At 39.8% G+C, this 138,949-nt stretch overlaps 4 protein-coding genes across 7 annotated transcripts; 2 read left to right on the forward strand and 2 right to left on the reverse strand.

Annotated features, from left to right (window-relative positions):
- Window positions 1-6,096: 6,096 nt before the first annotated feature.
- cep120 (centrosomal protein 120) lies at window positions 6,097-41,041 on the reverse strand. 3 transcript variants are annotated; one of them, XM_026186080.2, is made up of 21 exons: window positions 40,782-41,041; window positions 39,716-39,872; window positions 38,494-38,608; window positions 38,251-38,395; window positions 35,333-35,481; window positions 32,793-32,990; window positions 32,490-32,714; window positions 31,976-32,195; window positions 31,704-31,893; window positions 29,359-29,508; window positions 26,998-27,180; window positions 26,822-26,918; window positions 26,019-26,195; window positions 25,793-25,882; window positions 25,595-25,687; window positions 24,453-24,614; window positions 24,240-24,362; window positions 23,585-23,683; window positions 8,859-9,004; window positions 8,042-8,308; window positions 6,097-6,903 (listed from the first exon to the last, which is right to left on the reverse strand). In XM_026186080.2, the coding sequence occupies exons 1-20, from the start codon at window positions 40,828-40,830 to the stop codon at window positions 8,092-8,094; spliced, it is 2,985 nt and encodes a 994-aa protein (XP_026041865.1). In that variant the 5' UTR covers window positions 40,831-41,041; the 3' UTR covers window positions 6,097-6,903; window positions 8,042-8,091. The 3 variants fall into 3 exon arrangements, with proteins under 3 accessions (XP_026041865.1, XP_026041867.1, XP_026041864.1); XM_026186082.2 differs by having other exon boundaries at window positions 31,704-31,887; window positions 31,976-32,198; XM_026186079.2 differs by having other exon boundaries at window positions 31,976-32,198.
- A 1,276-nt stretch (window positions 41,042-42,317) lies between these two features.
- Window positions 42,318-108,842, reverse strand: znf608 (zinc finger protein 608). Of its 2 annotated transcripts, none has more exons than XM_026186078.2 (9): window positions 107,928-108,842; window positions 79,237-79,507; window positions 64,096-64,183; window positions 55,049-56,747; window positions 52,888-53,365; window positions 51,408-51,577; window positions 49,938-50,085; window positions 48,475-48,531; window positions 42,318-46,185 (listed from the first exon to the last, which is right to left on the reverse strand). In XM_026186078.2, the coding sequence occupies exons 1-9, from the start codon at window positions 108,840-108,842 to the stop codon at window positions 46,166-46,168; spliced, it is 3,846 nt and encodes a 1,281-aa protein (XP_026041863.2). In that variant the 3' UTR covers window positions 42,318-46,165. The 2 variants fall into 2 exon arrangements, with proteins under 2 accessions (XP_026041863.2, XP_026041862.2); XM_026186077.2 differs by having other exon boundaries at window positions 54,308-56,747.
- Window positions 108,843-117,413: 8,571 nt separating this feature from the next.
- gramd2b (GRAM domain containing 2B) lies at window positions 117,414-130,050 on the forward strand. Its single transcript, XM_026187237.2, has 14 exons — window positions 117,414-117,611; window positions 118,345-118,467; window positions 120,070-120,157; window positions 121,729-121,798; window positions 122,072-122,175; window positions 123,179-123,274; window positions 123,392-123,463; window positions 123,717-123,806; window positions 125,246-125,348; window positions 125,857-125,994; window positions 127,437-127,512; window positions 127,729-127,833; window positions 128,222-128,306; window positions 129,596-130,050. The coding sequence occupies exons 1-14, from the start codon at window positions 117,520-117,522 to the stop codon at window positions 129,635-129,637; spliced, it is 1,284 nt and encodes a 427-aa protein (XP_026043022.1). The 5' UTR covers window positions 117,414-117,519; the 3' UTR covers window positions 129,638-130,050.
- A 4,460-nt stretch (window positions 130,051-134,510) lies between these two features.
- On the forward strand, window positions 134,511-136,934 carry LOC113033446 (sperm-associated microtubule inner protein 10). Its single transcript, XM_026187238.2, has 4 exons — window positions 134,511-134,675; window positions 135,369-135,477; window positions 136,549-136,721; window positions 136,837-136,934. The coding sequence occupies exons 1-4, from the start codon at window positions 134,644-134,646 to the stop codon at window positions 136,880-136,882; spliced, it is 360 nt and encodes a 119-aa protein (XP_026043023.2). The 5' UTR covers window positions 134,511-134,643; the 3' UTR covers window positions 136,883-136,934.
- Window positions 136,935-138,949: the final 2,015 nt, after the last annotated feature.

The following is a 138,949-nucleotide window of genomic DNA, read 5'->3' on the forward strand; positions in this document are numbered from 1 at the left end:
AGTGAGTCTCTCCAAATGTCCTGTTATAGAGCAGAAATAACTGGTCTGGTACAAAAATGATTTTAGCCTCTTGTAACATCATCGTTATAGAATTTCTTTGTTGTCTTTTTTATAACTCATCCATCTGGATTTATTGCTGCTACATTATATTTACAGATGATATGATTTACTTGTGAAGGAGTCCAAAAAGTTTGTCCTTGATGGGGAAAATTCTCTTTTCCATTAATTAAATTTAAATTATGTTTATGAAAGTAGCTTTAGCAATGTAAAAAAAATGACTGAAGATGTTATTAGCTTGCTATCATTAGCTGAAAAGTTTTTTACTGTATCTAACAAATATGATCACGTATGGCTCCCAAAAACGGCATGATCAGTGGTCATGATGGTAACATTGAACCTTCAAAATGTATCTAGAAAGAAAATGGTTACATCACGAAGACCCCAGCCATCTTTTATATACAGTCTTTGGTGTTTACCCTTCATGTATTGGTGCTGTCAGTTGTTACTGTCAAACCTTTAAGTGGTCACAGAGGTGCTGATCAGACGAGAATCGGATATTAATCAGATTAAAATGATCCCTGTTCCCAAATTCCATTTTTAAATAATTTCTGAAGTTTTTCACCTTCACACGGCTTAAATATTTTATCTTCTTGTCACACAGGATGGTCCATCCCTCAATCACCAGCTGCCTCTACTTACTGCTAATAATGTGTGACACACACAGCCCTGCCTTGACCTCCTCTCTGTCAGTCTGCAAGCTGCATTTTCAAACTTTCCAGTCTGATTTCTGAAATTATTCCTGTGAGGATTCAACAAAATTTTACCAAAACAAACACAAGGCGAGCCTTCAGACATCACTCACAGGGATTTTTTTTTTCACCGTGGGAAACTGATCCAAACTCTGAAGCCAAACAAATGATCCCACAACGAGAAGTTTGAGGAGTTTTTTTCCCCCCACTTTCTAAATGTCTGACAGACACATGAGTGAGTCAAGATTAGATTACACGTAATGAGATTATGGCAGCGATAGTTTTAATTAGAAGCAGTTAGTGTGAAGGAAGAAAAACAAACGTATAGAAACTGCTGACTGAGAGACGAGAGAGAGAAGGAAAACTGTTCAGTTTCATTTGTTTGAACAAGTGAAAAATGAACAAAGACATTAAATTCCCAGGAAGAGGAAAAAAAGAGAAGAATGCCTGATTTATGACCTCAGCCTAAATAATTTAAAACATCCCCAGCTGAAAGAGAATCCAGATTATGCAATGAGGAAAATCAGAAAAAAGGAAAATTGCACACTAATTATAGCAATCGCTCATTTGGAAATGAGTTGAAATGAAGGGAAAAAAGTTGTTAATGTACAACAGGATGTAAATTAGACCATAAACAGAGTACTTGTAATAGAAATCAGGTTACTGTGACCCAAGAACAACTTAACCCTTGAGCAATAATGAAACTTTACTATTACAAGCTTTGCTTAACATCAAAGGAGGTAATAATATTAAACTTTTTTTTATTATAAAATGATAATAAACAAAACATGTAACAAACAGAGAGAAAACTACCAAAAAAACAACACTGAAGAAAATAAAAACACTAAACCACAAAACGGGATCGAAGCATTGCAGGTTTAGGCATCACAGCCTTCAGGGCTGGAAAACCAAAGGTGCTCTAACGGGGGCTTAGACTCCCAAAGTGAGTCCATCTCCACAGACTCCTGTCATAAATGTCCAGTTTTAAGTTTAGGGTCGTGTCCTCTTTGACAGGCAGGTGGATGCTGAGACATGTAGCTGCAGCTGCTAGCGCTTCGTGTTTGCTAAGTGAGTGACTGAATCAGACTTTTAAACCAGGTTTGTGCTGTTGATTCATTTTGGAGTATTTTTAATGCAATCAAATGACAATCTGGTTTGCTTTGTGACTCATTTTACTACTAACCCATTCTCTTGAGGTCCCATCACAGCATTTTGATCGGGTCTGGCCCACTGAACAACTTGATTCTTTTTATTTTCAGTCATTTTGTAGATTTCTGTGCTTAACTGTAACGGGTAATGTCCTGTTGCTTGACCCATTGTCAGCCTAGCTTCATTTGTTAGAAATGGCATTCTCTAAAACAGCGGTCCCCAACCCCTTGGTACCGGGCCGCGAGAGTTGAGGCTCAGGTGTGAAATGTATGGTTTTCAGGGTTTTTATCGGTTTTCAGCGTTATTTTGTTATCGTTTTTATCGTTAACTCGGTTTTCCTGGGTCTTTTCACGTGTGTTATGAATAAATGTTCTTTTTTTCGGTACCGGTACTAGTTTTATTTTGTTGTATTTATCCGTGACGCCTTAAAGGCCGGTCCGTGAAAATATTGTCGGGCATAAACCGGTCCGTGGCGCAAAAAAGGTTGGGGACCGCTGCTCTAAAACACTTACAGAGAAGTTCATGGTCAACTCAATGGCTGCAAGGTGCACAGGTCATGTGGCTGCAGAACAAGCCCTCATCATCACCCGTCCCCCACAGTGATTCAGAGATGATGATGATGGTTTGTGCTGATATGCTGTGTTTTATTTTTTCCAAATGCGGCGCTGGGCATTATAGCCAAAGATCTCCACTTTGGTCTCATCAGTCCAAAGGATTGTTGCAGCCGTTTGGTGGTTTCCGCAGATGAGACTTTGCAAACCGAAGCTATACTGCCGTGTTCTTTATAAAGGAAAGCAGCTTCTTACTGGCAACCTCTCCAGACAAACTGTACTTGTTCAGCATTTTAAGATTTTTTTTTAATTTAAAATTAAAAATTACATTCACTGAACTAAATGTCCAAATTTGAGCTGACACCCTGAAGTCAAACATTAATCAATCATCAATCAGGTCAAACACTAAAAGTAACTGTTCATTCATGAATAAGTAAAGTTGCAAATTCAGTTTCAGAGCTTGCACATACTGGTGGATTAACAGAAACATGATAATAACGACAGTATGGTTAATGGGAACTAAAACACACACTTTAGAACAAACACTGTGGGTCAGCTCGGTTGTACTCTACAGTGGCAGATACAAGAGAAGAAGACTCAGAGAATGGGGTTTCCCCCACCATGTGTGTGTGTAATGGGTGTAATGGTTATAATGCTTTGCTTTGAGTGGAATTTCCTGTTCGGAAGACTGGGAGCATATTAAGCAGAGTAGAGGTTGCACTTTCAAAACCAATTAGACATCAAGCTTTGGAGGTTTTTTTTCTCAAGTTTTAATTGGAAACATGTTGGAGGAGAAAGTTTCACTGTGAGAAAATCTGTCTGCTGGTAACCCGACCACAGCTTCAGATATATCACATGAAAGAGTCCGTTTGTGCACGGCAGCCACAACATTAAACCCACTGTCAGGTGAAGCTGATGAGATTTATCTCAGCACAGAGCAATGTTCTGCTCAAAAGACGATCAGCAACCTTCAAGGCTGGAAGTGTCCCCCAAACTGCAGTCCCTCTAATGGCCACGAGAGGCTGACTGCAAAAGTGAGACGATCCCCATTGACTCTAATGTTAAAATGTTAAAATGCACAGCATGAATAAACTTGTGTGCAAGACAGATTTGACTCTTGCTGAAGAAATTTGAGATGTTGACAGGTAACCAGCAAGAATCAAGGCTCTACTCTGGGCCTCCTCCTGATGGGACATGTCCCGAACACCTCATCCAGGAGGTCAGGTGACCAAAGCATCTCGACTAGCTCCTTTCAGTGCGGTGGAGAGGTGGTTATATGCCTCCTGAATGATCCTTCTCCATCTGACAGGATGGAGGAGGATCCTGACAGGAGGATCTTTGGATGAAGATCATTTCCCCTACTGGTCGTTTGTATCTACAATCTCCATCATTCTTTTGGTCACTACCCAGAGCGCACGATGATAAGTGAGGGTAGGGACATATATTGACTATTGACTTTTCCCAGAACAAAATAAATTTGAATCGTCTGTACGAAAGAAATAAGAGTAAATTACTGTTACTAATTATTACATATTAAATGTTATTTGATAGAGACAATGCAATGCAGTGCAATAAAAGTGGTATGTTGCACAGATTGTATAGCTATTCGTAATTTCCAACCCTTGTGACTAGTTGGGCTTTTATATCCACAATATACAAAGATAAGAAATTACAATAAATATATGTTTACTTGGAAAGAAAATATACACGATAACAGAAAATATATAAAAGAAGATACAATAATTAAAACCATTCCTAAGAATATTAAATGATAAAATTATAGTATCATTACTTTAAATGGCCTTTGACTATTAACTATTGACTGTATCATTAATTCTCTGGTGTCTGTTCCATGTTGCTTTTCATCCACATGCGAGCTATAGCTCCAATCCTGTTCTTCACACGTTTCTTGAATACTCTAAAATCTGTTGTATCAAAGACTTTCTGTAAGTCACTACAAAGTAGCAGCAGAACATTTTAAAAATGACCCGCTGACATCAGTGAATGGCTTTCGAGACTTTCCAATATCCAACATCTGGCAAAAATGGAATCACAATATTTGAAGGTTGACCATTCAACTAGCAGCAGCTATAACACAGTCCTACTTTTCTTATACCCCTAACCCTATATTTTGAAGGAAGACTAAATGGACTTTTAGGAGCAAAAGTGTAAGGTGCATTTGTTGTGCTGCATTTCCACTGACACTTTTCTTTGCTGGCTGTTTGCAAAGGCAGGACAATTTAGTAAAACCAAAAATGACAGGTTCTGATTGCCTAGATTTTAGAGTTCAGGTTATTGATTGGATTCAGGTTGTCACTGATGACGACTTCAGAGGGTTAATAAGTGAACATTCTGGCTTAAAAAAGGGAAGAAAATAATTAAAGGCTGCATGTGAATCTCATTTCATCTGTCCCACTCTTGCAAACACTGACTGCTTTTCATTTATTTTGTTGCATTTTCTGTTTTCAAAAGCATTTTTCTTTGAGTCTTCTGTCCGTATGTTTTGATTTTAAAACCCATTTTTTTGTTTCCATTTTGGTTGTACTTGCTCCAAAATTTTAGACACAAAAAGACAACTGGAAACAACTGCCATCCTTTGAAAGAGACTTGAAGGAGTTGGATCATCCTTTCCATTGTTTCAGTTCAAAGTCCTCTTGTTTCAATTGTCTCATTGGGTGTAAATATGACATTATGATGTCTGATATGAAAAAAATCAAAAAGAGGAGAGATACAACTAGAGGTGCCAACTCAGTTTGTAAATAACATCACTTTTGCATCACAGCTGCTCCTGGCTTTCTTTGGAAACTTATCAAGTAAAAACATTTTTCAGAATAAAAACAGTGAGAGGGTCACTAACATCTGAGCATCATTTTACATCCTTGTTATGCAGCAAATTGAACTGAAGTTTTAAAAGCTGGAGGTAAAAACGCAGAAAGCCGACAAGACTTGAAAGGATTTCGCTTTAAACATCAACATTTTTTCACTTGACTTTTTCTTCACGTCTTCCTCTCGTCCTCGTCTGCACGGATGAGCTGGAACATCTGCTCACCGTGAGCACACACTAATGCATCTGCGTGTGTGAGAGAACATGTTCTACATGTTATAACACATGTCGTCTGTCTGCTCAGCGCAGTCCATCTTCAGCTCTGTTTCATTTCACTTTGGACCTAAAAGTGTTTTGCATTTTTAGGATTTACTCTTTTATATTTACTGCTTTAAAAAAAAAAATTCTAACAGCTGTAATTAACAGAAACTTTGCAGAACTTACAGTTTAATAATCAATTGGATGGATTGTAGGGAATATTTTGAGAATTTAAAATATCCCGATGGCACATGGAAGTGTGCATCATAAATGACCTCACTCAGTTACTTGCGTCCTGTATTACTCGAGTACTAAAGCTCCAGTCCAATGAGCAACAGCAGTTATAGATTCATTTTTACATCATCTGTAATTCTTCCTCCTCATTTGGTTTAGAATAAAATCACAATCAGGACTCCAATGAAATATTCTCATATTTACATTTACTGGCGAACAGAGAAATGAATTTATTTAAAAGAAACGGTTTCAGGAGAATTTAAAATTTTTAATGATGAGTAAATATACTGATCTGCTCTCTAAAAAACACTAATGAAAGACACACAGCAGCTTTTCTCTCAAAATAATTTATTCCACACGTGCACACAGATCAGTCATCTCTGATCATTAAAAAATAAATTAGATCTCAGTGTTTGCAGGAGAGTTTCTGAGGCTACAGCGCCACCTGCTGTCAGACAGAAAAACTCCTCAACACTGCACACAGGCTCGTCAGAGTCTCTAATAATTTAAAAAGAACATTTACTCAGTAATGCTTCAGGCTCTCAAGGATCACTCTGCTGGTTTCCTGTTTTTAGTAAAGAAACATCCGATCTTGTTGATTTTAACAAGATCCAAAAATCAAAAGTTCGTTTTTATTATATTATAATTTATTCTCTGCTTCCTAAGCAGCCATTATGTAAAAATGAGCATAATAACGTCAACAAAATAAATTTATCTGCATGGAGTGAAAAAAAAGGAAGTTTTCCTGATCCTCTGTTAAACTAAACCGAATATCTTTTTCAGATATTCACAAAACATGAAATAAAGGAAGAAATCGAACAATTAACTAATCATCGTTTGAGTCTGTGGTGCGTTCACTGACACAACAAATGAAGGACGAGTCTATTTACACAGTTAATACACTAACAGACACTCAGTGAATGTTGCAGTGTCCTTGAACGTTATGCATTTGTCTTTTTAAAGGTAAAACACTGAAAATTAGCAGGATGATGCTTTAAAAGCAAAACTCTGAGTTTTTATACAACACTCACTCGTTCACAGATAAACACAGATTTTAAATAGAGGTTGATTTATGTAACAGACGCTGTCGAAGCTTCAGGACTCCGGGAGAGTTCATCCACCATCATGCGCTTGAGTTCTGTTTGGAGACAGATTTTGGCGCACATGAGAAAAAGATCTCATTCAGGTTCTAAGTTGCTATATTTTCTATCATATCTATTCTATTGGTGCATGTTCATAATGAGGTTGGTAAAATTTTTAAATAACGAGGTCAGTGCATGTACAAGTACTCTCTGTGGGCTGAAACCTCTGACTTCAGACTGCTCTGAATACTTAATATCACAGGTTTTTTTTTTACTGCTTGCTCTGTATGATGTCACAGAGAGGGGGTATCCCTAATACAGTTATCTCAGACACAGAATCCATAGAGGCTACATGCTGTTCATCTTTGCGTTAAAGTGAAAGCCAATCGTAGGAAAGCTGCCTTTTTCCATATAGACGCTGCTGATATCGAACTTTACACACTGCACTACATTAAACTCCATGATTAAGGTACATGTGACATATCACTGCCAGCACAGGAGGCTCAAGGCCTTGTTTAAAAAATAAAAATACTTACAGAGAGCGCAATAATTCAATAATATGCTGCATTTACTTTAAAAATGTCCCCGCTGCTCGGTAATTGTCTTAAAAGGAACATTGTGCACGTCTCATTGCTTTATGTGATAAATACAGAGGGAAACTGTTTTACATTTAATCAAAATGTAACACAGCACAGATCTGCACGAATGCACAAAGGTCTAGGTTAACATTAATTATTTATATGTTATACACAAATACCATAATAATGAAAAATTTAATGCCTGATTGTGCAGCACAGAGGAAAGATGTTTATTCAGCAGTCGGGATCTGCTGAATAAACATCTTTCAGACTGATGTGGTCTGTGGTCGGTTGGAGCCCTCAGGCTCTGCTTCGCCCGTGTGTGTCTGAAAGTGAGGGTGGTCCTGAAAGGGGAGGAGCTAAAACAGCGCGTTTCAGATGAGCCAGGGGGGGATGCAGGTTACAGGGATTACTTTGAACTGTAAATCATGAAAAGCTGTTGTAGTATTTTCCAAAAAATAAAAATATAAGCTGGATATTAGCAGAAAGGGTCCATTTAAATTTTACCCAATTACAACAAACGTGTCGCCTGTTTGTTTTCTTTCTGAAGAATTACAAAGATGTGATCAAATCGGACTCAGGTTTCGAACTGAATTCAAACAGGTAGCCGATTTACCTGCAGCCTCAGGTGTGACTCAGACTCTGATTGGACGGCTGCAGCAGCGGTCAGAGCTTCCCTCTGTCCGTCATGGCTTCCTGTATCTGCCTGTTGAGCTCGGCGATGATTCGGTCTTCGTGGGTATAAACTCCGGTCCTTAGCAACGCGTCTCTCTCTTCCAACAGGCGGCTCAGGTGCTCCTCGGCGCTCTCGCTCAGAGCCAGACCGGGGGCGGGGTCAAGCACAGAGGGGGTGGGGCCTAATCTGTCATCTTGCTGTTTTAACCTGTTGAAGAAAACAAAATGCCTTACAGGAGTCTGTACTGTGAAGCAGGGTTTGGGGCAATATACTTTCAGGTTCAACGCTCAGATTTTATTATTACAAATGAGGCGTGTTGCCATGGTAACTTATGCTGCAGATTTGCTGAACTTTTATGCTCAAGATGAGAAAAAGCTACTGCCAAAGGATGCATCAGTCCTCTGGAAAGTAGCGTAAATAAGAAACTGAATTTTATTCATTCATGTTTTAGGTGCAACTTTATTTTTTTTCCTGTTGGTTGTAATTAAAAAAACAAATTGCTCACAGCTGTTTGCTGGCTTATAGTGAATTCTGTCTACAGAGGCATTTCCAGTCTTAAGCGTGCAGACAGCTTTACTCCTGCCATTCTCTATGATGTTTCAACTGTTTCGTGTGAGCGTGCTCACAGCTAAATTTGGAAACTCTGGGTTGGTCGAGCTGATTTTTGCGACCACTTTGCGGTTGCTGATGTTGGGATAAGTGCAGCCACGTAACAGAAAGACACCCCGAGTCTGTTGAACTTGATCATCACCATCACCTGTTGAGCTCGTTCCTGATGCTGTCCAGCTCCTGTCGGTCCTGTCGGACTGCCTCCTTCTCCTCCGTTGCTAGGTAACGCAGCCTCATGGCTTCGAGCTCAGCCTGTTGTTTCTTCAGACGCGTCATGGCGTTTTCCTGCTCCCGCTGCAAAAAACAAAACAAGAGAAACTATGAAGCTGTGAATGTTCGTTAAATGTGAGCAGAATCAGGTTCTCTTTCACCTCACGTAACCTCAAGATCTTCACTGTGACTTCCAACACGTTTGACTTGAACCTTGGCATTCAAGCACCGGTCAACTGATCAGATCTGAACTGAGAATATTTGAAAATAAACCTCTGACCCGTGCGCTGAAATGTGTGAGTTCAGATGCCAAGAAAGTGTTTTTCCAAATTGCACACAGAGCACTGTGGTGATAAATTTGTCTGGTTTCACATTTTCATAAAGCTGGCCTGAGAAAAATGCCGCAGGGCTTCGAGAGAATTCACACGGAGACCAACAGCAACGCGGTGAGAACTCAAAGGAAACTTAATAAAAAATGTCCAAAAGCCGTATTTCTCTCAGCTGCTCAGGCCTCCAGCTCAGAGTTCCCAAAACCGTCCCGAACAGCAATCTGAGCCGAGTCAGCTGGACGCTCATAAATCAACAAAACCGTCTGAAGAGAGAAAACAAATGTGGCGTTCCTTCAGACCTTTAATTATAAATGTAAAGAGTTATCATTTAAAGGCTGCAGGTTATATATCCAACAACCTGCAGAAAAAAAAAAATGATATAAGAACATAAAAGATTGAAGGTGATGACATAACTCCAACATATGAACCTACTGTCTACGAGAAGGGATAAAAAGAGCATGTGCTGTGAAAACCTCGCGCTTTCGAACCGTATTTAAGACATAATTAAATGTAAACAAATGATCAAATAATCTAGATTAAAAAAGTACAAAGTCTTTTTTGGTCAATAAAATAATAAAATGGGAGAAAAATAATGTGAAATCTCAACATACAAAAGCATAAAGTGATGTTACCAAATATCTTTTTACTTTTAAATTAGAAAAATATTACATATTCAACACGAGACCAAGAGAAGCAGAAAAGCGCACTGGGAGAATTTTCTACTTTCAGTTTATTAAAAATGACCGAAAACGTTGAATAAATATGAAAACAGCTGCAGATGAATCATCTATTGGCTAATCATTGCAGCTCACGTTTTATGTAGTGATTGGAGAAAACAGTTACTGGGGTATTTCTTATTATTCTGACTGTCACCGTTAAAAGTGACAAATATCTGGCTACACGTGAACCCTGGAAGGATGTGTGAATGTTTCCAGCACTAGCAGAGGGTCAGCAAGTCATCAAAATTACTCATAACCCCAGTCGAGGGCTGCCGCTAACACTTATTTTTGTTATTAAGCACATTTGAGAACGAATTACGTGGTTAGAAATGATGATCCAGAAAAGTGGTTAAAGTAAATTCTCATGTTTGGTAATTAGTTACCGCTGAAGGTTTAAAGTTATAGTTAATTAATCAGTTAAACCACTTCTTAAATGTATTAATTAATCTGATGACTAATTTCATGATCATGTGATTGTTGTTTGGTCTGTAAAACATCCAGCAGTGAAGTCTGATCTGTGTAACAGTCCACAAACAAATTTAAATATTTAAATTAAACTGAATGAGTCATTTAGAAACATCTAATATTTGCCCTTTTCCTTTGAAAACAGGGGGGTGGTTAGCAGCTACTCAGCTGTGACATTCTTCTCATGTCTAATGTTTTGCTTGCAAAGTTGCATTTGCAAAATCTAAACAAATAATTTATTTCATTATAAAAGACAGAAAAAGCTGAATATTTGGCACATTGTTTTTTAATATTATTTAAAGAATTGAAATATTGAAGGGATTGCATAAAACACAGAGGCAAGCTGACCAGCAGCTTCATTAACATTTAACTGAATGTGAGACCAAAAAATGCAGGAATTTCTTAAAGTAGAAACATTTTGTCTGAAAAACAGTCCAAAATATTTAATCTGTCATATGTCAGGATCAAGATTGGCAGCACTTAATATCAAACTATTACATGTTTTACTAACAGGTAAACAATTAATCAAATCAACCAATTGGGTTTTAGGTTTTTAGGGTTACTTGCAGGATGAAGTTTGTCTGGGCTTTAGCACAAAGGTTTTAAGTCACTTGGCCACTGGTTTTGGTTTATGGCAGCTTTATGCGGTAACCTGTTTCTTATCTTCATGCTGTGCTGAAGATCTGGAGGTTATCCACTGTTCTGACAAACAGACTAAAATATTTAATATCTGATGGCTGAACAGCAAACAAACAGTAGGAAGTTATGACAATCAACACTTTGGTTTTGTTTTTGTTTTTGTCTTTTTGGGGGGTGGGGGGGGGGGGGCTTCTTATTTCTTATCATGAAAAAACTTAGATGCTCTCTTTAACAGCTTAAACTAAAAATTATGTTGATTTATTAGGTAACTGATTTTTTAAAATATTTTTAAATAAATGATTTTCACAGGGGAGCTTAATGTTCTTGCTGCACCTCCCTGTTGTCTCTGGGTATGACAGCTGCCTTCCACTATCCACAGATCGGCACATTTGAGTAATCGCTGATTCAAAATTGACTGTAGGCATGAATGTGAACCAGAATGTTTCTCTGTGTTCGGCCTACGAAGGGCCGGCAATCTGTCCAGAGTTTACCCTGCATCTCTGACCAAGCTTGCCAAAATGAGCTGGGACAGGCTCCAGCTCACTGCAGCCCTGAATCAGATCAGCTGTTCAGACAACAGATGGATCAAAGGTCTATGAAAACAGTGAAAGCTGTTTTGTCTAACTTCCAAAATATTAAATTTATCATAATTGAAAGGCAAATAAAAGCAGCAAATGTTGACAATTAAGTTAATTCTCCCTAAAGCGAATGGCAGTGTGTGGTTACGTGATGGTTAAGCACTTTGTTTTTGATGCACTCAAACGATGAACTCTTTTGTTTTTCCCCAGCAGAAAGAGTTTCACTGGAGTCTGTTTTGATTTTTCCGTTTTGAAATCGGACGACAGTTTACATTTTTAGAGAACAAAATCCAAAAGTCTTTAAATTTACAGAAATGAGGCCCCAAAAGCGGAAAGTTCAGAGGAATTGTAAAATGGGAACAAAAGCTTGACGGTTAATATGTAATCATGTATCAAAATAATGGACAATAACTTTCCATTGATGAGCTAATGGATTTACTGACTAACTGCAGCTTTATTTTCTTAGTATCCATTAGTTACAGTGCAGATTGACCATGATCTCATGGAGAAGGCGCACCAAAGGTCGAAGGCGATCCTCTAAATTTAACCACTAAAAGCAGTTGTTAAAATATCTTTAATAGGCTGAGCAACATTACCATCCCATACTCAGCTGACGGCGCAATAATGAGGAAGAGTGCGAGCAGCAGAGCGCAGGCAGTGGGGAGGTGATCGGAGAGGCTGGAATCTGTCTGTGCGCTCGGCTGATAGAGAGCAGATCGAGCAGCCGGCTCATTCTGGATGGGAAAACCAACATTTTCACATTACACACACACACAGAAAGCTTCCACTTTCACACGGCTGATCGCCTCCTCACAGAAAAAACACACCATCTCTCACTCACTCACTCACACACACACACACACACACACACACACACACACACACACACACACACACACACACACACACACACACACACACACACACACACACACACACACACACACACGTGTGTTGACACAGGCTCAGCTCTCTGTGGACCATTAACAGTCTGTATTACAGGCCGTTTTAGGGCTAATTACTAGAAAAACAAACAGGCTAAACATTTTCTCTAGTGCCCGCTGCCAAGGACAACCTGAGGCTGAGTCCTGAAACAATCAGAGGACGAGGTGATACCGAGGCCTCAACAGGGGGGTAGGAGGAACGGGAGGCACAGAGAAAAGTAGCTAAAAGTCAGGACTCTGAAGCAGATATTACAAAGTTGGGCTCTGAATCACAGCTGACAGCATCAAAATAACCACATGGACAGTTCTAACAAAATGTGGTCACCTACCCGAGAAGTGTATTTGACAGGACAGACATAGTTCTGGATGAAGGGGGACCAGTGGCCACGGATTGTAAACTAAATATAAGGCAACACAATTAATCTGATTTTGGCTTCCACCAATTATGAAAACAAAATCTGTATAAAATTATTCCGTTGGTTCCTCTTTCTGTTCAGCTCCCTTTAGAGGTTGCCACAGCAGATCATCTCCCTTCATCTCGCCCTACCCTTAGCACCCAACCCTATCACAACAACTATCATGTCCTCCTTCACGACATCCATGAACTTCTCTGTGGTCTTCCTTTTTTCCTCCAACCTGTCAGAGCCATCTTCAACACTCTTTCCCCAATATATCCACCATCCCTCCTCTGCACATGTCCAAACCATCTCAAACATGCCCCTCAAACCTCAACCTGAGCTGTCCCTCTGATATTCTAATCTTGTCCCTTCGGGTCACTCCCAGTGAAAAGCATCTTCAACTTCTCCCACCTCCAGCTCGACTTCCTGTCATTCATGCATCATAGCAGGTCTCGCTACCATCTTGTAAACCTTCCCGTTCACTCTGCTGTCCTGATGTCTTGTTGATTTGATCCGTCCATCTATCTTTCTGTTATACTCATTTCTAACCCTGTTCATCCTGCTCACTCCGAATGAAAATCTTAGCATCAGCTGAGGTAACCAAAGGAGAAACTTCACTTAACAAAACCCATGTAGAAGAAAGCTCAAGGTATGCTTTGACTCTAGGGGCAAATGCCAATTTTTGGAAGTTTTTGGTATTGTTCATTAAATTAAAAAAAGAAATAAAAAAGCTTTGGTCACCAAAAGCGATTAAATTAACGAAATTAATCTCAGCCTCTACTCAGAAGTGTCATCTCTTTGCAGATAAGATAAAATCCACAATCATGCAGCGATAATATTTATATTTCTCCATGAATATGCAAGCGTCCAAGTGGACTTCAACCTGCTCTTCAAGTTTTTTTTGTGACTGGTCATTTATCTATGATCCATCAACTACGACCTTCAGGTGCATTTAATAAAATATAATAGGCACAACTGCTTGTCCGTGGTGTATAAACACGACCTTACTGCTCAAGCACAGACCTCCCTCTCCCCGGCCACCTCCTGCAGCTTGTCCGGGGGAACACCAAGGCGTTCCCAGGCCAGCCGAGAGTTGTAATCTCTGCAGCGTGTCCCGAGTCTGCCCTCAGGCCTCCTCCTGGGGCCTTTTTACATCCTTTGATGTAATCGAGAGACTACGAGCATCTTGTGTAGAGCATCTAGCATGTGAAGCCCACTGGTGTGGTTCAAATCACAAAAAGTCAAACAATCAAAAATCACGACAGAAAGAAAGTTGGACTTGGAATTTCCAGTTTTATAGACGTTGAATTGGCGTATTTTTCATTTTTCAACATTAGTGGTACCGCTGTATCGAAATCTCTGAATATATAGCTGTGTCTATTATATCAGACTGTTTGAATAAAAGAGCATCCATCTTAAGTTCCTGATTCTTGAAACACATTCAAATGAAATGTTTAAACAGACCGAAAATATAAACTGAGATAAAATGATATCCATGACCACTGTGAACCACAACACAACATCCAGCCTTCACTGCTCCTTTATCAACGGCTAAAAAAACTGCTGTGAGCCTGAAGATGAAGACCAGGCTGGATGCTGGTTTCTGGGATGGATGCTCCGAGAATGACTTCTCCTCCCCCGCTGTCTGACCCTCCATTACTCGCCTGTACTGTCAGAAGTCTTGAGCAGCTGGGTGGGGGATGCCTCGTACAAACACTTTCATCCCATCGCTTACATGTGGACACACTTTTCTATAATCACATGAAGTTTTCTGAGCAGCTCGCCACCTGTGGGAGTTCAGGGGGAGTTTTTCACCAGCGCTCTGTGAGCTTGTTTAGAGACATGACGGATAAAACACGAAGGAAATGAGGATGATTAGAGATAAACGAGGGTTCCTAGCTTCATATACAGAATCTCTGGTTTCCATAAGAAGCTGGGTGAGCTTCACACACAAGAGCAGTTTTGTAAATCACTTAACCCACATTTTGGCCGTCTGGAGAAAAACAAAGTGGAGTTTAAGTAATAAGGACTCACAGATGTTTTTAGAAAATGTGCAACTTACATTGTTTGAGTAAAGCACTATACAAATACAGGCCATTTACCATTTCCTCAGATGAAAAAAAAAATATCAGCAAGTTTTATTTATTCAAGAAGTAGACTGATGAGAAATTTGCCAATTTTAGGAAATAAAACTGGAATAAAATGTTTTTGAATATAGAGACGGATCAACAAGTTTTCAGAATTGAAGTCATCAATTTCATCTTGAGAACTCTTACCATCATACTGATATAATTATTAAGTCAATATCACAACCAGCAGCCTAAATAGTGTAATGTTTGCAGGCTTTTCAACCTCACTAATTAAATGTAGCACTGAGCAGATGAGATCTTTGCAACAGAGGGTTAAACATGCCTGCAGCTCTGTTATATCTGCTGTGTTTGAAGGGTTAAGGTCCATATGTTCAGGCTGCAGGGACATGCAGAGTGGAGGTTTAAATGGTAAATGGTAAATGGCCTGTATTTATATAGCGCTTTACTAGTCCCTAAGGACCCCAAAGCGCTTTACATATCCAGTCATCCACCCATTCACGCACACATTCACACACTGGTGATGGCAAGCTACATTGTAGCCACAGCCACCCTGGGGCGCACTGACAGAGGCGAGGCTGCCGGACACTGGCGCCACCGGGCCCTCTGACCACCACCAGTAGGCAACGGGTGAAGTGTCTTGCCCAAGGACACAATGACCGAGACTGTCCAAGCCGGGGCTCGAACCGGCAACCTTCCGATTACAAGGCGAACTCCCAACTCTTGAGCCACGATCGCCCTCGTTTAAGACCAATAAGCAGGAGATAAAAGCTGCAGGAGCAGAGTTGAAGAATGCCGTCCGTCTATAATGGAGACCGAAACATTTAACATTAAGCACTGGGTTTGTATTCACTCTTTGAAGTGAAGTTTCAATGTATTAGTAGCACTGAAATATCGGAGTTGCGATACCTAGTTAAAGCTGAAGTTCTTATTTGTTCAATCTTTAAAACAAGCAGCGACACACAAAATAAACGATTTAAAAATAAATTATGGGACCAAAAGCTCAATAATCTGACCAAAATCAGCTTTCAAATTTACAATGTTTCACGTTGGTTGTTTGCATATTATAACTTCAGTCACCACAGTGAGCTGTAGAAAGAACGGCACAAACAGTGACAACATGCAGACGAGTGTGTAAAGCTGTGATCGAGCTTTTTGTAAGACCAACTCTGAACCATGTCAATCACTAAAAACTGCAATTCTGCCCGACATATTAGTCGTTCACCTAAACTGTGATGTCAACACAGGCCTAAGCTTAAAACTCACTGCAGTAAAGACCAGAAATAAAAATCAAGCCCATCAGTGTTGTTGTAGAGCAAGAAGTCAAAGCGGCAAACAAAGTGATCATGAAGGGTTTTCAAATGATCTGAGAAAGTCATCTTTTCCAACTGTCACAAAATCTTCCTCTGTCATCTGGGAATCTCTGTGTTACTGCATGGAAATAAAAGTGAAAAGCAGTTAGAGACTAAACTGCTTGTGCACCCATGTCTTCTCAACCCTGCCTCAAGCATGCCTGGTGCCAGAAGGCAAATACAGAGCGCTAGTCTATTCCTGGGGCAAAACCAGGCTCACTTAACTTTAAACAGCAATGTTTTCCTGGACTTAACCAAACTAAACCTATCTGAGTGGAAATGCAAGAAAACGACAAGAGAAAAAACAAAAATGATCAAAATCAGCCTCAGCTTTATAATAACCATCCAGAAAATGCTCTACAAACCAATTTTCACTGTTAATATCAACCAGCTTCCTAACAGCTTACTCCATTGCAGAGTTGTGGTGGGGGGGCTGGACCGAAGCCTAGCTCAGCTGTCGCAGGGCGAGAGGCAACTGAAGTTTAATTAACGGTCAATTTACCATTTATTAACAATGGTTATAGTAGAGTGTTTCCCATTTTTCATTGTTCGACACATTCTTTTGGCTCCATTTGAGGTTTCTGTTCCTGAGAAATAACTGATGTTCATTACCAGCTCTCTGACCGACAAGTGGTCAAAAACGTCATTTCTATTCCAACTGTTTGCAATTTGTGTTAAATTCACGTTCCCAGTGGAGCTGCTTGGCTCTTTATATTAAACTTCTATGAACTACCACTGTTTGCCTTTCCTGCTTTGCTTATGTGTTTTCAGCCGCGTGCTTACTTCCAGATGGACTGAAAACCATCCAGCAAAGCAACTGTGTGGAAAAAATTTGAAAATTCATCATGTGTAGAGTATTATTCCTTAAAATCTCTCAGTACCGATCAAACCCTTTGACCCTCGCTGTCTGGGACAGCACCCCTCACCCTGGGACTCCATAATATTTCAGGAATGACCAGTGGGAACCATCAGAGTGTCCACTGAGACCAGTAACACTGAAATACCCTCAGACAACATGTTACATCTGCTGTTTGACAGACAGTTTTATACAAACACACTCACGGCGTCATGAGAGAGGACACTTTTAGTCTGGATAGCCCCGAGGGGAGCTGAACTCAGCAGCAAGATCACATGACCAATGAAACCAAGACATGATGGAGGTTAACTGGTCCAAGCAGAGAATGGACCTTCAACAACCTGTTATAAAACTTTAACCCCCGGCAGACTCTTTCCCATGGAAAAGGATTGCATTTTTCTACGTGGTAAGATAAAAAGCATTTGCAGGTATGTGGGCACATGGAAGATGCTGCACTTAAAATCAATAAAATAACAAATACTCTGTGGCAATCAGTGGAGTATTGAACTCCTAATCGTGATGACCAACTCCAACTCTACTGCTACATCTTCAAAAGGTCCAGAAGAGTGAAGAATGTTATCTTGTGTGACAGAAGTTTGTGCATCGCCAAATTGTAATCTAAGTAATTCTACCCTGTATATGTACAGTGGGGCAAAAAAGTATTTAGTCAGCCACCGATTGTGCAAGTTCCCCCACTTAAAATGATGACAGAGGTCAGTAATTTGCACCAGAGGTACACTTCAACTGTGAGAGACAGAATGTGAAAAAAAAATCCATGAATCCACATGGTAGGATTTGTAAAGAATTTATTCGTAAATCAGGGTGGAAAATAAGTATTTGGTCAATAACAAAAATACAACTCAATACTTTGTAACATAACCTTTGTTGGCAATAACAGAGGTCAAACGTTTACTATAGGTCTTTACCAGGTTTGCACACACAGTAGCTGGTATTTTGGCCCATTCCTCCATGCAGATCTTCTCGAGAGCAGTGATGTTTTGGGGCTGTCGCCGAGCAACACGGACTTTCAACTCCCGCCACAGATTTTCTATGGGGTTGAGGTCTGGAGACTGGCTAGGCCACTCCAGGACTTTCAAATGCTTCTTACGGAGCCACTCCTTTGTTGCCCGGGCGGTGTGTTTTGGATCATTGTCATGTTGGAAGACCCAGCCTCGTTTCATCTTCAAAGTTCTCACTGATGGAAGGAGGTTTTGGCTCAAAATCTCACGATACATGGCCCCATTCATTCTGTCCTTAACACGGATCAGTCGTCCTGTCCCCTTGGCAGAAAAACAGCCCCATAGCATGATGTTTCCACCCCCATGCTTCACAGTAGGTATGGTGTTCTTGGGATGCAACTCAGTATTCTTCTTCCTCCAAACACGACGAGTTGAGTTTATACCAAAAAGTTCTACTTTGGTTTCATATGACCACATGACATTCTCCCAATCCTCTGCTGTATCATCCATGTGCTCTCTGGCAAACTTCAGACGGGCCTGGACATGCACTGGCTTCAGCAGCGGAACACGTCTGGCACTGCGGGATGTGATTCCCTGCCGTTGTAGTGTGTTACTGATGGTGACCTTTGTTACTTTGGTCCCAGCTCTCTGCAGGTCATTCACCAGGTCCCCGCGTGTGGTTCTGGGATCTTTGCTCACCGTTCTCATGATCATTTTGACCCCACGGGATGAGATCTTGCGTGGAGCCCCAGATTGAGGGAGATTATCAGTGGTCTTGTATGTCTTCCATTTTCTGATGATTGCTCCCACAGTTGATTTTTTCACACCAAGCTGCTTGCCTATTGTAGATTCACTCTTCCCAGTCTGGTGCAGGTCTACAATACTTTTCCTGGTGTCCTTCGAAAGCTCTTTTGTCTTGGCCATGGCGGAGTTTGGAGTCTGACTGTTTGAGGCTGTGGACAGGTGTCTTTTATACAGATGATGAGTTCAAACAGGTGCCATTCATACAGGTAACGAGTGGGGGACAGAAAAGCTTCTTACAGAAGACGTTACAGGTCTGTGAGAGCCAGAGATTTTCCTTGTTTGAGGTGACCAAATACTTATTTTCCACCCTAATTTACGAATAAATTCTTTACAAATCCTACCATGTGAATTCATGGATTTTTTTTTCACATTCTGTCTCTCACAGTTGAAGTGTACCTCTGGTGCAAATTACTGACCTCTGTCATCATTTTAAGTGGGGGAACTTGTACAATTGGTGGCTGACTAAATACTTTTTTGCCCCACTGTATACCCTATAATGCTACCCTGTGTTCTTCTTGTGGTCCACAATATTTTGAATGAAACACTAATCCATCAAGTTTTTTTTCCACTTATCTAACGCAGGGTGGTTGGGGGTCAGAACGTGTCTCTGGTATCATAGGGCGAAGGGTTGAGTACAACCTGTAAAGGTCCCCAGGCTAACACAGAGAGACAGACAACCATTCACGCTTACAGCCAATTTAGAATCACCTAGCACACATCTTTTTGGATTGTAGGAGTATCTGGAGAGAACGCGCAATCTCCACATGTAATGTACTAAAAACTGCACTACTGAGTACATTATGTGCACTTTTATATAAGTAGATTTACATTACTGCAAAACTGATACACAGATTGTATGATTATAGATAAAACTGCTGAAATATTTCAGAACGTATGCTTCCGTTTAACCTTTAATTTTTCTTTTTACCTGGATCTTTCTCAACTTCAATTGATGTCTCTTCATCACAATACACTGATGTTTTGACAAAAAGTCATAGTGGGCATTTCTTTATATTCTGTTTATAGTTTCAATTAATTTTCCAAGGTTTTACATCATTTTAAGCTCACAAAAGAACAAAAAGTACCTTATTATTATTATTATTATTATTATTATTATTATTATTATTATTATTATTATTATTGTTAATAAATAATTGTATATATTCAATTATTTACTTGAATTCTAAAAATATAAGATTCATGGTTTTTAAAATGGCCATCTGCAAATTCCAGCAACGGCCTCAGTAGTAGTTCAAATGTGAGCGGTACCCAAAGCTAGAAACAATAGATTCTTCGGGGGGAAAAAACCTGCTAAAACGTGAAGCAAAATGTACTTGAGTGGCCTAGAAATGCTGAAAAAAAAAAAAAAGGCATTAAAAATAACCCACTTTTGCATAATTTGCCCATCAGATGCAGGCAGGTGGTTTTAATGTTGTGGCTTATGATTATATTTGACTTCTATGGTGGACTTCAGTTCACATCAGAACAGCAACAGCCCCTTTTCTTTCCTCCATAAACTTGGATTTTGTATCAAAGCCTTTGTTACTGCTGGATCTGCAGAAATAAACTGGCCAAGAAGTCTTTGCTTCTTTCTTTTCAAGAAAATGACCAAGTGTAATTCTCTGTCCCACAACACCTAGCTTCTAAAAATACCACATTTACGCTTCTCGTCCCAAAACTTTAATCTCTTTGTGCCCTAGTATTTTTTCTTTGAAAAGACCAACTTAAGCTCCTTGTCCCAATATTTTGAATTCAAAAAGGCAGGGGCCGACCCTCTGATCTAAAACCACAGTCCTGTGTGGGTATTAATTCTCCAGCCGCTTGCACCTCCTGGGTAGAAAAGCACATTATTCCTTGGACAAGAATTTTTATGATCTGACTTGAGCTAAACAGCACGCCATGCGAGGCGCTGAGAGGAGAGAATAAATAGGCGAGTAGAGGCCGAGAAAAACCAAACAAGCGGCGGCTTTAAAAACCGCGGCGCACCAAGACGGATGGTCGTGTAAACACAGGCCTGATATTTTATAAAAAGCGAGAGTGTGACATCTGAATAGTTAGCGCCTGACTAGCTTATTGCTCAACGCAAACCCAGGGAATGATTAATAGGTGGGGGGTGACACTCAGAGCTGAACCCCCTTAGAGGTGCATAAATCACTCTGTGTTTTCTTTACAATGATGTGGCACTTAAGAGAGGGGAGGAAGGAGGGATGGGGAGGAAAAACCAAAAGAAAAAAAAGTGAGAACAAAGATGGGAAACGAAAAGGAAGGCGAACCAAAAGGAGGCAGACAGGAGGTACAAGGAAGGATACGTGAGGCAGACGAAGAAAATTAAGAAAAGAAAGGAGAACTAAAATGAGGAAGAAGTTTGAACGTGATAAATAGTGAAGACACAAGAGAAGGAGAAACTGTCAAACAAGAAGAAAAAAGGAGACAGGAGGAAACAAAAGAGGCGAGGCTGCTGTAAAAAGGAAAAATGAAAGAGAGACGGAGAGCGAGGGGGAGGAAAAATGTCCGTCCAGTTTTCCAGCTGGTTAATGTCGGTAACAGTTATTAGTTTGTCAGATAAGGTCTGTGCGTCTGCGTGTGTTTACATTAGGCTTAGTCTGACTAAAGCCCCACTTAGTGCTGTGTGTGTGCACATAAACGTCTACCCTTGTGAGGACAAGTTTCAGTTGTAGGCCTGTGGAGTGATGACGTGCTCACTCACTTTGTGACAGACCTTCAAAGGGTTTGGTTTCAGGGTTTGGGTTGGTATTAGGTTTAGGCATTTAGTAGTTGTATGTGAATCAGTCCTCACAAAGATAGGTGGATGAGTGTGTATGGGCTGTTAAGAACTGATGGCTGTCTACTTCAACTCTGCTAAATATTTGACTCCAATGTAAAAACACACTTCGTTCTCCTCCCGTTTTCTTTCTCCTTCAGACATACAAACACACACGTGTGTCTTTCCAAACTTGTGAGGACACAAAACCAATACAAATCCACTCTTAATCCTCAAACAGCATAGATATATACACTTTGATGCTTTTTGGGCCTCTGACCACAGAGTGTATACTGTAAAAGATGCATGTAGCAACGTGAAAGTGCCTTAAATCTTTTTAATGACCAGCAGAGAGCAACTCCTCTGTTTTCAAAAAGACTGCTTTCATGCCTTACAACGTCATGGTCATGTTTTAAGTGATGGTCCCTATTAGAGTAGAGTAGAGCAGCAGCAGACGTCACTAACCAAAAGCTGAATTCCGGTTTTCTATTTCCATCTTTTGCAGTTGATGCTTTCACGTAACTTCCCATGATGCACCAAACATTACTTCTCCACTCTTTGCACACCTTCAGCTTTTATCCAGTTTCTCTTGTAGTTTAAGTTCTGGCCTTTTTGTTTGTCATCTCTCTACGCTCCTTTATCCTCTCTTTTTACCCCCTAGCTGGTCATCGATGGTCACTCCCGCTCAATGAGACTGTTTTTAATGGAAATTTCTTCCTGGGGTTCTCCGTCTAATATCTGGGGCTTTATTTAGGGTCCTAATGTTACAATATAAAGTGCTTTGAGATTATGTTTAAGCTATGAACTTTAAACTAAAGTGAATTACTCAACTTGGCGACTAACTGCAGGGTGATGAAATCTGTCGCAGCATTTGGACCAAGACACTGAATGGCAACTAAACATTCCCTCTCACATTCACACCTACAGCTAATTTAGAATCACCAGTTAGTCTAAAAAGAACATGTTTAGATTGAGGAAATAAAAAGACAACACCAAAAAAGGTGACAGCAATATAAAGTCTACAGTAAGTTTTAAATTGCCTTAAAACTCAATCACACATCTACATGCTGCTGCATCCTCAGTATGATGTGACGTGTGTGGAGCTATGGTTGGTTTCCTCTGCTCACTCTATGTCTTTAAACAGAGCACTTACATGTCCTAACACTGTCAGCTCATCTCTAGCAGCAGATTTAAAAACCTGCAGCATCCCCTCACTGAAAAACTACAATTATCTGCTGTGAAATATGACCGCTGTCAAGACGGTCCGAGGTCAGCTCCTCTCACTCGCTTTGTTTTAATGGTAAAGTTTGGGTTTTGTTTTTGTCAGTTTCAGGTACTGCTGTCATCATTCTGTCCTGTTCTGTTGAGATTCTGGACTACTAGTCTTGTTTTCATCCATCTGGTTACTGATGTCATTACATACTGGAATACTCTATGAATATCAACTTGGAATGTAATTAACATTTAGCTTCAGATGTTATTGCCCTTTTCTAAAAACAAAAATAAGTAACTGTAATTTGCTGAAAAATCCTTTTTATGTTTGGTTTGTTATGAGTTTTTAAACACATTTACATACTTAACAGGGATAACCACTGGCCCATATTTTTATACTTAGACAACTAGCATGAACATACCTTTACAGCCCATACTAACATGCAAACATGCATTGTTAAGACTACCCATCCTTTAAATCTGTAACCCCGGTATAAAAGTTTAGCACTCTACAGTAAACAGCTCCTATAAGAATCACATCCTTCTCTGGGTGAACCATACCTGTTTGAATCGAGCAAGCTCCTTTAAGGCACGCCCCCACTGCTGCTTGTAGTGTAGCTTGGATTTAGTGGCGGACTCCAGCTTCCTCTCCAGCTCCACCTGACAACGAAAAACACCTTTTGTGCTTTTTTCAATAGCATATTTATTGTGTTGCATTTTTTTTGTTTTCATTTTTAGTTTATTTCTTTCAGTATTGCTTTATTTTTACTTATTTTAGAGTTATTATTGCAAAAATGTATTAATGTTATTTAACCCTTTTAGCTTAAAAAGGTTATAGAGCACTGTTTTATGTAATATTGTAGTATTACATGTTGTATAATAATTTTTATTATTTTAGACTTTTAGCAGCTTTTTTTAGCATTTTCTCTAATATTGCTTTATTTCACTAACTAACCTGTGGAGTGCAAATTGTGTCATTTTCTTTGAGTTTCATTAAATTTCATCTTGTAATATTTTTATATATTACATCTGCTCTGTCCCATCAGCTTATCGTATATCTGTGAAGAAAACCTGGAAACCTGCACAGAAAGGTGATGTACAAATAAGGTCTGTCAGTTTTTTATTTCTTTACTCTTTTGCTGTAACTTTGACTTTAATTTCATTATAATGAGTACCGTCTTTCCAGGTAGTACTATTCCTAAAGCAGCTGCTTTACCTTCTCTAGGGTGAGCAGGTTGATCTCTGACTGCAGTCTGAACTCGGGTCTGATGTTCTGTTGTTCTCTGAACAGCTGGAACTCTTTCTCCAGCTGTTTGTACCGAGACTCACCATCTGCAATCTGCACAACAGGAGCACAAAGAAAAGAATAGAAGAAGTCACTTGACTTTACAATCAGAATCAGTCAAACAGATTAATCCTCAATCTCTACCTGCTGCAGTAACCGTGCTCGTTCCTCCTCCATCAGTCGGACTTTTTCTCTCTCTAGCGCCACCCGGTGGTCGCACTCCTGTCGCAGTCGCCTGCTGCTCTCTTGCAGTTCCCTCTGGGTCAGCTCATGCTCGGCCCGCAGCTCCCTCTGCAGCCTCTGAGTCTGAAAACAGAGATGCACTCACTTTACTGTAGAGAAACGGTTTGGTCAGTTATAATCTTGACTAGAGTGAATGTCACTGCCTGGTCACTTCCTTCTACCTTTGTATGTGTGAAATATACGTAGACTGCATGCATTTCACATTCTCAATAATCAATACATTTTTAGATATTACATTTTGCAGAGAGCTAAAATCTACAATCTACCAGTGAACACTTTGACTGCAAGAGTAAAATGGTCTGCTTAAATGGGGTCTTTAAGAGATCTCAGAAAAAAATTATTATTATGATAATAATACTAAAAATGTTAAGAAAAAGGCTTTTACATACATTCTATGGTCAAAATAGCCCTGGAGAAGCTTTAATGAAGACTTCTGTGTAGCATTTCACCTTTAATCTACATTTTAAACATCAGCACAGCCGATGTTCTGACTAAAAGTGTTTTAAAAGAGCCAAAAATCTAAAACATACACTTGTATCTTTAGATTTATTGAAGTGTCTTTGTTATGCTTACATTTTCTATAATAACAAAACCTGCTATAAAGGGTTTGGTCAGTTATAATCTTGAGTTTGGAAATGGCCACATAATTTCTAGTCTATGTTAAACAAGAACTACAAAAAGTACAGTTTTACTGATAGCTGCTTTTGAAGTGTGAGCTATTAGCATTTGGAATGAATGAAGAATTGGTTTTATATATAACGTTGTACACAAGATGGTGCTACAATGTGTGGCATAAAAGTCATAAAGCGGTTGAGGTGATGGATGATGACAGATGCTGATAAATTACTGAATAATGCAATGATCCAAACACTTCATGTGATGTCTGATGATCAATTTTCTGTCTACAGTCCTCCTTCTGTCAAGCAATTCTTAAGTGTTGACAACACACTAAAACACACATTTACAGAATTACAATTACAATAATTTGTATGAATATTATGAGCCTTTGATACTGTATGTTGTGTCATCAGCTAGCATCAGACCTCCAGCTCAGCCTCAGCCAACTGTTTCTCTCTCTTCTCCAGATCAGACAAAGTCTTCTGAAGCTGCTCCTCCAGCAGGTTATACTCCACCTCCTGCAAACACACACAGATGTGTAGAAGTGAGCAGGAGGGACCTTTCAGTAAAACTTAAGCATATATTGATATGTGAATTTGTGTAGGCGGGTGTAGACTCTCCACCTTCTTCTTGACCAGAGCTTCTCTCTCTCGGTCTCTCCTCCTCCACTCTTCTGCTAACGCCTGCATGTGGCTCAGCTCCTTCTTCCTCAGCTAAAACAAGCATATTTTATAAACGTTATATAATAGTCGACTCCTACAGGAAAAAAAATTGTTCAATTTTTGGCAAAAGTAAGAAAATATATGAGCGCTGTAAGAATCCAATAAACTCCATGGAGCTAGTGGTTACCTGATCATCAAACAGATCCTCCTGCTCCTCCTTCCACATCTCCAGCTCCAGGGCTGTGCGGTACTCCAGAGTCTCTCTGGGGACTGTAAGACCCAGTGGCGCTGTGTGGAGGCTGGAAGCTGCAGGTCTGGGCACTGCAGGGTGGAAGGATGGCTGCGAGCGAGGTGCAACTTCATTCTGTAGATATGTAGGAAAATAAACATGTCAAAAGTGATCTAGTTGAGCTAGAAACAAACAACAACATTTTACTCCAAGTAATCTGTGGTGATAGAAGACTAGAAAGACTTTTTTTTTTTTTTTTTTATCTCTAAAAGAAAACTAGCATGGACAGAAAAAGGTTGTTTTTAGAGCAGAACACATTCCCAGCTCTACAGTGTTTATATAGTTTTATTTTTGGAACATGACTCAGTTAAAAACACATTTTTCAAACCCTGGCACTCAGTTTATCCTTTGAAACAAAGGTTTACATCCTGTTTCTTTAAAAGGCACTTATTGTAGATGACGTGCTTAAAAATCCTTTAAACCTTATAAAATCAACTAAAGCTGTGACTCCACATCCAATACTTTGTGTATCATGTTGGAGAGTTATGAACTGAAAGCAGCTTTTATAGAATAGCACTCTGTACCACAGATGGTGCAGCAAGTAAAAGAAGTCAGTTTTCAGTCTGACTGATGGTGAAAAATGTTGCACGGAGGGATCGACTAAAACACACCTAGGTCATCTAAATCCAGAATATTTTTGTTCTTTATCTTGTTGAAAGGAAGATGCACCATACTGGCTGTTATTTGCGCTGCTCTCTCACCTGTGATGAGTCAGACACTATGACCTCTGTGGCTTTAACCAATCCCAGGTCCTCTAGCGTTGCCATGTAGCCCAACTCTGCCACCTTCTCACTAGGCCTGAGAGACAGATAGAAATGCAGCTGTTAAACAGAGGTTAATCATCATTACGTGATCCATCAGTCAGTCTGGTTTCTACCGGTGTTTTTGGACCACAGGGATCCTGTCCAGGTGAGTCTGTCTCCAGCACTGCTCTCCAGTTGATCCCAGGAATCTGCTCTTCTCAGTGCTCAACAGCTGAGAGAGTTGGATGGAGGCTCGTCCAATCAGCTGGTCACGGCTGGTTGTATCTCTATGCCAAACCTCCACCACCAGAGGAACTCTACAACACACAGTTAAAACACATGAAATCCCCCCGCTGCTTTTTTAACACTTCTCCTGAACTAACACCAAACTAATGAACATTCCTGCATTTTTTCTTTCTTAATTTCTGCTGTGAGATTTTAGAACATTTGTTACCAACCGGTTCACTTTAAAAAGTGGAGCTCATCTCATCAAGCATAGCTGGCATTCATGTACAAAGCTGCAGGAGTATGAGCTGTAGCAGGAGAGCTCGTGCTGCTACACTGAGATCAATGAGGCGTCATAAGAGAACAAGGACAACTATCGCAGGCTGCAATTCAAAACTGTGGAGCTGAAGTCTGTTCACAACATTATTTATGAATCCAGTTTAAGTACGAGTGAGCCATCTTTCTCACAAAAACACATCCGTATACATGTTCCCCAGCCTCACTACTGCACAAATACAATCTGATTCTATGGAAACACTGTATCAGGATAACAATGTTTCCTCAAAGAATAAGAAAGAAAGAAAAACCAGGTGACTACCAGGGGACTGCATAGTGTTTCTGTTTGCTGCTGGTGCGGGGCGATGTCATCGGTGACATCTCGAAGGTGGGACGTCAACGTGTGTGCATGTGACAGTGAGTGAGTGGTCTATGAGTGTGTGTGTGCATGGCTGAGCCCCGGACCCTGTGGGACATGGTCACCGCTCCCTGCTGGACGCTTATGCCTCTCCCTGGGATGTGGGTGCTTGTTGGTTCCGGGTTGCGTGACTGGATGCTCTGGTGTGGCCGTTGGCCCGCTCCCTTTGTGAGTCAGGGTAGCTTGATCGATCTCGTTGGTGGGGTGGGGGGGGATTGCTGCGTGCTGGGTGACTGTGTTCTCAACTTGTAACAGGGTGGCCGGCCTCTAGCAGGTCCACTGCCTATTGCCTCTGGGAGTCTCACCCTTTGGCCATGGGCACCCCATCTGGGGCCTCCATCCTTCTCCTCCTTGGATGGATGCGCGGATGTCGCAGTGATGTGTGGCCTTGGGTCCTCAGTACTCTTCAGGGTCTTGGATGGGAGAGTTGCCCTGGTTCCATCTCCATCTGTCTGTTGCTCTTGTGGGGTTGTTACTGCAGCTTCCCACCCTCATTATCAAGTCAATTCATGACAAATACACATAAACATCTCTCAGGTGATTAGTATATTTTCTCATTTTTGTGTTCCAGGTGCTGTATGTTTGTTTTTCTTACAGGTGCAGCAGGTGTCGATACATTGTTCATTTCTATTTGTGCTCCATCCTATTATTATACCCCCCACACACACTTTTTCCCCTGCCTGTCCTACCTTACACATTGTCATACTTTATCACATATAATGTAATAACTGAAATAACACAAAAGGAAATGAATAAATAATCAGATAAAAGATTCACATGAACACAAGGAGGCTATAAAGATTTTATATAGCTGTTTTTGGAAAAGCAAAATGTGTTTGGCACCACAGTGCACTCAGATCACAACTCTGATTGCAAAAGCTGCCAGACAGGACAGGATTTAAAAATAAAAAAAGGGCATCATGTTCATTTGCAGTGACCATTCCCTCAAAGGTGTCACAAAACATAACAGCAAAATGTTCTCTACAGCAGAACTAAGAAAAAGGAAATCACTGAAGGGTTCAATGGTTCAGGTTTTTCCTTTAATTTTTCACCCATTTATGTCATTTATACTGTCATGAAAAACAAACTTTGAAGTAAAAGGAAAAAATAATTATAGATGATAACTTAAAAGGAAACACTATTCGAGCTGTCATTATAATAGGTCTGGAGTTATTTTTCCATCAGAAGAGTTTTGTGCCTGTTGGCTGACACAGAGTCAGAGAGCTGATCCCTCAAGCAGGAGGACAAAGAGCAAACCAACGATAAACCCGACAGCTCAGCTTTGTTTAAATAATGTATGAAGGTGAGATGGTTTCTTTGCACTTATTTATGTTTTACTGTGTTATCATTAAAAATATCACCACTGGACCTTTATAACTATACAAGGTAAGTTACACTGAATATTTTTTCCTGATAATATTTACTGATACTGAATGAAAGTGAATTATTTAACTGCGATCAACATTTGATCTCCTTCCATATGTTTAAAGCATGATATTAAAAACAGGGTCCATCAGTTGCAATAATAGCTGCACTTCTTTAAATTTTGATGGAAGAATGAAGTTTTTTTCCCTACCTGCTGAAGGTTTCCTGTAGCTGCTGTGGCAGGGCAGCAAAGTCGAAGGCGCAGTAGGACTGAGGCAGAGACACCTCCGTGTTCCTCTGCAGCTCCACAGGAGGGTTAGTCATGATCGGAGCAGCACTGCCAAAGAACTGGTAGGAGTACCTGAAGTGTGACAAATATACAACCATCAATGAACAGATAAAATTAAAACCACTGCACTAAATATTTGGATGGATTCCTAAATAGAAAATTATCTCAATCAAACACCAGACAGAAGTCCATGAAATCTTACGATAATAATTTTTTTAAAGGCATGTTTGTTATAACCGATTTTTTAAAATAAAATGTTAGAAGTGATGATTGTGAGTAAAATACAGGAAAACTACTTCCTCTATGTTGAACAGTTGATAAATTAACCATCCACACTTATACAGACCTTTAAATCACTAAAGGTAAAATCAGTACATTTATTTGTACATGTTAACAATTAAAAATCGTTACTGGCCCCATTAACCCAGTTTTCAAGATACTTAGCAGGTAGTTTACATCTTATGGTTTTTGAGAACATATAAACAGGTTTAATGGCACTGATAGCATTGCATGATTGCAAGTCGCAACTGGGCTTGTTTTTTATATGGGAACGAAATCATGGCAGACAGGATTTGTATGTTCTTAATGCAAATAATTTGTGTATTTCATTAATAACAACTTTAGGCCCAGAAATTTTAGTTATGCAGCCAGACCCTGAACCTCAACAGCTAACAAATAGATGACCACTCAGGCTACAGCCTCAGTTTCTACCTGTTAATGTTTCTAAAGTAGAATCACTGTGGCGATCGCTTTGTGCTGGTTTTCATGTTTGTTTTGTGTTGCCGGTGTTGTGCTTACATACTAAGAGAAAGATCACGTGTGTGCTCATTAGGATAGTGCATTAGGTGCCGGTATGTTGGGGTGTGGCCTATTGCCTTATATTGTAAAATGTAACTATGAGAAAATGCATTTCAGGTGACTTTACGGAGAAACAAGAAACTAATGCATCACATTGTGTAATTAATTAATTTCTCCAGTAAATACTTAAGTAACGCACTGCATTATTTGTAAAACCAGTAATGACTCAGAAAAAAGAGGAAAAATACCTCCAACAAACCTTCGACCCACAGCATGCAATTAATTTGCAAGAATCGAATGTCTTCGATATCTTGCTTAGTGATGGTGATGACTCTCAAGGCGGAGTCAATGAGAACCCCGTGAGAATCGATAAGGATATGAATTAAAAAGTAATATCAATAATGGCATCAGAATCGCTAAATTCTTATCAATTCAATTGACATAATATTTTTTTAATTGTTAGATTAGATTAGATTAGATTAGATAGAACTTTATTAATCCCTCGGGTGGGTTCCTCTGGGAAATTCGATTTCCAAAAAAGCACAGCACCGACAGAAGTTACAGAATATTATATTATAATATATGTATATATATATATATATATATATATATATATATATATATATATATATATATATATATATATATATATATATATATATATATATATATATATATATATATATATATATATATATATATATATATATATATATATATATATATATAATACACACACACACACACATATATATATATATATATAAATACAGAGACAATATAAATAAAATATACGAAGGGGATAAATAGAATAAATAGGAATAAAAATAAAAATACAAGTGAATTGCACATTTCAAGTATTGAGTCTATTGCACCGTTGACTATTTACAAAAGTATTGCACAAAAGGTATTGCACAGTGAGGTGAAGAGGCACTACAGCTTAGTTGTTCCCCCCTCCTTTGTCCTCCTGTTTCCCCTCCCTCTCCCCTCCAGGGAGGAGTTAAACAGTCTGATGGCGTGTGGGACAAAGGAGTTTTTAAGTCTGTTAGTTCTTGTCTTTGGGAGAAGCAACCTGTCACTGAACAGACTCTTCTGGTTGTTAATGGCCGTGTGCAGAGGATGTCTGGCATTGTCCATAATGTCCATCAGTTTCTTTAATGTCCTTTTCTCTGCCACTGTCACCAGAGTGTCCAGCTTCATGCCGACCACAGAGCTAGCCCTCCTGATCAGTTTCTCCAGCCTGGATGAGTCCTTCTTTGCTTTGTTGTAAACAAGCTGCAATTTCTAATGCTTGGCACCATGTAAATAAAACTGAATGGAAATTAAAATGCTTCCTCCTGACTCAGGCTCAATGCTGCTGAGTGTTTGACAGATATTAATGTGAACATCTAAAGTTCCCTAAAATCTCTGCACAGCACCGTATGTGGAAAAACTCATTCTGACAGCTGAAAGCAGATAAAGTGTTTCACCTGAGCGTAGCAGCAATGGGGTGGGGTAAGCTGAGGTTTCCCAGGCTGCGAAGGTCCAGAGAGAAGCAGTAGTGATGAGCAGAGGGGGGGATGGAGACTTTGGGAGCAGAAACACTGACGGATGACATTCCACCATCCGCTGCAGCCTCAGGCTGTCTGGGCAGCGATGCTGGAGCCTCCAAATCTGTAGCTGGACACCAGTGAACAAACTTCAGCTCTAAACCTTTCAAACTTCTCGTGTGAAAATGACAGCTGCTTATTTTAAGTCCTACCTGCCAATCCTGTCGGCTCTCTGCCGTGCCGGAGCTCATCCAGCAGACTCTCTGCTTCGCTCTCTGTATGAGATGAAGGAGGAGGGAGAGGAGGACCCCGAGGACCAGGATGTGGAGGAGACCCTGCAGGCTTATGGACTGGAGAAGAGCTTCGAGGTCTCTGTTCAGCAGGAGGAACAGCAGGAGACAGCGCTCCACTAGCCTCTTTATTCCCCACAGACTGCTGAAAAGACACAAGACCATGCATCATGACATGTAGTGTGATAATCGGACAACAACTCAGGTCCATCATAAAGCATAACAAAAACAACCAATGCATCAGGAAGTTATAAAATCACAGTGGTAAAGAAACACATGAAATCTAGTCTGAGGCTCTATGCAGAGTTCTGCTCTCCCTCCAAATTGCTGGGAGTGCAAAGATTCATCCTTCATTCATCTCATGTAATTTAGAGCTGACAACATCCCAATCATAAATGTTTTAGAAATTAAACTCTGAGTACTTGTTTTCATTTACCTGCAGTGTGACCTCCTCCCTCCTCAGGGTTACAGCCACTCCCAGAGTCGGCTGCAGGTCGGTGGGCAGAGCAGGCAGCGTCTGCTTGACTCGCTTCGGAGGCTGCAGGAGAAAGGCTCCCTCTAGTGTCGCTGCTTTGTTATCCAGATCCGTGGAAATACCAGCCAGAGCTGAGAGAGAAATGTCAGTGCTGCCCAAAGAGTGATTCCCACAGCACAGGTGGATCTGAGGAAGAGAAAGGACTAAGACATACAGGTACACAGCAGGTAACTGGGAGGCAGGAGCTCCCAGTCAGGCACTCACCTGTAAACTGGGCTGCTGAGACAGGAAGGCTTTGAGGATCTGTTTGCTACTGCGGATGCGCACAGACGCGCGCTCTGGCTCAAAGTCAGGACTCAGGAGGTTGTGGAAAGGCTCGCTGGTTATGTCGTTCCCCAGTAAAGAATAGTAGAAGAAGAACTCTGAGCCCTCCGCTGACAGTTTCATGGTGCTGGGGACCAACTACAGCGAAACAAAAACATTTCTGGTTTTAAAGGATTCTCTTTTAAAGTCTACATGTACATGTGAAGATAATTTTTCAGTTTCAGTCAGCATGCTGGTAAAATACGAGTGTGTGCATGTGTGTGATAATGTTATAGAGTTATATATATTTTACTATTTTATTGAAGAACTGTTTTATAACAATTTTAACTCCCACAGAAGCTGCAGATTTTCATAAACCGGGGCGATCGTGGCTCAAGAGTTAGGAGTTCGCCTTGTAATCGGAAGGTTGCCGGTTCGAGCCCCCGGCTCGGACAGTCTCGGTCGTTGTGTCCTTGGGCAAGACACTTCACCCGTTGCCTACTGGTGGTGGTCAGAGGGCCCGGTGGCGCCAGTGTCCGGCAGCCTCGCCTCTGTCAGTGCACCCCAGGGTGGCTGTGGCTACAATGTAGCTGCCATTACCAGTGTGTGAATGGGTGGATGACTGGATATGTAAAGCGCTTTGGGGTCCTTAGGGACTAGTAAAGCGCTATATAAATACAGGCCATTTACCATTTACCATAAAAAACATTCATTTAAAGTTAAATATGAATAAATACTTGAAGTTCACTTTTAATTAATCGATAGTTAACTCAAACATACAGTTTTTAAGAAAATGTTAGCAAAAGTCAAACGACTTTACTCGGTTGCGTGACCCTGAAGTACACCGACAGAGAAAACGGGCAGCTGCAAGTGTTAATGGTCCTTCCACATGTTCCTCTACAGAACATTTCTCAAGATTTACTTCTCTAGATATATTTCAATAGCCAGAGGCTTTCTTTCACTCATGGTAGTTCTTGCTGAACAAGTCAAGGTTGCGGAGGGCTGAAGCCTAAATTAGCTGTCATCCAGCAAGAGGCAGAATTCACCCTGGACAGTTTCAGGCTCAAAGACACACCTATGACCAATTTGGGATCACATCATGTGTTTTGACTGTGGGGGAGGAAGCCTGAGAAGCCAGAGAGGTACAAAGAGAACATGCAAACTGTACACAGAAAGACAGCTGCTGTGATGTAGCAGTGCAAACCACTGCAACACAGTCGTCAATTCAAATTAAAAATCTGATTACATTTAGGCTATTCAACAGTGAGTTATTGTCAATATGACATTCATTTATTTGTTTATAGAGAACCCCTGCTAGTACTTCTTGAATTCTGTTTTTTTATTATTTTATCTGTTTCACTGAAGAGCACATCAGCCATCAGAGCCATGCAGCGCTTCCCTTCTTCTTTGCAGGGCTGGTCGACTAATTGGATTTCCATTTAATTACATTTTTGGCTTCTGGGGATAAAACGATTACTTTTCTGCCTTTATTTTTGCTATAAAAACGAGAGCTTTTGGTCAAAAAATCTACAGCGCATGAAATAATTGAAAATGGCTCCCATTGGTGAACCAGTAGAAGGACAATTAATGGGTGCCTGCAGGTTCCTTTGTTTTCTCTCACCCGCTCTGCTTTCGGGTTTCTGGGACGTCATTTGGTTATCAGCTTCAGCTCTCCCTCGTTTCTTTGCAGGGCTCTTATTGCCACCTGCAGACATCTTGTGGGAGAGGCTGTAGGCCAGCAGGGATTGGCTTTACATTTAAAAGCAACTGCTAATCTGGGCCCCTGACACCATAGCCATGTTTTTTCAATTCATTTATTAGTTTTAGTATGTTTAATATATGCATGACATTAATTAATAGTTATACTAAACATTCAAGATTAGAATTACTGCCACATTAAGCTATAAAATAAAAACACCCCAACTACACATTAATTAAGATTTATAACTAATGCTGCGCAGCGTGTAATGTGAAAACAATTCTAATTGTAATGGTTGGAGAAGAGATTGGTTTAATTTGGCAGTGAGATACTCAGTGTCTTTGCTCTCTTATTATGACACTCCAAAGGAGGCAGTCCCTGTAGGAGCAGTTAAGAGATGAAGCAATAATCTTTCAACAACAATAACCACCTGTGATATTCTTCATCCATATTTTAGAAGTCATTCTGAGAAAACTGCTGTGCTTTTATTTCTTTAATACTTTTCTCAGCTTCTCCCAGAGTGCCTTTAGATGACCCCAAATAGCAGGCCTGGGGATGCTGTCAGCTGGGTTTATCATCATTATCTGACACGTGGAAACAGAAACAACCCATGCAGCAGTGACAACATACGAGCGAGCCAAGAAAAAGAGTGTTTCTCCATTTTCTGTTATCAAACTTTAGTCCAGATACTGGAAATTTGTGGGTGTGACATCACTTTGGCTACATTATCTTAAGCAATAACAATTCAACATTTAGGTCTGACGTGATCAGACAGGCATCAGGGTCAGAGTTCGGTCTTTACCTGCTCTAGTTTGGTTGCGAAGGCCACGGTGACAGAAAGGACAAACATGTCGGTGCAAAGATCTGCCGGCCCTACTTGATGGTATCCCTGGTCTGGGATCAGTATGGCCTCCAGCCTCTCTGGGAGTAGATCGGTCACCGAGGAGGAACCTACACCAGCATAACAAGGAGATCAAAACAAGCAGTAAATAAAAGAGCAAAAACAAAAATCTTACAGGTTGCAGATGTGAAGAAACCACAAGTTTTATTTTTATTCACTGAAACCACCAATTATTCCTCTCTGATGTTTGCTGGTAGCAGAGCAACGCTTACACAAGAACCGGAGCTGAGCCTGAAGTGAGACTGTACAAAACCACAAGCAAGACATCATGGCTGCAAACCAGGAACTGTGTGAACAGAAGTTTAACTCTAAATAGAGCAATGTTCACCTCAGACACATTTTCAGATCTGAAGTGTACAAAGTGAGATGTCAGAACAGGTTGTTACAGTAACTTGGCAGCAAAAAGGACTCAGAGTTAGGGCTGCAACAATAAACTAAATGCTTAGGTAAAAGCACGGCTCTTTAGCACGCCCTTGTGTTAAACGATGAGCAGGCGAGTGTTTCATTCACATTTGTTACTAAAAACAGACCTGCAACTGAACCTTATTTAGGAGCAATGGATGAATAAAACGTAAGACCATGTAGCCCCCAGTTTTTCACAACAAAAACACTGATAAGACAACAACAGCAGTGATGATGACACTGTCACATACACACACACCACCGTGACTGAGAAGGTGAGCTCAGATTGAGTGAAAGAAAACGTGTTTCTAGCATCCAAAATATCCTGGAATTACCATTAAAACCTTCCCTGGGAAAAAGCTAACGTCCTTCTTCAAACCACCTGGTCAGCAAACTCTGACATGAGGAACTTTGTAGCTGCTCCATCCACTGCCGTTTGGTTTACACAGCAAATAAATCTGCAGTAAGTCTCCAGAAGTTGTATTAAAATATGCAGATGAATGTTAACTTGGTCTGAAAGGATGTTTAAATTACACAGCTTCCTGAAGACTGACGACAGACGTCTTATTTTACGTGGCGCGATGCCTGCAGCACACAGGGTGAGTCTACAGGGGGGCATTTTCAATTCCTCAGATTAATAATGAAATAATACAAAATACTGTGTTAATTAAATTGCATTCATATTTTTAAAAACTGAATTAAAAATATTCATAAAAATAAAAGCTTTTTTTCCCAGCAAGCCAATAAAAATGTACATGGACCAATAAACTCTGAACCACTGACCTGAGGGTTGTTAGGTAGAACGCTGAATTATTATTACGTCTACATCATTAACTTGTTGTCAAAAGCACACAAACACTTGCCTCGTATTAATGTCAGAAAACCTTCCAAGAAGCAAGAGTACAAATTGCTTACATATCTTATTTTATTTAGCTTTGACTGCACTTGAGAGTATTTATTTATTCAAAATATCTAATATTTATATATATATATATTTTTTTTTTAATTACGTTTTAATATGGCACATAAATACAATCAAAGGATTTATTTTTTCTGACAGACGTTATATGCAGTTAAACTTTAAAGCATTACAATTTCTAAAATAGAAAACAATGAAAAGTTCATTCTGAAAGACGTGCTTTTTGTCTTTTGAATGTTTATTATTTCTTATTAATAAAACAAAAGCATTTCTTATCTGACTTCTCGATTAATCGACGGAATAATCAGTTGATTACTCGATTAGTAAAATAATCAATAGCTGCAACCATTCTCAGTAAAAATATATTTATTCACTTTCTGAATTACCTACTTGTGTATGCAATCTTGTGAAAAAGCGGCACATAGCATTTAGACTAAGTATAAACTGTGATAATCTCAATGAAAATATTATATTTGTTTTAAATGTAATGAGTAATAGAATAGTAGTTCTTCACCCTCATAAGTAAATCGTAAACAGAAACATAGACTGAGTGCTCCCTTATGATTTTTTCCCCCTGCAGTAACAGCCGAAACACAAAGCCCTTGCAGTCAGTGCACTTTAACAGGCAAATATGAACTAAGTGAACTTCAGCTCAAGGCTCAACTGTATAGACTGGGAATATTTTCCCAGAGAAATGATGAGATTCAATTTTCTGAATGTGCGACTTTATGATCTTACAAGTGCTCACTTCACAGAACGGAAATCCCACAATCTGAGCTCCTTCTGCAGCTATGACCCTGTAATGACTAACATAACACATGACTAATGCTATATTATGTTATGAAAGAGACAGACCATCAGACCACTGTTCTTTACAATGTCAGTAAAAGTTACACCAGATCCTCCATCAGTGCACTAATCTGTCAAAATGATGGATAAGCTCTGGAGTTGTCTGTCATTGTCAGAAAAAAAGACAAGAATTTCTAAAAGTAATTTTTTTTTCACATCTAGAACCCTGGAGGAGGTTAAAAGTATGCCCGGTTTAAATAGAGACGGATTTTACACATTAAAAACTCTGGATTTAGGCTCCATGTATGCTGCCAACCCACTATTCTCCCTTCTTAGATTTCAAACATGAGTCAGTGTTTTCTCTACAACTGAGCCAAGATCTGGACCTTTTTCTTCTTACTCACACTTTATATTTGAGGGTGACCAAAACCTAAACAGTAAGCAGTAACTTTATAGAAGGATGTTAAAGGAAAATAAAATCCCAAGCTTTGTCTTTTGCCCTGATTCTTTTAAGTTTCTTTAAGGCAGGAATATGGCACAGCAGTGACGACTCAGCACAGAGTCCGACTGGACTTCAGAAAGAAAAATAGTTTATTAAAATGTAGACTGTTCCAGCTCATCACCATCAAACACAAGTAATACAGTTAAATAGAGAAAAGATAAAACCAAGGAAGGTGAAAACAAAAGAAAGAGAGCTGGGAGAGCTCACCTTGTCGGGGCGGGGCCTTCTTGGCTTTGAACCTATCAGGTGAAGGTTCAGAGGGCTTGTTGTCATTCTCCAACACCATGCTGAGCAGGAGGGAAGGTTTCTGTTTGGTGTACTTACTGCTGAGCAGTGGATACCAGCGTGACTCCTGATACACACAACAGATTTATCAGAACATCAGCCCTGCATAATAAATCTTCTACCAGCGCACCTCTGAACAGACAGACAGACAGAGAAGACGTTCACCTGTTTGACCTCCTGAACTGATCGAAGGTCAAGGACAATGTAGCCGACGCTTTCTTTTTTCTTGCTGACAGGGTCAACAGCAAAACACTGAAGCTTGATGGGAGTTCGCTGCAGTCTGAAGAGACAAGGCCATCAAGAGGCATTAGTGTGACTCGGCTAACATTTTCACAACCCTACTTTAGAAAGGTTTTTTTGTGGTTTGAGATAAAATTTGTTTTCTGTAATACTTCAAAGGGTAGCTGCCTAACAAATCAAAAGTATTAGAAAGAACATCCAAACAGTCAGACAAACTGCTGTGATCGAACACCTGGGGACACAGGGAAGGAAGAACTTCCTTTCAACAGGAAAAGACCTCCACCAGGGCCAGGCTCAGAGAGGAGTAGCTATCTATTGTAACAATTTGGGAGGTGAGGCGAAAAAAGAAAAAAGAAACATTGGCTAATTATGTTTTGTTCTCGTTGCTCAAACAATTAAATGAGAAAATAACCAGGGAATCATGAACTAGCCAAATAAACATTTGTTACAGCTCAACAGAAACCTCTTTGACTTAAGTCTTAAGAAAGTCCAAACATGTGAATTATGGAAAATTAATAACAATAATCAGCCTCTGTACAGTTGTGAAGAGGCAGAGCATTAGGTACAGACATCAAAAACCTTTTTTGGTCCCTGGTTGGTGTTATTTTTCTTCCAAGGTTGCAGTTCCAAGTAACTCTACATGTACTTGGCTATGTCCATCTTTTACATACAGTCTATGGAGGCATGTGGTTGCAGCTCTACAGTCAATCTTTTCAACCTACTGTAATTTAATGGAAATTGTTCTAATATTAGTATTTTGTGGTTCTTAATTAAATAATTAGATAATAATAATTAGATTTTTACAATATTACCACAACTTTAACCTCAACAACATAATTAAAAAAAAAAAAACAGTCGCGTCATCACATAGTAAATCCAGTAGAATGTGCTATGCTTCCACTGTTTACAAGCATGTAGCAAAGAAGCATCGCAGCTAAACACAGTGGGTGGAGTCAAGTTGTGTATTGACAGAACAGACAATATAAAAGATAGACATGGACAGGGCTGGAAAAATGTATCCAACGACAAAGACCTTTTGTATAAATCTATGATGAAAATAACAGCTGTATCATGAGATCAAAAATATTAAATTACTCATAGAGCCCAGGATGTGATTAAAAAGTTTCAAAAACACATGATATCTAACCTGTGCTGGTGCAGCGTCCTGCGGTCAAGCTCCCAGGCCAGCTCGGTGCTGAACTGCGGTTGCTCTCGGTGCTCTACAGGATCCGTGGCCAGCTGCTCCCCGTCAAAGCTCGCCTGAACCACCAGACTGAGCCGAGGACTCTTGGGGAAGTGACGACCTAGGGATTGACACAAAGTGTTTCCGACACACTGGTTACACAGATGCTGATCAATTCTCTACTTTGTCCCACTTTCTATTATGTACATCAAAAAGGTTTTGATGTACACAGCAGAGAAGCACTATATAAGAATCAGTCCATTTACTTTTTACCATCTAAGTAGCTGTATTAAATGATCATGACGTCAGTATAAATCAATATGTGACTATGACTTTTTCGTTAATTGAGCTGGCCATTAATGTCATGGTAAATTTGGCCTTTTAATTCGAAATAATTTAAAACTCTTGCATTCAATTCTTGTTTGTGAATGTCACTAAAGATGTATGCTGTATAACTACTCCACCTTATAAAAAGAACAGTTTAAAGAAATAATATAAAGGCCAACAAAGGCCAAACAGGTGAACAAGAGACAGAAAGCAGTGAAATCCCACATGGGGTGTTGCACCTGGCCACCCTATCTGCTGTGTGCTGAGCCACAAATCAGAATACTGATGCATTATCTCTGAAAGCCTGAATTCATCAAAACACCAACACAATGTGATGACTTGCAAATTCAACGATGACATAGAAAGTCATAGGTGTAAGAAGCTTTCTCAGCATAAATGACATTAACGTGGCTTCTATACTGTCCCCAGTGACAGGAATAGCTGCTTCACCAGCTTAGGGCGTGTCATTCGAACAGCAAACACTTAATGCCTCCTCAGCCTGGATTTAATTCACCGACCTGAGATCACCACCAACACTTGCAGCAGCAACAGGTTCGGCTTTTCCCCATGGGACTAACAACACCCGTTAAACGGCTGCAGTTGTGGTACCAACGAGTCAAACACGTCACGTATAAGCAAACATGGCTGGTAGCTCCAATGTAGGAGGGTTATCGGAGGATATCCAGCTCTTTAAATCGCTCACCTTCCAGAATGGACAGAACGATGAGAAGTTGGTCAGTCTTCGCAGCCATGTTGACATTTGTACAGCAGGGAAGTGAAAAAAAAGTTTTATTCAAAATGGGAAAACTCTCCTTCCCGCCGCTGCTCAGCTGAGTTTTGACGAAGATGTCAAGGTAAAGAAACGTAGTTTACATAAAGAATAACTGTACGACCGTTACAGGCAGCAAACAGCCGCTTTGTTGTCAAGCTTTGGCGCCACCCATTTTGTTTTCAAAGAGGAAGTGATGATAAAGGCGCCCGAGTTCTTAGCACCTCATGCTGGTTGGAGGTGGAACTGCAGTAAAAGTTAACCACTACTACTATTACTACTACTACCACTAGTACTGCTACGTCTGCTATTACTACCAGAGTTATTATAGTTTTGTGTTTTCTGAGTATTTTGTAATTTAGTTTAGATTTTTTTTTTATTCTAATATAACTGATTTTCATTTAGTTTCCAGCGTGGGTTTACTTATTTAAATTTACTTCCTATAGTTTGAAAATGTTAATTTTGAAAGCATTATGTTAGCACATGGAGGGAATGTGCTGAACGTGATGTTTTGGACAGTCCTTGTTAACCACAGCCATGAATATGGTGGCCCTGAGAGGCCAAACGGACTGCAACTTAAGAAAACACCAGCAATAAAAAGAAAACGCTGCAAAAGCGACAAGGGAAATAGGAAAAGCGAAAACAGAAAACAGACTTCCAAAAGCACAAGGGAAGTGTTTCTGGGGAGACAATAACCCGACGCACCAGTTGCAGGAATTTATTATTACTGCTTTCAGTTTTCCTATTTCTGTTGTCGTTTTTCCTTTTTCTGTTTTGTTTTTTCCTATTTCCATTGTTGTTTTCCCTATTTCCGTTGTGTTCTGTGTGCTTTTGCAACCTTTTTTCTTATTGCTGGTGTTTTTTTTTAAGTTGCAGTCCGCTTGGCCTCTCAGGGCCACCGTACATGAAGGCCTCAGGTAGGTTATGATAACAAATTTTTTTAACCAAATTAACATTAATGCTGAATTTAAACAAAGTTACTTTTGCAAGTTCACAAAATCGTTTCACTTATTTTTTTTAATCTTTTTTTATTATTTTTTTCAAGTCTAGTTTTCATTTTAGTTTAATTTTAGTTAGTATTAATTACCTTGATTACTACTATCAAGTAAGCAAAGAGCAACACACTTAAACCGAACTTCTAAATTCAACCATGTCAAATAATCATGTATTATTTTGAATGACTGACAGATTGTTCATTAATATGAATTAACTGAAATATTTTTGTCTTGTATTATTACTATTAGTATCATCTTCTAACCGTTTTCCAACAGGACCCTATAAATCACTTGTACCTTGCAGAGGACAGATGTTTGCCTGTCATATGCAAGGTGTTACACTTCATCACATAAAACTGTTTTTCACACAGTTATTTTTCAAACATTTAAAAAGCCAATGGTCAACATGCTGTTGAAACACAAATATCCTGAAGAAAGAAAGAAAGAAACAAAAAAAACCTTCACTGACCAAAAATGTATATAAACATCCTTTAATCATGATTGCCAAACATATGAATTAAGGCATATACAGTATAAAAAAGCAACAGCAGGTTTCATGTTTTTGTACGTTTTCAGTGTGTGAATAACTGGATATACCAGGTGGATGAATTGAACATACCAAGCAGCCTTTTAAAGACAACACTGTGTCTCCCAAAAGTTGACAGCATCTTGTAAACAGAGTTCATAGCATTATATTCAAGTAATAGAATGATCACTGATACTATGCAGGTAAGGTGTTGTGAGTGAGGCAGAGCTACTCATAGACAAGGTAGACCACTGGGATGATGTCGTCAGTCAAGGGGCCACAAGAGGTTATTTATAATAAAAACAATTATACAAAAAGGAAGCCCCCTACTGTTCAGTAGGGCTATAACCCCAGTGCACACTTTCCTGGCGAGGTTATAGTCACAATCGTTTGTTGAGTGCTCATTTGTTAAAACATGATTATTCTGTTAATTATATAGGGGGGCCATTTAATCTAATGGCTGTCTCTACTTTGTGATCTCCAATTTTCTGTGATATTTGATCTATTTGATTCACCTTTCATATAAAGGCTATTGTCTAATTAATACACACAAATACACATACTGCAGCACTGTGATATTGAGCTACTCATGTCTTTAGCCTAAACCAATAGTCATTAGTCAGTGCTTCCAAATTTTTGGAGATCATACTGGTCATACTTGGAACTGTTCTGAGTCTGTAGCTGATATCGAAACCATTAACTGGCCCTCACTCTCAGCCATAATCCTCTTGACATGGTGGCTATTGATAATAGCTGACCATCCAGAGGCTTTTGGATCAGAGGGCTGGTGAAATAAGCCTTGGATTATTTGCTTGACTGACAACCTGAAACTATATTTGCGGAAACAGCCTATTAGAGGTCTACTGTTGGTCTTTTTAAGCACATATGCCAGATATAAACATTATCACTCTGACAGTAGTTCTCCAGTGAGTTTTGAACAAATTTTGGATCATCTGTAAACATACATGCATCTACTGAACCTTATTTAAGCTGGCAGTGGTACAACACCAATGGTAAAGTCAGACCTTTGTGTCTATCAGGGACTCTGCTGTGAGCTAGTTAACTTGTAGAAAGCATGGGAGCAAGAGCACGAGCAGGGCGAAGGATTGTGGCACTCCACATATACAGTATGTCCCCACAGTCATCACTGACAATACAAATGTGGGCATTTCAACAAAAGGATGGCCAGTGTGCATCCACTTTTCATTATTTGAGTGCAGATTTGATCTCATTAGATATTTCTGGCAACTTTTCTATCACTGTAAGTGTCATTGAAAATAAATATTGTAATCAAACCAACTATTTTTTTCCTAGAGCCCAAGAATCTTAAAATATTCTGTTGTATGCATCTAAAAACTGTTTAGATGGCAAAATGTTGTAATCGAAACTGAGCAGAATCTCATGCAAGTCAATGATTTAATGCACAATGTGAAAAAACAAAAGAATAACAAGAAAACAGAAGTCAACCCCAAGTTCACAGTCTGCATCTAGTCGTTCCATTTGATAAACAAATCGGTGCCAGTTATTGTTTTTGGTTTTTTGCCATCAACTCACTATTTTACCTGAGTGAAAATACCATGTTTCAGACAGCCTCGAGGTTATTGTAAATAATTTCCATTAGAAAGGAAAACGTTCACTGGACTTATCCTTCACAGAGAGGTATTTTAACAACAGAATTTATAAGCCCCAGTCTGTACATCTGACTTCAAAATCACTTTGACATTAAGCCTTGACGTTTGCTCTTTCCAAGCTGTTTAACTTGAGCTCATCAGATTAGACGTATCATGTCACATATCACATGATCTTTCACAGTAGATCAAACTATAACTGTTCTAATTTGCATTTTTTAGTCTATTTATAGACTTTTAGAGTAATCTGTATTTGACATGACTGCGAGCTCCAGAACTTCAGTTAGATGGACCCTGAGCATGCCTCAAAAAACAATTCAGCTTTTGAAAACACGATCCCTATATTACTCATAGCCGCTGCTAAACACTGTTGTTTTCGCTGGTTTTATCAGTCTGGCTTGCTAGTGCATGCAAAAACATGCATGCGATGCTGCTGTTGAATTGCAGTCTTTCTAATAGCTGCTGGAGGCTAGCTCCAAAATGAATCAATGCTCCTGCAAAAAATGTAGCTATAAAATTAGTTAATTCTGCTCTTTCATAAGAACTCTATAAGGGATGTATCAATTTTTCTGCTCAGCTTTGGATTTTGTTAAGGCTGGCAGGTGTGCCAACCCAGGTAGCTGTACCTGATCACTGTCTGCTAGCCTGCACCTCTTCTCCTAATCGGAGTCTCTAAACTGGATCTCTCAACTGTGTTTGTGCCGTTGGTGCCATTTGAAACATTTTTAACAAAACTCTATATACATTCTACATTGTATGACCTGCTGCGCAGGACATGCTCGTGCAAATAAAATTTAATTGTGCTTAAGTTATAGTTAGTAATTAGTGCTATGTAAATTTTTCTTATATAGCGCTAATTAGCAGATATCTGTGACTGTGCATTGCACTGTTAGAGTCTATGGATGTAACTAGCTAGCTGATAACTTAGCACCCCACTCCCGAGGCCAAATATGAACTCCAAACAGACTAACATGGTGGGGACCAAAATGGTAAAGGTGAGGCTTCAAAAGTAAAGGAAGTCACAGTGGCCATGTCCTTCTCTGATGTACAAAGCTCAGATGCATGTGATGTAGATTTGCAATGCGTTCAAAAGAAATCATCTGTTACTTATACTTCACTCAACAGTGGCCTAAATATAGCACACCTGAAAAACTATCTGTACGCAAATAATGAAAGTGCATCCAGTAGGTGTGAAGATATTTCACAGACACTAACATCCCTCAGGCACACTGCCACTCATAAGAAGCACAAACTGGGGCGAACTGATTGTATTCATCACGTATGCAGTCTAACCAATGACATCACCACATGTGCTGCAGATAAACTGAAGTCAGCGAGATAAACAGTGGCTCTGTTCCTGCCGGTCGTCCCCGCTCTGCCCTCTGCTCCCATACACGGCCGATGGAGATCAACATAGTGTACGATAAAGCATGTTAGTGCTCTGCCATGAATCTGTACAGAATATATACACCACTGGGTTCCTACATGGCACTGGGCAGGTCAATGTGAAGGTTTACTCTCACATAAAGACAATACAATCAACATGGTTACGCTCAAGTTACAGGTTAGTAATACAAATGTAGCGTCAGCACTATGGAGGGAGGAGGACTTCCACTTCAATAATCATAATGAGAATAATAAGGATAATAATAGACTTTTTAGCTTCCTAATGCTGTTTTTGTCCCATTTAAAAAAAAAAACAGATCCACACTAATGTGGTAAAGTGTAAGTCATCATCAATACATTCAGTCATATCATCATCATAATACACGACAATAACTGTGCATTTCTAAAGTTAAGTACCACAGCCCTGGTTGGGCTGAGTGCACGGCGCTCTGGGATGTTTTGTTTCATACATGCCACCTGCTTCTGTCAAAACTCTGTAAAACCAAAAGCTCTAAAAGTCAGTGATTCTGGATTTATACAGGTAGTTCGTCCTCAAACAGGTCCTGGTCCTGCTTCCCGTCCTGCTGTCAGCTCATCAGTTCCTCTGTGATGAGTTATAAAAGTGGTTCTTCTTTTATTAGTAAGAAATGAAAGAAGTTTTTTTTTCTTGATTTTTTTTTCTTTTTTGTTCTCTGCCTCTCAGCGAGGCGAAGCTTATTCAACACCATGGAATTGATGTCTGATAAATCTGCCATTCCTCATGTGAGACGTGGTCACATGGTCCTACTTCTTCCCTTCGCTGTCTGTGGAGACAGGAAAAAAAAAAAAGGTAAACTTTACTACACTTAGGATTTATGCTGAACAGAAGTAGAGATGCATCTGTGCTGGGTGAAAACAGTCAGGCCTCCTGTTTAGATTTGACAACACAATTTCAATTACAAACACTGTTTATTAACTGCTATGATTGAAATTAATGCAGCATTGTTGTGCTTTCTGTCATGTTTTTCAAGAACCAGGGTGGACAACCTGCTTCTTAATGTGTAAACATACCATAAAACTGGCTACATCTACTTGTTGTTATCTCATGTTAATGATATCCCTAACATTGCATGAATAGTTGTTATAGTCCATGAAAATTCTTCCTCCTCTCAGAGGACACTGAATCGTGTAAACTATAAATAGGACAGATTATGATTGTTTCACTTTGTATTTTTATTCTTTAAAGCTAATAGAGTCACTTTACATGATTAATCAAATGTAAATTATACCGGGCGTTGGTGCAGCCTCCTCAGTTCATCCTCTGTGTGACATTAAGATGTTTTCACTCCTGTTCATTGACGGTGACTCTCCCGTTAAAGGTACTTATTGTAAATTCTTGTGCTTAACACCAACTTCAAACTTTTCAGAATTAACTAAAGCTTTGAAAAGAACATTAAGATTCAACTGCTACATCTTTATGACCCGCACACATATATGCTGAAGAGATATCAACTGAAGCTGAACTGGGGCTGTGCTCTACTTTCGTGTAGTACCAATTTGTACCACAAGATGGCACAGTGAGTCAGTGTAACCTTGAAGCAACACCCATTTCTGTGGGAGCAGCTAAAAATAAATTAATGACTAGCACACATCCTGAAAATATCTCAATACAACTTAGTACAGCATTTGATAAGATGCCGATACTGGCGGGAACTTTTTTGCTAAATTCTTAAAAAGATGATTAGAAAAGACACATTTAAGCCAGCCTTCTCCTGATTACTGTCCACTTACAAAAAGAAGTTTTAAACATCAGGTGGGTGGGACATATGTGCCTGAGATGACCATATTAAGGATCTCCTTGCAACAGTATATTTATATAACAGAAAGCCAGTAAAATCGAAATAGGATCTCTTTTAAGGGGCATTTTATTATTTGTTCTTTCAAGTAGTTTTTTGTAACACAACTCTTTAATACCTGAAGGAAAAACAGAGATAATTGGTACATGATCTGCAGATGTCACTCCAGGAAGATTACAAATTGCTCCTGTTTTTGGATTCTACAGAGAAACGTGGATATTCTTCATTTCTCTGCAGCTGTGTGCCTCCACTGTTGCCATCACTGCTGTTAATCTCCTCCATTTCACAGCAATTTACATTTATAGACAACTGCAGTGTCTGCAGCAGTACTGTAATCATCACATTAAGCTTTTTAACTGCCTGTCAGGTTCCCTCTGGAATATTTTCACAATTTTAAGCAAACATGGTGATATATGGTTTATGAAAGTATATGGAAAACACTGGAGAGAGGGTAATGATCTACTGGAGGATAATTTCAGCAACGAGGTACGAGTGTCGCACAGCCGAATAAGCAGAGAGCTGTTATTCCCAGCAGAGAAGTTTCAGATATTAGATTTATTGACCTGGCAGACAGCATGAAAATGAGACAATTGTCCAGCTCGTTTTGCTCTCAGTTTGCATTTTATGAGAGAAAATTTTAGCCAATTCATTTCATGATATGAAAACCTGGTAGATAATTTATGAGTCTGTGAGCCACACTGAGAGCAGAACAGGATATTCTGCACATAAATGATGAGTAATTTCAGCAGTAAAACAACACCCTGGCCACTTCAGTACTCTGTGTGCCAGAGCTTTAATACAAAAATGGGCCTAGTTTTTACAGTATTAATATCCAAGCTAACTTAGAAAATGCTTCCGTGATTTGAAGGCAATCTGCATTAAAAATCTAAGCAGCAGTTGTGCTTAATTTGTCTCCTTATTAGGGCGACATAAACCTTTCTTTTAAGAACTTGTACATGAAAAGAAATAATAAAAAATGAACTAAAGCAATATATAAAGTCTAACAATAAAAGCAGGCAAAACGATAAATATATGTGCAGTATATCAAGATCTTTAAAGACAGTGAATTAGAGACTAAAGAGCAGTATCCCAACAATGAGTCCATGCTGCTCCACCCTTTTCAATCAAAGTTGTACAAGGAAGTCTCAACAAAGATGTCTAGTCTATGTATTAAAGATGTTCTGGTCCATTTACCCTGGTTTCCCAGGTGGAACCAGTGAAGCTTTAACATAATTTCAGTGTGTGTTTCAAACGTACCAGTTGAGGAGTGCCCTGACACCTGCTGACTGGAGACCAGCGACCTGGAGCTCAACCCTTAAAAACATAGGAATAGGAACATGAAGAGAAAGTCAGCTGTGATCAATGTTGGAGTTGTTACTCAAAAAAAGGTCATGTATTACTTTACTTTTTGAAACAGGTAATGAACTACATTCCTCAGCTGGTACCTGAGGAAAGTCATTTATTTAACTTCTCCTTTGTGACATCACGTATGCTTTGCATGGCCTGAGATGCACTGTCAGATAATTACCAATTAACAGTATGAGAGTAATGTGTGACTTAAGTCTTTTAGAGCCTATGTCGTAGTACACTCAAGTGGCCGACACTGTTGCCACCATGTGTGTGTTGTGTGCATGCAATGCTCTGCAGTTCCACTGCCAATACACTACTTGGTGCTGAAGATTCTCTCTTTGAATTGATCCATTGTCTACAGCAGCGGTCCCCAACCCCCGGGCCTCGGACCGGTACCGGTCCGTGAGTCGTTTGGTACCAGGCCGCGAGAGTTGAGGCTCAGGTGTGAAATGTATAGTTTTTAGGGTTTTTATCGGTTTTGAGCGTTATTTTGTTATCGTTTTTATCGTTAACTCGGTTTTCCTGGGTCTTTTCACGTGTGTTATGAATAAATCTTCTTTTTTTCAGTACCGGTACTAGTTTTATTTTGTCGTATTTATCCGCGACACCTTAAAGGCCGGTCCATGAAAATAATGTCGGGCATAAACCGGTCCGTGGTGCAAAAAAGGTTGGGGACCGCTGGTCTACAGGATGAGCCAATCACAGTTGATTACAATCTCTGTTAATGTGACATCCTGTTACATTTCTAGGGAGATGCATGTGAGGTTATGGCGTAAGTTAAAGCACAGGGATTCAGAAAGGTTTGTGGTTATGGTGCATCTATGGCATAGATTTATCACAGAAGCTTAAATCTCACTTTAGGCTGTAGCCCCACACAATGATACAAATCTCTATGCTAACCAGGACAAACACACAAAATGTGTTTTCAGTGTTTAAGAGCAAACATCAGGTTGACAACAAAGCTGAAAATCAGCAAAAGGAGTCACATTAGCAACAGCTTTTTCGGCTTTTTGGTCTGTTTCCACTTTAATATTAGCTTCTCACCCGTTTTGTGCAATTAGAGTAGAAGTATTATTGATGTGTCCACTCCTGAAAACTTGCAACCACTCAACTAATTTTTGCCTCCCTGCACATGATGTGAAGTCATCTAATTGTAGCATGTGCAGGAATAAAATGCACGTTTGATTTTTTTATTTTGAAATCCATCAATCCTGTAGGTAACTGAAGAACTTTCTTAATGCAAGTAACACCATAACTGTAATGTGATTACTATGTTACAGAAAAATGTAATGTGATTCCAGTAACATGTTATTTTGTATAGCATATCTCATTATCTAAACACTGTCTGCGTTTGTTTTGCAGATTCATACCTTGGTAGATGTCGTACTGTCCTGACATCAGATTGTAGCTCATACCCAGGTGTGTGTGATGGTGTGTGTGGAGGTGTCGGGCGAATGACACATGGTTCCTCTCTCTCTCCGTCTCTCTCTCTCCCTCAGGGGATCCCTTCTCACCAGGCTACAAACACACACACACACACGCACGCACATACACATACAGACATACACACACACGCTTACACTGTGCCTTTCACTTTTCTGTCTCCATAAGATTTTAGATGTGATCACTATTTTGATCTATTACATTCACATCATGCCAAGAGAAGTTATTTTATATTGACAAAATCAAATCAAGAATTATCTTGGCTAATTTTGCCAAGCTTAAGAAAAAAATGCAAAATTGTATCTCTAGGATTTTTTCAGCAAACAGCAAAAGGTTTGTTTCTGCCTTCTGAAGTGACCCATGTAAGACAAGACATCCTGAAACAGTCATGCCTTTGTTAACAAGTTTGCATGGTGATAGTGTTTAAATACACACATATTCAGGCCTATAATAAGAAGCTAATGAGTAAAATCCAAGTTCAGGTTGGGAGATGTTATATATGAGATAAGCAGCCACCACTTACAGACTAGCCAAAATACCCTTACCAATCCTGGAAGAGCCTGTGGACCACAAACCATGATGTAGGAGGAGCATCTATAGGTTTTAGTGTCAGTCTGAAGTCGAAAAGTAAAGTCAAAAGTTGTGCATGTTTTGTTGCGTACATTGTGTTAGAAGCAACTTGATTCCTGCTTTTCTCCTGTTACCTGCAGGCTACTGTAAAACATTTTTGGTTCTTTAAGCTTTAATATATGCGCCTTAAACTTGTTAAAAAATGAGACTTCTAAGTGTGCTAATATTCAAATGATTTTATTTTTCTTTAACTGTTAAACTTCACAAAGGCTAAAACTGTCTAGGGCACATCTAAACACTCATTTAATGGAATAGAAATATAATCCATCAGACAGTTAACTTATACAGTCAACATTTTGCCGGCTTTACTTTGTGGTTTCCAGGCTGAACTTTATTAATATAAGTCCAGTCTTTACGAACCAAATCATTTGCGGGACACCCACATGCAGGGCTTTTAGTATATTTTTCCTCTCTCTCTCTGTTGCTTTGTCTGCAAAGGAAAAACAAAACAATAACCTGATTATAAAAATAATCCTAAAACCTTCTTTGCACATGTATGTGTTGAGGTCGTCACAATAGTTTCCTATTTAGGGGTTTATAAGGCATGTTTATGCCACGCTGATGTTATGTGATGGTCTTCATGAGTGACTGCTTTAAATGCAGAGTGGAATCAAAGCAGGCTACCATTTTTACCCCCATCTTTATCTTTCCCTGAGGTGTTTTTCCTGTCTGAGGAAGATATCAGATCTGTGTCGTGTGAAGGAAAACAAACATCAGAAGTGTGTCGCTGTGAGCTGCAGTGTGGATGTGGCAGTAAAGCCTCTCACAGCAGGTGATTTTCCGTGATACTGATGGCTCTGCTGCTGCAGCAGCTCCATGGCTGAGGATGAGGATGAGTCGCTGCTCTGCTTGCTGCTCACCGCTCCTCCTCTGCCGGGTGGTGTCACCTCCGATTCTTCCCTGCCTGCTGTCTTACCGTACAGAGGATAATGAAAACCTATGACGACAAACACAGAAACAAAGAAACAGGCACACAGTAACTTTACATATCTATAAAAAATACAAATTATATTACCAACTCCAAACCAGTACATTCATTTGCAATACTTAACATGATATATATGATATTTATACTTGCACTTATTAAACTTTATTATAAATCTAAATGAATTGCACTTTACATTTTTAAGAAATACACAACGTAGCTATGTGACACTACTAAAACTCATATATGCAAATTGATATATTTATAATTTGCCACCAAATACTCAAAACCTTTGAATTTTCTGACAGTTATTTCATGGTTCAGGCTTTAAAGAATTAACTAAGCCAAAAATAATCAAGAAAATTTCTTAATATAGTTTTGCATGTTAAGCAAACTCATCTTTTGCTGTATATGAACAAGGAGAATGAACAGACGCAATATATATGAGAGATTATGTTGTGAATTGGAATTCAGTTTCATAAATAAAGGCCTGCTGTTGCAGTTGCCTTTCATACTCCAGTATAGGGGGCAGCATTGTGTGACAATATCCTTTCAGACAAAGGACCCCCAGCCATCCTGCTGAGGCTGAGCTGTCATCAGCTGTGAATGAAGAATGAGTGACTCACCAGAGAAGCAAATTTATATATTGCTCAGTTATGTTCACTGATATTCTCAGTATTCACAAAGTGTTGGGAGATTAGACTATGTGCAGCGGAGCACTGCATAACGTATGTGATGTGTGCAAGTGTACGCACTTCAGACTGCACAGGCAAGTGAACAACCCACTTCTTTTTGTGTGAGGGGAACAAAGAAGAAATGCTTGACTGTTTTATAGTCAGCTCATCTTCCTGGTATCTTAGGATGTTAAAAAGCACAAACCTGATGCGACATGCCAGATAAACACCAGCCTCTGTAATCAGTGAAGGGTATTTTATTTGCTGAATGACAGCAGGTAAAACTCATATGATGGCTAATACTATGTAACTATGCATCTTCACTCATTTAAAAGCCTTTCAGTGATTCAGTTTCAACTAGCACATCAATTCTTGTTATTGCTTCAGCTTAAACTTCAAACTGAATGTTTCAGATGTAGCACTCTACTGTATTTTAATGTGAATACGCAAGTATAAGTGTAAACAAGAACTTTAGCTAAACTACTTAGCTGAGCCGAGACTAAATGGTGGAAACAGAGGTAAGTAGCTAACAGTTCCCTAGATTAATTTTTGCATTGTTCCACCTTTGTCTTCTGAGCTCTTATAACATATTTACCAAAATGTTGAACTACGCCCTTAACATTAACTCCGACCTTCACTCAGTCTTACCTGGGTAATTGTGGACCAGGGTTGGGGATACCCCTCTGTAGGAGCCCCCACTGCTCTCGCACATTGCCAGGTAGGGTTGATAGGAGGAGTGCTGGTACTGAATGTAGGGCTGCTGAGGGGTCATTGGAGGAGAAACTGCCGCCCGGGCACTTTGTGACTCCTCAGACAGCCCTCCCATTGGCTCCTGGCCCTGATCATCCAGCCCTTCCAGCCTGTCTGAATCCTCCGTGTCGATGGCAGGCGGGAGATCGTGCGGTGCATGGACCCTGGCTTTTTTAGCATCTGCACCCACAACTCCTCCTCTTTCTCCTCCACCTCCTCCTCCTGAAGTCATCTTGGCTCCGGCAGGCTCCATGGTAGCTCCCCATTCTTTTCCACTGTCTGATTCGCCCTCCTCAGCCTCCTCCCCATGCTGACTCTGTAGCTCTGAGTATTTGCTGTGAGCGAGGCGGTGAGCCCAGGTGGGGCCGTCTGAGGGCTAGATCGATGGGGACAAGTGTTGGTGCTACTTGCAGTGTTTCCCCTATAATTCTTTGTTAACAGTGGTGGGTGGGAGTCATTTTGGGGTTGGTTCAACTCCAGTCCACGTCTGTCCCAGTTTGTGTTTACACGGGTAGTCGAAGGGCTAAAACTAAATGCCTTTTTTTGGATTAAGTCTAAATGTTATCTCTTTGTCTCTTGGGATTTTTGGAGGAAAAGCAAAGCAAATTTATGACTTTCATTGCACATTTTCTTTTTAACAGGGGTGGAAAATTTCTTGTTGCGGCGGCCCACCGCTGCTGAATGACTATAGAGGAAACACTGAGTGAACAGAGCCATAGACAGACCATCTATCACTGGCTCTGGGTGTGATGTTGATGAAGGATGACGACGTTTCAACAGCAGGCGGCCATTCAGAAGTGGGATGTGAAGACTGTGGCGTCCCTCTCAATGACACGAATCAAGACACGCCTCACACATGATCAAGTGCAGAATTTAGGCCAAGAAAAAAAAGAACCTACCCTCCCCAACGCAGCTTTCGCTCAATTTGTACAGCCTTTGTTTGTTTTTTCTTTTTTACATCAGCATGGCTAGAGTCAGCGATTAATCGCATTGTGAGAAGACATGGGTTACAAATCTGTACAAGCTTACGGGTTAGAAAGGGGTTTTGTTTAGCTTCTTTACAGCTAAGGTGGTAATTCTCTCTCTAAACATCAAAATCGTTTGCCTCCATCAAATCAAACAATTTTGAACGAAGTAGCCTGTTAAAGTAGAGCTACACCACCACAGAAGCCACATGGTCTTTTTTTATTAGCACCTATTGGTTTAGCTGTACACACTGTGTGATTAATCTCTTTGTGACACTCAACAGCAGTCATTAAAGCACACCAACAACACCATCAGCGGCGGCGGCAGGTTATAGACACAGGGAGAAACTTACACTGGAAAAGGAAACATTTGAGTCCAGATCTGTCTGACTGTTTGGGTTGTGGAGTGATGAAGAAGAGGAAGAGGAGGGTGACTTGATGTCATCACAGTCTTTCATTGAGACCTGGTGCTGGTCCACCATGCCACTGTGCACTGACTTTATGCCCAGGCTCTGTCCCCTTTCTCCCCTCTCACTCATCTCTACATAGGACAGGACAGGTTTGGGACAGCAACCTTTAGCACCGTCTGGACCTTTACCTAGCATGGGTCCACCAGCTGAACACCCAACCATATGTTTAACTTCCTCACTGTCTCTCACAGTCTGTGCCCTCTGCTTGGCACTGGATGTCTGGTCACAGCATTTGGAAGATAATAACAGTTTTTGGTCCATGTACAGTCCCCTTGAATACTGGCCATAATATAGGGACTGGGCCAAAGCTGTCTGGGTCTGACTCATAGCCAGCTGTAGCTGAGACTGAGGTGGTCCGTCACCTTTCTTGGAATCAGAGAACTCGTGGGAGGAGTTTTTATCCTCCTCTTTCATTTCTTCTTTTCTGTCTTTCCCCTTGCAGTCGTGGGCTGAGCTTTTGTGGAAAGTCATGTTGCTGCTGTTCTGCCTATCTGACTGCATGTATCCTGACAGGTAGTAGGGCTCATAACTATGGTAGTACGGGGACTGAGGGTCTTTTGATGACGGGGTGCATGCTGTGGGTGGAGTTTTACCAGAGTTACTATGGTTGCTGTTGGAGCTCACCTCGGAAGAAGTTGAGGAGCCAGACTTGGATCTGATTCCATCTGACCGACATTCGGAAGATCCCCCATCATCTGCAGCATCTGAGATGTCAGAGTAGGCGGGACTGTTATTCTTGCTGCTGCTGTCTGCTGTACCCAGGCAACTACCACTTGCATCAAGGCGTGATGAGCTACCAATAGAGGGACTGGGGGCATTGTCAGTAAAGGTGTAGACCTTGTCGGCCTCAGCACGAATACTGGCCATCCTGCTCTCTTGGCTCTCACTGAGTCCATTCATTACATCCTGCTTGCTGAGGTGTTCCTTTAGAAGGCTTCCAGAATTCTCTTTCACCCCAATTTTAGACCCAACACCATCATCCATTTTTATTCCACTGCTGTCTCCATTAGGTGTTCTCACTGCATCTTTGTTATGTTTGTCTTTAAGTCTCCGCTTTTCTTTTTTCCTGGTCTCCTTGCAGGTGACCAGCGTAGCTTTGACCAGGCTTGGCTCTACAACAATGCTTAACTTTGGCTTGATGGGTTTCAAAGGAAGATTTTTACTAGTGAGGCCTACAGCTGCCATAGGAGATGGCTGCTGTGAGTTAACAGCATCTGCTGTGCTGGATGGATATGTTGTGTTGGGTATGGCGATAAGTTTAGGGGGAGCAGGGGCTGGAGCAATTGGCCGGTTGGTCCTTGACTTGGACAGCTTCTCTACCTTCCCGTTGGCCTTCTTGCCCTTATCACAGGCATTTCCCTTTTTCTCGATCAAACCTTCAGCTTCCAGTTTGGGCATCTCGACTGAGGAGTTCCTGTCTGGGACCATGCAGTTCTCCAGAACCACAGTCATGTTAGATATGATTGGCAGATTGCTAAGGTCATCAATTAGACCATCTTTTAGCAGTGAGGTTCTTCTGGTTTTGGAGTTGGCTGTGGGGCTGTGGTCGGTACTGAGAAGAAGTCGTCTGTTTTTAGGTGACCCCACTGTGGTCACCTTATACAGAGGAGCATTTTTCTTTGAGGAGCTGTTGGTATTAGTGCTGTTGTTTGTCTCTGAGAGGTCATATGTCATGTTGCTGATGCTGTCCTCGCAGTCTGATAGCCGTTCTTCGCTCTCCCCATCCTTCATGGGTTCCAGTTCAGGCTTCCGCTGCTCCTCAACCTCCAGGTGTGCATGCGTCTGGTGGTAGCGCAGGCCATTGATGTGCTTATAGCGCTTAGTGCAGTTTGGGTGGGGGCAGTCAATGAGGATGGGTGGTGGTGGTGATGAAGCACAGCCTCCTCCTGGATCCATAAACGATGGGTCAGATTTACCCTGTGGTGTGGACGGGGCGCTTCGGGATTTTGCACGAATCCTCTTCCCATTGCTATTTTTAACGTCATCTGAGGACACCAGGCTGAGATCCAAGTCAGATGGTGGCTTGTTCTTTCGCTTCCCAGATGAGAGAGAGGCTGGTTTCACTTCCTCCACAGTGAAGAAAGAAGGAGGTGCTCGGCAGTTGCTGTTGATGAGGTTAAGACTGCCTCTTCTTCCTTTGCTGTGGATAGGTGCAGCTGTTCCGGCCACACCACCTCCGCGGCTCCTGTGCTGAGACAGACCACGGACTTTGGCAGCAGGGGTCGGCTCTACACAGGGTCGATCGGCCATGGCAATTCGCATACGCTTTCCCCGGCCACGACCACCTGGTAACTCAGGGTCACTGGAGGGTGATTCACAAAACCTAGACAGAGGAGGAAAAAAACAATGAACTAAGTAAATTCCCTTTGATCAAATAACAGTCATACTAATCAATTAATCAAAAGCCCTTGATTAACTGATCATCTTTAAGTGTGACTAACTCTACAAAAGCAGAGTTTCTGACAGTTTTGAGGTGGGTAATAACACAATTCAATCGAGAAAAGACTTCTACAGCTGATCTTAGAGCTTTGAGAACGAACAGTTATTGCCCATAAATCTGGAAACGGTTAAAAGGCCATTCCCAAACAATTTGAGGCCCATCATTCTACCATAAGAAAGATTGTTCACAAATGGAAAAACATTCCTGGGAAAGTCCCAAAGAAGGATGTTCCAGCAAATTCACCCTAAGATCTGTCACGATCCTGGGTCTTATGACCCAGTGTTTTGAGTTTTAGTTCATTTTGATGTTTATAGTATGTTTAAGCTCATTAGGTCTCCTATGTTCATTTGCTTATTAGTTCCCCCTTGTGTTTCCAACCCATGTTAAGTCTCCCCTGCTCTTCATGTGTTTCATGTCTGTGTCTTACGTTGTCAAGTTCTGGTTGTCATGTCTGCGTCTCATTATGTTTCCTATTTTATTTTGAAGAGATCTTGTGTTTTTATTTTATGGTTTGTTTTGAGTCCTTTGTTGTACTGTTTCTTGTTTCCCTAGGTCTCAGTTATGGTTATCATAGGTTTAGTTCTTTGGCTTTGTAATATGGCTTCCCTGTGTTCCATGTTGTGTCTACTGTGACGTTTTTGTACCATGTTTCAGGTTCCTACTGTATGTTCTGTCTCCCCAGTTGCTGTTAAGTTTACATGTCTAGAGTTCAGTCAGTGTGTTTCCTGTTTTACTTTGGAGGTCCGTGTCTCATGTCAGTGTTTCTAGTTTTGCTTCCCTTGTCTCGTCCAGCCTGATTACTCCCAGCTGTGCTCTCCTTCTGTGTCTTGTTCCCTCGTTATCCCTCTGTGTATTTGAGCCCTGTGTTTCTCTTTGTTAGTGTCGTAGTCTCCCTCGTGGCCTGTGTGTCAGTTTATCCATGCCCCAGTTTAGTTTTGTTATATTTTTGTGCCATTCTGCAATAAAGCAGCTTTTTGAGTTTTATTCCTGCGTGGTGAGTTTTGCGTTTGGGTCCTTCTCTTGCCTGCACACAGCCGAAACATGACAAGATCAGACAATGTAATACTGCCAAAAGACAAGAGCTACTTCTACAGGTCTCTGTTAATCAAGGTGTTATATTGGTCAACTCAAAGTCCAGACTGTGACAAGTCTGCAATGCTCTGAACTTTAAGACCTCAATTAACTGAAGCCACGATGTAAAAAAGAGTGGGACAAAATTTTTGACAGTCATGTGAAAGACTGATAAAAGGACTTCTGGTTGACTTGTCCCAAAGTTCAAATCATTTGACTGGAGTAATCCTGGGCATGTTAAGTACAACAAAAAAATCACAGATAAGACATGTGAGAGGACAGTTGTGCACTTCCAAAAACAACCCACACTGATGCCACAAAATACATAAAAATAATTAAACTCATTCTGCTCTGCGAAAGCAGCCTTTGTGTGAGTTAGAGAGGGAAGGTTATCCAGAAGGTAACTCTTTAAGTTCTGAATAATAGAAAAACAGAAATAGGAGAATGAGCAACTTAAAAAGTAACTGTGGAAAGTGCAATTTGGGTTAGTTAAGTTAGTAAGAAACTCTTTCAACATTGTACTTCCAAACAGTTTGCTTTGATTTTACTCTTCCACACAAGGAAATATGCTTCGAAAGTGAGAAAAGAAATTGCTTAAAGATGACGGCTGTGCTGTGATTTTGGCTCCAATAACATGTAAAATAATGAGACACAACAGAAGGTTTCTTACTTTTGTCTCTCTCGTACTGTGCTTACTAATGAGGATGAAGAGGGGTTGTCCTCTGATTGTTGGTGTTTTCCATCTAATACTGTAGGGTCTTTACCCTACAACACTGACTTGAGGTGACTGTTGCTGTAAACTATGAACTGAATGCTATTCAGGACAGCCCTAGTGTTGTTGTGTTTGTAGAATATATATTCCATTATTTATTGTTGAGGTCATGACATCTTCCTTAAATCCTGAGCTGAAAACAAGATTCTCTTTTTCATGTCCATGCTTTTGTTCCTGAAAGGTTTTCATTTTTTATACCAAGAACAGCTTGTTCATATCATTACCCAAACTGAACTCCAGAATCAGACAGAGACCCCATGAGATAACATATTACCATTCAAGGCTCATCTGAACCAATTTACCCAGTCGTCAGGCATAAAAATCGACTTTTTTCTGTACAAAGCCTGTTCCTCTTTTGATAACATAAAAAAATCCTGTACAATCCACAGTTATCTCTGTATTTGATATGGAGACATTTTGTATTCACTTGCCGTCCCTTCTACTTTGAAGTCTTTTGATGCTGTTTACCTCGGTGCCTAGCATCTTAACACTGGAGATGCTTTTCCACACTCGGATATTGTTATTCATATCAAAAACCTGTCTGCTGTGATGAGAAAAATGCCTCACTTTATGTTTATCCGCAGTGTAAAGCATGGCTTTAGACGCCGGACTCTGAACCTTGCATCGGAGCTGGCCTTCTAATGCATTAATTATGACACGTTATCACAGGACTGATTTGTGTTAAATACCCAGTGAATAAATTCTGACCTTGGAAAAAGAGTTTTGGGTATTAATCACCTTATTAATGGAACGGACTACAGAGCACGTTGAGACTAGACTTTCTCGTCTCCCTCTGTGATTTTAAAACGATGATATCTCACATTTTCTGTGATGTTTGTAATTGCTTTTTTCTCCATCAGTGTGTCCCTGAATGTCACAGAAGCAGCCGGAACATGCAACTGAAATTTTATGTATTTTCCTTTGACATTTCAAGGATATCTCTTCTATTTAAAACGTGTTTTTTAATCAACTGAGTGATGATGCTTTCCGACCACTCAACTTTTTAATAATCTGAAACTTATTTTTGATATTTCATCCAATTTTAGTTAAATCTTTCAGCTGCGTTTTCACTCAAAAATGGATGAATCAATCATAGAAGAGGAAGGGTTTTATTCCATTGAATTATATAACAAAACCCAGATTTGGTCACCATTGACAGACGTCCACACTGATGAGAACCCGAATGAATTTGGTGCCCGTTTTCTGAGATTAAGCAGTAATTGCCATGACAACAATCGTTTACATACAGGGTTGATAATTGAGAGGTTTCATCGGAGCGAGGAGGGACTGTCACATTTTCCACTCAACAATTACAAAAACCACTCATCGTTTATGAAACAGTTGAGATGTAGAGTGGAGAGCGTTTTTGTTAAAGCTCATCACAACAGCTGACAGCCCCAAAGCCAATTGAGCCTTTTTATCATTTTAGCAACATTAAAGCACTTTGAAGAAATAGGTGCTCTTTCCAGTTAATCAAATAAACAATCAGCAGCAAATAAAAGCCAATAACAATAAAATGATGAAACAAAACGCGGTGGATCAAACAGGGAAATAAACCAGGCAGCAGTATGCCCTTAAGTGTGTTTACAGTGGGAATATGAATTGCTTGGGGCCTGATTTCAACAGTAAATGTCTGAGAGCTTATAAGAGAAACACACTGCGAAGCTCACAACCCAGCTTAGCAAACCAAATTGATGTTTTGAAAACCGAAATTCATACTAAACGACTGCTATAACCTTCAGCGCAGAGAAAAAAAACTGCTGCAAAAACCTCCTGGTGACTGTATTAAGCACCACATTAGCAGGCAAGGCTCTCTATTTAATCTTTAATAATACCTTTCTTTTTTGTCTAAATGGAAGTGAAAGACAGATCAAAATGAGCTTCCACCTAAAGACCTGACTTCTAGTTTTGAAATGTTAATGAAAACTAGAAAGATTTGCATTTCCTGCGAAAATGCAGTGTGGATGCTTTAAAGCTGAAGCTGTATGCAAAAACTAGCTGAAAAAGCTGAAAAGTTGCAGAAATTGTAAAAACTTTGCAGAAGCAAAGGAACTTTGCTAAAATGGAATAACTTAGCAGAACTGCAATATCTTAGAGGAAACATAATACTTGGCAGAAATACAATAGCATAGCAGAACTTAGCAGAAATATTGTAACTTACCAGAAACATGATAACTTCTCAAAAATACAAGAATTTAGGAGAAATAGTATAAGATAACAGAAAGAATATATTTAGCCAAAAATACTTAAGCATTACAGAAACACTATGATTTAGAAAAATAGTACAACAGAGCAGAAATACTGTGATTTACCAGAGACACTGTGATGAACTATGAATATTGTAATTTTAAATCAATACAAATACTATAATTTGACAGAAATACTATATTTAGCACAAATCTTATAAAATAGCAGAAATAGTATGATTTAGCACAATAGTAATAACTTAAACAGAAAAATTGGAAAAGCAAAATGGACAGCTGAAAAAATGCTGAACATGCTAAGGGTCCCTCAAATATACTTGTTAAATGAAAAAAATTGGCAAAAAAAAATATAACAGCCACACAATCACAAATATGGACACATATGGAAACACACATGCACAGAGAGAGACACACACAAGATCCAATTCAGTCAACCAGTCTAAATATATTGAATTTGAATCTTACAATGAGATCATCCCATAAAAAGGCTTCCTCTCTCTCTCTCTCTCTCTCTCTCTCTCACACACACACACACACACACACACACACACACACACACACACACACACACACACACACACACACACACACACACACACACACACACACAGAAGTAAGTTTCTAGCTCAGTCAAGCAGCCTTGGAGCTGCTGAATTTGAATCCACCAATCAGAGAGCCTGTGCACTTTTCCCCGCCAAAACAGGTGCACGCAGCACAGAGAGACACAGGATTTTTGCAGTCTATTTCTCATAATGACGACTCCCCTCAAATAAATGACCATAATTTCCTAACCGTAGGGGCTAGAACGGTCATTCTTACACCGTTTTGTTCAGAAGAGATGGGGGAATCTTAAAGTGTTGACAATTTATCATTAAAATATGAATTATTAAAGATAATTGACTTCTAATGCACCATAACTGAGTAGAGCAAAGCAAAAACTGCCTTGACTTGCCCTCAAACAACGCTTTCTAACTCTAAATCTATTTGGAGTATCAATATCATTCTTTCACCGTAAGAGACAGCAGGCTTTGGTGAACAATCATGGAAATTTTCAGGTCTCTGTGGAAATCCATTAAAAAGATATGACGAGAGAAAAAAGTGGTTCATTTCCAGAGTTTGAAATCTGAAGAAATCTGAGCGAAGGACGAAGTTCCTACCCTCAAACAAGTCTTAACTCATTTCAGAACGGTAATAGGTGAGAAAATAATTCTTGAATTGTGAGCGTCAGGAGTGTCTGAAGATATACTGGGACAAGCCTTATGTCTTAACTTTGCTTCGTTAAGGAGATATGACGATTCGAATATGCCTCATTACAGAAATCAAGCGGTGATTTTGAACAAGCTCTCCATTGACTTTCTATGGAGAGTTTTGCGACTTTGTGTTGGTCTGAGGAGATTTGCCAAAATTCTATAAATCCCACAACAATGATAGTGACATTTTCGGAAACCCATCAAAAATACCTACGTTTTGATGTATAATTTGTGGAAGTTGAGTGAAGATTGAGCAAGTAGCAAGAAGTTGTTCGGACATGAAGAGAAGACTGCAAAACCTTCAGTGGCACACTGGAAGCCAAGTGCATAGCAACCATAACAACGCATGTATTTTGTGAAAAATCACAATTTTGCAACTGAAAACTTTAAGAGGCATAAAGGTAAAACGGTAAAAGATTTGAAAAAGCTGAATCATACCTGAATAGCCCAATAATTTGAGAACATTTTAAAGTTTGAATGGTTGTTCTACGTGAAAATATGAGGAAGTAGTTAAGTTTCAGAAACAAGCAAATTTTAGCAGAATTGCAGAAGTTTCCCATTCATTTCAATGGGACAAATTAAGCTTAATATTTTAAAAAGTACCAAAAGACATAGCAGGAATTAGCAGAAATAGCAGAATATTTTAAAATTTGAACGGGCTTAAAGCATCCACACAATTATTTCACCACAGATGCCATCCTTGAGTAAGGAACCATCTTTTAGAAACTTAAAGTAAAGAAGGTCCAACACATTTTTCATTGATTAGTTTTTTCTTTGTCTGTCTGTCTTTTTTTGGCCTAGACTACTGAAACTTTTCTCTGGAAAAATCAATTCATTGCCATTGCAAACAACCCACACAATGCACTGTGGCGTGGGACCAGTACCAAACTGAAGTATAAAATTTAATGTGATATAAGTCCTGGAAAGGAGAATGGCCTGACATGATTTATAGCGGTCAGCAGCTCCAACCAAACCTCCCACTTGATTTGTCTGAGCTCCACTAGTCTTGTGTGTTTCAGTGTGAGTAAAGTTTGTCTTACATATTAGAGGAAGACTCGGCACCAGAGCATATGAACTTTGACAGGGGGACATCAACTCACTTTGCTATTTCATTAAAACACTCCCACACACAGCAAATAGATACACATGACTACTATCATTACTGTTGTTATGGATAAATAAGCTACTTGAAAGCATATCACAAACAAACGCACACAGTATGCTCATACAGAAATGTATCCACAGACACAAAGTGCAAAATATCTCTCTTAGACTGCAAAGTGTAGAAAGCAGGAGATACATTTTCTCACAGACACAGTTAGTGTCTGTGAGTGCAGAATATTCTCAACATGTTTCCATTTGTTTTGCAATTGTTAAGTGATATGATGCTTCAGAGCTAGCCTCACAAGCTGACGAATCTCTTCTTAGCTCCGAAGCAATGAGAGGGGTGCATCTCAAAATCTCTTGCCTAGGACCATCTGCTCCAAAGTCAGCGTCCTCCTCAGTCATGCTGGTTAGCGCTGTCGCTGCAAAAACACTAAGCTGTTAACTGAATAACTTGAGCTGCAGCAACTGCTTTTCTACTGTAATTGAGCACTCAATGCACTTTATGCAACAGGCCTAATTCACCCAAGCACTTTTTTTCCACACTTATGTGCGTTCTATCTAACATTCACACACATTCGCACCCCAGAGAGCAACTTGGTGTTCAGTATCTTGCCCAGAAGCGCTTTGGCATGCAGAGTGGAGCAGCCAGGCATTAAACCACCAACCTTCCAGCCTGCTCTACCTCCTGAGCAACAGTCACCCCATAACGTAGATCAGCAGAATTTTGCTGAAGGAGCACAGTGACCTTTTCGGCTGGGCCTGGACCCCAAAAGCCTGTCTACAGTGCTGGATAGAGGCAAGAAAAGAAAGTAAATAGTAAATGTTACCTTGGAGGAGCCCAGTCGTGTTTGGTGCAGTCTAACAGAGTTCCCACGTAGGTTCTCTTCCTCCACGTCACATTCACCACCAGCACACCTGTCAGCCGCAGAGGAAAGGGACGGCAGTCAGCATTGGATTCACTGACAAGCCTATATATCAGAGTTTGGCATAGAGTTCAGAACACAAACCCCCCCCACTCAGCATCCTAGATAAAAATAATTGTTTGGCCCAAAAGTGTCTCACATCTGCAGTTTTCTTTGGACCACATTTGGCTTTGATTGACTGCACTGGCTCAGGGAGAGACTTGTTGCCTCGACTCAGCCACAGTTACACTTTACACGTGCCAGATGTTCGGTCTGTTGTGACACACCACGATTGTCACAACCCATATTACTACGTTATGCTCGCCTCATTACTGTTGGCCCACACAACAAGTGCTGTAACTAAGTTGTACTTGCCAAAACGAGTCCAGATCAAGCCCAGATGTGACTGGAATGAAGGCTTTAATTTACAAGGGTGTTCAGCTACAACGCTGTTCTGAAATATACACACTCACATGCACACATTTAGAGGAAATAAGATCTCAAAAGTGATTTTTATACAGATATTTGACATATCAAACAGTGACACAGGTGTGTTGAAAGATCTGCTGAAGTGATTTTACAGCATATCAACTGTGTCTGAAAGAAGCGTTCACCTTTTTTCACCCTTTTCCAGGCCCTCTGTGGAGCCACGGAAATTCTCATTTTTCTGTTCTGGCTTTTATCTAAAGACGAACGTGTAATGAATGATGAAACAATAAAATGGAGCAGACCGCATTTTAGAGGAGAGAAAAATCGCTGCGATGAGCAGACATCTGAGAACAGCAGCAGTTAATAGTGTGGAAATAAAAAGCCGTGGCAACCTGAAGGACGGAGTTCAGGCTTTTAAGAATTGTTTTCAAAGTGCTTCACGTTGTTTTGCTACAGCCTGTGAAATCACTCGGTCTGATATTACTCAGGAACATCCTCGGAGGAAAAATACAGTCTTACATTCCTGTCAGGTTTTTGTATGGAAGAAATATTTAGTCTTCAAGGTTTAAACTCTAATCTGAAGACGCTTTAGCCATCTGAAATAAATGCCTCTCTCTTCTCTCTCGCTCCCAGACTGACATTTGAAAACCATTAACCTCCGTTTTGTGATGCGCCAGCAGCAACGCCAGGCAAATCAAATTTTGGACGCATTACAGCTTTAAAACGAGGCTTGACTGCAACACACGACTCCCCGCTCTTCAATTATGTCTGATAGCCGCCACCTTCACAGAACACTCTCAGAGATAAATGAGAGGCAGGAAACGCAGCCAAGAAGGTGGATGTGATCAGGCGGAGGCCCTAAAATCTCCAGTTAAAATCTCCACTTAATGAACTGGACGGATTTCATTAGTCAAGAACTTAACCCTCATAATTTCCACTTTAAATACTCCAACAAGGCTTTGATCAAATGTATTTTCTACTTTGTTCAGCCAGGTCCTGTCTCATTTTCATGCCAAACTGGAAAAGGAATGTTTAGGAATGCAGGAACGTTTAAAAACACGAGAAGGTCTGACGTGTAAAATGAAACAGATTAGTGTTATCGACCACATTAACTCGTTGGTAATAAAAGTCAGATTTCCTCAGGTTGTATCCTCCAATTTAAGCAGCTTTCAAATGACAAATTCAGTGGTTTTATCAGAGGTTGTTCGACTGACTACTACACCAAATGACTTTTCAAGCATTTTTAGTGTTGCAGACATCCAACGCTGCAATGAAAAGCTCGCTGTTTTGCTAAAGCTGTAGTGTGCCTCCATCATCTCGATCATGCAGTATAAGGCAGTCATAAAAACCGGTCTTCTCATCTTGACATTCAGATGACTATGAACACGTTTATCTTCTTTCTATCTTCTTGTGTTCACACTATGCAGTTGGATTCAAAGCAATAAAAGTGAGCACATCAACGGAAGATCAATACATCAAGGAGCACTCAGACTCCAATCAGCAGAAGTCCTGTGAGAGAACGCTCTCTAGACATGGTCTCAGAGTCTCTAAATGACTTCTTAGGAGAGCAAACGCTCAGATTTGGCTCAGATGCAGCTGATTTCACAGTGAGCAATGGAAAAAAGACATAAGAGCATGACCAATACAGGGGTTTTTAAGACTGATTCTTTTTTTTGTTTCTTTCAGACACATGAAACAGATTTCCCTAAAACTTTAATGCATTGGTGTCCAAACCCAGGCCTCGAGGGCCGGTGTCCTGCAGGTTTTACATGTGTCCTTGATCCATCACAGCTGATTTGAATGGCTAAATTACCTCCTCATCATGTCTTGAAGTTCTCCAGAGGCCTGGTAATGAACTAATCATTTGATTCAGGTGTGTAGACCCAAGGTGAGATCTAAAACCTGAAGGACGTTACAGAGTGCCCTCTGGTGGACAAACTATGCAATGTTAACACATCTAAAATGGCTGAAGGGTGTTTCTCTTCTCCTTTTTTTACTTTTTATTTTTATTTACACATAAAAGTGAGGAACCTTCTAGTGGCCAGCAGAGCCTTGTGGAAACGATCAAACATCCCTGCTACCACTGTGTCGCTGAAAGTCTCCAATGGTTCTTCCTTTTCTTGTTTTGCCGAGAGCGTCCTCCCTTTCTGCAACTGCTCTACTGAAGGTAGGCCAGGTTGACAGACATAGCTGTGACATAACTCTGGACTCTCTGTGAAGCAATGGGACTGACCTGGGTCTGTGAGCACCAACTCCCAGGGGTGAGACGGACTGGAGAATGCTGTATGCGAGCAACTGAGTATGGACATCAGTCAGCAAAATACAAACATCCACATGCCTGCCCAAATTGGCTACATTGCTGTACAGGCAATGTGTAATGTATGCAGGAAATATGAGCAGACAAAAGGTCAACTACCAGAAAAACTGTGCAAAGCTCGCTCCCACTTCTCGGGTTCAACTCGGCATGGAAGTGGACTGTGTGTTCTACAAGCTGGGCAGCTAAGCTGAGCACTGGAGTGATGCGTAAGATGCATGTTACATGCAGATTTCACAGAGACTCAGAAAAGTCCTTTGGGGAGTCAACATAGCTATCTGTGACAGCTGGGATAGACTCCACGACCCTCACACAACCATGAGCTGGATGATGGATGGATGGATTTTTCATTTATCAGCTGTTACAAATGACGATACCGACGTTTCTCCACAGTCACTTGGACTCAAGCCCACTGAAATAAGGTGTATATAAGAGCTGGTTTAGCAATAAGAGTTAAAAGATGGAAAAACAGTGGTCAGCAGGGGCCAATTCCTCTGGTTAAAAAACATAAAAATAAAAACTGAAGTTATAGACGAAAATAATCCCACTGCTTCTGATATGTAAACACTATCCCGATGATTTTTTTATGTCAGTGACGAGTTTCAAGTCTTATTGAACACTGAAAGGTTTGTATTCATGTAACGCAGTCTGTTATCCGTGCAGCATAATGACACTGAAACTAGTTTTCGACTGCCAGCTGAGATTCTTTCTCTGCAGTCTTGAGCCTCAAATGGAGGTAATGCAAGTACAGATGCTCCCCGAGGACTGGAAACAAACCACTGCAAATATGTGAGAAACTGCTTGCTGAGTGCATTCCTCGGTATGCCTCTGTATCTTCTGAGACTATAAAGGTTTGGATATAGCTGTAAATAAAATCCTCTCTTGATTCTGTTCAGTCACTAAAAGTTCATTTAGAGGCCAGGTGTGGGTTTTTGGAAGCTGTGTAAGGCCCAGGGGTGCAGCTGCATAAAGCTCTCACCAGTAAAGCAGATTTTTAAATCATCAGAGTTATAAAGCTACATATACACATGGCTCCGCTGCATAAAAGTCAATATTTGTAGAACTGCAGGACAACATGTATAAGCCTCATTTAAATTCTCATCACAAATGTACACAAACAGCCCAAAACAACATGGTTTGAGGGCACATCACCACTCATTAGTCGTGTTAGTGAGAAAAAGGGCCAAGAAGACATGCAATTTAACCAATTTGCAACACTGACGACTCTCTTCAACAGCAGAACACAGTTATTTTATCATAATTATCCAAATGTAACATCAGAATCATGCTCAATAATACATTTATGAAGCATATTCTGAAATAGGCTCAGCAGATGAGACTCAAATTAAAGAAAAAAATGACTAAAATGTAAAGAACTGGTCCAGTGTTTGATATGCTCCCACCTGACTAAACTGTCACTGGCTGGACAACTGGCAATTTTACATTCACAATACAAAACGCACAGCAGGACCAATCCATTACTGGCAGCAGGAGGTATTTTCACATAACTGACTTCTGTCTTAATTATATTTAAATTTACTGAACTTACTGAACAAACTAATTGACACCATCTCAAAGACGCCAACAAGATGTGTGTAAGCTTCACAGTTTTCAAATCACAGCCGTCAACAAGGAACATTACGTAAAAACACTAGTCTTACACCTGCACTTTTTTGAGTGGCCAACAGGGGGCGTTTCCTGTGGATGCAGATATTAGCCTGGTGGCATAAAGGCTATAGGAAAATGACTCTTTGGCTTTCCCTGATTAATGACTAAGACTATGATTAATGAATAAGTTTATGTCCTCAGTCACTAGTTTTAGTTAAATAAGTTTTATTTAACACAGCACGATGTTTATTTATAAATTAGGGACCCCATTATAGTCAAAATGGAGAATAAAGCAGGGTGTGCTGTACCACATGAGCTGTTGCATTAGCGTGAAGTGTTCCTTGTTTTCTCAGTCAGATCCACCTCTAGTTTGTCACATCTGGCTTCAAAACACCAAAATAGCAGTGCCAAAGGGACTTTTCAAATGTGCAATATCACAGAGGCTATTTTTATCTTCTTTAATACAGTCTGTGGTAAATAAAGCAGCTACAAGCTGGATGTGACGCCCTCTCTAAATGGAAAAACGGCTCAGAGACTTTTGCTATGATTTTACTGAAACAACTGAAAGGCACTTTGAGTTCACGTTTCATTTCTTTTTTAAATGCCGCATAAATAAAATTGACTGAACTTGACTGAGACATTCATCATACAAAAATTAAGCTCATAAATGAACCTTTTGGGATGAAATTTTTAAAGATATCTGTGTAAGCTGTAAAACAATACCACAAGACATTATTTTTCTATCAGGTTTTGTCTTATTTTACCTGCAGGGTGCATCCTCGCTGCTCATCATTCTTTTATAAATACCGGTTTATGCGTTATATAAATGGCATTTGCATGATTTTTGTGTGTATGCATCATTTATACATCTGGCCCCTGGTGTGCAGCTGAGGAGCACTGATTAAAGCGAGCCGTGCGCAAAGACAAGAATGTGGCGTTCAAGCCAAATTTCAAAATAAAAAGTCAGAGGGTCTCTGACAGCTGGTCTGACTAATAAGACAGCTGAGATGATGAGGTCAACACAGGGAGGTTGACGCATACTGTGTACAAAGAAAGGGTTTTGTTTGACCTAAAAACATAAACAGACATTTTAAACTGGCTTTCCTGTAAATCAGTATATGTCTGTAATGTGCAGGCAGCGGTCCTCGGAGTCAAGAAACAGCTGATGAGCTGGTTTGGTCATTTGTAACTTTAAATAGCTGAAGCAAGAATCTCAGATACTCATCACGATACAGTGATGATGCGACTGTATCACAATATAGTGACTCATTACATTATAAGACAGTCAGTCAGCTACATACAGTGATACAATGAGTCAGATTGGAAGAGGAATCGGTTTGAAATGCCAAATTCCACAAATCTCCAGAGACTGATTGGATGGATTCAGCTCTCAAGTACTCAGCGCAAACGAAGGCATGAAGTCATTAGCGTGAAGTCAATGAACAGAAGCAACCACGATGCACCCGCTGGGCCAACGTTAGCACTGATGACTTATAGATCCTTGGTGTGGATCTTGCAATCCTCATCAGGATCACCTACAGTGGAAACACGTCTGACATCAAGTCTACACATACACTGCAAGAGATCTGATGATGATGATGATGAGCGCTTGAACAATGGAGGAGTAAGCAATATGATACTGCTGCATCAACATATATAAACCATATCTAAAAGAGCTAATGTCACTTCTAGTTTAATCTTTCATGAATTTCTTGATATCTTATTGCAGGCCCACGTGGATGTGAAAAATCTACTTCTTCAGTGCTGCATTGCTTGCAATAAAGAAATGAGCAGCAATAAAGTAATAGAACAAGTCAAGCAGACAGTAAAACAAACTGATGGTTAAATAATAGTTGCACAAGGACAAGGATAAAAGGGTACAAGATGTAGGATGAAGTAGATGAAATATGTAGAAACAAAGTCCAAAGTGCAGCAATGGAGGTTTTCCTCTTCACTCTCGTGCCCCCTGAAGCCTCGCTCGGGCTGAAACGTGACAGCGTTTCTATTTTTAGTCAGCAAGTCTCTTCTTGGGAAGAAGCCAAAACACTCAATAGGTCGTCAGTTTGTGTCTCGCTGTCATGAACGTGGGCGTTTGTGCTGCTATTAGAGAACCTGTGTGGCATTCAGGATCCCTCAAAGTCTGTTTCTAACACTTATTGAAATAAACGCCCTGACTCAATTTTACTGCTTCACAGAGGCTTCGCACAAACAAGCAACCACTTTTTAAAAGAGAGTGAGCAATGGCTGAGTAGTGCTTGAACTAAACGCCCCTGAATTCAAGCATCTCTATCTGAGGGACTTCAGGGTTTGTTTGTTTGTTATGAGTCAGGGAAAAAGAAAATGTTCTCCGCATTGTGCGCCCTCTCTTTATCCTCTGCACTGCAGAAAATAACAACATCTTAATGGAGAAATTAAAAATGAATGTCTTTCCCTCATTCACACGTACTCTGCATTGACTCTCTGTTCATTTTCTCCCTCGCAGTCTGAACCTGCATCTGCTTTTGCTGTGAAACGAAATGAAAAAAGATGCTCGAGCTGCACTGCTGCATCCAAATGTGACATCCACACTGCACTGAGTGCAGTTTAAGTGTCTGTCGAGGCTGTCAGAATCACCCAGCTCTGCCTCGCCTGTGTTTGTGTCGCTGCTGCTTCATATTTTTCTGCTGATTTGCTCTAAGCTCTCGGCAAGCATCCCCTGACTTCTCCTCTGCAGCTGTGTGAGCACTGTCAACAGCAATCCTTAAACCTGAGCCAGTCACAGTCACTGAAGTTGACTCCACAGTATCACATGTATTTAGCAATAAAATGTGCACTTTCTCATTTAAGTGCTGGTAAATTAACGTGATTAATTACTGCTTCGTGAGATTTTGGAGGGGAATTTTTGAGAGAATGAGGAATTATGTATCAAGTTAGATTTGTCAGGAGGTTATTAGAATGGATGGCAGGCAAGAAGGTTCAGAGTCCTATATGTGTAATTGCTTAGTCAGCAAAAGCAGCTTAGATAAGGTTAAAGAATAACAGTGCTAATAAACTTGTATCAAAACAGTGCCCCTGTGATGGACACTGCGTCTCCTCCAGTGCTTCCAAACAATGATCGTATTACTTGATTTTTATTTTTGGTATCTGAAGAACATTGCAGGAGAGCAAACCTGTCAAGCAAAGATTGCGATGCCACAGTTCAGATCATTTCCTCTGAATGTCCCCCTATAGACACCTCAGGATGTTACAGTAAAACTTTGCTTTGACAGCCTCATCCTGAGGGGCGAATTAACTGTGTAGGATCCCTTGAATGCTGAAAAAATGATGAGTATTATCCTGGTCTCACTTATCACCTGACACATTGCCTCCAGGCTTGGAAACTGTGGATTCTCCCACTACAAACTGCTCGGCTGTAGCTCAATGAAGCTCATCACTTGACGATCTTCCACATGAAATTCGGATCAGTTTGAAACGGAAGTTGATGTTTCTCGTCTGTACAAGTTTGAGGTCTGTGGTGAAATCACAGAGTGCTATTTGCATGTGGTTGTTTTCAGTTAAGCTATCCAAAAATAGCAGCTGAACTGAAAACGATCTAGGGTGTATGAAAACATGACCTTAAACTGGAATTTAAATCTTATTAGGGGGTTTTCTTATAGCCCTTTTCCACTAGTAACTACTCGGGTCGGCTCAACATGGCTGCACTCAATTTTTAGGGTTTTCAATTAGGTGGCCGTACCTGGTATCAGATACTTTCTAATACCAACTCTGCCAGGGTTCCAAGCAATCTGATCCAAAATGTGATGCCAGCAGGTTAGTCAGTGGTGCCACTTGATGAGTCATGAGTGCCTCTTTCATGAAAATCGAAACCGCCATTTTCGAACCTGGCAACAAGGGAAATGACTACACAAAAACAACACCGTAGTCCTCAAGTCTGACAAAAAGCCACACTGAGCAGCAGGTATATCGCCCCATTGTTGTGGTGTTCAGTTCCCATCCGAACGATCACAGGACTTTCATGATCGTGTTGCTACAATGACAGCACATTAGGGGGTACTCGATCATAATGGAAACGACCAAAACCAAGTTGAGTCGAGCCAAGTAGGTACTAGTGGAAAAGGGCTATAAGACTTGGGATGAGGAGCTTTGCTATCTGAAGGGATAATGCCTCATGGCCATCTCCCTTTGGAAGTTTTCCGGGCATAACTTATGGGATGAGTCCCTGGTGCAGAACCAGAACTTACTGGAGAGATTTCAGATCTCATTTGGCATGGGAATGACTTGGGATCTGCCAGGAGGAACTGGAAAGTGTTTCTGGGGAAAAAGATGTTTGGAACACCCTACTTAGCTTGCTGCGACTGTGACCAGACTTTGGATAAATGGACAAATGGATGGATGGATGGATGGGATATCCACCCTTAATGACATCCAACACAAGAAAGAGTAGATTAAAAGAGCAGTGTGATGCTTTTGGCTCACAGGAATTAGCTGAACATGCACTGATATCAAATGATAAGGTTATCATTTGAAACTTTAACCACGCTCAGTATGAGCATCCCAGATCGGAACAGTGTTTGTGTTAAAAGAAATTTTAATAGTTAGATTTTATGGCCAATAAGATGAAGGAGCTACTTAGTTGTTATTACATGTGATTATTTTGTGTGTTCATTGAAATGCAAATCACTTGCTGAGCATAATTATTTACAGTACTTGTAATTGACTTAATGTCTAGAATCCAGACAGACAGACTGAGAGATCCGAAGTCATGGAGTTTGTGCAGCTTAGTTAAGAATCGAGCCAATCACTGTTTGATTAGCGCTCATCAGAGTCTGGTCCCCCACAGGGAAGAAGACGGGGAGGAGGGTTGAAGCTGAAATGGTGGTCTCTTCTTCTCCTCCTTTCTGTCTCTCCAATTAGTATTCAGCTTAATTAACATGCAACCTGCATCTCTCCCTCCCGTATCCCTCCGCCGTCACAAGGAGGGGGCTCCAGTTATCACTCCACCTCCCGAACAATAGTCCCTGAGCGGCAGGAAGAAAAACACTATCTCTCTTTGTCTTTCTGTGTCTCTCTCTTTGACTCTGACATTGTCCATCGCTTTCAGTCTGCATCACTGATGAAATGCTTCTTCTTCGTGCCTCTGTCGGTCTCCTCCTGCCTCCGTCTTTACATTCCTCTCCATCTCCTCTTATCCCTGCGGTAGTTTAAAAATACAGACTAAACCTCTGCTACAGCTCTTTCCATTTCCCCACTTCTCGCTCCATCCATCCATCTGTCAGCCTGTTGGGACAGACTGAGCACCGAATCTATTTTCTTGCTCTTTTTCTTTCCTCTTGCAGCCACCCTCCATCCTTTTCCCTGTCTGTGTATTATTTATTATCTGGTGATATACTGCAGTCTATGTCTCTATATCATTATTTATTTGCTCATTAGAGTGTGTGACTCACTTTATCCTAATATAATAACGTAACGCATCATCTCCCTGATGCTGTTTCTATTTATTTACTTGCACAAACCTGGAAACACAATGCTTTGATGTTTTCATTTAGTGCCTCCACTGAGGGGTGGGGGTGGGGGAGGGTGGCGGGCTGGAGGATGTTGTCACTCCTGTTTGTTTCTTTGTTTTCTACTCAGCAGGGTATCTCAGGGAAGAATCGGTGCGAGATTGGTGGGAAGTCAGAAGCTTTTGGTGGTGAACTCGGTAACAGTATTTTTGCCTTATTAAACCATGAATTTTACGAGCACAAAGCAAATTTAAAATTCAGACTCTTTTAAAAAATTAAATTGGAAAAGGCTTGCTAATCCCTGAGACACTGACATCAATGAGAGAATCTCCATAAAGAATGACACCAGCCAGATGGTGAATTTGAACCCACGACCTTCTTGTTGTGAGGCAACAGTGCTAACCACCGCACTACTGTGCTGAAGACAGAGAGCTAATTACAAATGAGAAAAATTTGAATTGGAGACACTTGAGGCTGACTCCCAAGTTGTTCTGGAGAGACTGCACTGGGCTGGTGAGTTGTTGAGAGGGTTCAAATTGATCAGATTTCCTTTAAACAGTCAAGATAAACAAATAATTAAATACACAAATATTCACTTTTGGAGAGAAGAAATATTTGGAATTTAGAATTTAACAGTTTACAGAAAGATATTTTGAGATATTACCAGCTGACCAGAGAAAAAAAACTATTCAGGATACGTCTGCAGAGTTAATCTCTAGATTCATGTAACATCACAGCATTTAATACCAAGGTAGAACCTTTATAGTGAAAAGAAGATCAGACAGGCTGGAGTGAAAGTGGGTTGCAAAGCAGCTTGCAAATGCACAGTTTACATAGCAGTCCCTGCTTGAACTATAGAAGTGTATCAGCTGAACCATGATGGGTGTGGACTCATACTGAGATCAGCTGATCAGTACTACACTAAATATTGTTGAGTCTGTATCACAGTGTTTTCATCTGTAGTGTTGCGTGTTTGAATTAGCTTCTTGATTTTTGTATATCCTTTAATACTGAAAACTCATTTCCTGCTCACACAGAAGCTGACTGTTGCTTTCTCCTTCAGTAAGGTAACATTTATGCAAATAAGGTAAAGTTTACAATATCTACTGATTCAGGCTTACATTTCTTGGGAAAAATGTAATTAAAAAAGAAAACCTTAGATATTTCTTTCAATACTCTAACACACCCCATAGCTACATGTTGTCACTCATTAGTTAGCTTTGAAACCTGAAGTTGAGGGTTTTAGTTTGGACACAATTGTATCCTGATTCTCCTTTCTTTATGCTAATGAGGACAATAATTTACAAAATGAACATCATGTTGGTTTTAATAAGACTTAACAACAGAGACATGAACTCATCAGAAAAGCGTTTGTTCAAACTAGATTTGGTTTTCTACAGATGTTTACAACATAATTGCTCCCTATTGGCAATTAGAAACAATCAGGTTTACGGCACTTCCACATTGGCTTAAATTTTAACATTCAGTTTTTATATACAGTCTGTGTCACACCCCCACCCCTATCTCAGCCTTGGAGGAGGATTGAACGCTGATTTCTCATTTTTCTAAGACATTCAAGCTTCATTTTAATTTTTTACCTGCAGTTTGTTCCTTCTTTTTAACTATTTGAGGTCGTCAAGGTCCACGAGAATACATCTAAGTGTATTCAAAAGTTTTATCCACAGTTTGTTTTCTCTGCCTCTTTGGGCCCTGTTATACAAACAGTCTGAAGTGGGAGATGCATTTTTCACTTTCTTTCTCGTCTCCATCTCTATCCTGTTTAGCAGCAGTCTTGGCCAGGGTTATATTGCCCTGCACTGTGTTTATATTTTCTTCTTTATTTTTTCCTGGGCAGAGCGAAAAGCACCAGTTAATTAATACTGGGGCACTTCTACGCCAAACTCAACACTCAGCTTCAGAGGACCAGCGGCTGGCAGAGCGAGATGGGCAGTGAGAGATTGGATTTATTCATTAAAAGCCTGCAGTAAGTTATTACACCTCCGCTGAGAGGCTGCAGTGCTGAATGCTGTCCTCGTTAACGGCCTATCAAAGTGCGGTGGCGTAGAAATCGGCGGGTGAATCATCGGGCCGTCTGATCTACAGCCCAGCACTCCCATGGTATCATTTTGTAGTGTTGGATGTGTTTCTAGTTCTGCGTTATTTGGACTCATGAGCGCGCGGTGCAACGCCAAAACTGCTCTCACGAGGACGTCCAGCCTTGTTTGAAAAGAATCGTGGTTATTTTTGTTTGTGGGACTGAAAGGTCTGGAATAATAAAAATTAGTACTATCATCTACTTTTTCTTGTAACATATGTTTTTCAAACCCACACAGATTGTAGCAATGCCCGCTTTAATTGGGCCAAGCGTATCTTTTCAGGGCACAAACAGCTGAAATATTCAACTTTTTTTTAATATGCATATTTTCACTCCAAAGAGGAAAAAGTTGGCAGATGATGTTCTGGCTGTGGGTTGCGAAGATGGCTGAAAGTAAAAAGGAGAAGCTAAAAATCTGATCTCCAGTGACAGGACCAAATTGAGGAAGTGCACATCGTTAAGGTTAGAGAAAAATGGCTGCAGTTGATCGATACTGATATTTGGTGATTTACAGCCCCGGTTCTGAAAATGTTGAGACCCTGAATAAAATGTAAATAATAATAATGCAATGAAAGTCCTCATTACACTATATTTACCTTCATACAACATCCCATCTTTTTGGAATTTGGGTTTTAACGGCAACTCATATTGGTAGCACTGAAGTTCTCCTGGTGCAAATTTACAGACATTTTCTGCCTGTTTCTTATGTCTTTTGCTGGAAAATGAAGAAATGTTTCTTCTGGGTTGGCGATGAAAGGCTTGAGCCTTGTGAATAAGATCTTAGTCACTAACATAGAATCTAAAATGAATGCATCGTATTGCGGTGGAGCCCTGAGCCTATAAACCAGGTAATCTAAAATATATTATCCAGTAAAATGTGAAAGTACAAGACAGAAGAAAATAAAAGGCCAAAAAATGTAAATTTACTACCGCTGGTCTCAGGGCGCAGACTGTAGAGCTCACTGAAGAATATTGGTGATATATTAGGTGTACAAATATATGGTTGGTAGGCTTGGCAGTGGTTTTGATTTTGTTTTAAGCAGACAGAAAGGTGCTTAACAAAGTAAATTGGGAAACAACCTCCAAATCTTTACAAGATATTAGAGAAATCAAGGACTGTTTTTTAATGTAGATCAATCATCCAAAATTCATCTGCGACTTGGGGCTGTCAGTTCTGTCTGTGCTTCAGTGGAAGGCAATCCTGCTACTACTCCTATCTGCTCGGCTCATCACCCATAGTACAGAAGCCAAGCTGTGCAGATGTGCATACAACATCAAGAAGCTGTCGGTGGACGGCTGGTTCAAAAAACAAACAAACACACCAAAGAAAACCTCACTGAACTTTGCTTTCCTCTTCTTTAAACTTAAGTCTTTTTTTAATAAAAAACAGTTTTTTAGGGCCAGAACCTCTTTGCTGGGTGTCAAAACTGTTTTACTTGAAGGACATTTCATGATATGTCACGTTCTCTAGACCCGATCCCTTTCTTTGGCACAGTGTCATCACTCTGCTGCATTATCTCCACGGCTTTACCAGATGCATCCACACAGACCAACAAATTGCCTCGCTGTTTAATGCTTAAACCTTGGTGGTTTCCCATCTTTACTCAAATAAGAACACGGTGCATTATTTTATGCAACAGCCGAGATGCAAAGATGCTGAAAGCACAGGAGAAGAGGATGTTGAACAAACTAAAAAAGGACTCATCGAGCTGGAGTCATAGAGCGATGAAGTCGTACATCGCTTAAAAGACTAAAATGTGAAGCTGTCTATCAAAGTCTGTAGAAAAATTGTACCTCAGTAAACATTTCCTGCTGAGTTTATAGTCTTACTGACTCATTTTGGATCCTGGTGACTACAAATTAAGTCAGTTTTCTAAATTTTGATCATCCTAATTTTCAGAAAGGATTAGCCAGAGACATGCTTATTGGATGATGACCTATGACCGATAAGCCAATACATCTTCTCAGATAGTTAAACACACAAACCCTACAGCGCACATCCTTCAGTCACATTAAATCAGCGCCTGGTGCCAAAGGCATTAGCTGTCTCACAGTCACATCAGCTTCTCTTCAAATCAGATTTCACCACGTTGCAAAAATCCATTCACCCACCCAATAAGGTCGTCGTTTACATCACACTTTTACATTAAGGTCACTTGATAATAACTGGACCAGCTCCATAAAATAATTAACGCTCTTGAAAGTTGCATTATGATGTGCTGTGTTTTCCTGATAAGAACTCATTATGGAAATACCAAATATCCCAACGAGCCAAAGCAATAAATAAAAGTAGAATTTTTTCCTCAGCTCTAAGTAAAAACAGTCTGTTTCCCTAGAGCTGTCAGAAATGTATAAACGGTCCTTAAATGAAGAGTCTCCAGTTACAGTGTGATTGACTATATCTCACTGAAAACGCCGTCTTTAGTTTTAATGAGACGGACTAAAACAACAATTTGCTGGAAGCATAAACCCCTTTTTTGTAAAGAGGCCACCCTGCCTCAGAAGAATGCTTTAAACTGGATCCTAAATAAGCAGGATAGCTGCAACAAATGGAAACAATAATAAAAGAAAAGCATCCCTGAAAGAGAGTTTAGACTTTTCCACTTGTCAAAGTAAACTCATGTCTCGCTAAGGATCAGAAAAGCTGCCAGGGCGTTTCAGGCATCTCAAATTCTACTGAAGCATGGCAAAGGTATTTCATTTGCCCGTGCTTGACACTTTAGCCTTTTCACATTCTCACCGTCATTCAGTGCATTCCTGGAAACGCTCTGACTCACTGTAAACGAGTTTCAGGTTTTCTTCATATTTCTACTTATTTAAACCCATTCACAACAAATGACTTTATTCTACCTCAGACTGTTTCTTGTGTCAAATCAAAACACTGCGAGGAAGGTATAAAGGTTGGAACAATACTACTGCTCCGACACACACTGAATGCCAAACACTGTATCCATTATGTTTTCTTTTTTATGGTTTTTCTACCTTCAAGGCAGCCACTGCTACAAAAGACCTTGCAAGAGGAGAAAGTAGTATTTAATAGCCCCATAAGTCTGCAGATTCTTGAATGTAACCTGGGTTTTAATGCTTGATGTGCTAAAATTGTGTGTTGACCAGTGTGAGGTTTCAGGAAGAATGCTCACCTTCCTCTGTCTCATGCCAAACGATACCCTCCAGGTTGACACTAGTCCCAGGTTGGCAGGGCCCCAAGCAGGCCGAATCACCCTCCAGCGCCCCTGACGCAGCTCCATCCTGGGTGTTGGTGCCGATGGACCTTGTCCTCACCGCCAGCTGCTTAGGGTTTGAGGTGGGCAGGGCCGGGGGGGAAAACGAGGGGGCCGAGGGCAGCGAGCATCCAGGGGCCCCGGGGTGGCCTGGAGCTGGGGGAGCTGGGACTGTGAACATGGGGTCCACCTGCAGAGAAGAGGATTCATTAAAGATCAGATTATGCCACTCAGCTTAGTTTCAATATATTTAATGAAATATATGTCCATGATTGAGCTTCCGCTTCTGCTGAAATTAATGGGAGAGAGAGATGGGCAGAAATATAAGGAAAAGGATTATTAAAGTCATTTTATTATTACTGGAGTGAATCCAACTGACAGATGATTATTTCAGTGTTGGATAATGCTGCATAATGGAGGCAAGAATCGGAAGGACATTTTAGAAGAGGAGACATTTTCTCCAAATGTCACACTATTCATTATTCCACCCTCAGTCTGCAGTTACCAGCTTCCTAATACTGAGTGTCAGCTAATCATCTCTCAACTGTATCCAGACTTTAAAAAAATCATTTTTTCTCACTCGGTCTGGTTCGATTCATCTTCATCTCTCTTTCCTGGCTGGTGGAGTCCTCACCCTTGTGAAATGCAAACATTTCACACTCGTTGAGCAGTTTTTGAGAGCAGAGGCTTGGATGAATGTTTCCAGCTAACGCACACACGTACAGAAGCTGCACATTATAATTAGCTTCCACTTTTGTACAGAGTGACTCAGAAAAATAATACAGTAGTGCAAGAAGGTAACAATGGATACATTCAGTGTGATTATAACAACAACAAAAAAAGTGTTTCTGCCAAGAAAGTGCTTAGACCCTGCGGCTTCTGGGGCCAGCAGGGCAGGGGACAATTTAATGTTGCACTCAATCCGTGTAGCCTATCCACCCACTAATTGCTAATTGTGGAGCAGTGAGAACATTTCTGCAAACACAAGGAGGTGGAATGAGACGGAGAGAGATGCAGGAGAGTTTATTTCACGCTCTCAGCATCAGGACAAAAGTAACTGCTCAGAAATATTTGGAAATCACACATGACATATTCAGAATCTTTATTGATATTCATTGTGTAACAATAATGCGTGTGACAACTGTCAGTGTAACCAACATCATCAACCCTTTGAGGGCTGGATTCAAATTCACAGCACACCGGATTTGTTCTATTTTAATATTAATCAATGTTAAATGTGGACATAATTGTGAGGAACACTCCCTTTCAAAAAAAACCAACTTTCAAGCTTTTTGTGTGTGAAAAGGTTAAAAGGAACACATTAGATATTTTAACGTTTATAGATTGTCTGTAGATTTTAATGTATTTGAGTCCTCCTGCTCTCTGGGTCACTGGGAGCACTGGTTGACATTATGGAGCTGTCGAACAAAAACGTGAATTTCATCTGTTTAAGATGAGGGTTTGATATATCAGAGGGATTTCTTTTCAGATGTTTTTAAGTGTTTTGATTGTAGTAAAATAATTTCCTGTAGGTATTAAAGACATCATAGTGTCATTTTACAGTATCAGCTATTCAGATTTCAGGAATGAAGGGAACGGCAGCAGAGAACTTGTAGCAGCTTTCTCCCAATAGCATCACCTTCATCCACATCAACCAGCTGCTTCTTATACACACACTGAAGCTTCTGATGGGCTTTAACTTCACTTCTGATGTTTAATTATCATTTAGAAACCTGTGCCAGCATGAGGGGGCACCCTCATGACCACTCAGCATGCATTAGAACAATACCAATATTCTTTGGTCTTCTTCTTAGCCTACTTTGGGTTTAAAGGATCTGAGGAAAGTTTATATTTCACATCACTGTGCACATTCAAACATCAAACCAATTTGAGTCTAAATGCAGGAACAATAACACAGAAAAAACAATCCTATTGGTGTATCCATCACCAAGGCTTATTGTATACAAACAGATGAAAGAAACAGTAACATGTAATCTATGCATCATTTAAAGCTCTGTACTCAAGTCTTAAATTGGGAAAAATCAGAAACTGTTTTTTTTAGGTCTGCTAATTACAGAAAAAGAGGGAGCATAAAGGGAGTAACATGTTTTAAAATGGCAGGCAATTATAAATACGTTTCTATCAGCTCAACAAATACCAGCAAACACACAACCTCTTTCTGTGCAGTGCTAAAAGCTAAAAGTATAGCTGCTGTATTTGAGACTGAGAGAACTCCAGTCAGAGATGGAGAAAGATGTAAAAAAGACAGGACAGACGACTGCACTGATCAGTGCAAACAAACTGAGGTATTAACTTTATGTTATTAAAGCAATCCATGAAAAAACTCGGGATAAACGGGTTAGTTTGCAGCACTGTTTGCAAATTTACAATAAAGTGTTGGACTGGTGCACAGTGGCTGTGGTGTTCATGGTCAGATTAGGTTACATCAAGTACAGCACAGATGGATTTGAACTGAAGCTGATATAAAGGCAGCAAACTGTCTGTCAGTGTAGGGGATGAAAATCAGCCAAGATAGCTAATGGATTAAGTTGTGTAAGATCAGCTGATCACCTGTACAAGAAGAAATCTACTGGACCACACAACAGGAATTATTGTGATTTGTGGTGCTTTTCCGTACACTCAGCCATTTTCACCAATATTAGCGTTCCCCCATGTGCCAAATCCCACTTTAACCCTTGACTGCACTTTTTTTTCTGTTTAGGTGTAGAGGCAAAGAAAAACAAAAAACGTTTGTATTCCCATGGACTGCTACATTTTATCATTATATAATTAAAAGAACAAGAGCTTCAGTTAGCTTGGCACGAAAAAAGCTGGTAGAAATGTCCTTCAAAGAGCTGCTTTTTACTATTTTGGGTATATTTCAGAGCTTGTACATTTTCACTTTTACTTGAATAAAGAAGTTTAATGAGTACTTCAGCTTTTATAGGAGTATTTTTTAACACATGTATCATAATTCTACTTAGGTAACAATTCTGCACTTTTGCCAGTTCTGCAGGGACCTGAAAAAGATTATTTTCAGGTCTGGTTAAACGCCAACATCACCATTGTTTCCCACTATATTAATCAATACTAAATTAGTTCAAACTCAAAAAAACAACTCCTTAGTTTTTTGTGAAACGTTACGAGTCATTTCATATTTCTTCTTCGATTCCAGGCTCCAGTGGTGTTTCATAAACCCAAGAACATGTTTTTAAGTTCATGGCTTGTGAGTGATCTTAACTACTATCATCACCATAGTTAGATGTAATGAAACCCATGTCAACGGTGCCTTTAAGAGCTCCTCTCTTATCTTCACCACTTATTATAGTCCCAATTACAGCAGCTCTGGGAAATAATTCTGCTGAGAGAGCAGCAGCAATCAGCAGTGAAGGATTTTTCTCGCCATTATGACTCAATAAAGATTACGGGCTTGACAGATATCTCACTGCGCGATATTCTTGAGTGATTTAACGCTCAAAAGAACTTCTTCACCACGCTGTGTCGGGAAGTGCCCGAGAAAACAGCAGCACTTTGTCAGGTCCGACACGGAGCTTTTCTGTAGTGTTTGGTTTCCCAGATAAAGGAGGTCCGCTGCTGTTGTGTTATTATGGAGATCAATCAGTTCCTTGCAGGTTTCTCTAAAAATTGACAAGAGAAGATTTTTCTTACTTCTTTAGAGAGAAAAACAAAAGACTCGAGGGTGCCCTGCACCTTTTTTTAGAAATGCCTTTACTTTTTCTTCTACAGCAGATTTCGATACTGCCAAGTTTATTGTTGCAGCTCCAGCTCACTTTGGAATCAGGGCCAAAAACTACTGGTTTCAAAATCCATAATCAAATATGATCATTAGTGTTTGAGGGAAATAGTCTCCCTGATTATCAATCAAAGGTTATAATTAAAAAAAATGTTATTTAATTGTAAAAAAAAAAGTGAAATAGAAATAAAAAGAATTTCATACTTTGGGATAAAGTCTGAAAAAGTATTAGTGGCCTTATTAAAGGTTCTCTTTTTAATTAGGCCTCAGTCAGTAAAGGCTAGAGACCCGGGGGTTACTGCCAGTCACTAGAGTGAAACTGGTTCCAAGATTACGGTACTGCACTAAAAACAAGAATGATTGCTTTGGTTGCTAGCAGGTTACCTTTGTCCCACATGGTTTGTATGGAAGAAGCCGGCTTGTTTGCAAACTACTCGACAAGCATTAGTGGGACTGTGAAAAGTGCGACGTAAACTCGACACGGACATCATTCACCATCAAAGTTAAGCTTCTGAAATGTGTTGGTTGGAGTGGTAAAGCAAAATGAAGGCGAACTCTCTCTGTTGTGGAAAAAACTACATATGAGCATGACAATCTGCCAGTGGCTAAAGATACCAACGGGAGGTTTGTGGTACTACTACAGCTGGAGATAACCAGCAGCGACTGACCAACGAGTCAGGGAATACACATTTTTCCCAAGTTGAAACTCCATGTTGGACATGTTGAGATGTTTTCAAAAGTATTTGTTTTTTTAAACTTTTGTCTTTTTAACCATAACCATTTGCTCAAGAGCCTTCACGGTCTCTCAGACTAACATTAGAAACAAGAATATAGAAACTATTTAAGTGGCTAAAATGACTGATTTGGTCCATTTATGCCTGTTTTAATTGTTGCTTTTGTGTTTTTCATTCCTATAAAGTTTCTTTTATCTGTTGCAGACATTGAAAAATGTAATCAATGTGTCTTCATCAACAGAGCTGTTTTCATCATCACTTTACGCATGCTTCTGCAGCAGTAAACCTTGGTACTCTAGGATTGTTGGCCATGGTTTACTATGAAATATTACAAGGCAATGATTATAAGAAGAAACCAGATTATAATGTTAAAAAATATACACACATTTTTATTATCTGTTCAATATAATACAGAGATGCACCTCTTTCTTCAGAGTCTGCTGATTGCTTTTGGAAGATTTAACAATATTTTAAAACACAAAACATATTTATTAGTTTAGAAAACAAACTTGAAACGTGGTGGGCTGGCTCTTTTGAGAAATGCCCTGTTAGCTCTCCCTCAACCTTTGGGTTGATCATCTAGCGTTTGCTGTTCCCAGTGATATACATCGATTATTCCATGAAGCGGGACACTGTTGAGGACAAAGGCTGATGCATGAAGCCAAACTGTGACATGCATATATTAAAGTGGCACAAACACGTATTACTCGTCCTTCCTTTACTACCCGAGTGATTAATAAGTGGAAGAAACTCACCAACACTTGAGTTGCCTGTTTAGTGTCCCTTGCAGTATCTGTAATCCAGCTAGTATGAAAAGCTTTGTTTCGGCTGCGTACTGCACAGAATTTATGTTAAAACCTTGATAAACAATGCAAATTTATCATGCAAAATAGCAATAAAACAAAAGGCAGATAATCCTCTGTGCTTTCTGAAACCGTCTGTTAACTCCCACACAGCTGCTGACAAAGACCACACAGGACTTCTTCAACCAAATCACAAAGCAAATTAACTATAAAAGAAGAATCACGATCCCCGGTGATTTCTGTTCTGCCGTTAACGCCTTTTTTTCCTCCCTCAGATACCCAGAATAACAACGCTTGGTTGCAAATCACACGGCAGCTACAGTCGACCAGGCTGCAGACTCACACAGCAAAATAACAATAAAAACACAGGCCTGCTCCCTTGTGAGTCAGACGCTTCGAACAAATTATCCTTTCTCACACTGTTTCTTAATTAAAAAAATCCTTCAACACGCACACACAAATATAACACACCAGAACAGGAGAATCTATTAAATAAAAATATAGGCTTCAGTTTAAATCGCAGGTCGGCTTAGTTTCATATGATCTGTAACGATATTACTTAATGCGCTGGTATTATTCAAAAATACCATACACTAAGATTAAGTGAATAAATAAATACATACATAAAGTCATTAATTAAATATGAAATAATAATGAAAATTCACTCAGGGCTCTTTCTTAGTTTGTGGCTCGGCTCAGGTCATGAGCTGATGTTGCTGTGATTTTCCAGATTAAATACCAGGTTATCTTTTGCTTTATTTTTCTAGTCAGACGATTGTTCTGTTCATAGAACCTGATATGTTAAATGCACTGAACAGGGATCCTTTTAAATGTCTCGGTAATATTATTAACACAGTTGCATCCAGTACAGTGCAGAATGGCATAAAATACAACACTGGTTTTCATGTGAAAACAAAAGCTTTCATAGGATCTGTGAAATGGAACAGCTTATAGAACCACCTTTTGCAGCAACACAGTCATTTTCTGTATGACCTAATCAGTCTCTCCCATCTTTGGTCTTAAAGATGGACTCAAATTTCTTTAGTGTACAGAGGAGTTTATGGACGACTAAAAATTTCAAAGGTCGTGTGGCTAGAAAGCAAGCCCAGATCATCACCCTTCCACCGCCATGCTTGACAGTTGGTATGACGTGTTTTTGCTGATATCCTGTACTTGGCTTTTGCCAAATATGGCAGTTTGTTCAAAAATCTTAGCTTTAATTTTCTCTGTCCTAAAGACATTTTTCTATAAGTCTAGTAGTTTGTTTTCAGATGCAACTTTGCAGACTTAAGTCGTGCTGCTACATCTGTTTTGAAGGCTCCTGACAACCCTTGAAAACAAGCCATAGTAGTTCAGTCTTTTTCTAATTGCAGTGTCACGACCTTTAACAGCTAACATGTTAACTGAGGCCTGTATTGTTTCTTGGTGCATTGCTAGGTCTGACCTTGGGTTGAATTTGCTGGGATGTGCATTTGTGAGAAGATTGAAGCACTGTGTTAATGCATCAGTCTTTCTAGAGCTGCACTTCTTTAAAGGTATTTGACAGCAAACTGTTAAAACCTCTGCTTTTACAGAAATGGTCACACTTGCTGATGATCAGTTAATCTAGTCCGTTTGATTAGCAGCACCTGAGTAACTCTCAGAATTTTTTCACATGACTGTAAACAAACTGTTTCATGTATCATAAAATTAGCAAAACTGTGTAAATGTAAAAGTATATTTTTTTATATACAAAACATATATGTTTTATTGTCGGGCAGGATTATTTCAGCAACTCTGGGAACTAGAAATGCAGACATATCTTGACCAGAGGTTCCTACAGTAGCCTTTTCTGTAAGTTGAGTTATTAAACACTTATCAAGTAATCAAAAAATAAGAAACTTGTCCAGTAATCTCAGAGTTTCTTGAGAGAGGAGAGCTGCATTCTGAGGAGCTTTGGAAATGGCCTGTTACAAGGTCAAAGTCAAATAAATTTTATTGACTCTTCAGATATTCTTTGTCTTAAATAGGCACAAGTTCAAGTTTTGTAAATAGGACTTAGTAACAGATTAGGGGCGAGCACAACAATAGTTATGCATTTTCTACATCACCAGCTTGTCTGCCAAAGTTTTATGGATTTTCACACATTTCAGCACTTTGCTCAGTCTGTGGCAGTTCACTTACTGTATCTAAATCAGCCCAACCCTGCTTTAGACAGACTTTGCTTTTGGTTTGCTCCATAACAGCGTATAAAAAATGACTCTATAGTGGTAAAAGCCTGCGTCCAAAGTACTAAGAGCAGAAAAACAATACAACAACATACAGTACCTCTGGGAAATAGAAAATGCAGACATATCTGTTACCTGTTGTTAATTCATCAAAAGATCAATGAGCTTATGCCATAGTGAAGCGTCACTTCATTCGTCCTTCACTTCACTACTCTGCATTCACTATTGGTCAGAATTTAATCAAACTTACACAGAACAATCACCTAATGAGCGTAACGCAAAATGTGTCAAGGTCAAAGTCGTAAAATTTTACATTTAAAATAAATGAATTTCATTTGAATAAAGCGTTCATCTTCCTGCAGTCATATTGCAGCTATGCATGGCTTTCCTCTGAGTAACTCAGGTGTGCATTTTTTAAAACTGGACATGAATGCAAGGTCGATAACACACTTAAGTGCAAAGGATAAAGTGCTGTATGAATATGTGCGTGAAAAAGGTGAACGTGTCTAGTAGTGGAGAGTGCTTTAAGTGGTGCTTTGAGATCAGAAGTGCCACATCAATGCCAAAACTGGTATTCGTGTGGCATTCGGTTTTCTGACCTCGGAGTTCTGTTAACATAATGCAAGTAAATTAAAAATAAGGTACAGAAACATATGCTGCTCCTTTTGTTGACAGCTGATGTGCATCGGTGCTTGAAAATGAGCACAGCAGTGCATCATTGCGTCCAAAAAAATTCTAAAAAGTGTGATGTTTCTGTATTGAAGAGCATGATAGAGTATTGTTGATTACAGCAGTCACGTTGATCTGTAGATGAAATCGCTTGCGCTCATGATGCTGATTGGTTGTGAAGACTTTATGTTGTGAATCCACTCCAGTGCCTTTCTTCTATTCTTAAGTCTTTGTTCTCCTCCCAGGAACTGACTGAAACTGCACCGCCGCCGCTGCCTCATGCTCCTGCACGTGCTGATTTCGCTTGTGTTTTTTCGTAAGTACCCAGTATCTTTTTCTGTGATGCCTTCTGTATCTTTAGAGAACAAAGATCAAAATAAATAAATAAATAAAATATGAAAAAAAAAAGAAAGTGAAGCCCGAGTGTTGCTGCTTGAACTAATCCACACAGGAACACGAAGTATATCCAAATAACACTAAAATATGCACAGGATGCAAAAACCAGGCTAAAGTCCAACATTTTTTTTACATTTTCCTAAAATGTCTAAACTTCTTTTTTTTTCTCTATAAATGTTTAACTTGAAGGTGACAAACTGTTTCCACTCTGAGAGTAAAGCAACATAAATATTCACTTAAAAACTCCACTGCAACCACTGATTGATCATAATAGGCAACATGGTGACTTCATAATATCTGATATCTATATCTGATACTGTAATACAGATACAAGAGCCTTCGAGACGTAGTTTGGTTCCTCAACTCCCGACTGTTTAGGACAGGGGTGGGCAACTCCAGGCCTCAAGGGCCGGTGTCCCTGCAGGTTTTAGATGTGTCCTTGAACCAACACAGCTGATTTAAATGGCTAAATTAGCTCCCGCAGTTCTCCAGAGGCCTGGTAACGAACTAATCATGTGATTCAGGTGTGTTGACCCAAGGTGAGATCTAAAACCTGCTGGACACTGGCCCTTGGGGCCTGGAATTGCCCACCCCTGGTTTAGGAGGAGATTGCAGACAAAGAAATAAACAAACAGACAGATTCTGTTGTCTGAGAGATTTTGTGTAATATAGTAAAATATAGACTAAACAATTTTTCAGTCTATAATCGATTCAGTGTCATTCAGCTCTGTAAAACAAACTTGGCAGCAAATTAGGACCAAACACAAACATTTTTTCTTATTTATTTTTATCTACATGCAAATTTTCTCGACACGGTCATGCAAACCGTTACTGCACAGCTTCCTTCATTGTTGTTATCGAGGTAGGCTCAACAGGCTGAGCAGATGGTTGATGAAAGAATTTGTTTTAAAAGTGGCATTTCTAGCTGCTTTTTAAACCAAAACTTTTGTTATTTGTAACATGACCAAAATAAATTAGCATAATAATTTAGCAAGTTAAGAAGAGAGCCACTTTTATCACAATGAAAACTCAGGATTCAACATACCTAACCCTAATGCTTTAATTTGCCTTGCAGTACAACTCTGTGAAAGGAAGCAGGTGACAGTGAGACGTGAAATGGTAAAAAGCTGACACAAAAACAATGAGGTTTCATATTTTGGGCTCTTTCATGAAGAAGACGGTTGAAAAAAGAAAATGATTCAGGTGACATGCTGTTGCCTTTAAACCCTGAGCTGGTTTAGAAAATGCTTTGTGATGACTGTTAGCAAGAGGCCAACATTTCAGAGAGTACTGATTACACTTATATCTGCTAATGTCCATGATCAGTTAATGTGCAAGGTTATTATAGTGAACTAAAACTAAGCTAAAAACTAAAACTAGGTATGCACAAACATTTTAGTAAACTTAGTAAAAATGAAACTTTTGAAAAAAATAAAAACTAAATGAAATGACTTTGTAAACTAAGTAAGTGGAACAAAATTAAAATATAGAGAAAATATCCTTCATATTGTTTGCCTAATAAGGATCTGACGGGCATGTTTTTGAGACTTTTGGATACAGAACTAAATCACCTGCTTTCAAAAATGTCTTATTTTAATACAATAAATAAAATAATACTTAAAAAGTCTAAAAACTAACACTGAAGATAATAAAGATTAAACTAAACTGAATGTTTCAAACACTAAAAGCTAACCTGCTATGCATAAATCTGAAAAAGAGCAATTCCCCTTTAATTTTGTGACATTTGACACAGTTGGGTTGTTATTAAAACTCTTTACCAGATTTATACTCATCTCATCTTTCTGTCACGTAATAAATTTAAATTGCATGTTAAAACTAATTTTAAGACTATTCCAATACTGCACCCCTCTCTCAGACTGCTAACTTGCACGCTTGCATGTTTTCTTGAGTTTCCAAAAGTAAAATGGGAGGCAGAGCTACCTCCCAGTTTGGACTCAAGAGACAAACTGAATCCCTGCTTTTAAGTCCTCCTATTTGATAAAGCCTAGTGTGGATCAGGTGACCCTGAGCCATCCCGTAGTTATGCTTCTATAGATGCAGGCAGCTGGGGGACTTCCCATGGTGCACTGAGCACTTCTTCTCTAACCCTTCACTCTTCTCCTTTCACTCCCTTATGTTTATTTGCCACTCCTGCGTGTAATTAATTTTTGTGTTTTGCTTTGCCAGAGTTTTCTTCCTGTTTAAAAGGAATTTCTTCCTTACCGCCATCTCCAAGTGCTGGATTACATCGGATCATCTGATTAGTGGGTACTGTGGGATTTGTGTGGTTGTGGTGGGGTGGGGTAGGAAGGTTCTCCTTATCCTACCTCCTACCCGTTTCCCCTGCTCTCCTATTTCTGGTATCTTTGATATAATCCTTGCCTGAGCCTTATTGTATTGTTTGCCTCATGAAAGATGAACTCAAGATAGTCAATTATCCAGTAATCTATAAGTAAAACTTGAAACAAATGATAAATAATTGCATTTTAATGATGCTTTTCTAGGCAAATGAGGCACACAAAGTGCTTAACACGGCAAACCATGTTCACAAATCCACATATATTTCTATTGTATAAATGCACCACTTTCGATACATATCAGACACGGTTCACTATCTCGCCCAAGGACACGTCATGTGGGCCGAAGAAGCCGGGGATTCAACAACCTGCCTTCCAATTAGTGGACAGGCGCAACCTCAGCCGCCTCTTGAAATACGCCAATCACAGCATCACAGAATCAAATCAAATGACTTGATTCATTTGATCAAAATCCCAAATCAAATTTAATAAATTTCTATGAGATTATGCCTAAATTTATATTGTTCTTGCCTCTTGTAAAAGAGGCTTCAGGGACTTCAGGGATCTCAATAAAAGCCGTGTGTCAATTTCACCCTTTAAATCCACTTTGGTGAAAGGGAGAGGATGAGGAGGAGAAGAGGAGAAAGCAAGCAGAAAAATCTGCTGCAGTTCAAATAAAGCAGACTCAACTTTAATGTTTCCTCCGACACACTGGAGCTTTGTGTCGAGGTTGAATCACAAATAGCTGTCCTAACTGGCATGCAGAGCTGGATTTACCCAAATTAATCAGGAGAGGGAGGCTGGGTGGTGAGAGTCAAGGGAGCCAACTGAGTTTTCCATTAATTCTCACTCTAAAATCTATAATTAAACAAAGAGACATTTTTTCATCTTTGGTTTTCATGTTTCTTTTTTCCTCTAAATCTTGAATCGCATTTTTAAGCGCCCACAGAGCAATGCGGTTTTTCAAAAATGCCAAAAAGAATTTGAATCAATCCAATTATCCCTCCATCTTTTCCTTTTTCCACCCATCCATCAATCCTCCTTTTTCCTTTACCTCATTTTCGTTCTCATCCCTTTTTCTTTTCTTCCTTTTCCTCTGCTTTCTTTGTGTCCTTCCTCCCCTCTCCCTCCTCCCCTCATATTAAATCCCTCAGTGAGCAGCCTCACTGATGTTTTTTTTTCTCGCAGACAAAAATCATCTCTGTCTTTATTGTCAGGCTGCTGAAAGAGGAGGCGTGTGTGTGTGCGTAGACAATCTGTGGTTTATCGAGTGTGTGTTTGCGTTTGTGCTTCACGCGTGACTGTGTGTGTTTTCACGAATAGTAGCCATTTTTCCCATTTTCTCTCTCCAGCCTTGCTCATCTCAGCTCTTCCTTTTTCAGTCCCTCATCAGCACACACACACACAGACACGCACACAAAAACCACTTACCTTCCTATTGAATGACAAGCTCTAATGGCATTTAAACCAACCGAGTGAAAAACAATGGACATTACTCACCGCTATAATAACTCCTGCTCCAAAATATCTCAACCTCTTTCTTTCCTTCAACACTGCTGCTGCACAATCAACCATTAACAATAATTACATTAGCACAATTCTGCATAAATTAATCTCCCCGAGTTGCAGTGTTTGCAAGCAGCGTTTTCATAATGATGTAATTATAAAGCATCTGAAGTGAAGCAGACATCACACGCTCTTAGTGTGACGGCTGATGAGAGACTCCATCGGGGGAAATGTGAAACCTTAAAGATGGCAAAGATGATTGGCCAGTGAACCATTACTTCCAACTCAGTAAACAGCCTGTGCATGGGAGCTATTATCCTTTCAAAAAAGAGATTGTAATAACATGGCAACCCCACATGTGACAACCAGATGTGGCTTGCCAACCTTGAATTGCAAAAGCAAATATGAACTAAAGGAAATCCAACGGCCACCACACTGTTTTCAAGTAGGAAGATTAATTGCCGCATTTGCAGATGCGTGCAATTTATAATTTTATTGTTGGACTGAAATTTACAGACTAACACTGCTTTTGTTGCATTAATGTAACTATCAACAGGCCTCTGTGGATTACATCTAGTGCTTTAGATGCTTTAGACACCAATAAAACACATCTTGTCAGCTCTGTAACAGGATATAAATATAGTGGTTCATTGGATTAAAAAAAGAGCACAATGGTAGAGCATAAACAAGTCGACAAAAATATAACTGTTGAATAATCCTCGTGGTTTCTATGATATCCTTTGGCATCTACAGGATTTTGTGTTTTTAAGAGTTAGTTACAGTAAGAGGAACATTGTGGTTTTGTTTAACTAAAATTATTTGTATAACATTTTTTGCAAGTGCTTCGCAGTTTCAATAAAAGCACAGATTAAAGAAACGTGCATGTGTCTAAACATACAAACACACATTAAGAGAACAAGAGCCAAAAATAATGGGCTGGTTGGCTGAATCAGTGGTCATTTAATACAGACCACTGATTGAGCTGACCTGACAGGCTGTTCAGAAGTTCAGGAGCCTCAAAAGCGTGATTGCCTCTGGTTTAAAAAATTAGAGCAAGGAATAGTTAAAAACCCTGATCAGACCAGACCAGAAAGGCTAACTGATGGAAAATAGTCTGAGCAGGTCTGCTGTGTAGACTGGAGCCATGTTATTAATAACATTTTTAAATGAATTAGAAAAAAGAAATGAAGGGAAATGATAATTGGGGTGATGTGTTGTGTGTTGGCTTGTTGTTTATGCAGCCGAGCTGCTGCATTCTGGACCAGTTAAAACAGGCACTTAAAAAGTTACTTAAAGTTATCAAATTCCACATTACTGAGTGTCAAAGGTTTGATTCTTGCAGAGTTTCTTAAATGAAAAAAGCAAGACTGGATGAGCTTTGAGATGTGAGATTCAAAATTCAAATGTTGGTCACAAATAATGTCAAGGTTCTTAGCAAAAGGGTTTGATGGAGCCGATGTAATAATTGCCATCCTTTGAGAAGCTGTTTGAGCCGAAAACGAGCACCCCAGTTTTTGCCATCATTGCGATGGAGGAAATTTAAAGACGTCCAGTTGAAGCATTCACTGATGTTGTTTGACTAAAAGAAAAGTTCAGCTGTGCATATTATGTGAGATAAACACATAATAGAGATGAAAAGCAAATTAGCTGCAGCCAATGGGACAGTAAGTGTAGTTAGTCTACTTGCCTATTCTAGCTGCCCTGTTTTGGTGGTGATGTACACCAATAACGTTGACATTACCTTGCTTAACCTTAAATCCTGCTTCATAGCACAGAGCTGTGATTCGCTGCCCCTCGTAAACATACGATTTGAACAGCAGATGGGTGGGGCTTCTGTGCTCACAGCCGCAGCTGTTTGCCTGAGATATTCACTCTTTATAGAGAGCCAAGAGTAGAAAAAAAGTGCCTGAAACAGTCTGAAGCCTGACCTCTTGATGGAAATTCCTAGTATATATGCTGGCCTCATTTAAGACTTTTTCTTTATATAGTATGTACGACTAGAAAAAGGGAAGAGCACACAAACCACATCTCCAAAAACCACATCCCCTGATTTGCCATCATATTGTCTGAGTCAGATGAAAGCAGCTTTAATCTGATTTGGATTTGAGCACATATGAGACACTCATTGCCTGAGTCAAAGAGCGACTGAAGCATCCCTCTGAGTGCAGCCGCTACAAGATGTTTCAGGAAAGCTGCAGTTAAATAAAATATGAAAGGAAGCGAAGAAGAAGAGGATGTGAGGTGATTCTTCGACGAGTTTTCAGGTAATGACAGACGGTGGGAGGTGAGATTATGATGCTGTTTTATTTCTGTGTTTCCTGTGGCTTTGGAGGCTTTGATGAATGGATGCAAAGGAAAACCTGCCAGCCTGCAGAGCAGAGCACGTGGGCGTACTGTCATACCATGAAGCCTTTTTCACTCTGTTGGCACTGATACTTTGATAGCTAATGGACTCTCAGTCCAGCCTCCACATGAGCTGTTCTAAAAACACCCTTCACACTGCGGTTTGCTCGTCCACTTGTTCTCCTTTTCTTCTATTCAAGCTTCTGTCCAATCAAGTAAAACAGAAAATCATTTTCCTTCGGTCTGCATCAGGCTGATTAATCAAAATGCCAATAAACTGAGCCAATATTGGCATGTAGTCAGACTTACCTAGCTTTGATTGATTACATATTTATTCAAGCTGATCAATGATCTTTGTCAACCCTCTCTCGTTGGGAAAGGAGAGCAAATAAACATGTGCTGTGGTATCACTCCACAAATTTCTGTCTGCAGTAATGCCCACAGTAACGACAGCAATGGAGCTGCACCCCGGCTGTGCAAAATGATTGACAGTTTGAGCTCACAGATTGCACAGTAGTAACAGTTTTGTTGTTCTTAAAGCAAAGGTAAGGCTTCAATAAAAACAATACAGCAAACAAAATCATGTGAAATCGTGATTCTTTGCTTTGGTTTGTTTTTTTAAGTTACACTCCTGGAATTGCGTTTTTTCGTAGACCTTGTGTAAAAAGTCAGAATTGTATGAAAGAAGAACCGAAGGCACCTAAATCTCATAAATCATGCAGTTTTTCTATTTGCAGTCATGCATTCAAGTCTTGTGGGTTGATCTTTGTTTAACAGACCGATGTACTACCTTTTGCTAGAGGCAAGGACATAAGATGCAGCAGTACAAGTCATGGCCTGTGATAAACAAGACAAAATACAAACTGCTGGAGCTTCTCCACTCTGGCTCTGCCTTGAACAAGTGAACAATGAGGGAACAGCGTGCTGGCTTTGTGGATCTATGGACGCCTCTGTCATCATATTGTAACCACAATGATATCACATTGTCCAAAGCTCAGTTTCTGGCCGGTCATGGGGGATGTAAAGTCATAACAGATATATGACCACAATATCATATTTTAAATGCCTAATAAATGTGTAATAAATAAATAAATCTAGAGGATAAAATGTACATTTAAAGGGTAAATCAATCGCAGGAACCCATTCTTTTGGATGCTCATTTGCCTGGTGTTGAATAATAATAATGACATCTAATGAAAGTGCAGCTTTGCTGTTGCTAATTTATCGTTATTGAAGACACTGATGACTCTGCCTATATGTTTGTTACATTTCAAACATGCTTCCAGGTTTTGCCACTCTTATTCTCACTGATTTATTCCAGCCTAACAGATTCAAACCTCAAACCTTTAATTTCAAATAGCTTTTAATATTTGACACAAAACATTTTCATTTAGACTCTGAGGGTTTTGTTTCTTGGGGTTTTACAGTCACCATGTTTTAGGGGTAAAAGCTGATATTTTTAAGGACTAGACAGCTAAACTCCTTTGTATTATATACCTAACTTAAGGCTGGCGAGTGGAACTGAAGCATACTAATGTAGCTTTGTGTTTAAATAAAGAAAGCAAAATTTTTAAAAAAAAGGCATTCCAAGGTCACTCGCTTATTTTCAAAAGCTTCTAAAGCTTCAGATTTTCTTCATATTCACAAGGGGTCTACTTCTGCCGTCTGCCTGTCTGATTTCCATGTTTTCAGTCAACAGTCTCCTGTCAATCACAGCCCCGTGAAGCCAACACACAAAACCAAAGTAAAACTCTCCTGCCAGTACTGCTCTCTGCTGAAGCACTGAAATTAAAGGTGGATTTTACGCAACAAAAGAAGGAAAAAATAAATATTTCTCAACAGGGTGAACATATCAAAGTCTTTTCTACAAATGGGCGATGATGAAATTTTGCACAGTCTCAGTCTGCAGCAGTAAGCGCAACTCATCTGCAACACAACACGTCTCTTTGCAGCAGGGGACTCAACTCAGCAGGTTGTCAAATGGATGTATTCTGGTTATACTCTTATATAAAAGCAACATTACTGAGCATTTGTGTCACTTTGTGGTTAAATTGCCATCCAACAGCAACAACATCATTATTTGTAAAGAGATTTCTGAATTTCTGTTTTAAATCTGTGGCGTCCTGGCTGAACTCTGAATCTAAATTAATGTGAATTTCTGTTTAATGTGATTTCTTTTTTATATGTAGAAGACAACAGTTTTACAGATTTGCAACAGATGGCATCTGATTTGGGATTTTCACCAGTTTATCACAGTTAATTGCAGCATTATCACAAATAGATTGCATGCAATTACCAAACTGACCCCAATAATTTTGGTTGTTCTGCAGTTTCCCTGAAGCGGTGCGCTATCAATCAGACCATTTGATGTGTACTAATGCAGTAAATTTAATTCTTGTTCATTACTTTTGTGCAGAAGCCGCTATCATGCCTTTTTTTTCCCTTTAGGCATGTAGTTCTACTTATTGTCAGTCTGCTTCGTCTCTGCTCTTTGTTATGCCTCTTCTCACATACAGCAGTCATTCACCACCAAACACACACACCCAGTTAAACAAAAAGATGAGGCGAAAAATTAGTACCCTGTCTCTGCAAATGCACATTTGCATTAAGCTCGAATTCAAAATTAACCCAACACACACAAACACCCCCATTCTCTCTTTCTCTCTTTTCTGATGATGATGGTGTAGCTGTTCTGCACACATTCATGAAATTCTGTATGTGCTGCATGTACCTGCACACATTCTTGGTTATATGCAGGGATGCCTACATAAAACTAGAGTCAGGTAGATTAAATGAAATACAAATCCCATCCTGCGAGTCAAAAATTGCCTTGACTGGTGTCCTGATCACTCTGACCACTGCCCATATTAAACAAATTTTAATATGGGCAGTGGTCAGAGTGATCAAAGCTAATTTTCACAGCCAGGGCAATATCAACAAATATTTAAAAGAATTAAAATGTTGTCTTTTGCGTTTTCCCACCCAGAATTCAGCGTTAATGCCATCCTTTCCACACAAAGACTTTACTGGGTCGCCCATTTATTTCTTGTGAGTCTGTAGTCCAAGATGGTATCACTGTAGTCCATCAGCTCACTGCGGCAGCTGATAATTTTTCTATTTATTGTCAAGTGTTACTTAATAAGTCATTGGAAAAGGTGTGGTTTCACATCTTTTAATGCCCACCTACATGTGTACCCCAACCCTGTGGGAAATGATGGATTTCTGTTTGTAATGCTCTAAACAATGACATTGTTTTACACAGAGATCTTTTTATATCAATGTTTCCTCCTTGTAACATTCCCAGAATAAAACTCAGAGTTTAACAGCTGTAAATTTTAGTCTTTGCACATTTTAGCAAACACGTGTCAGATCCCTGGTGGTTTGTCCTCCCACCCTTTAGAAATCCACATCAAGACTTCACAATCAGACATTTCATGCCTTTAGAAAACATGTTCAGTCTTTTGGAAAAACATCTGGCTGGCTGTTAGATAACTATGTGTCCATGCTGGCTCCAGCCAATATTCTTTGAAAAAGGAAGGATAAACAACATCAAAGCTCTGCTGATTATCAACCTTGGGTGAAAACTGGACACATACTGTATGACGCAAGTTTGAATCCTGCTGAGAGCTGGTGACCTTTATGTGATGATAAATAAAAAAGCAGGGCCCATCATAAAGTCCAGTCAGTGATCAGCAGAGGGTAAAGAAATGCTAATAAATATTTGAGACAATTAATTTAATTATCCAATAAAAGTGAATATTTTTATTTAGTGCTCTATAACTGTCAATAGTGGAAAAACGACAGATTCTCTCTTTGTATCACACTGTAACACTTCCAGTCCTCATTAACACCTTTTTCCCCCCTTTTTAGCATTATTAGCGCCTTACAGGTGTAAGGTGGTGAACCTGCACAGCTGCTGCTCAGTTTTATCTTTTCCATGCTGATAGTTAAAGATGTTCCAAGCTCTGTAAGCGATCTATTTGATTTAAAATCTACTTTGGCTATTCTCTTGGTTTAACCACTCAAACGGAATCCTCAGAAGAGAAAATGTTGAAACAATGTTACATTAAAGTGAAAGTCACTAAGACAGCATAGGGAGGAGTTCGGGGTAGACAAAGGGCTAATAAAACACTAGCATTACAGCCATAAACATGAATCAATTTTATTGGAATTCCACGTGAAAGACCAATACAAAGTGTGATCTTGCCACAGATTCTCGATTGGACTTAGATCTGGACGTTGACTGGGCCATTCTAACACATGGATATGTTTTGTTTTAAACCATTCCATTGTTGCCCTGGCTTTATGTTTAGGGTCGTTGTCCTGCTGGAAGGTGAACCTCCGCCCCAGTCTCAAGTCTTTTGCAGACTCCAAGAGGTTTTCTTCCAAGATTGCCCTGTATTTGGCTCCATCCATCTTCCCATCAACTCTGACCAGCTTCCCTGTCCCTGCTGAAGAGAAGCACCCCCGGAGCATGATGCTGCCACCACCATATTTGACAGTGGGGATGGTGTGTTCAGAGTGATGTGCAGTGTTAGTTTTCCACCACACATAGCGTTTTGCATTTTGGCCAAAAAGTTCCATTTTGGTCTCATCTGACCAGAGCACCTTCTTCCACATGTTTGCTGTGTCCCCACATGGCTTGTGGAAAACTGCAAACGGGACTTCTTATGGTGTTCTGTTAACAATGGCTTTCTTCTTGCCACTCTTCCATAAAGGCCAACTTTGTGCAGTGCACGACTAATAGTTGTCCTATGGACAGATTCCCCCACCTGAGCTGTAGATCTCTGCAGCTCGTCCAGAGTCACCATGGGCCTCTTGGCTGCATTTCTGATCAGCGCTCTCCTTGTTCGGCCTGTGAGTTTAGGTGGACGGCCTTGTCTTGGTAGGTTTACAGTTGTGCCATACTCCTTCCATTTCTGAATGATCGCTTGACTCCGTGGGATGTTCAAGGCTTGGGAAATCTTTTTGTAGCCTAAGCCTGCTTTAAATTTCTCAATAACTTTATCCCTGACCTGTCTGGTGTGTTCTTTGGACTTCATGGTGTTGTTGCTCCCAATACTCTCTTAGACAACCTCTGAGGCCGTCACAGAGCAGCTGTATTTGTACTGACATTAGATTACACACAGGTGCACTCTATTTAGTCATTAGCACTCATCAGGCAATGTCTATGGGCAACTGACTGCACTCAGACCAAAGGGGCTGAATAATTACGCACACCTCACTTTGCAGTTATTTATTTGTAAAAAATGTTTGGAATCATGTATGATTTTCGTTCCACTTCTCACGTGTGCACCACTTTGTATTGGTTTTTCACGTGGAATTCCAATAAAATTGATTCATGTTTGTGGCTGTAATGTGACAACATGTGGGAAAGTTCAAGGGGGCCGAATACTTTTGCAAGACACTGTAAGTGCCAAGTGAGTGTGATATTATCATAGTCTCAAGGTTTTGTTGTGTTTTAGAGTTTCACTGTCATTCTGGTTCTATTATTGTAGGTCTGTACCTTACAATATAAAGTGCATTGAGGCAACTACTGTTGTGATTCACTCTGTGTGCCTTCTGTCTCATCTATGATGTTGTGTCTTTGTCTTCCCATAATTCATGCTCTATAATGCTGCATTTCATTGTGTTGGTTGCCAGTTTGTGTTTTGTGTTCTTTGTTTTCTTCTTATGAATTTTTGTATTTAATTTTTTCGTTTTGAGTTTGATATTTCATCGCTCACAATTATTTGCTCATCCAGTCTTTGGGTCCTCACTCCTCCCTTGACACTTTTTTAACATGTAGGCAATTTTCCTAAACTTAACCAAGTAGTTTTTAGCAACTTACTCTAACTCGATTAGAAGAAAAATACCACTAAAGGAAAAGCACATACAAATGATAAATTAAAATATATAGAAAACCTCAGTCCCACCTAACAGACACTGCATTCAGCTGTCTGGCCACCTTGTAACTTATTCCATCACCAGCCCTCCAAATGACAACTCTGTTAGTCTCAAAACTAAATCATTAAATCTCAGCGTCCAGTATTTCAGTGTTTTTGAGTATCTGTGTGACACAACCTGGCACAACTTCAGTGTTTTGCATTAAATGAAAAAACAAACCATTAACCTCCTGTCAAGCTAATTCACAAAGGATTGTGGAAGAGACAACAACAAATCAAACAAATCATTTTTTTAATTAACTAGTATTGTTTTTTTTAAAAAGCTAATAAGGAGGATAATAAGAAGGATAATAAGAATAACAGTGGTCTGGGGTAACACAAGAGTTCTCTCTATGCACAATGCAAAAAAAGAGCAAGAAGGATAATGCATGATGTTTGGTATCAGGAAAAGCAAGAAATAATATGCTTCATTTATTTAAGAATAAACCATTTTCCTCTCACATATGACCTGAGAGGAAAATGCAATATAAAGCAGTCATGTGTTCACAGCACATACATATCAGTTTGTGGAATGTGGCTAAACAAAGAAATTTTAAAAAAGGTAAAAATATTGCACAATATAAGAATAAATATAAGCAATACATATTTGATGGGCATATAGCTATACAGCTGTTCTATTGTACAGAATGAGAATATTGTTATGTTGTTGATATGAGAGAGCATTTGTCTGCACAGGTACACAGATGTGTGTGTGTGTGTATATATGTACACATATATAGTTACCAATTGGATTAAGAAATTGTTGGCAAACTTTGGGGCAGGTCTGGATAAGCCGCTGCTTCTTCCTGCTCCTTTTCAAACACCTTTTGTTTTTGTTTTACAGATAATTTTGCTGGAATTCTTTTATGTTTATTTTCCATTTCCTGTGTTTGATATATGTATAAATATAAATAAATAAAAAAGAAAGAAAGGGTTGTGGATGATGATCGATGATGGTCAAACTTGCTGTATGTGGACGTGATGAATGTGTTAGTAGAAGTTTAGAGCCAGCAAATATTATGACGTGGTACGGTTTACCAGTTAAGGTCGGTTGAATCATTCATCGTTGTACGTCACTGCATCAACATCTCTTCATGCTAGAAGTGAGAATAAAAACTAAACTATGTGTTACTGAGCACACTGTGTGTTTTACAAGGTGGATAGTAGAACTTAACGTCCTCCCCGCCAACAAAAGAATGATTGGCCTACGGGCAGACTGCCCAGCCCTACTAACAAGACCTTTTCCTTTAGAGTCGTTTGCTTTTACCTCTCCCAAAAAGCTCAGGAATCCTTACAGTATAATACAGTTTAAGCTGAAATTATAGAAAAAGGTTTCATATAAATGCATGATGTTTAGTGAGAAAAATCAAGATTACGATTACTGACCAGAATAATCATGGTTATGATTTTACAGCCTTAATGCAACCTATTTAATAAAATGTATGCCATAGCTGAAAATGTAATACATTCATTGTCATCATGAAAGCTTTCAGCCAGTGAAACACGGCACAATAGTTTTATTTGTCAGAAAAACACATTTCAAAAGTCTCAGCCTATTATCCTTCATAATCACTCACTCTTAAAGGTGCAGTTTTGGAGGATTTCAGCTTAAAACGCTGAAAACTTAAAAAGCCAAGTAAGTGCGTAATGGACCCGTAAAAAGCTGGCTGGGCAAAGTGATCTGGTTATTTATACATGGATGAGAAAGATGAAATGGTGCATTAAAGAGGAACATTGCCTTACATTGGCCTCTCCTCATCACTCTCCATCCCGATGCTTGCTTCGCTTGCTTTGGATCAGCTGTTTACATGCGACACTACAACTCCTCCTGAATAAACTAAACACTGTCAACGTCACCATGGAGACCAAGCCTGCACAAACCTGTTAAAACCCACCAGGTAAACGTGACGACTCAAAAGCTGCGACTACAGCACAACGGGAAATGATGCTTCTGAAAAAAGAAAATGGAATAACCGGATATTGGCGGGTGCGTTGATGCTGCTGCTGCAAGGTGATCAGAATTCAATATTAGGCGATAGGATCCGTCAGGAGCCGAGTGTTTTTGTTTCATCCTCATTCAGCCTGCAGGGATCCAGACTGACAGACAGAAAGTGATAGCAGAGCAGCCGCTGTCATTCACAGAGAAACTCAAGTGCATCTTATTGTCATGCAGATGACAGCCTGAGCCTCAGCAGCAGCAGCAGAACTGCTTTTATTTCTGCCAGTGTGGCTAGATCAGATTTATATTTTAGCGAGAGGGTAGCTTTTTGAAGGTAAATTGGAGCATTTTTCTGCAAGAATTTTTGCTATGATACGGTCTCGGTTAGTCAGTGCGTTGCTCACAAAATTCAGTACAACATATCTGCTCCACCAAGGAAGAATCACACCAGTTGTGATGATCCCTTGAGTTGGTTCATGTTTCTGCAGTTTCCTTGTGCTCTCATCGTGGTGTTAAGTCGATCATTAGCCATTTCTGGGTCCAAATGCTCTTTCAGTTCCCGAAAGCAAACAATTGTGAAACAGTTTAACTCCAAAACATTAATGCATTATGAGGTTTAGCAGAGCTGGAATAAGTAGTAAGTAAGCTAGCTGGATGACATCTAAAGATGTGAGGTTGTAGCATGCCAATAGTTTCAGAAAAAACAAAAAGCAAAGCAGCTCAGCTATAACTGTGAGAGTAAAGAAGCCGCTCTCAAAAGGGTTGGTGAAGTGTTAAATTGTATGTGATCAAACTTCATGCTGAGCGTCTCAATTGGGCAGAGACAAATGCTATAGTATGGCAGCAAATAGACAAAAAAAGCAGACCAAATTTCTGCCTGGAGAATATCTGCGATGAGACCATCCACAAAACAGGATTAGTCATCAATATGATGCTGTATGGTTTAGATTTCTTCCTAAGTCTCAGACAACCTGAGAGGGATTCTTTTCTAAAGTATTCAAATATTTGGGCTGTCATGGTTTTAAAACCTTCGTTTAACAATATGTTATATAAAATGAGTGCTAATAAAAAGCTGGAGAGGTTTGGACTCTCAGCTTAGTAGTTTCTGGAGGCTTTGTGCTGATTTTTTTTTTTTAAATGACAGGAAGAATAGCCATAAATTTTAGCATTCATGTTCCCTTCAGGATGATGTGTAAAAGTGATCATTTGATGGTTAATCTTTCTCTAACATCACATCATTTAGTTTATGATCACTTAGCTCTGAATGGAATCTTGTTTCTACCAGCTATTGCAGTTTTTAAGTGGTGGATGCTAATAAGCATTATAGACATTATAGACCAATCATTTTCTGGACTCTGTACTTTGGAACCTCAACATTGTCGTGTAGACCACAGCCATGTTAGGATTTTTGGAGACAAAAGTGACTACTGGACAGAGAGTGAAGTGTTAAGCTGACTAGCAATGTGCATTCTTATATACCTGCTAATTAGTAAGCTAAGAAAATCCTACACCCTAAAACTGAATTAAAAACATCATGTACAATATGTTTGTACAATTAACCAGACAACAAGCTCTATTATTGATCAGACAGTTGCATAAAGAAGCATAAACATGAGCAGGAGGTCCAGGAGAGTCACTGGTGGATGGATCTACCAGATAGCTATTAGCTACAGCTCCCTGTGTCTGCAGCCACATATTAATCATCCCTACCTTAAAGCCTTATAAATAACTTTTCTCCAGTGTAGTTGTTATGAACAGTGTCAGGTTTGTATCTAATAGATTACTGCATAACTACACATGACAAAGGTTTAGGAAATCCGCTCATTTTTCGTGTGTCTGAAAGAAAAACGAAAATATCAGTTGATATGTTAGAATATCGAACTTTGAAAAATTCTCCGAAAAAACCTCCAGGATATTCAGCCAGCTCTAAATTGGAGAAGAGAAAATAAAATACAAAATTGATTAAATCTTCAGCAATACTCATATTTCAAAAACAAGTTTAAAAGAAGGCTCTTCAGTACTGTCACCAGTTTTAATGTATGGTTCTGTATAATCTTCTTCCATTTGACTGTAGTTCATTAGCTCTATGCACAAGTACAAGCTCTTCCATGTACTCACTGTTTCCACAGTTGTTCTCATCAGCAGGGCGTAACTATTTAATCCAATTTTGATTCCATTTAAATTAGATGCATCATACATCATTCATTCTCATTGTGCCTCCATTAATTTTAACCAGATTAACTTCCAAAAGGTGCAGCAGCTCAAAAATCTGTGTTTGGTTCCAGAGTAATAATTAAACACCAAGTCTCGAGATACTGGAGACATTTGATTTGAAGGCTAAACGTAAAAGCCGCAGATGACAAATGCTCAGTTTGTGGGGCTCAAGTGAAGGAAACATGTCAGAGCAGGAGGACTGCAGTGCATGAAACTGGATATTTCTGCAGTGGCTGTGGTGTTTTTTTGTTCGGCTTTAAATTCATATGCAAAGACCATGATGACACCGAAGCTAGTGGTGCATTCATCCACTGAGGTGTAGGAAGGGTTCATGTAGACGACATTAAGGGGAAAACCGTCAGTCATCTCTCATACAGCTGTGAGAACACATGTTATTTATATTTTAATGAATAATTGCATTTGAGCTTTGCAGATGCCCTTGAAACTCTTGTGCAATCAGTCTGTAATCCCTTAAGCACCTTTACGTTAATTTGTGAAATTTTCACTTGGGCGAAAAAAAGCATTAGCAAAACATTTTTTATTTATTTTTACTTCTTCTTAATCAAAACTGTAAAATAGGACATAAATGACAGCTTGTTCATATCATTAGAAGGCCGCTGAATTTACACAAGATTCACAAAGGAATCCATCATGTCAGACTTGAAGCTTAGTTCAGTATCTATAGGCTGTACGTATGGCCCACTGCTGTGTTGGTGTCGGATAAGAGGGTGGGACTTTATAGCTAAGGGCAGCAAACTGCATCCACAAACTGTATGGATGCAAAGCAAAGACACAAATATCTGCTGAGAAGTACTGCTGGAAGTATCAGACTAACAAAATTGCATTCCCAAAACAAAACATAAAGCAAAGACTTATTGGAAACCTCACAGCAGGCTTCAGAAATGATTCAAAAGGCATCAACCACACAAATGCAGTCAAGAAGTCCAGTTCAGTGACAGACAGCTAGTACACACAGCCACCTGTGTCAGCACACCTGCCAGTCATATAATCCATGTCCCTAACTTTTAACCTCAACAAAATCCAAATGTATGACTCATAGGCTGTTTTCTGAAGGGGGAAGTTATCCATAGAAGCTGACACCGGTTTTTGTATCAGGCTGTGAATGTGTGTTTTTTGGGTTCATTTTCAAATGAAAGTCAATGAGGGCATGGATTGTTTTTGGAGCAAGCCTCAAGTGGCCATTAATGGAACTGCGGTTTTTAGCACTTGTGTTGACATTTTTGTCATAGAAAAATTACATCAGCTCAAATGAGGAACTCCTGGGTGAGATCACTACAGTCATGTTATTCTATATGTTATTGCTACCATTAGCGTCTAGTAGGACCAGAAGCTATGTTCTTATCTTATGATTGACAAGTCACACCATCAAAAATGCACAATCATAATTAAATTTACTTTGGTCCAATTCAGTTTAACTCAAGGTGCTTTATATTATAAGGCAAAGACAGAGAAAATAACACAGGGAAAACTCCAATAAACACTTAGCGACAGTGGGAAGGAAAAACTCCCTTTTAATAGGATGAAACCTCCAGCCGAAGCAGACGCGGAACAGTGAAAATGCTCTGCTCAATAGGACTTTGCAAACTTATGTGTGACGTCACAGTGGCTATGTCCATCTTTACATACAGTTTGGCTGCACACTCTTCACATCCCATTCCCAGTGAGCATGATCTGCAGTGGCCCCACCTTACAACCTGCAGGACCCAAAGGATCCGCTGCCAGCAGAGGTCCAATGGCCCTGCCCCGACAGGTCAGACGTGCTTAATGATATGACTAATTTGTGCATAGTGTGACTTTCTCATTTCCCTGATTCTCTAAAGCAGATGTGGAGAGTGCAAACTCAGGATGACCCACAGAGATCCATTCATGGAAATAAACTTGATTTATTTCCATTATAATATCAAATTAGCCCAATTTTCGGGGTTTTAGCCTCTCTATAATCAAAGGACACCCAACAGTTGCTGAGTGGAGCCCAGATTCTTGTTGACAGGAAATGACTTACAGCCTCCACAGACTGAGCTCAGGGTGACTGTGTGTGTGTGTGTGTGTGTGTGTGTGTGTGTGTGTGTGTGTGTGTGTGTGTGTGTGTGTGTGTGTGTGTGTGTGTGTGTGTGTGTGTGTGTGTGTGTGTTTCACTGCTGAATGGGAATCCTTCAGATCAACAAATAAACAAAGCAGCCAGTGCAGACCAGCGTTCCTCCTGTCAACAGCATCTGCCAGCAGCAGGAGGAAGCTTCAGTTTTTCCTGCCTCATAAAGCTAATCATGCATGTGTGTTTCTAAAAAACTAACAAAAAAAACACCTTCTGGACATACTCCATCTGCTTCTTTTTTGTGTCTTTGTCTTTAAGTGCATGTCCTCTGCTGTTACATCCCATTCCTCCCTCTCTATCAGACATCTCTGTCCCCATCTTACCTTTCCACCCATCCCTCCATCTCCTCTCTGCTGGATGACTTATTCAAAACCCTCCAAAAAATGATTTCCCAACCATTCCTGCTAGGCCGCTGTACCGGCTCAGGAGTGGCTCATTAAACCTCAGCCATCCGACCTGTCAACCCGCAGTATTTACGTCTTATTTTAAAAGGATGTGACCCTCGCTCTAAAGCCTGATTATATTTGATATCCTGAGTGTCTTCCTGAATGAATTAAGCAAACAAAAAGGAGGATGTCAAGGCAAGGCTAATTTTTATTCTCTGTTTTCCTAAGTTGGTGGTGCACCTGGGAAGGATTATTTAAAACCAGTACTTTCAGGTAAAATGAATGAACTTCTTCAAGCTCTATCCATCACATTTGACAGCTGGTGCGACATGCAGGCTTTATCTTGAGGTGACCACTGAAATTCAAGTTGATTTAGATAAAGCTTTACAATAACTGCCTAGAAGCTGCCAGACTTAAAGACATGCTTCTGGAAGGTTAAATTAAGCCTTCTTTATCTTATACTATGCCTTTTCTTTAACCAGTTGTTTTAGCCCCTCCCCCTTTAAGCCAACTTTCAACTGATTGGCTGCATTTCAGAAACAGAAGGTGAGTTGTGCTTGTGTGCCTAAATCAGTAGGAATAATGACCCTTCTTTATGACATCATGCAGAAACAGTAAAACAAAGTATCTTAAATGCAGCATTTATGGCTCTTGGCTCACAGGAGCTACTTGTAAACACACTGATGTCATTATCTGAAACTTTTGCATATAAGCAGTCAACACCTGACAAATATAATGAAAAGCATAATAAGTCTGCTTGAATAAAATAATGTGACTTTGTTGTTGCTCTCACCATGATGGACAATGACATTTGCCATTTTGTTATATTACAGCATCACATTTTAATTCCCTTTACTGCTGAGTTCTTGATGCACATGCCTTCTCCTCTAATCTCCAGGAAAAACAAGGAGCACTGGATTAAATGGCTCTAGAAAGAGGAGGAGGAGGAGGAGGAGGAGGATGGAGATGGAGGACACACTGCTGCTGCTGCTGCTGCTTCCTCCCTCCTCCTCCTCCTTTTTTCTTCATCTTCCCTCCAAAAAGAAAAAGGAAATCTCAGCCTGGTAAACATCAACACAGACACAGAGAGCGGGAACAATGACACCAGCTGGGCAACAACAATGGCAAATAAATATCATGTGGCAGCATTTAACCATTCTGAGTGTCTGCTGCTCCTTTGTGGCCTCTACACCTGCATCTGACTGACCGCCTCCCTCCTTTTATTTCCGCGTTAGGCTAAATTAAAGGCAGCTTCCTGCAGGTGTGCTTCTTTTGTTGCCGTGTTGCATTGTTGTTTCCCCCCCAGACAATAAAAGCAGGCTCACCTTCTCGGCTCCTCTGTGCTTCTTGGCGGCCGGCGTGTCGTCCTGCTGCCGTCTCACAACAATAGCGCCGGTTTTAACTCCACACTCCAGCGCGGTTTTCCCGGTGCTGACGGCGGCGGCACCGTTACTATTGTTGTTATTGTTTACGTTGCTGATATCTCCCGGGAGCCTGGAGTCCGGAGCGGCGCACAGGCAGTGTCCGGAGCCGTCGCGGCACAGATGATGCTCGGGAGCGGGCAGGGCGGACGACGGGAGGAAGACGGAGGGAGGAGGAGGAGGAGGAGACGAGCCATCACCACCGGGCTTCTCCTTCCTCGTTCGGGCAGGAGGAGCAGCGGCGTCCCTTTCCCTGTCTCGCTCCCTCTTCCAGCCCCGGATCATGTTCTTCCCCTTCCTCTCCTCCTTGCCTTTGGCGCATGACGCAGAAGGAGCGGTCACTTCGGAGACTCCGTTCCCGCCGCCACCGTCCGCCTCTCTGCTGACCGCTGAAATCATCTCCAGACCTTCTCCAGCGACGCTGCGTCCTTGAGCCTCCCGACGCTGTTGATGCTGTTGCTGCTTGCCGATCCCGAAGCACGCTTCTCCGCCGCCTCGCACCACGACAGCAGCCGCTGATGAGTGATCCGCCGAAGCCGCCTCCGGTTCCTCCCGTCCCTCCCGGCCGACTCCTTTACGCTTAAGCGCGGATCTCCTCGGCTCCGACCCGCCGCCGCCAGGTGTCCGGGTCTGGAGCGAGGGCAGGGCCGCGTGTCTGTCGGCTGAGCCAGCGGCACTGAAGGAAGAGGAGGAGGAGGAGGAGGCGATGGAGACAGAGGAGGAGGAAGAGGAGGAGAAGGCGGCGGTGTGGTTGGGTGACAGCTCCTTGCAGTCTGTCAGCAGCCCTCCATTCTCCCCAGCTCTCAGGAAACGGTTCATCTCCTCGTTTCCTTGTCTCCTTTGTCGATCTCCACAATAATCAGCATGCAAGTCATTGTCAGAGCGCCAGCCAGCCGCAGTGTGGCGGAGAGCACCGGAGCATCAGGCCCGCTCCTTCACAAACTACCACACAGACTGAATGACAGCTCGCAGTATCTGACAGGGCTGCTCGCTGTTATCACCCGCAGCACAGTAAAACACGATAATCACAAATCTACACTTGTGTTTTCATAAAATAATAAAAACAATACGAATAAAGTTCATAAAGTCACATTTGGAAGGTTTATTTCAATCCCAACAATAAAATGCCCCAGTAATATATGGATATGTAGCACATTACTGTTTATTTTCAAAGAGAGAATAGATGGTTTTGTTTTCCTTCGACTGTGAATGCATCTTCCCAATGTCTCAGATGCCACTTAATTACTGTCAGAAAATGCAACTAGTTGGCCGCAGGAGGGCGCTGCCGTGTTTGTTTTATAGTTTATGCATCAGCTCAAGTGTCAGTGATTGGATGCCCACTAAATGCTCAGCTTCGGCGCCTAATAAGCTCATCACTGGACCCACTTCAGTTTGCCTACCAGCCCGGCATTGGAGCGGATGATGCCGTCATTCACCTCCTACATCGTTCCCTCGCTCACCTGGAGACCGCTGGAAGCACTGTGAGAATCATGTTCTTTGATTTCTCCAGTGCCTTCAACACCATTCTTCCCTCGGTTCTAAAGGACAAGCTGGTGAACTCTGGAGTGGACCATCACCTCACTACCTGGATCCTGGACTACCTCACCGACCGACCACAGTATGTGAGGACTCAGGGCTGTGTGTCAGACAGGGTCGTCTGCAGTACGGGGGCCCCACAGGGAACGGTTCTGGCTCCGTTCCTCTTCACCATCTACACTGCAGACTTCTCCCACAATTCCACCCAGTGCTTCCTGCAGAAGTTCTCTGATGACTCTGCAATAGTCGGCCTCATCACTGATGGGGACGACAAGGAGTACAGAGGTCTGACCCAAGACTTTGTGGACTGGTGCCAGCTGAACTACCTCCAGATCAACGCCAGTAAAACCAAGGAACTGGTGGTAGACTTCCGCAGGCACAAGCATTCTCCACTGCAACCACTGAACATCCAAGGTATGGACATTGAGGCTGTGGACAGCTACAGGTACCTTGGTGTTCATCTGAACAATAGACTGGACTGGACTCATAACTCAGACGCCCTCTACAGGAAAGGGCAGAGCAGGCTGTACCTGCTGCGGAGACTCAGGTCGTTTGGAGTGGAGGGCCCACTCCTGAAGACCTTCTATGACTCTGTGGTGGCTTCTGCTATCTTTTATGGCGTGGTCTGCTGGGGCGGCAGCATCTCTGCTGGGGACAGGAAGAGACTGAACAGGGTGATCCGAAGGGCCAGCTCTGTTCTAGGATGCCCTCTGGACCCAGTGGAGGTGGTGAGTGACAGGAGAATGGCGGCTAAGCTGTCATCCCTGATGGACAACATCTCCCACCCCATGCAGCAGACTGTGACAGCACTGAGCAGCTCCTTCAGTGGGAGACTGCGGCACCCACGGTGTGGGACGGAGAGATTTCGCAGGTCTTTCCTCCCCACTGCTGTCAGACTCCATAATAAAGACTTTAACTGATCAAGCACACACATCCATACATATGCAATAATACTAAGTGCAATAATCCTTTCTGGCATCGTTGTATTTTTACTCAGTTGTATATAGTATATTTGTATTTGTATTCTATTTTTATCTTATTGTATATAGTATTTTATTTTATTCTATTCTGTACAGTTGTGTACTGTATTTATTCTTATTGTATTCTAATTTTTGCCTCATAACTTTTGCACTGTCCACTTCCTGCTGTGACAAAACAAATTTCCCACGTGTGGGACTAATAAAGGTTATCTTATCTTATCTTATCTTAAATTCCAGCTCGATGTCTTTGTTCTTGGACTGCTATCGCTGCTTTGTACGATTCCATTATTTAAACTTCAAAGAAAATTTGAATTGCTATTGAATTCAGTGACTACAAAGATGATGACAGAGTATAACTTAGTGGAGTTATGACAGTTTAAAAAAGAAAACACCTTTTAAGGCAAATATCAGTATTTTTTAAGCTATTTTTATCAAAACTGGCCAGTGTTTCTGTATGTTCAGCTTTCATGTACGAAATTAAAGTTTTTTATTAGAGATTGCTTTAGCAGAGCTGCCCAAAAGATTGCTTGGTTGCATTTTGAGACTGTTGCTAAGATATTCTTGTTAACTTTTTAAAATTACACTTTTTTATCTCCATTCTCTTTCTGAAATAACCCCCCTTTTTTCAGCTTCTGCCTCTTTACAGCCACTCTCTCTTTAAGGTAACGTTCCTCTGATTGGCTGCCCTTCACAAACAGGCCCAAACAATGATCTTTAACAATGACCATGTTAAAGAAAACCCTCTCTGCTTGACATCACACAGATCTACGATTAGAAAAAAATTACTGAAATTGAGTGTTTAGAGCAGTGAAGCCTAAGCCTTTGACTTTCTTTTGCATAAACATACCTTGCTATTTGAAACTTCTGCCCAAATGCTGTTTACTGTCACCAGAGTTGAAAACATATGTACCTGAATTTAACAGTAAATCTGTTACAGTGCACCAGATAACCTTCAGTTAAGGTTGTATGATTACAGGCCACGTTGCAAGAGCACAATGAAAACTTGCAAAGATAAGAGCTATGCAGTGAGCAGAGTGATCTAATCACATGCACACTAAGCACAAATAGACTCACGGTAAGCACAGAAAAAGCCTTTGTAATCATGGAAAATGGTGGAAGAGACACATAATTAACTAGAACTTTCTAATTTATTAAATAAAAGAAGCAGAAACTGCAATAATCTTTATGGGATGTGTGAAGCAGTGTTAACAGCATGTCAGGAGCTACATGAGTATTTGTATGTTAGGTGTGCGGTGTTGTGTGGTGCAAAAACTAAAATAACCAAGCCACAGCCAACTAAACAAATAGCACAACGCTGGGTGAATGGAGAGAGAGCATACACGCTCCTGGGAGACTGTCCAGGTGTTTCCAATTGCTATGATTAACTATGCTTCTAGAAACCTGCAAGGCAGCACAGAGGGACAAACAGGCGGAAACAGACAGCAGACCTGGCCAGGGCAGAAGACCCTTCACACCACCAAGAGACTCTATTGGGTACCTTAATCAGATAGTTTAAGATTACCACAAAGAAATGTGAAACTCTGAAGGGAAGGCTTAAAATGCCCTTAAATATTCTAAAAAAAAAAATATGACATTGAACCAAAAAAAAACACACAACAAAATAACATTAAAGAGACTCAAAACGATCATATAATGATGGATAGCCACATTTAGACCCAAATGAACAAAACTAGTTACAAAAACCACACAAATACACTCACAGGGTTTAAAGACCCAAAGCAATCATAACTTCATGCAGTTAGCACTATATAAAAACCTCCATCATCCCAACATGTTAGAGACGTAAGAATGATGTATGAGCATCATCTGTGTTTCCTTCACAGTGTGGAAGTGAAACCATCTTCACTGACAGATAAATGAACAAATCAAGAGGCCAAGGAGGAATGAAATGGCATGAATGACAAGTGTGTATATCCAAATAATATTGTCACTCTGCTCAGTGCTTCTAGTGTGAAGATATTTTTTAATGTTTCTATTGGTTGTGATTAAGAAATAATACTCTGCAAATCTGAACAATCAAACAAACTAAAATCATAGTCAGTGTCTGTTAATGAGAGTGGAATAGCAGTTTTGAGTAACACAATCTTTACACATTAAGTGTGTAAAGACAAAATGTAAATTAAGGGAAACACAAATTCAAAACGGAGAACTTAAAAGACAAAAGCTGGTGAATACTTAGGTGTATTTCAACTTTCCTTTACAGTTTATGGCGAAGACAAATTTGGTTTTGTTGCAGAAACTCCTTTATGTAAATTCCTGAAGTTTTTTCCCCATATTTGCACAAACACTGCTCTGTTCCTACATGCGTTAAATAAGCATAACACAACATGCAAATGAGACTGGGCTTCCTTTATTTGCAGTGTGCACCTGCTTCCAGTCACAGAAATGAAGCAATCTGACTGAGAGGGAGCGCAAACAAATATATTCGGCAAAATGCTGGAGTGCTCCCGTGAAATGTCAAATTTTGTACAAAACACATTTATGAGTGTGTCAATCAGTAACCAGAGATAAAAGGTTTAGGATTGCAGGAGAAGGAAGCCTATCAATCAAACAGTGTCAAAGCATAGACCGACAGCAGATAAAATCCCTGCCGGGATCCAGCAGGTATGCCATATTTGACCTCATTGTGCCCTGCAGTATACCCGAGGAAGAATGGAGTACACTCCATCGAATCCAACACAACATGAACTAGAAGACAGCAGTGATAAATAGTTTATGACGCAGAGACGAGAGTCAGCTGTGCCTCCTGTCAAGTGTCACTTGGTGATCCTGAGAGCTTCAGTACAGACTACTCCCTATTAAAGGAAGAGGTGTGATGTCCACACCTGTCTTTGGTGCAGAGGAAACTGGGTGTCATGAGAAAAAAAAAGTTCTTTATGGAGTGTAAAATTTTGACGCAACAACAGCAACAAAAACATCCCAGATGTTTGCACTACATCCAGCTGGGAGTACTCACTACTACTCTTGTTTACTTAAAACAAGCCACATTTGCTCAGATATGTAAATTGGTGTCATGCCTCTATATCTATGCTCGTAATCTTAGCCCATTAAGGGCTACACTGTTTTGTTTTAAATTTCCATCTTTTAAAAAGCATCGACGATTCTATCAGCGACAGCTGCAAAACTGTGGGGTCAGGCTAAACATGTATAAATAAAGCATCACATAAACAGATGCATGCATGTCATCCACCTGCATATTAAAGCCTTGAACTTATTAAAAAAATTATTATTCTTTTGACTGGATGTGGCCATATATGTACCAGGGGTTATCAGCTAAGTGCAAGTTTTCTAGCTTGGAATTCAGAATTTAATGTTATATTAAACAGGAAGCAAAGTTTGGCTGTGATGGCAAAAAAACCTGTTCAGCTCACAGCTTCAAGACGACACCTCGCTAACCAGTCTCACTTAAAGCTGTTGTTTATTTACAGTCTATGCCCACAGCTTGAGTGATGGCAAACTGTGTGTCATGCCAGTAGTAGTCACTAATGTAAACAGCAGGCCTAATAACTTAGTCTGATATGTAATAAAAAGATCTCATAATTGTGTCTAATGCATCAGTAAGCCAAAAAGTGGCAATTTTTTATTTAGTGTTACATTATCACAGTTTAGAATAGAGAAACTAGCAACAACTAATTGAGCCTGTTTAACTTTTCATAATGAGAATAAATGCAGTTGAAACACTTCATGTTGAATACAAAACTATTTAAAACATTTTAAATATTATTATTTGACTGACACATACAGTATTTGGTACACTCAGTTTGTTACTTTATGTCAAAATTCATATGGAATATTAGGCATAAGCATTTTAAACCTGCAGTTCTTTTGGTTTATGTTTGCATTTCAAAGGACATCTTGTCTGTTTACACACCTTTGATCCAGTGCTCTCAGTATGCAGATTATTTTCTCAGCTCACGTGAAGCAAACTGCACAGAACTGGCCATAAAAGTACTAAAAACCAAAAACAGAGTAATTTTGGTTATTTCATACTACGACATGGGCCACATGAGAGTTTCGCGAGAAAGTCAGCATTTGGATCACAGACTGTCTTCACCTTATCTTTATAATCAGTTCTTTTAAAAAGAAAAAGCTGAATCAGCTATTAAAAGACCCCAGGGGAAAAAAAACCCCACTTGGCAAACAGTTCAGCTCTGTTTGTATTTCAAAGTGCACCACGTTGTTTCTGTGTGTACGTTCCCTAAAGAGGGCTAAAGTCAGTTGTAAGCCAACAAATAGAAAGACACAACAACAAATGTTGGAGAAATCTGGTAGTTGCTAACAGACTGATGAACAGTTCTTCATAGGACTGTTGGAGATTCCAGAGTTGTTGTTGTTGTTTTTTTTTTACTTCAGACTATCAGTGTTAAACCAATAAGACTGTATTGCTCACTCTGACTTTTCTCTGTAAGACCTGACTTAAACATGGCTTTAATAAAGTTTCACAAATAAATACATCCAAAAAGTAATGTACTAAAATGGTATTTATCAGTGAAATAATAATTGTAAATAGAACCAAGATAAATGATTTTTGCTGTTGTCATTCGCCTCTTTTATTTGCTGTCATTTCATTTCAGCTCAGTGTGAGAGTCTTTACTGGTTAGAAAAGGAGCTGAGGAGACGCAGGTAAAGCAATGATGACCACCAAAGAAAATATTTTCATCTGAGCTGGGGAGTCTTGTCAACTCAATTCAAATTATTTTGTGGCACAAACAGAGAAAACATTGTTTATAAAATGGTAACACTTTGCTGTTACCCATGATAGCTCTCCAGTTAGCATCCAGTGCACGGATGCATCCTGATATAAACAATAGACTGGCCCCTTAGATCCATGTGTCTTTGATTCACTTTTGGACCCATATCTGATCTAAATTCAGAATCAGAGCATTCCTAAGTATGGAGAAAATGTTCCTGACAGTCTTATTACAAAAAAATCCTTGTAGAATAAGTAAGAACGCCTTGTTATGCAGGGGAACAAGACATTATCAAAACCCACAAATGATAGACTGATCCATCCATCCATCCATCTTCTTCACTTTATCCGGGGGCGGGTTGCAGGGGCAGCAGCCCAAGCAGAGAAGCCCAGACCTCCCTCTTCCCGGCCACCTTCTCCAGCTTGTCCGGGGGAACACCAAGGTTTTCCCAGGCCAGCCGAGTGATACAATATCTCCAGCGTGTCCTGAATCTGCCCCGGGACCTCCTCCCAGTGGGACATGCCTGGAACACCTCACCCAGGAGGCATCCAGGAGGCATCCTTGTCAGATCAACTGGTAAATCGAGAGCTTCGCTTTTACACTCAGCTCTCTTGCTCACCTGTTCACCATGACGGACCGGTACAGCCTCCACTGTGATCAGTCTATCTGTGTCAAAAATATGGCCCAGGGGCCACAGCTGGCCTTCCAAATGATCTATTTAAGAATACTTGCAACTTCACATTTTCACAAGTTCACATTTTTCTAGATCTTGACAAATTCTTTGGATCAGCAAAAGCAAAATGTAATAATTATTTAGTAATGTACATGAAATGAGACGTACAGTTTTTTAAGGGCTGTTCATCATTTTGTAACTGCATGCTTACTTTTACTTCTTTACGCAAAAAAAGGTAATTTTACCATCAGTTTAATGGTCTGGCCCACTTGAGATGAGTATGACACCCCAGAGCCAGTCATCTTTATTTATTCAACATACATTTTTATACACCATCTTGAAGCTTTTTTGACTATGAATTGTCTAGTTTTTGTGCGTGTGTTTTTAAACATTAAATGTTAAAGACCGAAGCCACTTTGGTCCTTTCTCCAAGCTATTTGCACTTTTAGCTTCATACAGGAAGTATTTTCTGCCATAATTAAAATGGTGTCATTGGTGCACAGGAATCGTGCACCAATCAGGAATTTATTAAGGATATATAAGCTAAACACTTTAAATCCAAACAAGTATTGATAAAACGTGTTTAGACAGACTGTTTTCATGACCAACCAATCCTTAGCTGAGAGCTCTCATTACACACGTACACTGCAGTGCGCGCGCACGCACACACACACACACACACACACACACACACACACACACACACACACACACACACACACACACACACACACACACACGGCCAGAACAACAGCTGGAGTGTATCCTCACTCCGGCTGAGTGAGGAGATCAACATGTTAAAAAAAACATCTGAACCTGAACTGTTGGGTCCTCGTTTCTTACCAGCACTTTAATCAGATTAATTGTAATGTAATGAGTTACAGTTTTGTGCAACAACATGTAGTTTTGAGTGCAGGCTGCATGCAGCCCGTGTAAATACTACTTACATAAATTTTTTGTCGTGCAACTACAGATGTTTTAAAGATTGAATGCTGTAAATCATGCCAACAGGAGGGACATTTTCTGAGATAAAAATGGGATTATAAATTATAGAAATTAAGATGTGGGTCTATTTATTGCAATCCAATCCAGCTTTTTCTTAAATCTTTAAGGGGCTTCTCCGTGCAGCGTTCTAATTCCCCACTGGAAAACAAACATACACATTTCAACATGAAGAAAGTCGGCAGGGATACGGGGATACAACAGGCTGAACACGTGAAATCATTTCCCCTCAGCAAAGGGAACCAGATCAGATTTCACCCTGTTTAGACAGAAGTGGAAGGTAGAAGTATTGTTCCTGTGCAAATAAAACTAGATTGATTATGAGACCATTTTAAGTTTAGGAACACAAACAAAGCCGAGTAAAATGTCACTGATCAAAGGTTCAAATGCGCACATCTCGAACACACACAAACACACACTTCACCCTTTTGTGATCTGGTTGGCTGTGACATGTGAAACCGAGGGGCCCAAAGGACACTCCCACAGACAGGCTAGCAGGTAGGCGTAGGGAGCAGCGGATCAGGCTGCAGTTCTCACGGCAGCAGTCAGGACGTCTAGCTGAGCGTTTGCTTGGAAAATATCTGCTGAGCATAATGACAGAACAGTGTGGGAACCAGCAGACGTCGCAGGAGGATGCCAGGAAATGTAGCAGAGGAGCTGCAAAGCATGAAGAAAGGGATTCTCAGTGAGTCTGTGGCTGTAAAAACAAAAACATCTCTAGAGTACAAAAGGCAGTGTCACACAGATATTTGTGTTAGCTGTTTTGGTTGCATTAGTAAAAGTTATAGCAGTACTCATGTCTTTTTGAATAGCAGAACAATCACTCAGATTATTGACTGATTAACTGACAGATCTTCTTGGCTTGTCAGCTTTTGGAATTGCATGAATTAAAATGATTCAGTCGTGAATTTACCACATGGTGAATATGGAGTCTTTAGGTCCCCAGGAGACTTAGATATTCATCACACAACCTTCACTGCAAAGAAAGAAAATGCATAATGAGGGATGCACATTTTATGAAGGTTGACTTTTATTCATAATTAGCTGTCTGGATTCTTTATGTTTACTTACCAAACTGTTGGATTCGTGATTGACTGGCACCATGGTGGGTTTCTTGACTTGTAAAAATTCTGCTTTATCTATTAATCGCTTGGAAATTTTCACCTTGAGCGATATCTAAGGTGTCATCTATTGTTTTGCAATGTCACAACAGAAAGTTGGGAAACTTGGCTTTTGCATTGCAGCTGGACAAGAAAGTAAGATGTGCTATTGCAGGATTTTCCTTACGTAAAACTCCAGAGAGTTACAAAACAAAACAAAATACCAAACAAAAAAAATCTTTGCATGTTGTGTTGATTCCCACTTTTCTTTGACAGTATGATTTTGGGTTTCATTTCACTTTTCCCTTTCGTGTGTAGTTCAGATACAGAAGCTGTGGCAGAGGAGCAGCAAAGATTGAGCAGGATGTGCAGTGAACCACTGCAGGCTGCTGATCAGGAGCAGCCGGAGCTAACAGGGAGGAGAAAGCCAGTGTTAGTCAGGTAAGTTACAAACGTTTTTCTCTGGTTTTTATCCATAAATATCTTTGTATTGTTTAGATTGTTGCATATGAAATTCAGACGTCATGCTAGGTCCAAATATGCCCAGTTAAGAATATAGGTTTACCTTGAAATTTTAGCTTGCCCTTTGGTCACCAGACGTTCAAAGTCTGTAAGGTTCAAACAACCACAGTACAAATAGTTACCCACTTCCAAGGTTGAGTTAAATAACCTTGTGACAAGCCATAATACGACTAAAGGTACATTATGGTATAATATTTGCTCCTTTTGGTCTTATTCGTTAACTGGGATTCACCAGAAAACAACACATTTTCCATTCTTGACCTCTGCAATGCTGTTATATCTCAGTCCACTCCTTGTTCTCTCCTGAGAAGCAATTCCAAGACACTTTCTATCCTCTGAATGTAAACGGGACTTTTGCTGATTAGAGTAAATTCTATATCTTGTGTGATGTTTTCTTTAAAGCTTTTCTTTTCTTTTCTTTTCTTTTTGTTTCTTTTCCTTTCCTTTGGACAAACACTGATGTATCGTAATCCTTGTGGTGTGTTAACTTTGTGTGTTACAATCCAGCTGATCAAGTAAATAGTAGATTTCTCACTCTGGATCGGGAGGAACTTGCTGCCCCATTCGGGGAGTTTAATTATTCTGGCTCTTATACAAGAGTGATGGGACAGCAGAGCGTCAGATGCTGAATGTTGCTGCATATACAGCAATGCAGGCGTTGTACCAGATCATTGTGGTGATGAGTCAGTTAAGTGTGAAAATTAAGGTTTTGCCTTACCAATCATTTCATGTTACAACTTTCACGTATGATCATGACTTCTGGGTAATGACTGAATAAATGATACGACTGAAATAAGTTGGTGTGGCGGTGGACCCAGAACGATAATCTAATCTGTCCTGAGAGCTTCTCGGGATCCCACAGGAGGAAGTGGAAAATGTTGCTGGAGACGAGACCACCTGCTGCAACCACAACAAGAAAATGCACTGATGGATTGATGAATGATCAGTTTTCCACAAAGTGTTGTTTGACTTCATGCTCAGCACCCACAGAAACCTTTAATCTCACCATGATCTGACTCTCAGAAGGTTCCTCATTGTTCAGAATAATAATCTGACCTTTGACTCTTTCCCACTATCTTAGGCAGCAATCTTCCCTAACCTCAAAATGTGTAACAGTGGAACAATGACTGCAGGTTGTTTTGAACCATTTGAACAAATTGACTTCTGAATTGTGGTTTTTTAAAGCATAAATTCAAAGAAAATCCAATTTTTTGAACGAAGGAGTCATATGATGGTGCTAATATGCTTCAGCTTTAATTATAATGCTGTCCTAAAAAAGAGCATAATCTTAATCATTTCAACTTCAGATTTTGATTAGAACATTTTTTTCTCCAGCCTCGAATTATTTGAATATTTCCTGGTTTTCATAAAAGTATGATGTCAGGAATCGACAGCAGGCTGCTATTGTTCTTAAATACACTAAAATTAGTTTACCAAAGGTTGCTGACTTCTGTTTATCTTCTGTCTTATTGGCTATGTAATATGTTAAATCCTCTCTCTGAAATTTCTCTCTGTCCTCAGGTCAAAGACCTTCGACCATTCTCTCCTGACTCAGGTGCAGACAGACCCAGACTCCAAGATCGAGAGGAAGAAGTCTCACTACAGCCAGGTGAGAGGTCATTAAGTAAACTCTGATACATATTTTATTACACCTATAAATGTTACATGTAGGCCATTCTCGGTCACTTGGTTTCCAAATGAGTAATATCAGATAAAATTTCTGCTGACTCGCTTTTTTCCAAGCAACCTTATTATCTTAGAAATGTATCAGGTTATAAACAGTTTGTGGGTCAGGCCTCCTTCTGGTTGGTCCTTCCTTTACTTCATGACGCCAACATTAACACATCCAGTGTTCTGACATGGCACCACAAACCAATGTGAGGAACGAAAGTTCAAATAACATCACTAAATTGCTGCTTTAAATTTTGTTCACAAAGACAATGGGTAATAATAATAATAATAATAATAATAATAATAATAATAATAATATCTGGTACTTTTTAGGCATTTGAAAGTCAATTAAGAATTCAAAAATTATTTTTCTAATCAGTTTTCACAAAGAGGTTTTTGTACACTTTCAAATGAAAGAATTTAAAACTTTAAAATAACTTTTTCTAATAACTTGTTAGTAAATAGATTAATTGGCTAATGACTTGTTAGCTATAGCTTATTCAAAGCTATTTTCTTGATCAGCTGGATTGTAACACACAAAGTTAACACACCACAAGGATTACGATACATCAGTGTTTGTCCAAAGGAAAGGAAAAGAAAAGAAAAGCTTTATAGTGTTTATAAAGTGGTTAATGATTCCACCAGTATTAAAGATACTTAGTCTAAATTTGTATATTTAAAAATGATTTTATATTTTAAGCTATGCTTTCATGTCCAGAATATCTGCATATTGCATTGAAGAGCTAGAACACGAATAAACATTCGTGTAATGCTACATGATGGTGCAGTGAGTCAATGTGGTCTTTATTTAACCATGCAAAACATTAAAAGCACATTGTTTTTCACAGCGCAAAAGGCAAAACGTCTTAAGGACACGAGTGTTAAAACAACAGCGTCACATGTCCAGGGGTAAAATATTGCTCCCTAGAGGTGAACGTTTTAGCTCGAGATTAATTACAAAAAATATCTTTATACTTTGTAAATGGTTGAAAATGCCTAAGCCAGTCGGTTTGGTTTAACTTAATACCACAGTTATTTGGTTAAGTTTTCCTGATTTGGTCTAAAAATGCATTTCTCTAAAATGTCCTTTGCAATTCTCTTGCAAAAATGTCATATAAATTCTAAACTGTAACTGGTATCCACATGATTTAAACACCATGATTGCCTGCGCACGCACAAGCTTATTTTGGTGTATGGGTGATGTTTCTATGATGGAGTGGAACTAGAGCTTTTTCTCTGTCTAACAACATATAGATATACACTGCTGCAAAACAACAATCCCATAAATAAATGCTCTGTAGTTCTCCTGAGAGTACCGTAAGTTTTACAAGCCACATTTATTTATTACTTTTCTCTGATAAGAATTCATCCAAATGTCAGCCTTAGCTTTAACTGATATATATGTGTGTGTGTGTGTGTGCGTGCGTGCGTGCGTGCGTGCGTGCGTGCGTGCGTGCGTGCGTGTGTGTGTGTGTGTGTGTGTGTGTGTGTGTGTGTGTTGTATTTCAGCTTTCGAAGACCAACTGCCAGTACCATAAAATATTTAAGGAGATCAGCAAAGAAGAACAGCTCAGACAGAGTAAGTCTTTAATGATCACAGCTATCCACTCCACCTTAAATACTGAATGAAGGATTAGGTCATAGTTGAACATTTGATACCAGAGCCTCTTGTTAACCACCTGATAATAATAGAATCCCTATGATAGGACTACAGTGTAAATTCAAAGTCCAATAATAACTTTATCAAACTCTTTTGTTCAATACAAACACTGAACTGGTCTTTTCTTGTTTTTTTTGCTCACAAACATCTAAAAATAATGTGTTTTTTTAATGTGCTTTATTTGTTTGCTAGGTTACACCTGTGCTCTTCAGAAAGACATCCTCTACCAAGGACGCATGTTTGTCTCCGACCACTGGATCTGCTTCCACTCCAAGGTGTTTGGAAAAGATACCAAGGTATGCATTGATGTCTGTTTTGTATCAGCTCACAGGAAAAGGCTGAGAATCTGAAAGAGATTTCAGGAGAATACACAGATGTTTTCAGTGGTGTTTCTTGGTTCCACGCGAGTGTCAGAGTCTTTGTTGTGTTGATGCTGTTTAAAGTGGCGAACACAGTGAGGTGCCAGCAGCAGCCGTTTGATTTGATGAGATATGTCGGTTTAAATTATTTAACAGTTACCTGGAGAAGTTTCACAGAAAACAGAACAATTTGCTGTCGTTCAGAAAGCAGCAAACAGTCAGTTTTATCCGTTACACAACACTTGAGACCAAGAAGAACTCAGTGATGTAAAATAAGATTTTTAACCTCAATTTGATTTTTATCAACACAATTTAATTGAATAATAAGTGTGTCGTTGTTTTGGCAGCACAATCATGGAGCTTTGCTTTATGAATAGAGGACGTTTGAGCACTTTTGAGAGCCTTTGCTTTTTCACTTTTACTTCAGTTTTGCAGGAGTATTTTTTTTAAATATCTGGACTTCCACTTAAGTAAATAATGTCTATACTTTTGCCACATTTTGATCCAAGCAGTGCTTCTGCAATTAAAAAAAGACTTTTTCCTCCATGAAGGGACATGCTAAGTGGATATTGATATTGTGCGGGCATTGTAGCGCATTATTCTTTATTTTGTAAGCCAGCTGTGTTTACACACACGCAGCCTGCAGGTACAGTCTGCAGAGGGACTAATATTTTGCTGCATGCATGAACACATGCAGATGACACCTTGCTGCTGTGTGGTCACGACTGGATTGTTTTACATCTGTTACTGTATGGGAAACATCTGGAACTATCAATCTAGGCTGAGAATGTAATTGCAGTTAATGTGTATAGATGGTGATAATTAAAGCTGACGGAGGTCAGTGAACAGCTCTGTCACAGTGAAGCCGGCCTACAGGTGCGTGAATCTTTTTCTCTGGTTTCAAAGCTGGTATGAAGGATCGAACTGCTCTGTGTCCCAGGTCGCCATCCCAGTGGTGTCCATCAAAAACATCAAGAAGACCAAAACTGCCATCCTGTTGCCAAACGCTCTGGTGATCGCCACCACAAATGACAGGGTGAGAGAAATCTCGCTGCTTCTCACCACGATTTGATGAATTAAGAAAAAAAACACAGTATTTTTGCACATGTGGAAAAGTATCCAAAAGACATTTTTTCTATTTCTGGTGTTGCAGTACGTCTTTGTGTCCTTCTTGTCCAGAGACAACACCTACAAGTTTTTGATGTCGATCTGTCCTCATCTGGAGGTAGGAAAGGCTTTTTATTTAGATCCATACAGACGTGTTATGCTTCCTTGTTTTCTGTCATGTATGTACTGCTCGTGATCAACAGGTAGACATTGTGAGCCGAAAACTCTGGCTTTAAACTAAACACTCAGTTTCAGATAATTTTCTTTTTTACTCTTGCGCTTTCTTATGTTATTCATTTTAAATAAGTTTGAAGACTTGAGGATCATTTAAACACATGATGTTTGGTTATGTATTACATGAATATAAATAGGGGAAGAGTCCATGCAGCAGCCCCATTCCCTCCTCAGCTGAAAACAGCTTTAGAAGTCGGAGGTCACCGCTATCGCCTCGCTTTCCTCTGGTGGGTCAAACACAGCAAAAACACAAACAGCCGAATGCCATAAAGTTTCCTGATACAACGGATACTGTTTTCATCCTGCCTACATATAATAAAAGATATAAGAATAAGAAAGCATCATGCTTTTGGGTCCATCCTCGCACTTGTCTCTCTGGTCTCTTTTCTGACAGAAAGATATTTTAACACATCAAACTTGAGGTGAAATAAAACCAATATCCTCGAGAGCTGGAGCTGTAACGTGGCAACTAAGCATTTCGACCTATGGGGACAGAAGCTGTTCAGAAAAAAAAGACTCCCTGCATGAGAGCCGGAGCCAGCTGGCAAATCGTTTAGTAACATTTTGCATATGTTCCAACTGGATATTTGTTGCATGTTGTGTTTATGCATTCAACAAAGCTGTGTCCAAGAGAGAAGGCTGTCCTGTGAGACACTTCCTGATGTCAGTATCAATCGCCCCAGGTCCTTGTGGCTAAAGCTTTATGTATTTATTTATTTTTGGCCACTTTATCCCCAAACAGGATCTTTGAAATGTTACTTTTTCCCATTTTAATTCATTTTGTGTTTTCTCTGACCCCAAAAGTCTTTATCTCTAAAAGTGATGCTTTTAGAGTGCCTGTGCAATTTAATACAACTGCATAAACTCCACAAAGCAAATGTGTTTTAAATAATCATTTACTTTTAATGTTGAGGTTGTAGGTGAGTTATTGTAGTTTTATCATTTTAATTACTTTTGATTGATATGTTTTGTGTTTTTGCTTCAAGTTCAGTTTATTTTCAGTTAATTTCCCATGTGTGTTGGCTCCTTTCATTTTACTTATTATTGTTTGAACGTCTTGAATTACAGTTTAGTTTATATTAGTTTAGCTGTTGGATTTAGACTTTTTAAATATTATATTACATGGGATATTTGCCAAGGGATACATTTTGGAAGTTAAGATAAAAGATAAATTTAGCTGACACAGCGAAGCCGACGTCAAGTTTCTGCAGCAACATCTGCAACAAGAACATCAGCAACTGGATGTTAGATTTTATTTTAGTTTTTAACGTATAAAATATTGTTTCAGATAGTTTGAGGGTTTTTTAGAAGTCTTTTGCACAAATAATGAAAATTTACAACCTTCATAAAAGCAGAACTACAACAGAAATCAGTTGAATTAAATTGCAGCTTTCTAAAAGCATTAAGTTCTCATGTAACTAAAGTGAATTGTCATTTCCTATTTTCACCCTGGAATCTTGGGTTCAACCATTTTTTAAATGTTTATTATTATTATTCACTTTTGTTTTTGTTTGCTCCAATCAAAATATCATTTGTAGGAAAATGTGAAGTTTTTTTCAGTACAGATACGATCGATATGATAGATATGCTCATGTTTGGATGAGGGGGTGAAGCAGCTGCTAGTGCCTGCTAGTTATACTCTCTCTGTGTCTGTGAATTTCTGCAGAGTGAATTCAGCGACCTGGATGGAGCGATGAGACACAGGAGGCAGGAGATGGAGGAGAGCAGCAGCTCTGACTCTCAGGTTCCAGACTATGAGAAGGTAGAAGGTACTGCATCGCTGTCCAACTGACCAATTAGAAGCAGTCGCATGCATCGTCGCATGCATCGTCGCATGCATCGTCGCATGCATCGTCGCATGCATCGTCGCATGCATCGTCGCATGCATCGTCGCATGCATCGTCGCATGCATCGTCTGTGGCTGTCAACGTTTTACTCACAAAACCTGAACCACTTTTGCACTTCAGTAGTAGAATCTGACCTGTGCTACTTAGTGCTGCTATAATTTTCCTTCTTTACTCTTTATTTTTTGTTGACGTTTAACCCCCCCCCCCCCACACACACACACACACACACACACACACACACACACACACACACACACACACACAGCTGTGATGAAGTTGAAAATGAGCAGCTTGTAGTGCAGGGTTTATTTAAACATACTTAGTGTGTCTTTCTCAAGAGGACTTAATCGGGATTACAAACCTGCCCCAAGTCATAACAGGCCCTGGGTTTCCAGTTTTGAATGCTTTGCTTGCCTTTTTGCTTCTATAGAGTTCACCGTTCCTCCATTCCTGGATATGCTGAAGCGCACAGACAGTGCATCATCTCCAGACCACCAGCACAAAGTGAAGAACCCACATCTGAACCAGCAGGGTCCAGACAACAAGCAGCACTCCAAGCACCACCGAGGTAGGATGAGTCTTTAATCAGGGTCGTGTTAGTTTAAACATCACTTTTATTTAAACCACTGGCACTGAACCTCTCATGGGACTATGAATTTATAATTTTATTATTTTAGTCCCTACATTTTATTTCTCTTTTTGGTCAAATTCATCATAGCATTGGCTCAAGTTTAGCTGACTCAGCTCCTTCTGTTTGGACTTATTTCTGTTGACATTGCTGCCTGCACTGTCCTGTACTGCTGCTCTCCCCGCCTCTATTTTTACAGCCAAATATAAACTGCCGCTAACTTTGTAACAGTAAAATAAAAAATCGCTTTTAGAAGCGGTAAAATGAAAATATCCTCAGCTGTACTCAGGATTAAGGAGTCAGTCTGAGAACGCCACAATTCAACAACATTTAACTCTAAAAGCCATGAGAGGTGAGCTGAGGTGCAAAGAAGCACCGATTGTGATCTCATATGTGTCGTGTATGCAAACTGACCTGCGGGGATTTCCCAGAACACAAACTTGTCAAATATAAATAAATGTAGTCCTGAATGATCTATATTTATCACTGAAAAAAAAAAATACTCTGTTTCTGTCAAATAATAATATTATCATGTACCAACAGTAAACTTGATTTTTTTATTTGTTATTAACAGCGTCTGTATTGGTCATAATTTTGCACATTTGCAGAGGAGATTTGGCGAAATGGGTTGCACGAAACATTAGTTTCTAAATAAAGAAATACGTCACCTGGATAAATATTTTTTCTAAATGCATTAGATATCTTCTACCCAGAATCCCTCACAGCTGCCCAAATTTCCTGCATATTTGCCATCCATCCATTCACTTCAACTTATCCTTTTCAGGGTCACGGGGAACGCTGGAGTTTATCCCAGCTGTAGGGACAAGAGGCAGGGTACACCCTGGACAGGTCGCCAGTCTGTCGCAGGGCTAACACATAGACAGAGACAACCATTCGCACTCACATTCATACCTATGGGCAATTTAGAGTTTCCAAAAAACCTATCCCACTAATGGCATGTTTTTGGACTGTGGGAGGAAGCTGGAGGACCCAGGGAGAACCCATGCAAACACAGGGAGAACATGCAAACTCCACACAGAAAGACCCTGGCCTGATGGTGGAATTGAACTCAGAACTTTCTTGCTGTGCGGCAATAGTGCTAACCATCGTGTCACCGTGCTGCTTCTTCCATATTAATGAAAAATACGCCCATATGATCCATTCTTCCATCTGCTCTCTCCTGCTTATCCAACCATAACTCTTTAGCTCCACTTCTTTTCTTGCTTATATTTATAATGACTCCTTTTCATATTGATTTCTATGAGTTGATGAAGCAGTCTATTCCAACCTTTTTAATGCAGCGCTGCTCTCACACGCGTTGGGCATTTTACTTTGTGTCTTTTTGTCGTAAACAAAGACATATTTGTTTGATCTTTCTTCAGGCTCGGATGTGGTGATTGACAGCAGGTGTCTGAAGCCAGTTTCTCTCAACACTCTGCTGATGGTCTACATGTTCCTGTAAGTTTGCTGCCTTTGATTCATTCATGTCTTCAGTAAAGGATTTTTCTGTCACTCGTCCTAATTGGAAATTAAGCTGATCACTTACATGATCTGCGGATTTATTCCATCCATTCATTGGATGCACATTAATTTCAGTTTATCATTACATTTTCATTTGTAGCGCATTTTAGCCTCAATTTGCTCATCTTCTCTTTTACATGTGTTTTTCCTCAGAGTGTGCACCCTGGTCTTGTCTTCATGTTACCTGGCGTTTAAGATCATCTCACTGGAGCAGAGACTGACAACGCTCGGCGCTGTGGCTGAGTTCACACACCCGGAGTGAGTCGTCGAACTGTCTGAGACTCTGACAAGCTCTAGAAAACTTAGCTAAAGAAGGTTGAAAAAGTGAGAAATTAGACATGGAAATGATAACCAGATGAAAGAGAAACAAAAACTGCAAAAGCATCACGATGAATTTTATTCACATCCTCACAAAACAAATTTAAAAATAGCCCAAATAATGAAACTAATGATCCAAACTAAACAGGTAACAGTGGATTCACAGACATGAAATGGTTTCCTTATTTCGTCTCAAGGACTATGGTACAATAATCTACAAGATTTATTTTTCTCTGATTTATTCATATTAGATTTTTGCTGATACATCTGACCCTTGTGAAGATTTTAAATCATTTTCATGGTGATTATTTTTGTGTTTTATTACCAGAAACAATTTTCTGAGTGGGTCCGCTGACGTAGGCACAAATCTTTTATCTGAACTGCTAACCATCAACCTGATGAAGCTGGAGAAGGTTGGTCTGTCTTTGTTTTTTCAGATCAAGTGTTGATAGATACAGCCCTCTGGATATGCTATAATCCCCATTGATAATTTAAAAAAATGTTCAAATCTGAGCAGTTAGAGGTCTGAACCCTGAGTTACTCACTTTGGGATTACACAGATCTCATTATTTGACGTTTGGGCCATGACTACAAGTGTATGCACTTCAAAAAAACTAAGGAAAAGCATAACAGGTCACCTTTAAAAATTGCGTGAATGTGTTATCAGGAGTTTCTTTCATGAGCCTCTGAAAGCACACAGCAGGAAGGCTTCAGCAGTTTCCAAAGAGCAAAGTGTAACTGGATGCCTGTTGCCATTGATCAAACATTTATAGTCAGTGATCAGTTTAGAGCATCATTTGTAAGAAGAGCTCCATCAGTCTACACTCCATTTATATTTCAGGCTGACATTCGTCTCCTTACAAACAAAAAGCAGCAGCTGACAGCCGCCTCAGTGTTTTAGACGGAGAATAAAGAAAATTTTCATCAGCAAAAAGGTGGTAAAGGCTCAGAGCTGTGTCAGACTGTAGAGTCCATCTTGATCCTGAGTGAAATGAAAACTGGAAATTGACTGGAAATATTTATTTCACATTAAACCTGCTACTGAAAGAGATGATTTGAATTTAAATTGCTAGGAAGGGAGAAACTATCCACAGCTGCCAAAAAGAGTTAGGCCTGTAAACATGTTTTAGAAATAAACATCAATCTTCATGTTTGGAAGAACTGCAGTTTTCTGCACTTCCATTGGCTTCATGGAAATCTGCTAATTGCACTACTTTGTTAAATAAGCATTATTTAACTTCATCTTTTACTCAAATCAAGTGGTCATCAAAATTAGTGAAAACTCACGAATGTTGTCGTGATGGATACCTCCATCTTTTATATACAGTCTATGGTTTCCATGTGTCTGCAGTGGTCTACTTGATCTCTCTGCAGACTGACTGCACAGCAATTATGCCAGCTTCAGAATAATAAACGTGTCAATGATGTTGGTACTGTTCTCCACATCATCTGTGTTATAACAGATATTCATGTAGACATGACCCTAACTGCTGTTTCAACTGCTTCAAGTCTGAGTCTCTAGCTTTCAACAGGAACAAGGAAATGACCTTAACAACAAGATAAACAGGAGCAGGCTTCATTTTGAAATCTACACTTACTAACCAAGACAAACACTTGCAATATCATCAGATGCACTTATCTGCAGTCGAGTTTTCTGCCAATACAGTTTACAGTTAAGCAAAAGCAAACTTTGTTCTTTCAGGTGCAGAAGAACCTGCAAAGACTGCTGGAGGAAGCTGCCTGAAAGTACAGAAAACCAGTATAAGCACAGTGAAAGTCATATATATTATTTTTGTAAATATAGTGTAAATATGTATGTTTGTTATTAAAAAAAATAACACTACTGGAATGTATTCTGCCCTATGAAGCCAAAATACAGTAACTACTGTATATATTTGGTCAAATATACCCAACGTCTGGGTTTATATTTGTTACTTACATACTTTTGTATTATTTCAAGACTTTTTGTGCTCCAAATGTGTAATTGAAAGTGAAGTCACAGCTAGCATTAACAGCAGCATTCTATGTTAGTTTTTTCAGAAACTCCCTGACATTGGTATCAAGTTCCTGTACTATTGTCTGTCTTTGTAGGGCAGCAACTATAATGATACACACAAAATAAATCCTTTTAAAAGAGAGAAACATTAATGCTAAAAATGGTCCCCTCTGGTGAAATTTGAACTGTTTTGCAGGGCTGCACATAAGTGGTCCGCAGGTGCGCATGCGCTTTCAAAATAAAAGACACACACCAGATACGAGGTTGCAACGAGCGTTTGCGTACATAAGATTTTCTGGAGGACGACAGAAATTTGTTTAGGAATATGTCGAAGAAGCAAGCTCCTTTAAGCAATTACAGAAGGAGTCCGGACAAATGATGAAACAAATGATGAACACACAGAGATGTGGTGCAGAATATGCAGTGAAAATCCCAAAACAGAGTTTTTAGTCCGCTAGAGGAACCACTTTTCTTCTGTCTCTTCTTTTGCGGTTCGGACTCCTGACATTTCTTTGGAGGTGGAGAAACACCAAAGTAATTGCTTAAAGGAGCTTGCTTCTTCAACATCTTTAAGAGTTCTGAATAAATGTCTGTCCTCCTCCAGAAAATCTTATGTACGCAAACGCGCGTTGCAACTTCTTATCTGGTGCGCGTCTTTTATTTTGAAAGCGCATGCGCACCTGCGGACCACTTATGTGCACCCCCACCCACCTATGGGTGTGCACCTTGGTGTTCAACTTGGTCATAGTTAAACCATCATAGCTGTTGTTGAGTAGTTGCTAAACCTGTGCCAGCCTCTGGCATTTCAAATGACCATTTGATGATTTAAAGGTGGAAACATTTCTGTTTACTGAACTTGTTTCAGTAAACTTGTTACAGTGATGTCTGAGCCAGCTCAACACTTCTGTCTAAATCTGATATTTTACCAAAAATAAAGCAAAAAAGTTTACATTCAAATAATGAATTCTGCTCAAAAATTAAAACACCAGAACGCAGGTGGTGGCCATAGCTGGAGGCCATGGCCAAATTCTCCTAGAAAAAGAAAAGGAAAGTAAAGGTGCTTTGCTGCTTTACAAGTATATGTTACCTCATTTTGCAGAGGATACACTGGACCAACCATTTTCAAAGGAACAGAGAGATAATCCCGTCACATGATACAAAGTGTTGCATACTATAATTTAACTGTTTTTGAAGCATTTCCATTTAATACCATTAGTTGCTAGCATTGCTACTTATGGCATTAAATATCATCACAGGCAAACTATGGACTTATGCTACTCACTGTTATGAAGTTTTGCCTCGTGTGAAGCACTTTATAATCACAGACTGTATATTTATTATGAACATTACTATGATGATGATGTCACCAATTGGTTTTGGACCACTTTATGAAGCCTTAGCTTTAGCATTTTTGTTTTTATTAGACAGAAGTGATCACATTAGAATGACATGGTAGAGTGCTAAGTTATCAGATGTAGGCACCTGCAATTAGGAACAAACAGCACAAACACAGAGGATAGGGCCAGTTCAGTGAACTGAATTAGTGAAGAACAAAGCCCAGCAGACAGACATCAGGTGCAACTTCCTGTGTCAGGACACCTGTAAAACACAGCACGCCACTGACACACTATCCACATGGATCAGTTGTAGCTGCTATCCAGGGAGAATGTGTTAAATGTCTATTTTTGCTTCAGAATTGGAAGACTGGAAAGTATGAGTCTACTGGAATTGACTCACTTTTAGAACTAGTTTCATCTGGCCACTTGAGCAACTGCAGCTACTGGAAAATTCAGTGTTTCTTAATTTTTCAGTCCTAGAATTTGCCGCTTGAGTGTAAAATAGATTCTTCCAAAAATAAAGGTAATTTGATATCTTTAAATGGTCAAAATGAAGTGAAATTTGTAATAATAATAATGGATTGCATTTATATAGCGCTTTTCAAGGCACCCAAAGCGCCTTACAATTCCACTATTCATTCACTCTCACATTCACACACTGTTGGAGGCAGCTACAGTTGTAGCCACAGCTGCCCTGGGGCAGACCGACAGAAGCGAGGCTGCCATATCGCGCCATCGGCCCCTCTGGCCATCACCAGTAGGTGAAGTGTCTTGCCCAAGGACACAACAACCGAGACTGTCCGAGCCGGGGCTCGAACCGGTAACCTTCCGGTTACAAGACAAACCGCCAACTCTTGAGCCACGATCGTAATGCAGACTGCATTTGTCCTTATTTGGTTGCTGCAAAATGCAACTTTTTGGGATTACCACTAATTTTATAAATAAATATCACTGTGTATTTCAAGATTCTTCCACAAGTGTCTCTGTAGCCCAAAGTTGTTCATTTTGGCGACAGGCGTGGAACTGTTTTCTCCCCAAGCAAGCCCAACTTTTAAGTGGTGTACTCACTGCCATTTCTCATGTGTAATTAACAAAATACAACATAAAATACTCAGTGCTATAATACCATACAAACCAAGGCTTCTAATATTTGTATTTCTTTTATTTCTAAGACTTTTCTTAGAAACTGAACCTTCCTCTCTTAATATAATTTATACCCCTTTCTGTTTGCGTTATGTTCCTGAAAAATCACATTTACTTCCACTACTTCATCCCTAGTAAAATCAATAAGATAAATAAATTAAATGTAAGCTTGAAATAGTTCAAACTAAAATAAAACATTTCTGTGGTTAGAATTAACAAAAAAATTAATTGCACACAGAAAAAAAATCTTCTGTTGAAAATAATCTTTAAATTTGTGAATTATGAAACAAAATTCATTTATTAAAATTCATTTATTCCTATTTATTCTATTTATCCCCTTCGTATATTTTATTTATATTGTCTCTGTATTTATATATATGTGTGTGTGTGTAATATTCTGTAACTCTGTAACTTCTGTCGGTGCTGTGCTTTTTTGGAAATCGAATTTCCCAGAGGAACCCACCCGAGGGATTAATAAAGTTCTATCTATCTATCTAAAACAGTTCCAGTGGGATGTGCCGTCATCTGTGTTGTTCTTAATATGACCACTGGATGGCGCCAAAGTCAGAAAGAATGTTGCGGTTTGCCTCAAACATTAACACTTCACAGTTACTCTTTATATACTAACTTTATGACAGTGAAAAGTACTAGCATACAGTTATTATGTACAGCTACATTTACTGCAAAAACATTTGTCATTTCTCAGCTTGCATAGCTTCTCTTCTTCTCTGTTTTACTCTTCCTGCCATCAGAGGTGCAAAAAGAGGAGCTGAAGGAACTCCAGTCAGTCACAAAATAAGACCGATTTTGAAGATTCATTTTAAACTGAAATTGGTTATAAGAATTGTGATTTTTGATAATGCTGCACTATAAATTGCTGTGTTATGATGTCATGATGGGTATTATTGGTATTTATTTTTCATTTAGGCTACTATTAATTAAATTGACAAAATGGTGCAATGAAAAGGGCTAGTTATGTAAAAACCCCTCCTCTCACCATGATTTGTATATTTCAGTTGTGTGACATGCCTATTTTAGTGTGAGCCTGGCACATCGCATTACTCCCAAACAACACTTTTTCCTACAACATATAACGATACACATGAAGTCTGTTTTTAAGGGAACAGAATTGCAATCTGATTTTTTAGCCACGGTAGGCAAAGAAACTAAGCCTATTATAAAATGCTCATGGATGGGACATTATTGAGAGAAAATGTACAGTGAGCAGGATATATCTTTCAGTATGGTTATATTATATTAGGGAAAGATTGTGACATAACTAGCTAGTTGTCTTCTGACCTATCAGCCAATCAGCTCCTTGTCTTCTAGAGGTTGTCGCTACATTGCTACCCGACTTGCTACTTAGCTTAACCTTTAAAAAACAAACTTAACTTACAGAAAACTTTACTCACATTTTTACAGAAATTTAGAAAGGTTTATTTGTTGTGTGCATATATTTTTATAGCTAGTCCCAAAATCAATCCCTTAGCATGCCGGGTGCAGGGCCGATGAGTTAAAGGCTACCAATTTTAGCCAGTATTACTCTGGATTAACTTCTGTGCAAAACTGTAAATAAAAGCTGAGTGTCACTTTAGAGTCTAAAACAAGTAAAGCCAAAGCTCAAGTGTCCTAAGGGAAACACCTCTGGTTACAATGAGATTACATAGAGGTCTATGGCGAAATAATCCTATGCTTCCTGGTTCTGTGACCACAGTAAACGGTTTCCTGGTTAGTTTATGGTCTCAGTCACTAGTTCTCAGTCTTATTAAACATCAGCATTATGTTTAATTCGTGATTTATGGTCCTATTAAAATGAAAAAGACACGACAGCCATGCAGTGTGATGATCATCCAGATTCATCCCTGTCTTGGAGTATCTGGTTTCCAAAATCTAACAGTGAGGACAAAAACATTCAGGTGAAGTTTAAAAAATGACGATATGACCATACAGCAAAGAAACACATGATGTGGAGCTGTAAGAGGGAAACACATTAATATTTTTTCTTCCATCAGTCCTACTGTATGTTGTCCAGTTGCTAAATCTTAATTTATTTCCTCAAAGATCCATTTTACACAGCTTCAGTTGGTGGTGTTTTATTTTTTTCCTGAGTTACAGTGTATGTGATGTAGGAAACAGAAATTACTCGCTGCTCTTCTCCATCGCTGACTGAAGTTACACAAACAGCCCCAAAGTGTCTACTTGTAATTCTACCCAAGACCCATAATGCACTGGGGGGAATGAGGGTTTCTATGGTGACTCTGACAGTCAACAAACATGGCTGACACAGGGAGCGCTGACCAGCACGAGTAAGTACATTTTCTGATTATTTCACACTGAACACAGAGCTGTAAAGTGTTATTAAATGCACGGACGTACTTCCTTTCTCCAACCAGCATTCTGCACAGTCCGATTCAACAAATGAGTCCCGCTTTTCAGTGTAACAGCAAATAATACAAGAAGTTAATACCGTCTGTTTTATTTAGTACATTAAATGGTTTGTTACCGAAAATAAAATCTGTACAAAAATATGTGTAAAATCAGAAAATGTTCCCTTTTTTTCTGAATGTATTTTAGATGCATTATCTTATTTCAAGAATCTATTTTAGTTCTTCTGATATGGAGAGTAACTGCAACCATCTCCCAGTGTTTCAGACTGTATTGGGGTGGAGTGGAGTCTGTGAACCAAAGGAAACTATATTCAAGGAAGCAGGCAGTTCATTATTGACTTTAAATCAAGTTTTTTTTTTTTAATTCAATAGAGATTACTGGGACTAATTTAGAAAAAAAAATGACCCAACGTGATTGCATTGCACTTCCATTTCCTCAGGCTTATCTACTAACACTAAGAGGCACAGTCTTTGCAGCACAGCAACACCAAAACTGCAGCTCCTTTAGTTGTCTCTAAACTTTACAAACTAGCAGATAAACTGAACCAAACTGCATGAATCCTCCAGAGTGCCCAAAAGCCACACCTCATATCCTGTTCTATTTACTCCCAGACGATCATCATGCCACGTCCCAACATTTTCAGCCCGACATCCAATGATCCCCAAACTCTACGTGATGCCGTGGAAGCAGGACATGAAGAACCGGAGACTCCTGATGAAGGCAGGTGTCAGTCAGGAGAACACATCCAATCAGATTTCTTTATGGCAGAAACAATGTTATTATTGGTTTGTATTTTTTTTTTTTAATTTATATTTGCTTTGGGGGGGTTTTAAACTAAGGACAGCGTGGTGTGTGATGGGTAGGACGACTCCATCATCTGGCTCTGTGGAGTGTGTCTCTTGCCCTGTGGCAGCTGGCTGAACCAGATAAGCAGAATAGGGTACATGGGTGGAAGTTTAGAAAAATATTCTCATAATAAAGTGTGTGACATATTGTGTAATTTCCCAACATTTACTGCATAACTTTTCTACACAAAAATGCTTACCAGTAGAAGGGTTAACAGCTTAATGCTTTAAAGGAAAATGTAAGCTTTTTTAATGTAGTGAACAATTAAAACATTTTATGACAAAGGTCTAGCGGCTCCATAGTGTGGTAGTTTACTCATTCACCTAACAAATGAAAGATCCCTGATTTTATCCTGGGAGGAGACAAATCCATTTGGGATTGCATGAAGAAGGGCGTCTGGTGTAAAACTCAGGTGACCCCTGTGAGTAAAGGAGCATTCAAGAGCAGCTTGAATGGGAAAGGCCTAATCATTACAATGCCTCTTGTCCACACACCACCTTAAGAGGTGCAAGTCATATTAAGTTGAAAATGACACCCTAAATACAGAAAAATTACATGAGGAATGTCAGGAAAGTAGGATCTATTATGAAGTTTCACTTAGAGTAAGTTTGCTCTTTATAGCTTTCTTTTTCCTGTTGAAGCTTGTTACACGTTAGCTTTCAAATTGTCATCTTTTTTAATACTGGCTGTTTTGGTATTAAGATATATATATCGTTTTAATTAATTAAGTATAAAGTATAAACACAGGCATGTATATAGTGCAGTCTCACTAAGAAAAAGCTTCCTTGGGCTTGTTGTGAAAGTCATGTAAATGTAAAAAAAACCAAAACTTTTTCCCGTTGATTCAGTTTCATTTCCCCTTTTCCTAAAAGTCGGTTTGTATTTTTATGTCAGTGAACTAAACTGATTTTCTCACTTTTTGTTAACTATGGTACGATTGCTCAGAATGCAGCTCTGGCGGGGATCCCCGTGGTTCCTCTTGAGGAGTCTTTGTGTTTCTGTGGTCGAGAACGTCTCTGCCACAGCCAGGACTCCGCCTACAGAACCACCTCTTCCTCCTCCTCACCTCCGTTCAGCCAGACAGGACTGCCCGCTCATTGCTCCTCCCACTTCTCCAGGTGAAACCCCACAGAGACTGACTGAGAAAAGGCCAGCTGTAACCACCTATGACAATAAATTTTTGGACGATTTGCTTAAAATAAAATAAAATCTTTGCTACTTTTCTCCTCACAGGTATAACAGCTCTGCGGTGACGACCAGAGAGCTTTTCCAAACCTGAGTACAGATCACAGAAACACCAATAAAACATGCATATCTGATATAGAAACAAAGCTCTGAATCCTGTGTGTTTTGTACTAATATCCAAAATATAAATGTAGCAGAAATGCTTGTGTTTAAGTTTTTCTTTGGCTGAACTTGAGCCGCTAGTAAAGAGTAAGAAGACTTGAACAACTTTAAAGCTTCTTCCATAAAAACAAAAAAAGAAAGGTAGAAATAAAGGTGGAGACAGGGTCAATGAAGGACATAAGAACTGTGAGCACCAGGAGTAAAAGTGAAAATAAAACAAATAAAAAAGCAAACAAATAAAAAAAAACAGATAATTTGACCTTAAACGTGTTAAACGCCCCTTCTGAGAAGAGAAAACACGCACTTACTCAGGCTTGAGTGTCCATTAATGGGCCCATTGTTCTGCTTGTCTTATCAGATTTCATTAACTTCAGGTTTTAAGGTGGTAAAGTTGTGCTCAGGGACAGGGAGGCTCACAAAGCTTCCTATTGATGAAATTCTAAGAAAAACTCTATTAATCATGATCCTTTCTAAGAATTTCCCCCGAAAGTTAGAATAGTAAATCCTGGTAAAGATAAATGTTATTCCCAAAGCATCCTTGCCCCCAGAAGAGTTCAGGTGGAAACCTGTTAGGAGCAGGTAGGAAGGATTTTAAGAGCTTTGAAAGTTTTGTTAAGCAAAGGAGACAACATGCTGCCAGTGTTTCCTCTCCAAGAGAGCAAACAAAGTATTTGCACAATCTGATAAAATTTATCTTGTTTAAGCTTTAGAGCAGGGGAGTCAAACATAAGGCCCGGGGGCCACAGTCAGCCCAGCAAAGACTCCAGTCAACAGGACGGCTTTGGAAAATGTTAAGGAAGGTATAAATTTTGGACTTTTAAGTGTATTTTCACAAGTTTTACAGCTTTGGCTACTGATGAACACCTTCCCCATTCATTCAACACCAAAATATCATATTTAGAGACAAACGATAAAATTCCAGAAAAGCTCCCTTTTTTTCCACTATTTACTACAGAAATCTGAGCGTTTTCTGTTTGTTTGTCTAAAGAGTCATGCTGATGGATTTCTTACATTTGCTACAGCAGCATGACATTAGAAAAAAGAGACCTCTGTTTGTAATTGTACTTCTTTTCCTTATATTAAGTTCATTAAATGCATATTATGGTTTTACACTAGCAGAAAGGGGAGTTTCACTGCTCCAGGCCACTTAAGATCAAAGTGGACTGTTTGTGTCCTGCAGTGTAAAATTAGCTTGAGCTGCTTCAGAGGCTCCGATTATTATACAACATGAAAAAACAAACTGAATGGACAACGCTGGCATGTTCATGTTTAACATGTAGTGATTAATTCACAACAGTAATATGAAAGAAACCAAGACAGACAGAGTCGGTGTCGCACTAGTTATTTAAAATGTCTCAAAAACTTTCAGTATTAAATAAATCTATCAACAGAATATGAAGAAACAACTGTTTAATGTATACATGGACACACTGTGAAAAAGTATTTTTTCACATTAAAGTATTTAGTATTAGGCAAACAGTAAATACAAAATAAGGGAAACAGCTTTCCAATGCTGTTAAATGCTACAGATTAAATTGTGCACGGGTCAGTCTCATCAGCTCTCTCACTGAATACAACGTCTCAATCAGGGCAGAAAGTGCGGCGCTCACCACAAGAAAGGACGACTGAAAATGTGAAATATGCAAACAGAACAGGAATGATGACTTGGATCTTTCAGAGCCTTTTAACCTGAGTTCCCCTGAAATATAAACCTGAGAGTGCCCAACACTCTGAGTGAGAGCATGGATCAGAGCAGTGGTGGAATGCACCTTAGTACATTTGCTCAAGTACTTTACTGAAGTACAGTTTTAATGTACTCTGTTTAAGTATTTCTGTGTTATGCTGCTTTCTTTTTCTGCTTCACTCCATTACAACAATCTAACCTTTAACAGGCCGGAGTCTTGCTTCCAGTTTATTCAACAGAGATGTTCACTGCATGAAAGTTTTGATAATTGCAGTATGCAGTGTAAACAGAGATTGTATGATAAGGTTATTTTTT

This window comes from Astatotilapia calliptera, chromosome 12 (genome assembly GCF_964374335.1).
Source record: "Astatotilapia calliptera chromosome 12, fAstCal68.1, whole genome shotgun sequence".
NCBI classification, from domain to species: Eukaryota; Metazoa; Chordata; class Actinopteri; order Cichliformes; family Cichlidae; genus Astatotilapia; species Astatotilapia calliptera.

What these genes read in the sequence shown, in the direction of transcription:
- cep120 (XM_026186079.2), bottom strand. Translation starts at nt 40,830, where the DNA reads ATGGCTGCGAAGACTGACCAACTTCTCATCGTTCTGTCCATTCTGGAA. An exon ending in TCGCAACCAAACTAGAGCAG is followed by an intron (nt 32,991 to 35,332) that starts GTAAAGACCGAA and finishes GTTTCGCTGTAG; the next exon opens with TTGGTCCCCAGCACCATGAA. An exon ending in CCCATTGCTGCTACGCTCAG is followed by an intron (nt 29,509 to 31,703) that starts GTGAAACACTTT and finishes GTCACACTTCAG; the next exon opens with GTACTCCTACCAGTTCTTTG.
- znf608 (XM_026186077.2), bottom strand. Translation starts at nt 108,842, where the DNA reads ATGAACCGTTTCCTGAGAGCTGGGGAGAATGGAGGGCTGCTGACAGAC. An exon ending in TTGGCATGAGACAGAGGAAG is followed by an intron (nt 64,184 to 79,236) that starts GTGAGCATTCTT and finishes TGCGGCTGACAG; the next exon opens with GTGTGCTGGTGGTGAATGTG. An exon ending in GTCAGGGCACTCCTCAACTG is followed by an intron (nt 46,186 to 48,474) that starts GTACGTTTGAAA and finishes CTGTCTCCACAG; the next exon opens with ACAGCGAAGGGAAGAAGTAG.
- gramd2b (XM_026187237.2), top strand. Translation starts at nt 117,520, where the DNA reads ATGACAGAACAGTGTGGGAACCAGCAGACGTCGCAGGAGGATGCCAGG. An exon ending in CATGAAGAAAGGGATTCTCA is followed by an intron (nt 117,612 to 118,344) that starts GTGAGTCTGTGG and finishes TTTCGTGTGTAG; the next exon opens with TTCAGATACAGAAGCTGTGG. An exon ending in AGAAGAACAGCTCAGACAGA is followed by an intron (nt 121,799 to 122,071) that starts GTAAGTCTTTAA and finishes TTTGTTTGCTAG; the next exon opens with GTTACACCTGTGCTCTTCAG.
- LOC113033446 (XM_026187238.2), top strand. Translation starts at nt 134,644, where the DNA reads ATGGCTGACACAGGGAGCGCTGACCAGCACGA. An exon ending in GGGAGCGCTGACCAGCACGA is followed by an intron (nt 134,676 to 135,368) that starts GTAAGTACATTT and finishes ATTTACTCCCAG; the next exon opens with ACGATCATCATGCCACGTCC. An exon ending in ACCGGAGACTCCTGATGAAG is followed by an intron (nt 135,478 to 136,548) that starts GCAGGTGTCAGT and finishes ACGATTGCTCAG; the next exon opens with AATGCAGCTCTGGCGGGGAT.